This window comes from Clarias gariepinus, chromosome 8 (genome assembly GCF_024256425.1).
Source record: "Clarias gariepinus isolate MV-2021 ecotype Netherlands chromosome 8, CGAR_prim_01v2, whole genome shotgun sequence".
Lineage (NCBI taxonomy): Eukaryota > Metazoa > Chordata > Actinopteri > Siluriformes > Clariidae > Clarias > Clarias gariepinus.
The window spans coordinates 32,934,594-33,077,864 of record NC_071107.1 but is presented as its reverse complement, the minus strand read 5'-3'; the positions used below and the strand labels follow the sequence as shown (position 1 = coordinate 33,077,864).

The following is a 143,271-nucleotide window of genomic DNA, read 5'->3' as shown; positions in this document are numbered from 1 at the left end:
GAGGCTCCGGCGGGAGCAGCTAGTGCGACAAGTTGAGAAGTCAAAGAACGGTACGGTACAGACACACCAAAGTCTCCAAAAATTTCCAGTAACACCAGAAAAAGTCGCTAGATTTGTTGCTAGTCCCTTTTTTTTAAATGTGTCGCTAGAGGGATCTGAATACTCGTTAAGTTGGCAACACTGTGACCAAGTCCCAAAATGTTAAGTTGCCTGGATTTTGTTTCACTGCCTTGAAAAATATTTACAAATGAGCAGAGCAGTTTCATGCTACTGCAGGAACATGGTGTAGTAGATATGGGGTTCCCAACCCTGGTCCTGGCCTAATTGTTTTCCAACTATCCCTGCCCTACCCACTGCTGGTTACCTGGATCAGGCGTGTTCAGTTAATCAGAAGCTGGAAGATATAATTTCAGATGAGATTGGAGTGGGGGAGGGCAAATCAGCAGTGCGTTTGGTAGGGCAAGAAGAGTTTGTAAACATGCAAAGCAGGGGGCTTCAAGTCCCTGGACAGTGATTGTAGGGATGCTGTTGTAACTGCTTGATTTGACTTTAAAGCGAGATGTTTAGTAAAAGATCTTTTAAATAAAGTTAAAAGAAATGAATTTGTTAAAACCCCAAGCAAATGGTAATCAATGTAGTAGCTATGAAATGCAGTCGATAATAGCATACCAGTATGTTTTACTGTTCAATATAGCCTTTTGAGATTTTTCAAAAAGTAAATTACCTGAAAGAGACTGTGAGTTGTTGAGCAAATTATAGGAGGAGCTCAAGAATAACATAGGCTGGCGTCTGTAAATGAATTTTAACATAGATGTTTTCAGTAACTACTACAAAAATATTTTGGAATTTTAGATTTGCTAAAGATGTCCTTTGAGTACCAGAGTTAGTGGAGACAACGAAGGGCAAAGGTTGATTCCTTAGTGGAATATGAAAGCAGCTCTGAAACTGCCAAGCCTAACGTCCTGCATAAACACAAAGTGTCACATTTAGAAATTTAAGTAGTAATGTGTAGAGGTTTGTGAACATATTAATTTACTGATTTTTTTCTTCCAGGATTTCAAAGGAAGGTGTTTGCAATGTTGTTTGACTTAAAAGAGGAACTTCAGCGAGTAGCTGCCATTGTGGACCCTGGCAATACTACATTGTCTATAAAGAGACTGGATCAGGAGAGTGACCTGAAATCCTTTGAAAAGTACATCAAATATGAGGGCAAGTCAATCTGCGTAAGTTTTAAATGTGACAAAAGGAATGTGCCCTTTTTAAAATATCATATTACAGATTGTGGTGTCACATTTAAGTTGAGCAACTGTCCAGAGTTGGGGGATCTTCTGTAAGGGACTGTGTTAACAAAGTTATGAACAGGTATGTATTTTACCTTGCATTGTTTCTAATGCTGCATAATTTAGAATGTACATTATGGCCACAATAATAAAGCCAGCCTTAGTATTTTTTTTATTTAGGATTGAATCTTTTACACACCATTATATCTCCTAACACACATGGCTATTTTCTTGTTCAGATGGTTTTAGATGTCTGTACTGACTTAAGTCAGCCTGACTGAAAACCAAAAAAATCAAAACATAATTTCAGTGTAAGCCATTAATGACTAATTAATTGTCACAAAAAATGTGGATATGGATAAGGACATAGTTCAGGGAACTTGTTACATGACAGATGAGTGGTTGTAAAAGTGTATGATTTAACATTGCATGCAAGTGACACGCTGATAATATTACAACTGATAATTGTAATATTGACCTTACATGTAAATTTTCCTAAAGGTGAAGTAATCCTGAGTAATTTCTTTCACAGAATCATGTCGAATGCATTAATGGCAAAATTTTTGGTCAATATTTTGGTGGTGGCCAACTTTAAAAGAAGCCATTTAGAGCTACAACCTTATACAATATAATTCAAGGTAATTTTGGCCTTACGACGTGAATTTTTCTAAAATTATTTATGTAATTTTTATTGGTACCTTTTATCTATTTAAGGAATGTTGTCTAAAAAAATGTAGACAAAATTCTTCTGTGTGAAAGTGAATTGTCCTGTTCACTTTCACACAGTTACACACCTAATTATGGGACTGTCTCAACCACAGTGGTTTTGAAGGAGAAGGGGACATGCTGTTTTTCCATTCACTTTATCTTTTTCTTCAATTCATCTTTTAGTAACAAACATTATTCAACAGTAAAATGTAATGTAGTGCATGTTGATTACTTTTTTCTAATACTTCGTTAATGAAACTGATTAAAATGTTATTCCAAGATGCATTTTTAATGTAGTCGTAGGATCATAAAGACATTTTTCAAATAAAGTGGATGTCATTTTTTTGCCTTTTATTAATTTCTTTTTTATATATATATACTTCCCTCAGATGCAGTCAAAAGATGGAGCCGAAATGATGAGGTGAGCGATACGCTGAGGTCAACATGGTCCCCAGGGTTTGCTTTGGTGTAGAGGGGCAACAGTCTGGGCAGGCATCACCAGACAGCGCAAAGCAGATTTGGTTATTGTACATGGCTCAGTCACTGCACGTTCCTACCCCAAAGACATTATAGAACCCATCATCATCCCCCAATTTCGCCAGCACACCCCCATCTTTCTGTTCATGGATGATAATGCTCCACCACATCGTGGCAGAATTGTAACAGCTCGACTTAAGGAAGTTGAATATTTTTGGTATGTCTTCACCATATGAATGGTCTCATATGGTATGGACACCTATCAATGTCCCCTGACCTAAACCCATAGAGCACGTCTGGGACCAGTTGAAGCAGAGACTGGATAATTGACCACACCCCCACGTGACCTGGTAGAATTGCATGTAGCACTTGTGAAAGAGTGGAACGCATTGCCTCAGAACAACATCATGAGGCTAGTAAGGAGCATGAGACGTCGCTGTCAAGCTGTCATTGCGGCAAATGGTGGAAACACCCGCTACTGATATTGTCAATTTTTGTTATTTGGGGCTATCCCTGTTATTGTCTAAATCTTAGGGGTAATAAATATTAAACTAATAAATGGTGTTTCTTCTCATACATTATTAGTAATAGCAAAGGGAACTTTTACTTATTTCATTTAAATTCAGAGCAAATAGGAAACGCACCCATGTAAATAACAATATCCCTAACTTTTTGTGAGTAGTGTGTGTGTGTGTGTGTGTGTATATATATATATATATATATATAAAACACTTATCTGTCGGGATTTATTTTTACTTTTTTTAAAGGTAAAGCGCAGGTTTTTTTTTTTTTTTTTACTTCATATTTTGTATTAATTATTTTAATGTATTTATTTTTTGGGGCTGTGGAACAAATAATTTGAGTTTCTGTTATTTCTTATGGGAAAATTTGCCTTGATTTATAAGTGTTTTGGAATATGAGCCCACTTCCCCCAACAAATTATGCTCGCAATCCAAGGTGCCACTGTATATATTGTTTTATATAAATATTTTTACTTATTTGTTTAATACAAAATGTTTTGTAATGTAAACGTTGATTTATATATATAAACGTTTTATAGATGTTGAGGTCTAACTGGACTGATTTTAGGCTTTTTTTGAACCATTTATGTTCTAAAGAGCATTTTACAATGGGGACTTTTATATGCAGGCTCATAAGTATACTGAGTACATTACGCAGCAACACATTTTAAAAAACATCCAGATGACATATTAGACGTCCAGAAAAGACGTCAAATTCACGGCAAGTTAACGTCAAAGTCGTTCGTTCAACTTTCATTTTGGTACTCTTTTTTTAACCATGACGGGTTGTGTCGGAGGAACGTCATTTCAACGGCCATCAAACATCCTCAATTCTCAGTGCACGATGCTGAAAAATTCACGAATGTTGTAAAAGACGATGCGCATGCACTTGGTCGGGTTTCGAACTTGCCTGAGTTTTTTCAGTCAGGGAGATAATGGGCTCTTCCACTGTAAAAACTGATTATATATCTTTTATTTGAAGCTCATGTAGATAATATTACCAGAATAGCATTCTTTTATGTCAGAAATGTTGCCAAGATATGGTATATATAATTACTTAACAATGCCGAAAGATTATTTCATCCTCTCATTAACTCTAGGTTGGACTATTGTGACACCTTGATGTGTGGTTGTTTAGCTATTTGCATAAACAAGCTTCAGTTAGTCCAGAATGCGGCAGCAAGAGTCCTCACTAGAGCCAGAAGATATGAGCGCATCAGTCCTATCTTATCCACACTGCATTGGCTCCTCTGTTGCATTGTTTTTAAAATACTACTGTTGTACTATAAAGCACTAAATGGTCTCGTGCCACGGTATCTGCACTGCTAATGTCTTACGATCAACCACGTCTACTGTGTATTGTGAAAACTATAGCAGAGAGCAAAGCTTTTTCTTACAAAGCCCCAAAGTTATGGAATAGCCTCTAAATTAAGGTTCAGGACTCAGACACAGTCTCAGTGTTTAAGTCTAGGCTGATAAAGATATCATTGAACAAGATAGTTCTGACCACTGTACTGACAAAAAAACAACGTCAAACAACTTTCTTTTATTTATCTACATAAATATATATACATAAATAAAGAAAAGACTATATAAGTATATTTCTATTTTGTACATCATATTTCCATTTTTTTTATTTTTAGTTCTATTTTTTCCTAGCACATTTTTATTTTTATTTTTAGTTCTATTTTTCCTAGTTTAACTTAATTTTTTAATTTAATTTCTATCGTATTTCTTTTATTCATATTTATTTCTTATTTGTAAAATTTAACTCTCTTTTAGGGTCAATGGCAGTCGTATAATGCATTTCACTACATTTCGTACTGTGTATGTTTGTGTATGTGACAAATAAAATTTGAATTTGATTTGACTTTTTTGTCAATACAGTTAAAAACCCTAACTCCCAGAACATGTGCCCTGTTGGCACACTTTTATAAAATGTGTGGTCATCTTTACCAAGTAAATCTTGAGTCTATGTATAAACTTCTCAAGAGATTAAAAGCTGATCTCTCTGAATTTTTTCTTCTTTTTGTGGAACATATGTGGAGTCTGTTTTGCAGCTTTTTTTTTTTTCAAATGTATATGTTACTTTGTTTGGTTTGATGTTGAATCTTCACTATACTGAGTGAATCAAAAATTTATATAAGGAAAAGACGTTATTTTATTGTAATTAAAAAAAGGAGAAGAGGTGCAATCTCTTAAAATTATTAGGTAAAGGTTACATATACAAAAATGTAAATGGTCAGAAAAATTACTAATATCTCCCATTTCAAGAATGATTTGAAAAATTACAAGGACTTACAGTAGAACTATGGATACTTTTAAATAACTACGTACATTAGTTTCTGTTATAAATATAGTATACAAGTACAGGTGCATCTCAATAATTATATATATATATATATATATATATATATATATATATATATATATATATATAATTTTTTTTTAAGTCTTTGTTTAAAATCCAATGAAACCGCCATTCACTATCCCACAATGCTTAGCGTGTTCTACAAGTCTTTCACCGGAAGCGACGTTCTCTGCGCTTTCCTTTTCCTCCCACTGCCGGTGGCTCGTGCGCGCTCGTGCTGTTACTCTAGCATTTATGCGTTAGTCTTTAAACCGCCGAAAGACTTCCAGCACTTCATCATGTCTTTCCCAAATGAGGAGGAAGATGTAAGATTTTGTTATTAAGATATTATTTTGTAATCACACGCTTTAGTTAATGAGATATTAATTAATATTAGCGTGCGCGAGCTTTTAGTACAGATAGCATTTTTTTGCCAGGCAGTCGTATTTTTTCCCCTGCCTGTATTCGGCCGAGCCCCGCCTCTTCGCTAGGATTGGTTCGCATGATTGGTTCAGTCGTTTGTGTTGTTGATACTGTACAATCAGAGAGCCGCTTTTGTGGCGAAGCCACCAATCCGATTTTTAAGAAGCGGTAGTTTGCGGAATACGGGTGGGGAGGTAAATAATGTTAGCAAGATGGAGATAATGGAACTTTGAAAAAAATAGCTTATTATAATAGTTTTAGGAAAAAATATGAATGAATAGAAATATTTGACTGCACATCGAGCAAAGTGTTCAATATTAAAAATATATCTTTATTTACAACTGGTAAAGCATAAGTATTATGTGCTAGCTAACCGTCATAAGGGCTAATAATACTAAAATATAATCTTTCGCTCTCTCTCTTCCAGTACGAGCCGTACAGTTATAGTGATTATGATCTTCATACTGGTGAGTAACTTAACTTCACCTGTTCCTCTGATAAAAAAAAAAAGATCTTATGAACAACATATGTTTATGGTCTGTACTGTTATGTTGTTATGTCGTCTCTGACACCTTGACAAGTTTACCATACATTGATGTCAAACTTAAGGGTGGGAAAGCACCAAAAATAGAATTAATACAGAGATCCTGGGAAAGATCTCAGTAATCTGTCGTGTCTGCAGGTGATCCCAAAGCGGATCTGGCATACGAGCGTCAGTATGAGCACCAGCAGACGTACCACGTCATTCCCGAGGTGATCAAGAACTTCCTGCAGTTTTTTCACAAGACCACCTCTGACCTGATTGACCAGAAGGTTTACGAACTGCAGGCCAACCGTGTCTCCACCGAGGCCATAGAGCAGAAGATCTACGACATTCAGGATATCTATGAGAACAGGTACGCCCAAGAAACTTCCTTTCCGATTTTCATCTTTCCTCATTTTACTAAGTTCCTTGTAAATAAGGTTTTGGCCATGTTATTTGCTTCACAGCTGGAATAAGCTGACAGAACGTTTCTTTAAGACATCTCCATGGCCAGAAGCAGAAGCTATTGCCTCCTTAGTAGGAAATGGTAAGGTTTTTTTTTTTTGTTTTTGTTTTTGTTTTTTTTCCATTTTTAGTTTAATAGAGATGTGTAGACACTAGATGATAAGTTATTTTTATTACAAGCAAGCAACAGTAGCTTTGATAATTGATTGCTAATCATCCAGGTTATAGATTCAATAAATCGTCTACATTTACTTTTCTAAATTTAGATGCTGTTTTTCTGATCCTGTATAAGGAGCTTTACTACCGACACATTTATGCCAAAGTCAGCGTAAGTACTGTGATGGTCATTTTACCTTCATTTTATTTTATTTTTTCATAACAAGATTTTTTTCCCCCTCTATTAATTCTTTATTTATTAATTTTTTTTAGGGAGGCCCGACACTTGATCAGAGGTTTGAGTCCTACTACAATTATTGCAACCTGTTCAACTACATTCTGAGTAAGTCTGAGATTTCATGGTTAATCATTTCATTAACAACTTTGAAAAAAAGAAAAGCATAATTCTGGTTTACATTGATTAGATGCAGATGGCCCTGCACCTTTGGAGCTTCCCAACCAGTGGCTCTGGGACATTATTGATGAGTTCATCTACCAGGTAAGTCAAAACTGAGTCGACTCACCTTATTGCTTTCACACTCTTAAGCCAGTTTTCTTGAAGATCTTTTTGTTTGTGAAGCAAGCTTATTTATTGCTGGTTTCAATTGTACATAACAAATCTACTTTCTGCATATGAACGCAGTTCTGTTAACAATTGTTTTCCCAGCATGATTAATCCCCAATATTAAATAAAAATAATTATTGTACCTTGTCTAGTTCCAATCGTTTAGCCAGTACCGCTGCAAGACAGCCAAGAAGTCAGAGGAGGAGATTGACTTCCTGAGGAACAACCCGAAGATCTGGAACGTACACAGTGTGCTAAATGTGCTGCACTCACTGGTGGATAAAAGCAACATCAACCGCCAGCTGGAGGTCTATACTAGTGGAGGTGAGAGCGGGAGAAATTACTTGTACTGTCAAATGTAGGCTGTAGATATAAACAGTAATGTTTAACATCTGAATTTAAGAACTCTGCATATAGATATGAAGTGAGTTTAGTTAATAAGTCTCCATGACTGGATTTGATCGCGTATGAGATCTCGCTGAAACCCAGTGAATGGGTTAACTCAGTGTACCGTATAACTGTATGTTGTAGGAGATCCAGAGAGCGTAGCTGGAGAATACGGCCGTCACTCTCTGTATAAGATGCTGGGCTACTTCAGTTTAGTGGGTTTGCTGAGGCTGCACTCCTTGCTGGGGGATTACTACCAGGCCATCAAAGTTCTGGAGAACATCGAACTTAACAAAAAGGTAAGAGTTGTTCAAAGCATATACATTCTAAAGCTATAGTGTGTATCACATCAGACACATATGGTGGCTGATTGCAATATACTTGTAATAATAGTAAGTCAGAAGAAAAAAAAAATAATTGTGCAGATTTTTAAACTTCAGACTCTTTCACACAGAGCATGTACTCGCGTGTTCCCGAGTGCCAGATCACCACGTACTACTATGTGGGTTTCGCCTACCTAATGATGCGGCGCTACCAGGATGCCATCCGTGTCTTCGCCAACATCTTACTCTACATCCAGAGAACCAGGAACTTGTTCCAGAGGTCGACATACAAATATGAGATGGTCAGCATAATCGTCTTTAACTTATTGAGTTTATAATGTGCATCTTAAATGTTAATGATGAACAGGGAAAGATTGATTTTACAGTTAGATTAGTGATTGGAAGGTAGTAACGTTTATTGGATTTTGTCTTCAGATTAACAAGCAGAATGAGCAGATGCATGGGCTGCTGGCCATCGCGCTGACCATGTACCCCATGAGGATCGACGAGAGCATCCACACACAGCTCAGAGAGAAGTACGGAGACAAGATGCTGCGCATGCAGAAGGGGTGAGGCACACAAAAAATTGCAAGCTCTGTATTGCTTTAAAATGGATAGTGCTGAGTTAGAGCATCCATTGCTTTGTGTATCAATACTGTCTTTTGTTCTGATTGTTTCAGAGACCTGCAGGTGTTCGAAGAGCTGTTCAGCTTCGCCTGTCCCAAGTTTCTATCACCTGTCGTCCCCAATTACGACAATGTGCACCCGAATTACCATAAAGAACCATTCCAGCAGCAGCTCAAAGTGTTTGCTGAGGAGGTTCAGCAGCAGGCTCAGCTCTCCACTATCCGCAGGTGATACTTTACATCATCTGTACTTTAGACGAGCATTTTTCTGTAAATGTTTAAAAAAAAAAAAACATACTAAAGTAGGGTCTGTTTGTTGCCTGCAGTTTCCTGAAGCTCTACACCACCATGCCTGTGGCTAAGCTGGCTGGATTTTTGGACATGTCCGAGCAGGAGTTCCGAATTCAGCTGCTCGTGTTCAAACACAAGATGAAGAACTTGGTGTGGACCAGCGGCATCTCGGCACTGGACGGAGAGTTCCAGTCAGCCTCAGAGGTCGACTTCTACATTGACAAGGTGCAGTGGATGTGCAAAGGATATTAGACCTACTGTCTTAAAGACATTTTGTGCAGGGCCTGCACATTATAACATCAGCGTATGCAAGTGTCAGATGGGCAAAACCATCTCAAATTATAAACCTTTATATATGGATTTTGGTGTGATTTATAGATAATTATTTTTGTTTTTTTGCCAGGACATGATCCACATTGCAGACACAAAGGTGGCCCGCCGCTATGGAGACTTCTTTATTCGGCAGATCCACAAGTTTGAGGAAGTAAGCACATTTTTTTTTTTTTTTTTTTTTTTTTTTTATTATTATGTAACTTTATTGATTTTTATCAATTTAGTATATAACTAAGAAACTAAATGACATGTGACAGCAGAAGGACAGCATTGTCATAGTTCAGTTTGCCCAAAAAGTAACATGATGACATGAATTGCAATTTATCCATAAAACCAGTTGTACTAACTTCTCTTTGCTTGTTTTTCGTAGCTGAATCGCACCCTGAAGAAAATGTCCACAACTGGCACCTCTGGCTCCAGCAATGCCACATCACGATCATAAGGGCGCTTACTGATTTTTTTTTTTTTGTTTGTTTTTTAAATTGTTGCACTGCAGCTTCAGCTGAAGATGCACGAACACAACTTCTGAAATTAACTACAAGATGAGAAGCTTATCTTTTCTCTCAGATGGAGCAGATGCGGTGTCTTTAACCAGCTTTCATACTTTACCACCTCCAGTATCTATTTGCCACGTAGACCTACATCTTATGGCATTTTTGTGGGCAGAAAAAAATAAAGTTGATGTGGTAAATTAAGTGGTTACCTTTTCATCCTTTTACCTAACTTATTTAAATGATTTGCGTTTACAAAAAAAGGTTTTACAAAACTTTAACAGAATTAAAACAAAATTGTCATTGTGGTTTTGTCTGCAAAAACTAAATTAATTAAAGTTTATGAAACATCCCTACTTTATCAGTATCTGTATAATATCCAGTAGGAAAAGCCTATTATTATAATGTTATACTGGTCTATATCATTCTTAATTTTAAAAACAGGTTTTATACACAGAAGGCTACATACCATGAGCCCCACTTACACCTTTGGAACACAAGAGAGGATCATTTGTCATAAAAAAAATAATATGGATCCAAACCAACTATTTGTGTCTGCCATTTCTGAAAGAAGTGGCGAAGGCATGAATTACTTTAGCTCAGTTGTATATTTTATATCAATATATCTATTATTACAATGCAGATTTTACAGAAATTTAGATGTATATTTTTAACAAATAAGCCACTGGTCACAGTGGCAAGAAAAAGTCCCTGAGATAACATGAGAGAAAACCAGCTCTCAAAAGGGAACCATTCTCCTCTGGGTGACACCCAACAGTGGGAATATCATTACTCATCTACAGCTGTATATTAAAATTATGTTCCACTGATGTATGTGCACACAAACCACTGATCGAGGGTGTGTGGAACTAGCTTTCCAACTCCACTTGAGATTTAACCCCAGAACCTGGAAGTTAAAGTAGCTGATATTCTAAAGCGGGATAAATATAAAGAAAAACTTAAAAGGTTTAACCACTGCCTCCATTGTTTATTCGCCTCAACTTTTGGTTACATAGTACCAGTAAGAATTTAAACTACTTTCACGTCTGAAAATTACGCTCTGTTGGTCGCCAGTCATTAGTTAGTTCCGTCAGTCTTGGAAGGATACGTGTTGGGGAGCAAAATCATATTGTGTTGTTAATAAATGGAGCTTGTGGAACTGTTGTATAAAAGCAATATCACATTGAGGTTGTGCTAAAGGCATCACTGTTGTACCAATATTCAGGACAGCAGCACTCTCGTTTGTTAAACCAGTGTTCAGTTTGTGCACATTGTGATCAAGAGTCTTTATAAACAGTGGCAGTTTTAGGGTACACGTCTTTTTATCTTTTATAGTAGCACATCTTTACCTTGTGTACTTAATGTAGATAATGTAAGATAACTAAGATATAGGAAGTAACAAGATACATTTACTTTGTTGTCCTTGAATCTTTTTCAAGGTTTGTTTTTATATACCACATTTAAAAATAAAACATAAAATTATATATATATATATATATATATATATATATATATATATATATATATAAAAAGCAGCAGGCAGTTTTCTAACAACTTCGTCTATGATATATTATTATATCATGACAGCTAGCCTTTAGCATTCAACTTAATATGTTATAATTTATGGTATAAAGTATTTGAATGCTATAACATGGCTATTACAGTTCAATTATTCTTCTGCCTCCACTCTTATATGTCACCCTATGTTCCTGCCTCTTCTGGAAGAAAGTATTTACTACTGCCATTTCCATCCTCTTTGCAAAGTCCACCACCATCTGTCCTTCTACATTCCTGTCCTGAAGACCAAACCTGCCCATCACATTTTTATCACCTCTGTTCCCTTCTCCAACATATCCATTGAAGTCGGCACCAATCACCACTCTCTCACCTCTGGGGATGTTCTGCATCACTTCATCTAACTCACTCCAGAATTTCTCCTTCACCAGACTTTCTCTCTTTTAATTCACATCCTACCTGTGGGGCATAACCACTAACAACATTGTAACATTCCTTACAAACTCCTCTTTCAGAATAACTCCTACTCCATTTCTTTTCCTATCCACACCATGGTAAAACAATTTGAACCCTGATCCTAAGCTTCTTGCCTTGCTACCTTTCCAACTGGTCTCCTGGACACACAGTATATCCACCTTCCTTTTCTGCATCATATCAACTAACTCTCTTCCTTTCCCTGTCATGGTCCCAACATTCAAAGTCCCTACTATCACTCCCAAACTCTTGCCTTTTCTCTTCTCTCTCTGCTTTCGAACACGCCTTCCTCCTCTCCTTCTTCAACCAACAGTAGCCCAATTTCCACCAGCACCCTGTAGGACAACACCAGTGGCGGTCGTTGTTAACCCGGGCCACGACCGATCCGGTATGGGAATTATATTCGTGATTCGCATCATTGATTTGGCAAATGTTTTACGTCGGATGCCCTTCCTGACACAACCCTCTGCATTTATCCAGACTTGGGACTGCACAAGAAGACACTGGATTGCGCCCCCCCCGTGGTTGCATTATTACAGTTTAATTATGATAACTTAAAAATAAATTTTGTACATAACAACAGCTTTAAGTTCCTCATATTCTTTTAAGATCAACTGTAACATTAGTGATTAGCATTCAACTTGTTTGTATCAAATATGTTACTGTGGTATCTAACTTGTGACTTTTTAGGAATACAGTTGTTGTTAGTTAGCCTTAGCTTATGTTTACCCGCGTACTTTGGTTCTTTGGTTACACTCACTCACTCACTCACTCATCTTCTATACCGCTTTATCCTGTATTCAGGGTCCCGGGTCTTTGGTTACAGTGGTGATAAAATAATAATAATAATAATAATAATAATAATAATAAATAGACTTTAAAAAATAAAAAACATTCTCTTACCACTAGGGAGCACCAAAACAATGTTCTTGTCAATAGCTCGACAAGTGCAGAAAATTCAGACAACAGCGCAGTGTTTTTGCACATATGTTAAAGCAAAGACTAGATGTTTAATTATAACTGAAAATATCACCGATGTGGCAGATTTGTAACTCCTGTCTTACTGTTAGCTTATCCATTAGCTCACGAGGTATTGAGCCAACAGGACAAATTAGATACACCAATCCATTGCAGAGCATACATACATACTGTACACACATACACACGCTCATTCACACACTCAATGTGTGTGGCATTCTGACACACATTGAGAATGCCAATTAGCCTAATCTGCATATCTTTGGACTGTGGGAGGCAACCGGGGGACACCCTCCAAGCACAGGGAGAACATGTAAACTCATGTAAACATGCATACAGACCCAAGGTGGGAATCGAACCTGCACCTTGGCGGTGCAAGGTGACAGTGCTAAATATTACTTATTTTTAAATTATTTATTGGACTTTTGGTGTCTATTTGTTTTTCACACAGGCAAAAGTGAGATCTATGTACATGGACACTCTTTCTTTCACCATGTTTTTATAAACCTTACTTTGTGCACAGGGGAACTGACATTATTATTATTATTATTATTATTAAATAAATTAATGCACCTGGAAGCTATCCCTATTGTTAACTTGGGGATGATTAATGGAAAAAGTGTATCTAAAATTATCGTGAACTGTATTTCTATGGTAAACATTTTTAGAGCAATTAAAAGATATAAAATGGGTTTTTTTTTAGAACAGCCTCCCATTGTTTAACCCCATTACCTGTGACAGATGTTGTTTTGCCTTGGCGAGGTGAAAACGCCACGCCCTTTCTGTGGGCGTGCTTTCAGGCCGCTCTGTTGTATCTGATCTGGAGCGCAGAGCGCGCGCACTAGTGGCAGCCTCACGCGCAGTCGTCTCGCGTCTGGATATGCCTTAACGAGCTCTGCGCGCGACGATGTTAAGCAGAAAATCGGAAATGTCCGGCAGCGCGCTCGCGCCTGCAGCCGTGGACCGCAGCAGGGTGGCGGAGAGGCTGCGGGCGGCGTTTGCGGGGCTGCAAGAGCTGCAACATTTGCGGGAAAAACAGGGCGACATGGTGCAGCGCGCGCTCCGCATGGAAACGGACACGCACAAGGAGAGTGAGCAAGCGAACAGTGGTGTGTGTTTGCACCAAAGTGACGAAGTGGCAAACCGAGCCGAGGAGCAGCAGCGACTTGAGGCGACGCTCACAGCCCTGAAACAGCAACTGGTAAGAAATGCATAACTAAACAATTACCAATTTCATAACAATTGGTTATGTGCGCAAATTATAGTTCAGATTTGGAGAGATGCATGCAATTAAACCCAAACACAATACATCAATTACAATAGTTTTGAAACTGCATATGAAAACATATATGCATGACATATGTATATGCGAAATAAACAACTGTCATTGATAGGTAATAGGATTGAACAAGTCTCAAGGTTGAAATACTGATATACAGTGCATCCCAAAAGTCTCCATACATGTGAAAGGGGATGTTTGGTTCAACAGCTTGAGTGTTTTTGGATTAGCCCTGTAGCCCTACAGAGTGTCCCCAGAGGTCCCCAGATCCAAGCACTCTTGATTTGTCCCCTGTGTGGGCACGTGAAGTCCATGGTGTAACAAGAAAGAAAAGTTTAAAGAAAGGCATTTAAAGTGCAGCTAAATATATAACACCAAATGTGAGTTCATCGTGACTAGGAGACGAATCTGTGTTTTTGGAAAAATTTAAAGACAAAATTTTGTTACAGGAGTTAATTTCCAGTTTGTATCTAGACCTTTAGGACATCCTGTGTTTTGTGCGTCGCATTACATTACAGCACTTGTTGGTGTGCCTGCGCAGCTGGGGGTGGTCATAAATCAATGTTCATTCCAAGGAACAGGACTGGAGGGTGGGGGCTTGCTGGGCAGGTTGGGGTGTGTGTGTTTCCATCTCTGATCATTAACCCGCTTTAATTAGAATGGCCACAGAGAAGCAAATGACCTCGGTTTGGCGACACAGGTTTGACCCCGTTCTGCAGCCCTAGTGCAGGTCATTTGATCCGTCTCCCAACACACACAACCACATATAGACTAATGACGTTGGAAAAATATAGAGCTCCATAAGAGTGCACATAACCTAATAAGCACTAGAGATTGATTAAAAATAGCGACCAATTAGAAGATTGAGCTCGTCTCGGGTAAACCGTATGCACTTTCGGTGAACTCGTGTACTCTATTGAATTGGAGGGGAACAGTAGCTCCCCAAGGTGGAATTCCTCCAGAGGATGTGGTTCTGCTCAGTGAACTGGGATTTTTTTTTTACACAACAGCAACCCCCAATTAAAGGGATTGAACCACATGGAAATAACACGCAAGTTGAGTGGAAAAACTTAATGCTGTACTTAGTATACAGTTACTCTTAGAGAAAAATAACATCTCAAGGTGATGTAAATAAAAGGTAAAACATTTTGTTTATATCTAGTAACCAATTTACGAACATGTTAAATGAGTTCTCTTTTTTGGGTTAATCCCACACATTTAATTACAGGTGGTAATTTGATCATAATTCTTTTGTGGTATAATTGTTCAAAGTCTCTCTTTATGCAGATGTTAGTGAATGGTAATGGAAATCTTTGACTCAGTATTTGGCATGCAGTTTTACAGTTCAGTATTTGTCTTGCTCTTGTATTGTTTAAATGCACACAGAGGTCTGTGTTTCTCCACGGGAGAGATGAGTGAACTTTCAACATCGCACCCCCAGGCCAATCCCTGTCCTTGCATGGTTAATGGTCAACTATACTCCTTCTTTCTTCTTTTTTACCTCTTTCTTTCCTTCCCCCAAATGTCTTATAACACGCCAGGAGGCCTGTGTCATTCATTACAGATCTTTAAGGAACTGCCTCCATTGTTTTCTCTTTATTTTCCTTCCATAGTTAATTGACCGGTTAAATGTACACGACTTTGTATAGTTACATGCATGAATGAACTTTGTTTGCTCTCATACGAAGATCTCGCTAAGTGTCTTTTCTTCCCCCTTGATGCTAACATTGATCTCAAGATGTGTATATTAAATGAGCACATGCTTTAAATTTAAATTTGTGTATTTACATGGGATGGGATATTTACTAAACATGATAAATATATATATATATATTTGTGCAAGAACTTTGTGTTCATTATTAGTTTCATCATCATACACAAATCCCAAGCTGTTATAAATCTGTCACCTCTTTGCTAACCAGCATACACTTTCTTTGTAGACCCGTTTGCGCAGGCAAGATGTCGGACTAAAAACACACCTGCAGCAACTGGACCAGCAGATCAATGAGCTTAAACTGGATGCTTGTAAAACTTCTGCTGAACACCTTGAGAGTGACAGCCGACCCAGTTCAGGTGAGCAGACAGATTTATATTTATCATATATTCACCATCTATTATAGCCATCATATACTCATTACAAGCGTAGAACATACAAAGCATGATATTTCTTTATTTAGGATTTTTCGAGCTCAGTGATGGTGGTTTGGGCTCTCTGTCGAACTCCTGCACGTCTGTCTACAGTGAATGTCTCTCAACTTCATCTCAAGTAAGCCTCCTTCCACACTCCTCGGGCTTCTCGGCTGTTCACGGGTGTAACGCCCAAGCGCAGGCTGATGTGTGCCGTAGACGTTCTGCGGACGAGTCTACGGCCCAACCGGACATTCCACGAGGGCTGGGTGTCCGTCTTGGGAGTAGTGGAATACGAACAAGTTCAATCAGCTCAGAGAGAGCCAGACAAAGGCCTGTCTCGACAGGTGAGCATGAACATTTCATGGTCACTCACTATAGAGTTCTAAAATTATTTTAGTCAAAGCTTTTTCTGAAATATAAACTCATCAGGATCATTTTTATTTATTTTTCTTCCAGGTGATATTGATAGAGTTATCAATCCTGCATTTGCTTCATACAAACCTGCTGATGGTAAAACATCCACGCTGTCCAGTAAGTTTATTGAACTCAACATGGATCCAAAATATCAGAGCAACCTTGTATCCCACAATGGTACTGAAGTGTACTGCTACCCCAGCCCCCTGCATGCTGTAGCCCTCCAGAGTCCTATCTTCTCTCTCAGTGGAGATAAGGGAGGACCTGTGGGCATAGATACCCAGGATAAACACACCAAAATGGGACTATCTAAGGACACACTTCCCAAGCAAGAGTCAAGTGGCCCCAAAGCTGAGGGTTATATTGTGAAACTGCTCCAGCGCAGCTCAAGTAAAATGAGCCTCCTAAGTGAGTTAGGTGTGGAAAAATGTCCGGTTCCAGATAGTATTGCTCAGGATCATGGGATTTTGGGGTTCAGAATGAAGCAAGAGAAGGATAAAGTTCAGGAACCCCTAGAGCGGAAAATCGAGAATCCAGTAATTGATGTAAAGAAATCACCACCAAGATCTGCTAACAATGAGCAAATGAACCTGAATATCATTAAGGCAGAAGATTACAGACAAACATGTCCTGTTCAGTATTCAAGGACCCAAAAACCTACCACAGCAATGGTTCAAGAGAAGGAGGATGAGCCTAGAGATCGGTCTGATCACGGGATAGGCTGTGAGGAAGCATCAACCATTACAAAGGTTTCTGAGCGGAGACCGAGCTTTACCTTCTCTAATAAGGAAAATAAAAGCAGAGACGGAGATTGCACTCATACTGCTACAGAGTTTGTTTGTGCTCAGTTTGTGCCTGCGGGGTCTCAGAGGGTGAAAGTGCGTCAGGCAGACAAAAAGACCAAGGCTGTGAAACTGCGTAAGAAGGGACATGAGAAACCAACAGGTAAGAAGCACAATCTGAAGCACTCATTTAGGGATCATGAAAAGGATAAAGGATATAGCACTAAAATGCGTGGGGATAGAAATCCAAAGCAGTTCAATTCAGAGAGAGATTGGTTCGATGCTTCTGTTATGGAGCCCATACTTCATTCTTGTTCAGAATCCAGTCTTTTGGGGTCTGGAAATCTATGTGGTACTAACCTTCAGTCAAATCGACAGCAGAAACATACATCCAAATCCAGCAAAACCCCAAAGATTCAGTTTCCAGACTTGGAGAATGTATCTCGAAAGAAGCAAAGCTCTCAAAAATGTCCCCATGCTTCGGAGATCCAGGTTCCACATGCTCCCCCAGCCCACTACCAGAGGTCCAGGGAGGTGTCTATTCAGAAAGTTACACAAAAGTCAGGAATGGTGAGAAGTCTGAGCATGAGACCTCGCTCGGGCCACTGGGGTGGTGTTTCTCGTCCACTTCATCCCTCTCTGTCCTCCTCTTCTTACTTTAGCAACCTGAACTTGAGATACCCCCCTGCACCCCTGTCTACACACTACCCACCCAGGTGTGAGTCAGAGTATTCGGCCGAGTGTGCCTCTCTCTTTCACTCGACCATCATGGAGAGCAGCGAGGGAGAGCTGAGTGACTACACCACCAACCGCTTTGGAGACAGCGAGTCCAGCCAGGAGTCTCAAACTGGTTCTGACTCAGACAGCAGCCTGTCACTGGACGAAGATGATCTGTATGAGGAAGATGAGGACGAAGGAGGTCTGGTCTGGGCTGAGGCTACTGTGGGCCCCACAGCCAACGAGCTGTCCATTCAACAGCAGCTTCGCCCTGAACCAGCTTCGTGTCGCATCAAAGCATCCAGAGCACTGAAGAAGAAGATTCGCCGCTTTCAACCAGCCTCGCTTAAAGTCATGACTCTGGTATAGTCTTCATGCTTCGTTTCATTGGTCAGAAGTTTACAGAATTCTTGCATTGATTACAACAGTTTTCAAATACTATAATTGCATATTGTCTGTGCGTGTTCTAGGAAAAGAGACTAATGACATGTTCTGTATCTTTATGCCATGCACTCAATATTAAAGAATAATTCCTATTAACATTTTATGTAGCCAAAGTGTTTATGCCTTAGCTTCTCATATAACTGCTTCTCATATTCTACCCATGCACCAAAGATTACTCTTATTGCCTGTTTAAAAAACTGTTGCATACTGTATATATTGTTGGTGTTTGTTTTTTGCATATTCAAAACAACCAAAAAAAGTAATCTAGTTTAAAGATATACTGTATTTTGTTTCCTTAAAAGCCATTTTCCTGTGTATAATTATATTTCACATCTGTTTTTTTATGCATATTAACCTCCTTGCCAATAAACATTATTTAATGTTCAAATGACTCTAGACTCTTAAGTTTCACTGGGAAGGGCATCTAAATAGGCATCAATCTAGGAGCTCATTTAGGAAATGTTTGGCCAATGTGGAATTACAACGTTTCACTGTGCAACATATTCTTAGAGAAATATATTTAAATATTTAAAATATATATATATTTTGACAGTGCCCTGCATTTATGGCAACCAAGGACTCAAGCAGATAATTAACCCTCATATGATTTGCTGCTGATGACAGTCCTACCTCAGCAAAAAGCAAAAGTGTAATGCAACAGGTGGTGCAATTCAGAAACACAAACTATAGTTAGGACATTTTCTTGTCTTTTTAGTGCCCTACATTTATGGCACTCAAGTAGACAATTAACTTAGATATAATGTTCTGCTGATGACCACCCTACTCTCACTGATCATGTGCCACAATCCTGTACAGTACATGAGTAGATTAAGTGTGAGAAATGATATACATACAAGCCACATTACATTGTGAAGGTTCACCTTGGCAGAATAACCAAAGAGTATCATCGGGAGTGGAGAAATCATACATTCACCAGCTAGCTTACTAAGCAAAAGCAAGTAGTGATGGTAAGTTTTAATCATTTTAGTGACTCAGTTCTTTGAATCTCGTTCATCAAAATGAACGGATCTTTCATTTGTCATTTAGTTCATTTCGTTCTTTTGATCAGAAATAAAATAAAATGTTACATTTTCAATGAACAGACCCCCAACATGTCTACATACACAAATTTTGGTTATAGTTCCAGTTATTTAAATATTACAATGCAGCTAAGGACGTATTATAAAAAACAAAACGAGCAGCTCATCTCTTATATCTTCTGGTTGTTTATTCTTTTGAATCTATTGCACTGCATAGCGTCTATGGGAGTCACGTGATAAAAGAACGAACAACTCGGACTAGAAGATTCGTTGAGAACTGTTCAATTCTGCTTCCTGTGTACTGCCGTGCTGAGCATCTACAGTATGAGTCACGTGACAAAAGAATGAATGATTCAGAACAAAAGGCTCAAAGGTAACTACTAATTTCTGTAACCTACAAAGGTTTTGCGATGCTTTGCGAATTTATGCCCAGGAGAACATGAACATATAACTCTCAGAGACTACCCTTTCTGCTGAGTCATGTTAACGACCCATCACTAAAAGGAAGCTTTAATGAACTTTCTGGTCCCATGGACAGTTTGCTACAGTTCTAGCTAATGCTAGCTACTGAGCTAGATAAATTTCTTAATTTCATCTTATAGAAATAAAAAGAGTTTTTGTTCTGTCTTGATAGAAAGTCATCTAGTTGCTCGCAAACACATTTGAGCTACAAGTTGCATTGAAGTCTTTATAGTAGGCTAATTTGGCTAGTTATGATGCATGCTAATTTACCACATTTTAATAAACATTTTACTGTCACCCAGATCAGATCACACTTTGGTGAATAGACATTATGAATCTTAAGATTTCACTATAATCAGGTTGAATAAAAGAATTCCAACTTGTCTAAAACTAATGGAATATTAAGTGTGTCCTTTAATGGTAAGAATAAATATTTCTGGCAAGGGTGTGTGTGTGTGTGTGTTTATCCTGGATGGAGAAACAAGAAAAGTGTAAGGAAAATGCAAATCACTCATACTGTATGTTCACAATTACTGTCGTTTAAATAAGTTGGGATAGGATTAAAATTCTGTACATGATTCAGAACGTTTTTTATAAAGCACACAGATGGATTCCACATGATCTCTTGGGCCCCTTTTTCATCTCTGTCTGACGAGGTTTTAGGAGGATTAAGAAGTTTGTGACACACTGTCTCAAAATTTCATCAACTTTTACTTACAAGCTACAGGTTTACAACATCATCTTTTCTGGGCTACAGATACAGATGTAATACTTCAACTCCACACCCATAAAGGATTATTGTAAAAGCTAAAATTGCAGGGAAAAAAGAATTAAATAAGGCGGGAGGGAGTAACAATGACTCGGTATGTTTATTTTACATTTATAAGTCAGTTTGCTTGTAGCTGAATTGTTTTGATTAAACAAAAAAATTATTAATATTTTATGGCATATTAATGAGCTGTAGAAACATGACCAATTCTGTGGAATTTATTCTTTTACAGAACCAGATGTTGGGAAAAACATAAATTGAATTCCATGTATGTGAAATTTTATTTGCTTAATATAATTATTTCAGATTCTAATTCTCTGAAGCTATTGAGTCCAGTTTTATGGTCTCTACTAAAGAATAAAACAATGCCTCTTTTTGAGCATCAGCAACAACAAATTCTAGACTTCAAAGATGATTTTCATGCTTCAGTCAAGTGCTCGTCTTTTTATTGGCCGTATGAAGTTTCGGCCGTGACCCACCCTGTCTGGCTACGGCGACCCTTGACCCTGTTGAGAAAGGGGATTAGAAATGGGCCGAATCTGAGGAAGAACAACAAATAGTCTAGTAAGGAAACGAGGAGAAAAAAGAAGGAGAATGTGGGCACAGATGGGAGGAAGGCTCCAGCTGTGTTCCTTTGAAGCTTGGTCGAGGCCAGTAGACTTGACCTTGCTTGTGGCTGGATAAGCTCACGCACAGTACATTGTTATCACGTGTGTTCGGAAACCCTTTCACCTCTCTCCATTTGTGTTGTGTTACAACGCTGTGGAATACTGCTCTTACCTTGATTAAAACAATGATTATTGATGTGGAGAAGTTTTTTATGAGAAGTAATTCAGTTTATATAGGAGGAGTCTTTAGTGCAAGTGCTTTATATCAGTCAGTAAGTCATCCATCATGGGAGAGATAAAGACAAAAGAATCTGGAAAATTTTTGCTGCATATAAGGAATAAAACATTAACATGCTTTTAATGAAAGCAAAACAATATAGTTTGGGTTGGAGATAGAAACTGTTGAGCTGCATCACACCGCACTGTGATTTGTATGTCTTATTATATTATTAGAGCTTGGTAAGGATGCCAAGTGGGCGTTCAAATCAAAGCAGGATTTTTGATTAAGAGAACACATTTATAGGAGTAAAAACTACCTTCATTTATTTATAAAATTCCCTGCTATACTAGTGCACTTATTTTAGTGTTTCACTAGTGCATGGATACCATTAAGGGTTTTTTTTAATCAAGTAGAGTTTTCGCAGTACACCAAAGCCATGATCAGACTGCCTGCTTCATGTCTGAAACCCAGCTTCCCTGGAACTCCTTTAACAGCTCAAACATATGGAAATGGCTTGGAGCCGGGTAAGGACTGTACCGGGTACGGGGGATGTGGCAATAACTCCCAGCCGAGTTCCTGTAATGTGCAAGTGGTGTTACAGTTCCGCGTCAGTTCCGTTACAGTTTTCTGCAAGCTGGCGACAAGTTATCTGTCAATTATCCAGGATCTGGCGTTCCCCTCGCTGAATGTTCACGGAAAAGACTGCAGTGGATTCCAAGCCACCTCGGCCGGGATCGTCATTCAAAGGCCTTCATTAAAAGGCTTGCGCTGTTCAAATGTTTTACTGCGGCTAAAAGTCTCATCACTGCACTGTAATCGAAGTCCTCTGTAGATATCAATTGGTTTTACGTCTTCATTTACCAGAAATTTCATCACAAGTCCTGGTTTGACTTGAACACTACTTGTCATTCAGGATATTCATAAGGATAAGAACTCTGATTTTCATTATTTTAGCTGTGGGCTGTCAAAGAGCTTCTGAATATATGGAGTTCAAAATAAACCCTTCAACTGTTCAGCTGTTTAAAAATAAAGCGGAACACATAAAGTCCCGATGTTTAATGAATGAAAGGATTAAAGAGCAAGAATGCAATGGATTATTTTCTCATGAATTATTCTCACTGATGTGATCCGAAATAACGGCATGTGAATGGATTGAAGGATGTACTCTATTAAGCCAAGACATGCCACACGTGAAGAAAAGATGTCCAATTATCTTCGAGCATTTATACTTACAAGCTAATAAATACAGGGTTAATGCTGCTTCTTGAGGCTGTCAAGTTGTCAGTACAGCACAAAACATTTGCAACACCCACATTCAATAGAATATGGGCTATTATAGTTAGGAAACACTGAAATAGGCTTGAGAAGACATGTGAATGTCAACTGACAGTGGACTCGTATTAGTGCATGCAGAGACACGCAAGCAACAAACCTGAAAAACATATCTAAAGAATACAGATGTCAAGCCCAACAAAGTGAACAGAGACAACTTGGAAAAAAATAAAGGCTATTTGTTCTGATCGTATCAGTTAAGATGTGGTGTAACACTGAATGCATCGCGTTGACAATGTGGGTCACCAGAGGAATGCTTTGTTCGGATACAAATATTCACAAGGCAATAAAATGCACTAATATCAGCTAAGTTACTTGCTACTCATAATCTAATCGAAGGGTGCTCAAATCAAACCAAGACTTTCGAGTGTGCAGAATAACAGAATACAGAGTAAAAACTCCCTTTATTTCTCTATATAATCCCCTGCTACACCAATACACTTATCCCAGTGTTTCACTCGTGCTTGGATACCATAGAGGTACTAAGTTGTCTCAGCACTATGTAGTGATGATCCGACTGTCCACTTTACATCTGAAACACTGGCCTCCCAGGAACTCCTTTAAGGCCAAGACATGTGGAAATGGCTTGGAGCGAGGTCAGGGCTGTAATAGGAATGTGGCAGTAACTCCCAGTCGAGTTCCTGTAACGTGCAAGTGGTGTTGGTGAATGATTGTGTGTACAGTTCCCACAGACAGATTAGTCTTTTCTGCAAGTGGGCGACAAGTTGTCTGTCAATTTTAACGAATCATGGGATCAAATGGGGGGATGTGCCTTAATCATCATTCATGACCTTTTTTTAAAAAAAGAGGTGCACCATTTAAATGTCTTACTGCACCTAAGATTTATCACCGTAAACATCAATAATTTTTACGCCATTAAAATTTATTATTTTTTTTATTGTTTTCCATTCACAAGAAATTCGATCACAGATAACCAGATTGACCTGAATGCCCCTCATAGCATCATTTAAAATCGAATGTAAAATAGCTCAAATATCAGACGATATGGTGGCTCAATCCCACAATGCACCATTGGTTTCTAAGTCCTGTACTAACCCTGGTGCTAAAAAGCTTTTACAAAAGCTTCAAACATACTGTACATAGGTTACGCACCATTACATCATGCTTGTAGGTAAAATGGATTTCAAAATTGAAGCTCGGGAGGGCATATATCAGTCTCCCCCAGGACACACACAAACACAAAGGTCTTTCGTATACCATCTCAAGGCTAGTTGTTGTTACGTGTAATACAGTCAGACAGGAGAAAGGGAAAGAGAAAGTAGCACAATGGAAGAGACCCAGCAGCGGTGTTAATTGTAGCAGTAGTGGGTTAGGTGAAAGAAAGGGAGGGATCGGGGAAGGTTAGAAAACCTCTAGGGTTTCCATTTAGGATGAGGTAATCCCCAGGCAAATGGCAGCCCTTAAGGCTGGGTCACAAATCACAGAGTTATTGCTCAGAGAGGCATGCCCCCCCCCCCCCCCCACTCCACCCCACCCCTCACCAATGCCTTCATTGTGTCTTTTTAGTGCGCTTTCTTCTTAGAGCTTGTTCTCTCTCTGATTAAAACTTGTTTGGCTAAAATGCAAGAGGTGTGTGTGTGTGTGTGTGTCTTTATAGGGAGGAGCATGTTTTTATATGTCGATAGGAACCAAATACCCCCATAAGGATAGGAATAACATGAATACTTAAGAAAGACAGTTTTGACTTTGTGAGGACAGCCTCGAATTTTTATATATATATATATATATATATATATATAAAAGTTTTATTTGGAAACCAAAAATTTCAGACGGATTGAGGGACAAATGTGTTTGTGTGAACGTATGTGTTTGTATGTGTGTGTGTGTGTGTGTGTGTGTGTGTGTACATATGAGTACCTCTATAATACAGTATAATATATATATATATATATATATATATATATATATATATATATATATATATATATATATATATATATATATATATATTTCTTTACGATTTTATAACAATTTAGGGTAAAGCAAAAAAAATATTCTATAATTCTATATTATATATTCTATATAAATTGATCAGAAACATGCACCTGTTTTTTTTTAAATGATTTTTACCTTCATATCAACGGGTCACAAACTCTACTCACTTGTATAAAAGTGAAAATGTGCCTCATTATCTAGCCTTCAGCTATGATTTAAACCGGATTAAAGAACATGTATGAAAGCTTTCCCTGATTAACTCAGTTAGATCATAAAGAATGCACTTCTATTGTTAAACAGCATTGAAATGCTTCATGTTTTTCTGTTTCCCTCTTTCTCTGTCTCTCTTTGTGGGTTTTTACAGAGAGCATTTTATGTGACGGGTCAGTGGTTGGCCCTCTCTTGTGCAGAAACCCTTTTTAATGTGTAATGATGTGCATCAACAGCTGTGTTTACATGGACCCACTAATGATGTGATGGGAATAAAACCTCAATCGGAATAAAATTGCATCAATCACAGCTATCTGACCCAGTCTGGCTCGATCGGAATGAGAGGGGGTGGTTGGGGGTACAAACCTTTGATAATCTGTTAAATAGGTATATATTAGCCATGTAAACAATGGATCTGATTGTTGCAATGAATACATTCTTTCTGCACATGTTTGCTGCATGTGGTGGAAACTTGATGTGATGTGGTGAGTTTCCGATAAGTACATCTTTCTTGTTAAGAATTACTTTCTCTCCCACTCTTCTAAACTTTCGTCCATTGGGTCTCTGGCTGAAGTAGGAGCACTGATTGGCTCACCATTACATATGCAGTAAAAACTCTAAATGACCATAGACTGAATTCTGGTAACCGATCATAACTGAGATGGTGGAATTTTTGGGAATGACATGGGAAGTCTTAATCAAAGCTTGTCGGGAAAAACTTCTTCTTCCTCTGGTATATTACTGGCAGATTAAACATTTCACACTTTGCACATTCCAGACATGTTTACATTGTGATTAAATGCTTTGTGCATATATTAAACACATCTTATCATATCAGATTGAAGAAATATTGTTCATATGTGAATATTTGAGACACTGCTGGTCAACTCTTGATTTTACACGGCATTAAATTGAATTTATAATGTGTTTGCTCTTAACACAAGAGGGTTGTATAATATAATGTAAAGACTGGGAAACGAAAAAGGGGATTATGGAGTTAGATTATGGAGTTCCTATGCAAAGACTATTAAAAAGAGGTATTCTTTTACCTTTTTTCAGTGTATGGGTAGTTTTGGGGTAGTTTCAGATTCTGATGTGGTTCGGAGAAACTGTGGAGACCAGGCGATGCTACAGAGCACTAAAGTTAGACTTTCTGTCTAATTGTGTTTCTATGAGGATTAGCCAGCTTGTGAACGGGAGGGAAGCGACTCTTCCTCCTTCTGCCTACTGTACATATGAATAGAGGCAGGCAAAACCCCTATATTCATGCATATGAATGGAGCCAGGTCTCTAGAGTAAGCTTCACCAGCTTTAAGAAGAAAGGAAATTATAGCACGATTATTTTTGTTGTGTCTTATGTGAACTCTTGGCTCCTTGTGTGTAGGACAGTAATGCAGAAGCCCTGAGGCCCATCACCCGTCTCAGTACACATCCTGCTTTCTGGTGCTTAATCCTTTCTTTCACTCTTTATTTACACCACATTGTGCACAAAACCACACCATGCTGTGGTTGGGTTGTCTAAATACACACAGCACACACACACACATACAGAAGAACTTGCACACACCAACACTTTAACTGAAGCCTTGCGTGTCATGAACATGCAACCACGCAACCAGCTAATTAAAAAAAAAATAATAAGAAGAAGAATAATAAGAATAATTCAAATTTAAAAAATATTAACAATCTGATCATTTTGATTCATACATATCTTCTCACACATTTCTAGAATTTTGTTTTGTTTCTGTAAAACTGTTTTGCAACAATGGCCATTTTTAAATAGCTATATATGAATAAAATACCTGAGCAGCTGATGACATTAAAAAAACTTTTTTTTTAAAGTAAAAATTTTTGTTAATTTAAAAGGAACGCATCAGCAGCTTGTATTTAACAGGAACTCTGCCGTATTGAAAAACCTCAGGTCACTGCTTCACTTCTGGCTGACACTGGAGACTCCTTCCAACAATGTTTAATCAGTCAGTTCATTTACATGCTATTGTGTTAATCTGACTAAATCTGGAATTTTAAGAGAAAAGAAATGTTAGTAAACTGAAATCGTATCAAATTGAACTTCTCACAGTCGGACCTACACATTTAGATAATTTGGTGTAATTTGATTCGAGTACTCCTGGATCTATAAGTCAATCAGATACAGAAACTAGCCTGGGTGATCTGTGCAGGTGCCACAGCGGAAGAAGGTGCTAACAATATGGTGGCTAACACCATGAACACGAGGTATAGCTAGCGTGGATGTAATGTGTACAAAAAGGAAAACAGAAAATTGTACAGCACTGTAACGTTGTCTATGTTGTCAGTGCTCACAGTGCTACCAGTTTGCTGCTAGCTAACTTGTTGAGTGTTTTTGTCTGTGACATAATAGTTCAACCGGGAACTAACAAACAGACAGGGGCATATCGCCACCTATCACAGCAGGGTCGGACATATTTTGCTGAATAAATTGATTCCCTTGAAATGCTTTTATAATGGAATAAGGACAGTAGTCCAATTAAATGGCCCAGTCGAGCTATAACCATAGACGATTTAACTGTGCATATAAACATAATTGTAGAAAACATTACTACGTCAGGCAACAAAAATAGCATATCCCGAATTTCCTTCGGGATCAATAAGTATCTATCTATCTATCTTTTTATCTATCCATCCACCCATCCACCCTTCCATCCATTCATCCATCTATCCATCTATCTATCTATCTATCTATCTATTAATGTGACTCTCACAGCTGGAACTTCTGCTTTAATTAAGAATTTAACAACAGTTTCAAACCAGACAGGCAGACACTCAACAGTACCCTAGACTTAGTTGAGTTTGTTATCTGGCTGAGACACAAACTATTATCACTCCACCAGAACTGCACATCTGGTGAACATGTTGCTTCTTTATTCAACATCTAGTCCTGTTCACAGTAACTTGGATACCTGTTGGCTTCCCTGTCTGTCCGTAAAGAACATATGCTTCCTTAAGGTCAACATCTGGTATGTTGAGCACTAACAGGGCCAGAAGTTCAGGAAGCGCTTCCTAAATTTCTTAGAGCTGAACAGGAAGCACAGAATAGCCAGCAGATGTTCAAGCTGCTTTCAGTCCTGTTTCGAACCCCACAGGAAACGGCTTAAGCAACCTGCCCAATTCTTATGCCAATGATAATCTCAAAGGATTAAAGATTAGGAACCAAGATAATCTTTTAAATTTGCGCCTGGTCTGCAAGATCCTATCACGTAACAGTTAGTGATATGACCTGGACTTTCACACGACCAAAGCATTCGATTTTTTAGTTTTTAAACTAATGTTTAAAGGAATGTTTACATATGGCTAAGTGAAAAAGTTTGTATCCACCATGGTTTTTAAATGAAAAGAGGTGGAAATGTTCCTCTGTTTTTTACAAAAATTAATAGAGAGAATATTCTACTAAACAATATTCCAAACTTGACTTGTAGGAACCATGCAAAGAACTTGCAAGCACTATGCAGGAGATATCATTTTTTCAATTACATAATTTTGAACTCTGTATTTATTTGTATCAACATCTTGTTGCTATAAAAGAAATATTAAATGTATTTCTTCCGGGCTTTATAGAATTTTCCCGAGTATGTCTTATCTTCATCCCCCTTTTGGAAGCAAAAGATCAGCACCAGTTCTACTGTCTGAGGAGATGGAAGAGGTGTTCTAACGTTTGTCAGATGAAAGGCTGAGTCGAGAAACAGATGGTCCTTCCCCTCCATCAAAAACTGTGAAAGGTTGCAAGATAACAGCTGAGCAGACGACCAGGACGTCACGATCTGTCGGAGCTGCTGGAGAGCTAAAGTTCACAAGATGTTCCTTGTGGTTTAGAAAACAAAAAGGAAGAATAATCAGGATATCCTGAGGATTTATCCCAGGATATCCATCCAGGACAAATGGTAATGGCTGATGATTAAGGTTTCTGGGAAGAGTTAGTGTGTGTAGGGGGTTAATGGGGGGAGGGGGGATTTAATGGCTCATTTAACCCGGATATCAGCCTGAGCAGGATCTCCAGTGGATTTCGACATCTCAGATGCCACAATTATGCCAGAATAATGACTCAAAAGCCAGCTTCTTTATAAATGACTGCATGTCTGTACACAGTGTAGTGTTTAGCGTAGACCTTCTCCCCCTGCACAGCTGCTGATACCCTCTGCTTCTCTATCTTGTCTCACTGAAGCTTTTATAACTTTGAAGTCAGTCACTTCCTAGGGCGACCAAGGGTTTATTGACGTTTCAGCACTTTAAGGTTGCACCAGCAGCGTGGCCCTTATTATCAGCAGGGGATGCCTTTTTATCTTCCCAGCGCAGTTACTCCAATCAGACACCTCATCTTCCTGCTTTTCTCTATCACACCATTTACATGGGAGCACGTTTGCCCTAATATGTGGTCATAAAAGGGACTGGAATTGCAGTTGTAGGGCCTAGAAAGCTTCGGGATGGAGCCTGTGAGCTGTAAAAATGGTCTTGATTGAGTCAGTTATGTCTGGAAACGAGGACAGAGATACAAGATGCTGGTTCTAGAGTTGGTGTCAGATTGCAGTCTGTATTGTTTAAATTTTTTTAGAGCCAATTGTATCAAGATCCCACTAATTTGTGTAATTTGGCTTCGAGTCTGGTCCCTCTTAATGTTCCTTTATCATGTAGTCTGTTGCCTAAATGTGCATGCAGATGTCATGTAAAGGTGCTTTGTGACAATATCTATTGTTAAACCAATAAAAAAACGAACAAAAGTTAAAAACCCTCAATTTTTTAAAAAGTTTAAAATCAGTTAAAACCTGGTTCTCTGTCCTAGTAATGTCAAAAAATTATGTTTCCCATAATGACATTATCACTGTTGCAAACTATTTTAATAACCATAAATAACATAAACCAAAAACGTTTCAGTAATTTTTTTTTCAAGATTATTTTTTTCACTTGCCAATGAGTGGCGCAAGAAGCTGTTGTGTTGTGTGTAGACAGTGAAAAATTTGACTCAGAAACACCAACATGCCCTCAACTCCAAATATAACCTCTGTAGTTATTTTTCTTTTTTATATATTATTATTATTATTATTATTATTATTATTATTATTATTAGGGAGCTCTATTTATTAGGGAGCTCTCCTTTCACTAGCAAAGAGACTTATTTTGTTAACTTCATTTTCATTCATTTTAAAATTATGAACACTGTGGGAGGCATTGTAATGAACTACACAAATGCTACAGGGTTTATCTTAATAAAACAGATCCTAACCTCCTGTTATCACTTGCAGTACATCGTAAACAGTTTATCCTTCACCAACATACATGCTTTCTCTTTTTTGACGTTAACAAGACAAAAGAAATGCTTTTATCAGGAAACTGGAAAGATTTAATTACTCTGTCCTAAATATTTTCTGAACCTATGATGTACAACAAGCAGAATAACATTAACTTGTTATTTAAATAGCTGTCTAAACCACTGTTCAATTGAAATTGTTGAGGCATAATAAAAAAATATTGGACATATTTAGAACGTTTGCATTTGCTAAGATATTATTCGGTTCAGAGAAAGAAAAAGTGCTTATATGGAAGCCTTGTCGGTGTGTCTTAACGGGAGGCTTCAGACATCAAACTGTGTATTTGGGGGTTTTTTTGTTGTCAGGTAGAATAAAAGTTATATTCACTTTTAGAAAATGTATATTTTACCGTTATACCGGAATATGGCAATAAAATGGCTGAAAAAAAGATCCCTATATATGTTCCATATATCTTTATAATCCCTATATGTTTTGTTTTAAAACATGCAAAATAAATTATGGCTAAAATGCTCCGAGCTTTAAAGGCTACTGTGCAGTTCTCAGATTTTTTTTAAATACTACTACTACTACTACTAATAATAATAATAATAATAATGATTTTACACTTTTTCTCATTGTGATTTTTTAACTATAATCTATCTATCTATCTATCTATCTATCTATCTATCTATCTATCTATCTATCTATCTATCCATCCTTCCATCCATCCATCCATCTATCTATCAGAAATCCCATTTGCCTCATGTGTAAAACGGCACTTAAACAATGAACATCCAATTCAATCAAGAATTGTACATTTCTTTTTATAGATAAGATTCAAATCTTAAGGGTCAAACATCTAGTAGTGATGAATCTCAAAGGAAGTGTTAATACCATGTTCCTGCCACACTCACCCCCCCCCCCCCCTTCCAAATCTCAGGCAGGTCCAGACTTGCGTGGGGTAGGTAACTCCTACAAAATAATACAACAATAACAGAAGGAAAATAAGAGAGACAGAATATGATTAGAACGAGACCCACATGTAGAGAGATAGTGAGTAGGCAAGTTAAGGGATTTTAAATCTGATAAATGAAGATATAAGAACGAAACAGTGGACAAACACAAGCATCTGTCAAAAGACAAAAAGCAAAGAGGAATACGCAAACAATCAGCGGTTGAATCTTCGGTCACATGGAGAATCTTTTTGAGGATCTGATATGTAACTTAGTGCTGAAGTAAAAGTGCTGAAGGACAGTACCAACAGGCGATGAGTGACATGGACATGGTCTGAAGGACACTTTACTCCCTCAGTGTGTTTATTTAGGGCTTGGTGGACTGAACATTTCCATCTGGCGAGACAAAAAGAAAGAGAATGGATTCTAGACTAGGATAACAAACACAGCAACTGAGTTCACATATGTTTAAAACAGAGACAAATTCCAAAGTCTCTCTCTCTCTCTCTCTCTCTTTCTGTCTTTTAAAATACATTCCTATGCACCCATGTGATGTTATTAATGTTTTTAAACCAACCCGTTGTTTGTCATCTAGCTTCACTTGATGCTCATCAGTTCTATGAACTCACCCTCACCCTATATTTAGTCATTATATCATCAATGCATCCCTTTCATTACTGAGCCATAAATTCTTAAAAAAAGATAACATTTTCCAAATACTTTACTCTTGTCATAAATCTCAGAAGACATTGCAATTAGTGTAGCGCTGACAAGAAGCATGTGACACTGATGGATTAGCCCTTAAAAGCATAGCATAAAGCAGCAGTTGGGCCAGGAGAGAGAGAGAGGAGAAAGTGAAATGAGAAAGAGAGAGAGAGAGAGAGAGAGAGAGAGAGACCCAATTCACACACTTCTCAGGGCAGATAAGGACCGGGCTTCATCATTGTCCCTTGATGTGGGTGATGCATATAAAAGACTCCATCCCAGAATTCCTTAGTAGGCCTTAACAAAAACACGCAGGCCCAATCTCCCTTCATCTCCTCTGTCCTACCCCCCACATTACCATGATATAATCTCTGCTCTTATATGCTAAAGTGGTCCAGAATTTATGGCCTTGCTGATAAAAGGGCACAGGTCAAAGGAAATAGACTACATTGTGAAGGAAAGGAAGCTGCAACACAACCGTTGCTGACTCACTGTTTAAGGAAAAGATGTACCATCTGCCTGCTGTAAAAATGACCCCGCAACATGTCGCATATTCAGAAATGTTCTTCAACACCCATTTGCATAAATGCAATACCTGCAATACCTGCAATACTGTACTTAAGCATTGTTTTTATTTTATCAGTCTTTAAAAACCATTTTCCTCAACAGATTTTGTTTAAAATAATACTTTAAAATACACAAAATTGTACATTAAAAAGTCAGCTATAATTACTTCTAATTACTTCTAAAGAAATAAAACTACTTCTAAATTTCAAATTTTATTAATTAATCAGAAACATATAAAATAAAAAACATATAAAAATGTCCTCATGTCCTCATTAAATTATTCTGCATCTCCTAATGAATTACTCATAGTCAGAATTACTGACTGTTAATGAGAGTTATGTGCAACACTGCATACAATACTTAATAGCAAACATTTTAACATTTCATTTTATGTCACTTAAAAATATAACACTGTTATGAGCAACTCTTTGTTAAAGTGCTACTAGCACATGACTGCAGGTCTTATAGTCCATGTGACATTACATGTGACATATATTCCCTTGTGTGACTAAAGAGTCAGTGTTCATAAAGCCAGTGAGTGTGTGAGAGGCTCGGCTGTGTTCGAGTATCCATACTTTTCACTTAGCTTGAATACACTCCATACCTCACTGAGTATGAGATGGCACTGTCTTGGCTATACTGGTTCCTTGTTGGTTATCACATAAGGGGCCCAAAGAAATATATTTTTCTAATATTCCGAATGCCTCCAGACATCCTGGGAACAACGCTGTGTTCTAGAGCAGGGCTTTTTTTTTAAGAGTTTCAGAAGGTGTTTCAATATAAAGCCAAATCCTTAACAGCATTAAGGCTGCATCACTACCACTAATATCTACTTTTATAATATCAGGAAAGCTGTAGAAGATCATACAGTCCAAATTTGATCATAAAGATGATTAACATTGTTAATTGTTACACTGTTAGTGTTAGAAAATTTACAACATTTAAATCATTGTAATATAATATTCTTTAAAAAGTATTTAACTAAACTAGGAGTCAAATAAAAGAGGTTTGTACACTTTTGGCTAAGCAGGAATTTGCGTTGACTGCTTATGTCATGTTTTCACATCTTCAATGCAGTCCAGCCTCAACAATTGCTATGTTCATGATGTCATCACATATACATATATACATATGTACATTACTGTTATGCCATTATAAATTAAATCCCCCTCCAAGCAGTTGAAAGTACTAGTGTAGATAAATCAACACGCAAGTAGCATTAACCAAACCGCTAAGTACACAGAGTCTCTCCATCATCATTTACAAAGGCTAATGCAAGTAAGATTACAGCTCGTACCCATGACCTAGCATTTGCCCACACACACACACACATGTCCACACCCAAAGCAGTCTTGGTTTTCCCACGAATGCTTAGAGTAAACAGTAATTCCTAAAACAGAGGGCTGTGGAATGGCGTCACAGTGTCTCCTCTGAGTGTAGGTTCAGCTTGCTGGCATCATGTCACTCTTCTTAACTGTACACAAGTGCCAAGTTAATGATGATGGAAACTGAACGTACTGATCCTCTTCTCTGGCGTTTCCGCTAATAAGTGGAAAACATCAGTTATCCCATCTATTTAATGTCCAACAAATCTCAGCTGAATGGTGTCTCACCAAAACTGACATTGATTAACAATGTAGAAGTAACTCTTCCAGTAAACCAGTTATGCCAAATTAAATTAGTCTAAATTAATTATTGCACAAATGACAAATAATTGACTTTATGTGCAAAACTAATGCATTTAAGAGCCATGCTTACTATATGGATGACCACAATAAAAATGGAGCACTTCCCCCATTATAGTGACCTCATATAAGGGAAAGCCTTTCTAGCTTGTTGTTCAGATCTACTGTACAATTCTATGAGGACATCTCTCAGCAGTAGTTTTTTTTGCATAGACACTGAAACTAAGCATTTGGAGGAGGAGTGAAACAGAGGGAATTTGACATATATTTAAACAATGCATTATCTTAGGGGTATCTCAGCTTTCTCATTAACAGACACAATTTATGGGAGCTCTGCAACCTGAGTAGACGTGTGTTAATGCCAATACATTATAGATCACTTACTAGCCAAGACTATTTAGCCTAACTAGGAGGAAAACAGTATTACAGTGTGTCATGCAAATTTTCATGTGTGACAGTTTCTGGGCAATGTGCATATTTTTAGCATTATAGAGCTCTATACCGAACTAACTTTACTTACAAATTAATTCAGCTTCCTAGTTAAACAATCTGCTAAAGCATTGTGTGTTTGGAGTGAGCGGGTTTAAGTGTATACGTTCACATGTTAGCATGTAAATGATCGTTAAAATGTTCAGTGCTGTACCCACTAGGTAGCTGAGTTAGCAGATCGTAGTGTGAAGATGTAAAAAATACTCTTAGGGTAACATTTGTGTACAACAAGGCATACATAGAATTAAAGAAATCTGTATATCCAGTGTTGTTGCCGTATACAGTTGAGTCAGTTCAGGAACGTAATACCTGTGTGATCTGCTGCATTTTTAATCCTCGCAGCTTTACACAAATCCAGGAAGGAAAAACCACTCTGTCCTAAAACTGCGATCTCACTCTCACTGGGTCTTGGGTAAGAGGTATCGACTTGCTTTTCTGTCATGTGGTTTTTGCGTCATGGTTGCCATATTCAAGATCGAATTTCTGACTTCGCTGCACAAACGAAAATAACTACCGGCTGAAAATACTCACCTCATGCTAACAAAGCTGATGTTTGCATTTTTTCATACACGACCCTGCATGCCACAAAACATTCAAAGGTCTAGTGGCTTGTCATGTCCAAGTTATGTAAGGGATTTCATCAGGAGACGAAAAGGTAAAAGAAGGTGAATTAGTTATTAGGTACCCGACCAAATGTTCCCAAGAAAAACTTCTAATAATATAACTTAGCTAGGAGGCAGCAGCATACAGTAGCAGAGAAAACGTGACAATACAATGTTCGTTCTGAAGCACGCACTAAGACAGATGGATGCAAAAAGTTTTAATACAGTCTTCAAAAGTGTGCTGCTCTAATGTGTGGGGTACGTCTACAATGAAGCCTTTCTTAATCACCAGCTGTAACTCAACAACAGCTAGAAACAGAGCTCATCTGTAACCCGTCTCACTTCCCGCTAAGTGTTCGACAACGAACCATGGTAACCCACAATGGCTCCCCCAGCCTGTAGTGTTTACAGAGAGGATACCCGCAGAGCCTATAGTCTTCCCATGTGTACCTTTAAAGAATGGCGAACTCTTAAATGTTGTTAGAGCACGAGTGGTGCAAGTGATTAATTTTTATTTTTTCCCATTCAGGTGTCTTGTCAGTGACAGAAAACATTCTCAAGAACTAAACACAAGTAAGAACAAAGCATGACATGATTCTTAAGATGAGGAAGAGTTCAAGCCAGTGATATTTGATCATGCAGAAAGATGTTGTGTTTATTCAACTGACTATGAAGTGTCCTACAGACTGCAGTTAATCCTGGTGTGCTTGAGCCTGCCTGTTGTGACAAGATAGTAAAGAGATTTTAACCCCTTTAACACTTTATGTGCTGTTTTTTTCTTTATTAAACCTGAGAAACTATAAATTAGACCCTTCAGAAAATGAATAAACTCATCTCCTACAGCAGTCTCTCTCTTTACAGGTGTTTTTTACTCGTAATTTACTTTTTTTTTGCTCTTAAACAAGTCACAGGAGTAAAGTGTGTTTTAGCATTTACATTTACAGCATTTGGGGGACATACTTATTTAGAGCGACTTACAATTTCATCTCATTCCACATCCGAACAGTTGAGATTTAAAGACCTTGCTCTAGGGCCCAACAGGGGGAACTTTGTGGTGCTGGTCCTTTTGATCAGTAGTCCACAGCCTTAGTCCCTGAGCTACCCCTGACTAGCACTGATAACAAAAATATTGTTGGCTTTTGTTAATCCATATAAATAAGATAATTTTTAAGGAATATATTTACCTTTCAATAAGTCCAATTTCAAACAGGATTGGACAGTATCCCCAAATCACCTTACTTGCAACTTCCTTTTAACATGTGACTTCTGGATCTATCCAAACATTATTACGGGTAAATGTGTTAAGTTGGCAGTGTTAAGTAAATGTTGTGAATTGAAACCCCACTGTGTGCTAGCAGCAAAGTGTGATGGCTAGTCAGTCTTGATGTTTTATATGTTAGCACAAGGTCGCTTTTGTGGATTGCTAATGCATAGGAACAAAAACCGGTTAATTAGGTAGGGTTGTTCTCAGTTAGCATGATGTCACCTAGCTAATTGCCATTTGTCATGTTTGTAAGCGATTAGCATAATGTTAAACATCGCACACATCCAAATCCACATTTCCTTGGGTTGGTTGGTGTACCATTCATACAGTCTATACCGCACTAGTGTAAGTACCTGTTGTTGACCGGAAAAAAAAAATAATAATAAGCTGATCAACTTTAATGTAATCAGTGATATTTTTATTTTAGGGTAAAGCCCCTGTACATGTCTGCCTGTCTTTCTGTTTGGCAAAACTCTCTGTCTAACTTATTAATACAAATAAATAAAATTGTGTAATTTTGAGTATCTTACGCCTTGTTAACTCTAAGTTGTACTTCTTGTTCTTTATCTAAATGCACTTCCTGTTCGGGTAATCAGAGAGTGAATCACAGATGAGAAATCGAAAATGTAGATTGGATAAAGATTAAGTTTAGTCAGTGCTGTTATTTCAGCTGTGAAAATATTAACTAATCCCAGTAAAAATATTCAGTTTAGCTTTTCTAATTAATATCTATTGGTAGGAACGTTTGTTTACGTTAAGCAAGTAGCTTATTAGTAGCTTATTTTTAAATCTGCCACATAACTGTCCATAACATCGCTTTTACATTACATTTTGATTTCACTTATGGTGCAGGTTAAACTTCAGGCAGAAATCTGAGTACTGCAATAGTTTTATTAAATTCTGTCCAGAGGTCGATTTAAGACGCACCCACATTTTGACGCATGTGCAGTACGCTTATAAAACTTGAGGTTTATAATCTGGCACGTAACTGCTCCTAACTTCCTGTATACGCAACATTTTTTATTGAATTTTCAAAATTAAATCAAACAGGAAAAAAACTGTTTTTCCTAGACACACAGTCAGACACAGTCTCTCTCTCTCTCTCTCTCTCTCTCTTTTTCAAAATTGTTCCAAACATGGTAACAGTTAAAAATTGTTGAGTTTGCCCCAGACGTTCTCACACACTCCATGACTCATGCACTGTCATTAAAGCCTGGTGCTTAAAGCCACCCCGCGGTCTCGCACGTAGCCTGGACACATTCAGAAACATTCCCCTGAAAGCATTTTTACATCCTCACACTACAATCTGCTAAGTCAGCTACCCAGGGGGTACAGCACAGTGCACTTTAACGATCATTTACATGCTAACACGTGAACGTATACATTCAAACCCCCTCACTCCAAACACACAATGCTTTAACAGGTTGTTTAACTAGGAAGCTGAATTGATTTGTAAGACTTACTACAGTTAAGGCTAGTTCAGTTTTAATAGTGCTCTATAATGCGAAAAAAATAAAAAGATTAGGGAATTGCTATAAACCACATTTAACTGTCACATGTGAGATTATGTAAGAGACTATGTAATTCCTTATAAAACTTGAAAATAATAAATTGTAAATTATTATGATTCTTAATGTTGGTCTGGAGAGAAAGCTTAGTTTTTCTTCACAATTCATTAACCAGGCGAGAAGGCTATAATGTGCCTGTGTGTGTGTGTGTGTGTGTGTGTTATCATTCAGCCCCCATGCTGAGGTGCAAAGGGCAAGCATTGGCTTTTTCCTAAATAATAATAAAAAAAATGTTAAAGCTAGTCCACACCCCCCAGCAGCCTACCCAGGAGGTCTGAGAGTTAACACATTACTGGAAGCAGTGAAGGAAAAGTAAACATTCACTCACCCTTACCCACACACACACGTGTGTGTCACAACAACACAGCCGGGATTTAGGTGTAAAATGTTAGCCCAACTCATGCATATTGGTATTTTTGCATTACAATAGCAATGTAGATTGTTTATACACAAACACGCACACACACACAAAATGGGATTTTGCTGGTTGTATGTTCGCTAAAAATACTGTAGTGCCAACTTCAGTGCTGATAAAAGTATGATGCAAGTCTCAAGCTCGCTTTGATGAAGAGCATACACAGGCATGTTAGTTGAGGATTGAAACACATACCTTGTGTAACTTATCTATCATTTTCCATCTTTCTCAGCCTCAGACTTATTTCTGTTTATTTTTAAATGTCAGCCTGTAAAAGCATTTTCATGCCAACCGTTCTGGCAACACGTTCTGTTAGCTCCATCTTGGAACTTTACGCCATTAAGGATGTTTGTACTGAAGTGATATTAATTAATACTACAATGTATACTATGTTGCACCACGTGGACATAAAGGAACAATTTCAACAAGTACACAAACAAAAGTGTTGCAGCTGTCTTTCGTAGGTTTAACACTGTGTTACGGACAAAATAGTATAACAATACATAAATACAAAAACAAACTAGCATTCTACATGTATCCAAGGTTCCCCAGAGAGTAACCTTAAAGTAATACTCGAATATTTTAAGCATTTTTAAGCAACTGTTTTATTATTGGGTTGATCATAGGGTATAAAATTGAATTAAATGTGTATATTTAATCAATCTGTCCGGGTTCGATTCCTATCTCGGGGCCTCAGTGTTTGGTGGGTTTCCTCCGTGTACCCCTGTTTTCTCCCACAATCCAAAGACATTCAGATTAGGCTAATTTGATGAATAAAATGGGAATAAATGCAATGGTCACCATTGGCCTCCACTGGACTACAGAGGTTCATAATGAATGAATGGATGGATTTAGTCCATTTGGACAACCCAGAAGCACATGGTTACCAAAGTGGACAAACAGAAGCTAATTTACTAGCAATCACAATGTTAAGCAATGAATGGAGCAACCATTCAACACTGCAAGGCCAAAGTAAACACAAAAGCAGGCAAGTATTGAAATCTTGGATAAACATAACAAAAGGACCGTTTTGGTAAGACCCTTCTCTCAGGTCTGTCATTTCAAAACCATTATTGAGAGAGTGTAATGCTGTACTCTAGAGATCACCAGGGACTACTCACTCTCTCTCACTCATCATCTATAATGCTTTTTCCTGTATACATGGTCACAGGGGGCCTGGAGCCTATCACAGGAGACTTAGGGCATGAGGCGGGGTACACCCTGGATGGGGTGCCAATTTATCGCAGGGCACACACTCATTCACATACTACGACCAATTTGGGAACATCAATTAACCTATTCTGCATGTCTTTGCGTGTCTTTTGTATGTCTGTGGCAGGAAACTGGAGTACCCAGAGGAAACCCACCAAGCACGGATAGAACAGCAAAAAACCATGCCTCCTCATCATGCCACCTTACCAGGGACTAGCCGATATGATATTATCACGATATCGAGGTTCAGGTTCAATTTAAATTATAATAATACACTATTACAATTTTAAACAAACTTAGCTTAGCAAACTTAATTTACTGATTCCTACCACACATGCTGTTCTGCCTGTGAGTATGAATAGTTTAGAGTGCACCACCTGCAGGATTATAGAGGAACTGCAACATTTCACCACCTCAAGTGAAACATACGTAAATTAAAAACTATATTTTTTTATAGAATCTCAATACATAACTTAATACATTTCCCCCCATTTCTAGTGTACACAGATGAAAAGACATCTGCATAGTCATATTAGAATGTTTGAAATATCTAAACATAGTAACAAAAATAACAATTCAAGCTAGCTTCCCAGGCCATCTTTTAATAATTACTGTGTCTGATATAATCAGCTCAAGCTGTTCAAGCTCATATTTCTCATACAAAAATTCAAGAAATGTCCAACGAGTCAGGTGGTAACGTATTTCCACCCAAACAATATAATCAGAATCATCTAAGAGAGAAAGAGTTCATCTTTCTTTCAAAGCATAGTCAAGGTTCAGGAGTGGGTCAAAAGAGTCAAAATAGTGATCCCATTTAAGCTCCTGTTACACTCGTTCCACTTGCTTTTTTTCATTAATATTCCCAGTGAGAATTTTGATCTGCTTTCCTTAAAGAGGTCAAGGTGAGTGACCTATTGGTAGGAGAGTCTACTGCCTCTGAGAGCCCCTGGGCATCCTAAATCAATAGGAGGGAGGAAAGAAAGATGTCTTTGCCATTTCCTGCTGTGCATGTCCTTCATCTGGTGGGTAAGTACAAGAGCACTAAAAGTGCGCTTCGGTGATGAGTCATACGGGCTGATTGAGAGGAAATGCCCATGGGAGTGTTTGTGGCGAGACACACAATGTTGTTTTTAAGACTCTTAAAACCTTGAGCCAGCAGGAGTTTAATTAAAGACAGGTTTGTTAACAACTGGACTCGGAGGAGTCACAGTATTGATTACTGTCTGGTCCACACACACACACGCTCACGCAATAGAAACAGATTTTAACTTTGAAAAAAATGTATGTCATTCTTTATTAATAAAAAAAAATGCAATTCCAGGCAAATTGCTAAGGAATGTAAGAAATAAATCGATTCCCGTTAGGGGAAAAAAACAACAACACAATATTGTTTTTGCTAAGATTTGACCCCTGTGGTCAAGTCTAAGGTATTTAGCGTAAAGAACATTTCAGGGGATAAACCAGCACCACATGAGGATATCTATGAACCTTGACTACAGTGGTACTCAATGGAAAACACACTGACACACACATATAGACACATGGCATTTTTAATAAAATAGATGTCTGTCTTGGGATCTGTGTACGCCGCAGCCCATCCCTGTAAAACAAATTTGTCTATGTCTCCCTGTTTGAGCGTTTATGGCCCATGAAGCTGTAAAGCAGACAACCTACTTAACCTGCTAAGCATCAGGTCGCCTTTACCGTCCTGCTTCTTTGTCCAAAATCAGACAGCCGTGACATGAAGTGGTCTGGTATTTACTCCTGGCAGATCCAGTGATTCAGGGTAAAAATACTTGGTCTTTAGCCTCTTACAAAAACATTAGCATTAAAATGGCATTAATTATTAATATACATGAAACTGCACTGTTGTACATCACACGATTATATACGAGGGGTGTTCAAGTCAAACCAGGATATTTTGTGCAGAATAACAGAACATACATGAGTTATGAGAGTAAAAACTCTCTTTATTTTTTTTATATAATCCCCTGCTACACTAATGTACTTATGCCAGTGTTTTACTTGTGCTTGGAAACCAACAAGGTAGAAAGTTTTCTCAGTATGTCAGAGCCATGATAAGCCTGTTCACTTCTGCAACACTGGCCTTCCAGGAACTCCTTCAGGACTGTACAGGGGATGTGGCGATAACTCCCAGCCGAGTTCCTGTAATGTGCAAGTGGTGCTGGTGAATGTGTGTGTACAGTTCACACAAACAGATGCGTCTCTTACACGAGTTGGCAATAAGTTTTTACAAGGATCAGACATTCCATTCGCTGAACAGTCACCCGCAGTGGGCTCTGAGAGACCTCGGACCTTCATTAAAACGTTTGCACCGTTCAAATGTTTTACTGCAGCTAAGAGTCTCATCACCGTACAGCTCTATATACTACAATAATAGCAGTATATAACTGATGTAATTTTAAAAATAATTCACAGGGCATCTATTTTTTCTCTGTGTATGAAGGACGAGTTCAAGCGACTCAGCTTAAACTTTATAGCACCCTCTGGTGTTCTGAGAATGTTTTTATGGTGTAAAATATTTATCTTTATATTTAATTTATTGAAGCTGATTATTTTTCCGTTTCTCTGTGTTGTTTCATTGCTAAATTAGTACTTGTGTTTGAATAGAGATGTGTAGCTGTATCTCTGGTATCTTATCCTATGCAATAGATGCACCAGAAAAATTTGCGAAAAGATTTTCATTGCTTTTATGAAACCCTGCAGTATAAACAATGCATTAAATAAGTATCCATAGCCGTCCTTCATGACTTTGTCATACTTAGTTACAACTAATGAAACAGATTTAATTGGGATTATGTATTTGTCGTGAATGTCCACAAAATATAATGCTGAAAGCCTGAATATACTGTATACATATAATTTTATATAATTTATATGCATTTATTTATATTTTCGCTTTGTAAAAATTATTTACAAAAACAAAATGTCAAAGTTAGTATTGCATGAATATTTACTGTAGGAAACTCAGGAATAACTTCTGGAGCACATTTAACCATCAGAGTAAAAGTGCTGTTATAAAACAGTTATGTGCCAGGCTTAATATTTAATCTACTTTAAACAGGGAGTGTATTTGTCTGGCGACAAGAAGGCTAAGAAATACAACTTAGTGTAAATAAGTCGTGAGATACTTAATCTTACAAAATTTTATTTGTTTGTATTAGTAAGTTAGACAGAGTAGTAAGTTAGTACAGAAAGACAGGCAGACATGTACGTGGACTTCAACCTCATATAATAATATCACCTATTACAATAAAACTAATCAACTTATTTTAGTCTTGCCATTGTTTTCTGACCTTAAGGCTTTTTTCCTAAATTTCATTTATTTTCTTGCTTCGTGTATTATTTCCCAAAATATCAATAGTTTCTAAAACAATTGAAGCAGCTTACCTGGAATCACCATGCAATGGTTAAGTCAACAAGTTCATGTTTTTCCCATTGTGATGTTCGATGTGAAAATTACCTGTATCTCATGATCTTTATTTATTGTGCTGCTCCGGCATGATTATCTGCATGGAAAATTGCATGAGTTAGTTTACTTATACAGCTTTATCCTGTATTCAGGGTTAGGGGGTCCTGGAACCTATCCCAGGAGACTTAAGGCACGAGGCAAGGTACACCCTGGAAAGGGTGCCAATCCATCGCAGGGCAATCACACATACACACAGTCACACAGTATAGGCAATTTGAGAATGCCAATTAGACTATTCTGCATGTCTTTGGACTGTGGAAGGAAACAAAAGTGCCAGGAGGAAACCTATCAAGCACGGGGAGAACATGCAAACTACATGCACACAGAGACCAGGTATCGAACTGGTTCACCCTGGAGGTGCAAGGCAACAGTGCTATCTACTACACCACCTTGCCGCCAACTTTAAAGATCACCTTTTTTAATTTAGGGGTCACTGGAAAATGTATTCCACACTAAATACACAGCGTCAATAATAAAAACAGTATGAAAATGTGTAAATATTTTATTTGTAATATTTAACTTAAATATTAAGCAATGCATAATTATTTGTAATATTCATATTAATATTCCATAATTATTGTTTGTCACAAAGTACCAGCGGCGTTCAAGTCAAACTAGGACTTGTGATAAAATTTCTTGTGAATGCAGGTTAAACAGAAGACTTGGTGATGAGACACTATAGCCACAATACAAAAAAAGTTAATGGTGCAAATGTAAATAATGATGCCGACCGAGGTGGTTCAGAGTGTGCTGCAGTCGTTCCAGTGAGCATTCAGTAAGTGTAACAGCTGATCTTTGAACATCGAAGAATAACACCAACGTGCAAGAGATACATCTGCCTGTAGGCACTGAAATCACAATCACCAACACCACATGCACATTACAGGAACTCAGTGGAGTGTGTGCATTAGTGTAACAGGTGATTATATCGAGAAATAAAGGGAGTTTTTACTCTCATATCTGTGTTCCGTCATTCTGTACAATCAAAAGTCCCAGTTTGATTTGAACACGTTGTAAGTACTAAATTTCACAATTTAACTGAAAACAAAAGGGTTGTCTCTGATTTTATTAATTTTTTTGCATAACCTTCTAAATGTGACACAGGGTGTTACTATGTTTATAATTATGTGGTGTTGCAAAGGCAGAAGCAAAAGTATAAATATGTCATTTGATTTGCTGCATTTTTATTAACGAGAAGCATCTGTTTTACATCAAGAAAGTATTTCATTCATGAAGAGTTTATATTTGTCGCTTGTCAAACTCTGTGTGTTTTGCAAGCATTTGAGATAACCAGGGAAATTAGTTCCAACCAAGAGAAAGAAAGCTGAAAGAATTTGTTACTGTGTGTATGGTTTTGAGTGTGAGGACAAAGACAGAGGAAGAAGCCATGCCATTCCTTGACCTACTGCACCACCCAGACAAAGTTACAACAAAAACTGCTCTGACGTCGGAGTCTGATACTGTAATTTACACGAGCAATAAATGTTTGGTCCTATTAAGCCTTCGGTGATAAGGATCCTGAGAATTACCCAGTGCTATATTTGCTCTCTAGGGCAAGGCCATACCTTTGGTGTTGCTGTCTATCGCATAGTTTATTAATCGTTTTACTTGTAATATCATTCATACAAAGAACAAATGGCAGTGCGGGGTTTCCATACGATTAAACGCTCTAAAGTGTTTTAGTAAAGTTCAGCATTGCTTTGATAATTAAACGATGAGGACTTACTGAAATATGAATAAATGAAACATGGAAAATTGAGGAACTTACTAGTGCTTATAATGTCTGACATAAAGACATACCAACACACAGGCATACAGCATGTGAAAGCTTGTTACATTTACATTCATTTAGCAATGAACTCATAGTAAACTGAACAAAACATCTTATTCCATGAGTGGATGATACCTAAGGAGAAGTGAGCATAAAAAGAAAAACTCCATTAGGAAGGAAAACAAGCCCAAAAAACATAACATTCTGAAAGTCTGATGTTTATGTGCTAATTTAATTGTTTGTCAATTTGCATTTTAAATGATGGTATAACGGTATAATATTGTGCTAAACAATAAACCAATGAAACCACTTCAGATTTCTTTTCCATATGCATGACCGAGGGCCACGAGAGAAAGAAAGACACACTAAAAGCAAATATATGGGTACATTACAGATGTGTACGGTGTGTTTTTATGATTAAAAGAGTCTGGCTCTCTTCTTCATGTCGTTGCGCTTCCATAGAGGAAGTTTATCGAACTCCTGAATCTCCATCCCGAAGAGTTCAAAGAAAATCTCTGGAGCAAGGTGCCGCTGAAAAGAGAGTAACAGAAGAGCAGAAATGTAACCAGGTCATGTAATATTAGCCATCTAGCATTATAGACTGGCTAGCTGGGGTTAGATGGACCAATGATGGTCTTTGTTCAAATACCTCTTATAACGTATTACCAAAGAATAACGTATCAAAAAGAGAGCAATAATATTAAGTAGTCTTGTGAATACTAAATAAATTTGATTTTCACTACAGTCAGAGATGATGTCACAGAAGCCCTGTCTACATTTACATAAAATTTGGATAAATGACTTCTCGATCATTACCTCCAGACGGGTTCTGTCCACATCTCTGGGCAGTCTGGCTCTGCCACGGCTGGTGACGATGAGCATTTCGTATGGATATACCTTCAAAAGAGATACCCGTTAGTTAGCAGTAAGAAGTTCATGGGTTTTTTTATGCAAATGACTAATAAACTAAAACAAATAATTATGCTCAATTCTGAATCATGGTTATGTCAAATATGTACATGGCAAATATAGTACAGTATACTTACTCTCTCATCGACTATACTGCTTTATCCTGTATACAGGGTCATGGGGAGCCTATCCCAGAAGACTTAGGGCAAGAGGAAGGGTACACCATGGATGGGGTGCTTATCCATTGCAGGGCATACACAGGGGGAGCTAATCCATCGCAGGGCTTCAAACACTCACATGCTCATTCACACACTACAGGCAATTTGGGAACTCCAATTAGTCCTCTGAGGATGTTTACCTAGCCCCAGCCCCTCAACCTCTGAGAGTTGGCAACCTGGCCCCAGGTGTTTTTCTGACCCTTCTCTTTTAGCCCTCTAAATCAACTAGCTTGTTCAAAGCTAGTTCCAGAGAGCCAGTGTCCAGCACAATTTGCAATTCAACAACAACAAAAAAAAAACCCCACACAAAACAAAACCTGGCAACAGAAACCTTAACCGAGAGTTGAATTAGCAACCATGTTTGAACAGAAAAAAAATAACTGTGCTAGACACTGGCCTGCCATTTTAGCACTAATAATGGCAAGTTAAGCATCATTTATTGTAAGAGATTATAAGGAGGTTTGGGGTTAGGTTTAGAGTTATGTAATTATTCATTAGGGTTTCTTTAAGGCCCAGTAGACATAAGTATTACATTTAGATAGCAGACTACTGGCTGGCTACCAAATAGAGTACTTTGGTGCATTGGTTCCCAAACAAAGTGTCGTGACCCAAAGTCATTTTATTTGGGTCTCTATTGTCACCATGTCTGTCTGTAGTACGCATGGCAATCACACGGGGGGGCTAGATAGTTTGCTACCACTTTAGTTTTACCGTTTTCAATAATACTGTACATGCATATGACATTGTTATTTATCATATGTAGTCTATGTCAGAAATGACTGGTTTACCATTCAAGGTAATTATGTGATGTGTAAATGGCAATTCAATGATTAGTAATCCTCATTTATGCACATATTAACTATTCTCATAAATCTGGTAACAATGATTTGTTATTTTTTTTAAAGTGGGTACCTAGGGAAAAAAAGTTTGGGAAACACTGTTGATACTTGCTTTTAATTCCAGCATATTAGGCATCGAAACCCCCCTGTCCATTCTGCTGACAGGCCGATGTCCATCCTGTATGGGCTATAAACACATAAATCAACTGCTTGTTAAAAACACAACTAAATTTATTGTTGATGCAAGTCAATAAAACACGAAAAAAGAGACTTCGAAAATGTTTTTGTCAGAGTTCATTTTAGGGACAGATCTGGCGAGAACAGTTTTTTAAATGATGTGCAAATAAAACAAATGAACCAAAATTATAAAAATAGACAAATAGACAAACAGATAAAGCAAAAGTAAAACAATGACTAAAATTACATTTTAGTACTTCCTTTTTACGTCCTTCCTTACTGAACTGAGATCAGACACTGCGCATTGCCAAGCAAAAAAAAAAAATTAATTCATACATATTAACTTGCATCTGCAGGATGCCCAAATGGATTCTCAAATGGTGTTGATCAAACCAATTTGGCATGTTGGATCACAATACTCCAAAAAAGATCTAAAATTATCTTGTCATGTTACGATTAAAGGCAGTATAATGAGCTACATTGTTCTATTCAACGGAAACAAATAATGACATCAAGTGAAAAGTTATAATAATAATAATAATAATAATAATAATAATAAAACCAGCAGAATCATTAATTATGAAAAAAAAACAAGGTTAGAGAATTCTAACAAATTTATGTAGCACAACTTCAATAACGTCCAGAAAATTAATGAATTATGACAGCTATACATGTCAAAATGCATTCCTTTACAAAGTTGTAAGAGAAAGTCCATCAAACCATGGTATAGTTAGAATAAAAAAAATTGCAGCATGTAGAGTCTGTAGCAAGTAATGCATTTATGACACAAAGCCAAATTGTTTCAGCTGCTTTCAACTTTTAGTAAAAAAAAACATGAAGTGAACATCACACTTACCTGAAATTCTGAAAAGAAGGAGAGAAAAAAAACATATAATCAGTACTATTAACTAATAGTCTTGAACTGTGTATATGTAGTATGTGTGTTCGTGAGCTAACCTCGTCCTCCACCACAGACATCTCCGTAACTGTTGAACTGCGTAAAGTCTGTTGACTGAGGCTACGGAAGTGATAAATAGCCAGAAACAAGATATTTATTCCCATGAGGAAGGTAAATATACTGTAGGTAGATATAGACTGACTGCAATCTGCAAGGAAATAAGTTGTTTACCCGATGCAGCCCGCTCCGACCATAGCCAGGAAGAGAGCCTGTTTTGGCAGGAGACTGTGGATCTGTGATTTCAGAATAACAAGATATTAATAAAAGGTAGGATTAAATTTTAATAATTATTAATAGTTACACAATTGTACTATTAGAGTTGAACAATGCAGTTATGTGTGTGAACAATGCATTTCATTTAACGAACAATCATTGTTTTTAAAAACATTATATTTTCATTAATATTATTATTAGTGGTGCTTGTGTAGCACCACTTGTTATTATTAATATACACTTATAGTATTATTCATACAGTATACCTCATTGGATAGTGGTGGCGAAAAGTATTGAGACAAAAGTGGAATTGCACCTTTGCACAAAGACACTTTAATAAGGCACCTTCATAAGTCACTTTTTATGCACATTTGCACACCATCTTTCTTCACCAAGTTTCAATAAAAAAAATGTTCCATGTACAGTATTTATTTCTATTTCTTTTTTTATGTACAGTCTATTTCTATTTTAATTTCTATTTTTATCCTAATTAAATTTAATTTTCTATCGTATTTCTTTTATTTCTTTTATTCATATTTATTTCTAATTATAAGTTTTAATTCTCTTTTTAAGGTCATTGGCAGTCGCATAAGCATTTCACTGCATATCGTACTGTGTATGACTGTGTATGTGACAAATAAAATTTTAATTTAAATTTGGAATTCAATGTTTTAATGACATTTTCAAGTTTTTAAGATTATGACAATCAAGATCAAAAGAATAATCAGTGAAATTGCTCTACAACAATCAGTATTTATTATGAAGTCTTTTATTCTTCAAAACCTGCTATATCTGGCTGGGCACAGAGTCAAAAAGATGTCTGTAGTATTCTGCTGTCTCATGCTCATACCATGCTTGCTTGGTTGCTTTCTGAAGATCATGTACAGAAATCTGCCACAGAAGCTTACAATTCCCTTGAAAATTTTCAAGTTTTAGCCATTTTGTACAGAGGTAGACTCGCCAGCTTCAGAAAGTAAAAAAGTCCTGCCACATATTAGTTCCATCCATTACCTTAATCAGCTGATTCTCATTAGCAGAACTCTTCAGATAGATGAGGACTAATTAATGACATCACCTGGTTTGTGCACAGCGTGAACACATGGCATATGTTGTTTTAATACTTTAGGCCATCACTGTATACTATTCAAGAGTGGTCTGATGTGATGAAGGAATGGCTTAAATAAGAAGGTATGTACTTTTAAATTTACTTAAAGTGTGACAGCAGATGTAAAAGAAGGATTCAAGGAAAGAAAAAACGATTTTACTTTTAGGTAATGCATTAACTAAGGCTAACCATCAAATGTTACTAGCATGACAGTAACTGTAACCTTAAAAACTAGCCGAATGCCAATACAGTAACTAGCTACCATTTCGTACTCCATGAACAAGTCAAGATGTGGTTACATACACTTGATATTCATTGAGGCTTTGTACTATGCTACTGTCCATAAAACTTTATTCAGATGTTCACTCGTGTCTTGCTAGTTAAACTGACTGAACACTAATGGCATGCAAGCTGTGAAGTCTGTATCATCAGACGTTACTATGATGGGTGTTTGGCCTAATTCATTACTTTGTCACAAACTGATGCTTAAAAATCACCTTTTATTTTTCCAAATGTAGGATTACAGTGAAAATTTATATTGAGTAGAAAGTGGAGAAGCCCACACACCTGCGTTGCCATTTGTTTGTCTTTGTGCGGACAGACTTCGTGCATGACGTTCTTCAAACAGCTGTTTTTCCTTCTCTTCCTTTAGGATGAGCTTCCCAAGACCAGACTGCATCTGCAGGCAAAACAATTTACATTGATTTATCATATATAGCCTTGAATTGTGAACTACAGGTTATAGTGAATAATCATTCTGAAAATATATGTGAGGGAAAATATATAAAAATGACAATCTTACAATATATTGTATACAGTTAGTTTGGACTGAGCAATCTGACTGGATGAGTCGCTTTCCATGAGTGGTGGTAATAAACAGTACCAGCATTAGGACGTTTAACTATATGTATCACTCCATGTCACAGGTGTTGTATTAACCGTTACTTATACTAACTGTGAGTTGCAGTGCGGCTAAAAGTAGGTACCGAGGAGAGAGTAGCTGCCTGACAAATCTTAGATTTAAAACCAGTCACAGAAGCATCTCAGCAAGAAAACACATCTGATAACATCATGTCATTTTAAACAACACTTGGTCTCAAAACCGGCCCAAGGCATAAGCGAACGAAGCGTCTGCTTGGAGTTCTTGTGGCCACAAGGGGGCCTCCAAGAGTGACAGCGATTTTTTATTCATTTTTGGTGATATGTCAAAGGACAATGGTAATTATACAAAAATGCAATATTAAATGTAATGCAAGCATGAGGCAAGCACAATCAGACTGTAACTATGATTATTGGAGCTGATTAAAGAGGCAGCAAAACCATCACAAATGTCACAAAAAAGAACATATCCTTCGGGTGGAGAGAAAAGAAAAAAGAAGAAAAGCAAGGAAGAGAAAAAACAGCAAGATAAGAGTATGTTCAAGGAATTTCTTGTAAACTACAGTAAGCTATGTTGCAAGCTAACGTTAGCTGCCTAGGTAATTAACAGCCTTGGTAACCTATCTTCTTGTTTTAGGCAAGTTCATGTTCCTGACATCTTATTATATTATAACAAATTACTAAACTAATAGTTTTAGATTAAAACTAAGATTTTTTTTTCTGTGTAAAAATTACTTTTTCTGGGTATATATTTTTGTAATAAAAATAATCTTGTTACTGAAAACAGCTTAAAATTGTTTACATTAGCCTTCTTTTGGGGTCTGTTCTATTATATTCTAAAATCATTATGCCTTAATTAGCTAGTTACAGATTAAGAGTTGTTTTATGTGTACAGATGACTTGGTGCTGTGCTTAATAATTTATGTTGTTAAAATGTATTAAAAATTTATAATTTATGTTGTTAGCATTCTGTTCATTCAACTGTACTCGAAAATGAAACTTCTCTGTTGAAATATTTTGGAGATGGAGCAAAACCAACTGGTAGATTTATACTGTGCGAATTATTAAGCATTAACAATAGTCAATCGTATTAGCGGCACAGAGGGAGCCCTAAATAAAATCTGCTTAGGTCCCCATAATAATTGCTTCTAATTCATCCTGAATCGAGTGTTGCTGTTAGACAGCTATAAGCCAATGTTGTGTTGATTTGCTTGGCTTTCCAGATATTCTGCAACCTGTTTAGTTTCCATAGTGTTTTTACTGCACCCAATTTGAAAGTATGACAAATGTTATATAAGTCAATTGGGTTAGGGATGGGATACTCCATGAGCTACACTTGTGGAGGTGGAGGAGCAGGCAAGACAGCTAATAAAAGGGTTGGGCTAGTTTAAGAATGATTTTGATTTATAACAAATGATTGAAATGGATTTATGGCTTAAGGCTTAGTGCCCATACCCTCAAAATATGTATGAACTAAATATTGTAAACGCTAAAGTTTCGCCACTGTGTGTACAGTATTTTTGTCATTTCTGTCCATGTTTGACATTACCCTGGTGAGATGCTCTTCCTGGAGTTGTCTGCGTTTCTGCAGTTCCTCCTCATCCTCATCTCGGGATCTCCGTCTCCCCCCATCAGAGCCTGAAATATCAACAGGAAATGTCCAGTACCACATGCTTGATAGGATTTTTAACACACCCCTTTTCGACTGTCCTCTTAAAGCTATTTAATTGAGGAGATTATTTAAAGCATTTGTGTACATTAGATAAAGAAATGCCATCAGAATTTGCAATTCCAAATTCGTCCTATAGTCAAAACAATCGATTGTGCATGAATCCATCCAAGGGGAAAAGTGAGAGGACTCGTCTATAAGGGCATGTTAAAAAGTTAACTGACTTTTAACTCTACGCATAAAAAAAAGTTTTTCAGACAGTGTAATGACAGTAACTGAATGAAGATGCAGATAAATAAAGCCACTTTAATCATATAAAAAGTTCAAATATAAAGAAATAAAGACAAGCAGACAAATAATGTCGGGTGACAGTAAAGCCATTGCAGCAACTTTGGGAAAACTTGTTCTTGTGAAATTTTAAAAGAAATCTCCAAAGCAGCTGCAACAACAAGACACTTTTAGAAAAAAAATGGTTCATTAAAAGTTCTTCACAATCAATAGTTTTAGTGAAGAATGCTTAAGTGCATCATTTTTTCCCCTAAGAGTGTGGGAGTTTACCCATCTCTGTCCTTGTAAATTTTTGGCAGTTCTTAGTGTCATAGCCATAAAGGTTTACAAGTACAGAGATTAAAGAAAGAGGTATAGGTTTCCACATGCACTGATCAGTTTTCACCTTCAAACAAACTTGTTTGACTTTGTGGCTGTCACGGAACTACGTACAAGTACATGTTAAACAAACCTTAAGTATTTATCAGACAGGATTTAATAATAAGATGCTATTACTGTGCCTAACATAAATATTCACCCACTTCTTTTTAAATTAACAGTAAGGAACTGAATTGGGATTATAGTTTAAATAAATGCAGTTATTTAGAGAAGCAACAAAGAGGCCAGGGGAAACTCTACCCATCACTGTAACTATGCTGATTTTCTTCTCTACTTCAACATTTGTAGCTAAGAATCTTTGTGAAATCCAGTTATTAAGTTCATTTGTGTTCCTGTTGATAATGCCACAAGTGATGTTAAATACATGTATGCAAGACACGGTAGGTAATGTACTATATGCTGTAATACGTTAAATCTGGATTGGGTCTAGATTCAAAGATGATACAATGAATAAACAATTGCATTTGATGTTTTGGTTAAGGTGAAAATGATGTGACTGCAGAGCTAAATAAAGGATTAACAAGAACTAAAAATCACATAAGACTGAAAAGAAACATCAATGCAGAGTCATAATTATATTTTTGAACATATGAACAGCTGCTTTTCCAATGCATTCAACAACACAAAAACAAAAGAAACCAAAGTGAAAGCCATCACTTTTCATCGATCCGTAGCCTGAGTGGTCTAATTCATTTAATCCATTATAACGGGGGGGAGGAAAACAAAAGCAGCAAGTGAGGCGTGCTGGCCATAGCAAATAAGTGTACATCGCTGACATACAGTACCTAAGGTACAGCTGGTTGACAGACACAGCCTGTACTCAGTCTCTATCTTATGTAGCTCTTCAGGACCGGGAGCAAGTGCAGAGGGAAATTTTGCAGATTTGATGATGTCGTCTGTAGTACTGTCGGCTGTAAGCTCAGCCGGATCTATATCAAAGCAGGGGGAACTAGGATATAAGAACGGGGCTAGCCCAAAGCTCATGTCAAAGATGTTTACAGGATCAGGATGGGATTACAATTTATGCAGCTTAATTTGGGCTGCTCCATTAGGATTTTAAAAGGAATGCTGCAGTCCGTGTGCTTGGTCATGAACACGAGCATCTAAAGATTTCATGTGTTATTGCATTGGCATAGAAGAGGAATTGTTGTGTCCCTACCATACTGTTTGTAGATGGGTGGCTTTCTGTACATGTTGACGCTCTGATCTGGAAGACAAAGATCCTTTTTATTTTTTTAATTTTATTATTTCGAAGCTCTATAATTTTTTTTTTAAACCACTAAGAGATGTACTGTAAGGGGCATTCAAATCAAACCAGGACATGTGATGAAATTTCTTGGAAATCTAGCTTGGAAAACTGCTTGATATTTTGAATTGTAAAAATGTTTTAAAGAAGGCTGTACATCTGTGAATACCCAGACATCATTCCTGTGAACATTCAGTGACTGATCTATAAAAAACAATGGATACCTTGCTGCACAAGAGAGGCATCTGTCTGGGTGAAAAACACTTGCACATTAGAATAACTCAGCTGGAAGTTCTTACAACATCCCCATACAGTCCTGACCTTAACTCCAAGCCATTTACACATGCCAGGGCCATAAAAGGAGTTCCTGGGAGGCCAGCCTTTCAGACGTGAAGCAGGCATGGCTTCAGTGTACTGAGAAATTTTGTACACCTTTCTACTTTGATGGTATCCAAGCACTAGAGGAAAGCTGAGATACGTGCATTAGTGTAATAGGGGATTATATAGAGAAATAAATGTTATGAGAGTTTTTACTCTCATAACCTATGGTCTGTTATTCTGCACTATCAAAATCAGTCCTGGTTTGGATTGAACACCCCCCGTACAATCGATTTACCATGCACAGTCACAAGATGGTAGAGAGTGTAAACAGGTCTATGAAATGGTCTTCCTAAAAACTGGGAACCAGCAAGAACAAAAAACAAAAACACAGAATGTTCACTTGTCCCACCAGGATTCCTAATTTACAGTAACAACACACATGAATCGGTCCTGTGAACACATAATACAGCTTGAGGATGACACACGGAGGGTGAAACATAACGATGTGACTACACGCACAGGACCGCGCAGATGCATCACATCCTCAATACCTGGCAGATGGAAATGTTTCGGGGTCAGGGGGAGAGGGGGCGTGCTGGCCCCAGGGGAGCTCCGCCCACTTGATGGCTCAGGGCCTTGAATCAAAAAGGTCATAGGTCAACTAGGGCGGAAGTTTAGGGCCAGAGAGATGTGTTTTTTTTTTTGCCTTTAATGACAAAAACAAGTAAATGACTTGTTAAAGTCAATATTAGGTTTAGGTTGCAATGATTTTTATAATATATAATGTGTGTGTTATGAATGATAACACACACATTATATAAACCAGGATAAACCAGGTGCTACAACAGATTTGCAAAAAGTGTATTTATAGCATAATTATTCTTCATATTGTTTCTTTCATATTACTTAATGTTTAAAAAAAAACATATTATTAAATAATACTTTGTATTTAATAACTAAATTTAATAAATGATCTTATGTAAATTTCTTTCAGGAATAACATTTGCAAACTGAATGAATAACTAGGAACAGATATAGGATAGGGTTGCCTAAATATGCCAGTGTAATAGCATACTGTAATAATACTGTGAAAATCTAAAGAGTGGAATAGTTTTTAAACATCTTCTACATGTAGTCTAGACAGTATAATATTATTTATGGTTAACTTAATAACAAAAAACATTCTTGTTGTTTTTAATGATTTGTTAAAATCTTTCTCATACCCATAATGCAAATGTGCAGTCGAAGGTAGAATATATGTCTCACCTGGCCGGTGAAAGTGCTGCGGTGAGCGAGACATGGTTGGTGTGTAACAGTGGCGGTTATAGACGGGTGAGCCGATAGAGCCCTGACTTGTTGACCGCTGCAGCATGTGGCCCCTTATGTCGTAAAAACTCTAAACACACACACACACAGTTCATGTACAGTGACACACTAATGATCATAAGCTGCAAACTGAGTAGCGTGTGACACAAAGGACTCGGGTACTTACATCTGCAGATGGCACTGGCGACATAGTCCTTGGTGTCTGAAAGAATCCACATAAAAAAAGGTTTGCACTGTGCAATGATGGCAACTTTATGACTTATGAGGATGGAGATGAAAGCACACGCAGGTATACACGTTGTACTGTGAAGATGTAGCTATAAAAAAAAAAAAAAAACACCACACCACTCTAGCAACATGGATGTGAGTACTAACACGTACACTCACGCACATATGACTTATAATGGAGCTACGATGAAATAAACTGTGATTTATGGATAATGTGACAGAGTTAAGGTCACATGCCTAGGTAGTCTAGCAGGAGCACGACTTACTCGATCATCTGGCATAGGGGTGCGTTCACGCCTCAAGGTCTGAAGCTGTTAACAAAGTGTAGGGCCCAAAAGTCTGAGTCCACTACCAAGAACTGCTTTTATTTTATGAGTTATGAAAAATTTGTCAGTTATTTTGTATGAGTCAATAATAAAAATTTTTTTAAGAAGACAAAAAGGAAAAAGAAATGGTGCACAACCCAGAACAGCCTTATTATTAAATGTTAATAATTTGTTTCTATGAATAATATAATAACAATATTGCATTATTGATCCAAACATGATTAATGATAGATCATGAAATAAGTGCAGTTCTTATTATTGGACTTAGACTTTTGCACCCTACTTTTAAATTAAAGGGATAAAGTTTAGATACCAAGTGCAATTTTGTAGTGCTGTTCATGCATGCATGCAGCACACACAAATGAACACTGTGTTTGTGAAGTTTTACCTCTCCCACGCTCTCTCTCTCCTCTAACTCGTCGAGGGAAGTGGTGTAAAGTGGCTCATAGTTGATCAGGTCGGGACGTTCGATGTCATAAATGGCTTTGACTTTGGGAATGGCGGCGAGATCTCGATAATCAAGGATCTCATTGTCTACTTTTGCCTGGAAGAAAAACACAACCCACACAGGGTGTGAGTATTAAACTGCAGTACTCGCAGAAATATGCACATGTACAAGCTGTTCATGTACACAGGTCAGTGAACACTGACAAGTGACATGAATAGTATTGGGTTCTTTGCAAGATGACATCTGTCAAGGTCAAACGGGTAATGATTTTTTCAGGTTGATTTTTTTTTTTTGGTATAAGGAAGTTTTCAATTTAAATTTCAAAGTAGCATATCTTCTTTTCCCGTGGGCCGAATACGATGAAACAAAACCGACATGTTACCTCAAGGTCAACCTTATACACATTTGAAAACCCGATTAAAAATTGTTTACTAGTTTTTACGTGATGCGTGCACAAACAAACTGACAAACAGACAGACATTACTCATCATACGTCCCCCAAATTGTTTTTTTGGCAAATATCTTCAAAATATAGACATGCCAACTTTAATGTTTCATTATATACTGTATATAGAAGTTTTTTATAATCAATTTACAGTATATGGACCATTATGCATGTTCACTGGTAAGTGTTTGCTATATAAATGATAAAATAGACTTTTTGACCAATCTGAATTGAGAATGGAATAGTGCTGTAGTGTAATGTACGTACATGTATTTTAAAGGAAAAGGAAGTATTCATACCTCACATATGACATATACAGTATAAAATCATGCATTTTTTATAATCATTTTTATATAGCTATAAAGATATAAAGAAATGGTCACTGAATTAATATTGTAGTCTTTTATGATTGTTGATAAGCAGCCGTTAAATCATCTAGTGAAGAAAAAAAAAGTTCCTTTTGCCAATCTGCACAGTTTGTGCTTTTTTTGTGTATGTGTGATTACTAGCACTTACATATAGGGTGTGACCCGGTGAGCCAGGTATGCTTGAACCAGGTCTGGAACACACACTCTCTGATGACGAGCGCGTCGGCTGTGGAGTGAACACAGGTTTAGAACCAGCAACCCACACACTCACTGTCCACCAAGGCCTGTTCACCAGTTCGACTTTGGATGTTAATGAAACACATACACACACCAACAACGACACAACACACTGCTGTCATCTGTGTGATAAACAGGAGAAACTGGTACAATATAAAATGGCCAATTAGTAAATAAACCTAATTACGATTTAGATTTATGTGGCTAGATTGAGGAAACCCATGAATGTTTTACAAGCTAGACAAGGTGCCTATACTTTTTGTGTACTTGCTAATTCTGTGCTAAGAACTTAAATAAAATAAGATAAATTAAAACCTTGGTCATGATTAAAAGTATGTTTCAAACTTTAAAGCCTTGATTTAATAAAATGGCGGCGCAATCAATGATTTGTTGATGTGGTTCTGAGCCATGATGAGAAGTGAATAAGGGTGTGTGAAAGTAATACAAAAACCCAACCATAGCAGGATGGACAAATGTGGGAGAAATAATCAGTGTAATGATAAGACAGGTTGAACATAACTTTCAAAGAGGAATGACGTCCTATAAAGGTGTTTCAATTGACATTTTGTACAAACCTGATCCATTAGCATGACTGATAATGACCTGGATCTCAGTGCTAGAGATAAAAAAATTGTATGAACTCTATATACCACAGGGTCCAGAGATCTTACACATATAAGGTCTGAGTCCACCACCAACAAATTCTTCTATTTCACCTTATTTGATGCACCTTAAAGTTAGCATATTTAATTTTTTTTTTTCCTTGTTGGTGGAATCCTTAAAAGTTCATCAACAAAGGTTTTTCTTTAAAAAACCGGAACAGGAACTTTTGCTATGCAGTTCATTGAGGCAACTTCTGATTGAGAGTATTTAATCAGCGACAATACCGTAATGCAAACTTACCTGAAAAAGGTTCCCTGAATGGTTCTTTGCATAGTGGTTCTACTTAAGCCTTTCAAAAAATCTTTGTCAAAGATTCTATGTAAAAACTTTAACAGTTCCCCAAATGCAACAGACTATCGAATGATGCTTACAATTTTGAAGTTTAAACACTATTTGTCAGTGAATTCAGTATTTACATACAACTAATTTTGATTTGAGTATTTCATATAAAAAGTTCAGGTTCAAATGTGTGATTCATTTAAAGTATTAAAGGTCCCATATATTATTAATTTTAACAAGGTAACTCAGATATTACCGGCCCAACAAAATTGATTGTTGCATTAGTGCATTTTATTTCTTTTCCTCCAAACATGCTGTTTTAGAGTCTTTGTAAATTAGCTACTCCTGAGCCACACTCCTTTAGAGAACAACAGAGCTAAGTAACAAGCCATGTAAGGGGATCATCTTATATGAGGTCACATTAGGGAATGCCATTTAAAACAAAACTGAAAATGGGTACATGCATCCTGGAGACTCATCTGAATGTCTAAAAAAAAAAAAAAAAAAAAAAGATAAGACTGAAAAAAAAAAACTTTTCTATACAATAAATATTACTTAAGTATTTTATGATTATATTTCATCTACTTTAATAGCCCTTTTCTGAGTTCTTTTCCAACTGATTCAGCAGTTTTATGAAGGTTTTAAATTATTGACATCCCTTTACTTTATTAACATACTGTATAAGTAAATATAATATCAGCTCGAAGTTAATGCCACTACGATCGTGGAATCCCCAACATAGAAAAAGATCAGTAGGAGACTCAGACTTTTGACCCATGCTCTGTATATAGAGAGAGCATTTTGTTGTGCAAGCAGGTTCGGTTTAATGTGGCTAAATTTGTTAAAAGTAATCATCAGCACATAACCACAACGCACACAAAAAACAGACAGATAACATTAAAGTTGCAGTTTGTAACTTTTCAAAGACTATCCACATAATAATAAATATATAATGTCTAAAAAATTGTTATTCATGTTGTTTATTTCAGTCTTCTATTTAGATTTTTTTTCCTTGCCCACAGATAGGGTCCATCCCTTGCTAAAAAAAATAAAAGCCTTGTAAGCCAGCAGAGGAAATTTTGGTAATTTTTGTATAAATTACAAACTGCTTCTTTAACTGCAAATAATACATTACACGGTTAGCAAAATGGCTCATGATAATTTGGAATGTATGAGCTGCTTTAGACCATCCAGCAAATTACAATATCTTGTGAGACCTTTTCAGCCAATGGTGAAGATTGTCACGCATCTCAATGACATAATGCCGGGAAGCAGATCATGGATCTATGTGTGAACATTTTAACTAGCAATGGCGCTCCAAACCAGGGAGCATGGCATCCATGTGGCGCAGTCGATAGCAAATACAGTACCTGCCTTTCGGATTTGGCGAGGAGAGCTAGCGACGTGGGCAACAGCTGTGGAGGAAGGCAAAGTGGAAGTTGGACAACACATCTGGGGGCTAGATATGAGGATAACCTAAATACCGAACCGTCTACCCTCATGATCAGAGAAATCGTAGTGCACGTATTGACATACTAAACAAAGAGACAGGAGGACAGGATGAATCGTGTCAGAACGAGTAAAGACATGATAAGTATCTCACCCTTTGTCTATCCTCTGTTCTAGAGCTCTTGCAGCCCGGATGCCAAACAGTTGATCCTTAAAAAAAAGAACCCACACAGAAACACACACTTATTAAAGACTTAAACAACACAATAGCTGGAATCTCAGTAAACTGGAACTTCAAGAACCTGTTTGTGTAAAAAGGCTAAGGAAAAAAAAGTTCATGTGAAAAGTTGCAGTCTGACCTTGCAGGTACATCTCCTCTCCTTCAGTGAACATCTGGTTGCATCTGCTACAGCGTGCACAGCTAGGATGGTAGTGTCTGTCACCTGCCTAGAGATTACACACACACACACACACACACACACACACAAAATACACACCAAATCAAATAACAGCAGATCTACATAATAGCTCAATTCTAATTGAAAATTGTATTGAGTGAGCTCACAAGTGTTGGGAAGTGTTATGAACACTTGAGTTGTAGTCTCCTATTGAACTTATTTCATATAGTGTGGAACAAAGTCATATATCTTTTACAAAAGCAAACATTGTATACATAGCGCCCACAGAATACTGTATATTTCAGTATATGACATATATCACCATAAACACTAAAAGTATATTTACGCCACCATCACACCCATACATCTGTCTTCTCCAAACTGTAGCAGTATGCAAAAAGTAGGATATGCTGTAACAGCAGTACTTAATGCTTTTAGGGATGAATGAACCAAAATCTAACCAAGAGCCCTCCCAGAAGAGTTAGGGGTATTATAACGTCAACTCAAACAGAGTTTGTATAGTGTACATACATACTCACTCACTCTCACTCATTCCCTATAGCTCTGACGCTTATGCTGAGTGGCGGACATAAAACTGTTTTTATATTTAAGAAAAAATAATGTATTTAAAACAAATGTTGGTCGTGAGCTTAGTCCTTCTCTACATATCCTCCACCTAAGGTGACACACTTCTACAAAAACGATGGATGAGCTGTGGAGACCTGTGGTCTTTGAAGGAGCCTTCTTTTTGGCTCCCAACCCAAACTCTACGCACACAGAACAGAGGCAGGAATCAAACCCTTGACCCTGAACGTGCAAGTCCACAGTGCTACCCATTATGCCACTATGTTGCCACTATATTGCCTTACATACATACGTATATGGAAATTTTTTTTAGGATTGACCATTTAGAAAAACATTAAACATAAACATTATATAAATTGTATTGTACATAAACATAGTGTATGCTGCAATAAATGTGTTGAATGAATATGAAAGCACATTCGATAGCAATTATTAGATCTCATATAGCTTTTATTTGCATCCACTTATTAACATGCACTTAAAAAAGATAAAATTTACATTTCACTTTCTTATCTTCAACTGTGGAATATCTAGAGATGTTTTCCACACATGGTTTTGTTTCTGTACTCACCTGCTTGAAGCTCCTAAGCTCCTATGCACTGTGCTGAGTCATAAACTGAAGTGCACTTTATATGTGCTTTCAAGAGTCTCAAAAAAAAAACAAGACCCTAAAGACTTATTCCCTTTCAAAAAGCTCTTAGATGAGAAAAGTGCCTCCTGAGTGTGAGAAGCCTCTCTCTCCTAAAGTTGCCAATAAATAATTGCTCATGTAATTATGTCTGAAAATGCTACGAGAGGTAGAAGACAGAGTCCTCCTAATCCTAAACACACCCGTCTCTTGCTTTTGCGCAAGCACCGTCTTACCCACACACCCCATGGTGTCTAAAGTTGTTTTGCTCCAATTTAACACTGAAAACATGTCATGCCGAGCATAAATCTCAGTGTGGCTCTACCCAGAGGTGGAGATGCAAGGGTGGAGCTATCTAATATTAATAACCAATCAGAATGTTTTTTCTGGAGAATGAAGTTGGAATGAAGAAGGGAGGATAGGAAATCGTTTTACTGTACCTCCAGCACTTTGCCGGTGATGAACTGATGGCAGGCTTCGCACCGGACCCCGAAATGAATCTGATAATCTTTCTCACAGTATGGAGCGCCATCTCTGGAGTTCAAGCACAGTAATCAGAACATAATTAGAAAGAGCGAACATAATTCAGAGTCCATGGCAGACGTTAGAAAGTGTGCTCAACTATGTCTGTGTGTGTGTATCTTACTTGCTGATGTACTCCCCTGTCAGTACTTTGCCACAGGCTTTACATTTGAAGCAGCCCAAATGCCACTGTCTGTCCAAAGCCAGCAAAGCCTGTCCGTTCTTTATGTCTCTGCCACAACCTGCACAAGCTGTAACACACACATCCACACACATAATTCAGCATCTCAGACGTTTGCTAGACATCTGCACAGACCTCTATGGTATTCCTCACACATGAGAACGCTTGGTGCCATTATAGTTGCACATAGTTTGACTTCTCTTAGCTGCACTCTAAAACACAAGTTAATATTTTGTCAAAAGCAAAAGGTTACTTAGATGTCTGTGAATATAATAAATAATATAACTGATAAGAGAAAAATTATAAGATTGATGGTATGAAATTGCTTTGTGCTTATCGTTCACCCATCCTCCATACCCTCTACAGGGTCACGGGAGGCGTGGAGCATATCCCAGGGGACTTGGGGTACTGGGCAGGGCACAAGCACATTACTCACTCATAGACAATGCGCAATTTGGAAATTATAGTTAGCCTAATCTGCATGTCTGTGGGAGGCAAGAAGAACACCCAGAGGAAACCCACCAAGGACAGGAAAACTCCCTGCAAACAGAACAGAGACTGGAATCGAACCAGCAACCCTGGAGGTCCAAGGCCACATTACTAACTACTACGCCACCATGCTGCCTGCCTCAGGTGCACCATCTAATAAATGAAGTGTAGTAATTGTATTTTTTAAATGTATTTAAACCCTACTGCATTTTCCCTTATGTTTGGTAAAAGTTTGTTGATTTATTTTTTTTTTATAACAGCAGCTCTGACAGCTCTAATATTTTGTATGTTTATATGTTTAAGCTTAATTGATAGTTCCTGGATGCTGATACAATAATATGTGTGTTTACATGGTTAAAGCATTTCCTTAGAATAAAACTGATGAAGAATGAAGCAGAAGTAGCATTTTTGTCTATCTTTGAGGTTAGGTTAGGCTTCCCATCTTGTCTTTTAAAACTTGCCTTTTGTGTTTTTATTTGTTGAAAAAATTAATTCTTATCTATGATTAGTCAGATTCTTTACTACGTATGAAATGTGATCCACTGTGTTTATTCTTCAGCTAGCGATCCAGTGGATAAAAGTGAAGACTGGAGGGTGAGAGTTTTTTTCTTTGAGTTTACTGAGTGAACTCGTCATGTCACCTAAAACTACCCCCACGTCAGGCAAACATGCAGGAAGAATATATTTATTCTAACAAGAAGGAAACAATCTGCCATAAGCGTTTATATAAGTAATATCGAACAGATTATCAAATATTTACCACAACCCTCTTATTCTAATTAATCTCCAATAAGGTGTAAATGATGCATTAATATTCCAATTAGGATATAATCCTGATTGTTATTTTTGGAATGAATATTATGGTCCATGTAAATACACACAGTGTCATTGCTTTGTAATAGTCAGTAAGAAATAGTGATGGGTCATTCATAAATTATTCTTTCCTTTTAAACGAGTCTTTAACATGACTAAGAAGAACGAGTACTTTCAGAGTAATTCATTCGTTTTCTACTTGGCGCGCAAGTACAAATGATCGCAAAACCTCCATAGGTTACTCACGAGTAGTTACCTCTGGAGTATTGGTCCGAATTGTTAGTTTTTTTGTCATGTGACTCCTATAGACGCTATGCAGTGCATTACACAGGAAACAGAATTGAGCGGTTCTTTTAATAGGTCTTCTGGTCCGAATCAGTTGTTCTTTTGACACGTGACTCTCATAGATGCTAATAGCGTAAAAGAACAAATGATTCGGACCAGAAGATACGAGAGGTGAGCTGCTCATTTTATTTATCATAATATGTCCTTAGTTATATTGTAATATAATTTAATTACTGGAACTATAGCCAAAATTTGTGTATGTAGACGTGTTGGGGGTCTGTTTATTGAAAATGTAACATTTTATTTTATTTATGTTCAAAAGAACGAAATAAACTAAAAAAAAAAAGATTCGTTTATTTTGATGAACGAGATTCAAAGAACCGAGTCACTAAAATGATTCAAACTTGCCATCACTAGTGGGAAAGATATAATTTTTTACTTATGTCTTCCAAACAGAAGAGTTTATAAAATGACAATTTCTAAATGACAATTTGTATGTTTATAATGTAGATGTTCTATGGATTTTCATGTTTCATATTTCATTTAAGATCTTCCTACAAGTGTTTTTTCCCCTCAACTTACATTTCAATTAACATCATAGAGCTCATCTAAAAAATAAATTAAAAGGTACTGTGGTAATCCCAGCACTGTGCTAAGGGATATCATGCTTCATAACTAATAGAGCGCAATTCATTATTATAACTCCAGCTCTCATCTCTTGTCACTCAGAACAGCTATTCCTCAGGGATGTATATTCTTTCCCGTTATGTTCTCGCTGTTCTTTAATGAACTGACAAAGCAAAACAGATCAGTCGATGTTGATTATTTCCTCAGGAAAAATACCAGTGGAGGTGAGAGGGCAATGATTTCATCCTCTGTAGCAAACTAATATCCATCAAAGACTCATTTCAAGTCTTAAAAACACACATATGCATCAAACATTTAATGAAGGATATAATAAAAAAAGGACACTGCTGCTAAGATAATTCTAATTCTATAAAATAATAAAATGATTTAACAAAAATTAGGCCTGGCAATGACACTGTCAATGTAAAATAAAAATATTTTAAAGGGAAATAACTAATGACAAAAGTTACTGTCAAGTTCATTCTTATCAACATGAGTTTAAGCAGTGTATAACCTAAGCAATTTGCAAACTATTACAATTTTCAGTTTTTTTATTTAAGAAAAACACGTTATACTTTCTGTTCAATTATAGTTTCATTTCATTACATTACTGCCAGTTACAATATAGGACTTGACATTTTGGAGGTCAACAGCTCGGATGTCATTTTAAACTCTCCAGAAAGACAACAGTAATCATCCTATGCTTTTAGATGTACTTGAAACAACCACTTAGAAAATCTGTTTCACTGGATGTGCCAAGAACAAAAACAAGGCAATTCATCAACTCTATCAGCAGGATATAATAAGCATGGCTTCTGCTTGCTATACTTAATATTTACTGTTTTTCCCCCTCACTAACAAGGTTAAAAAAATAACATTCAAAATGCTCCAAAGATTAATGCTCCCAAATAAGCATTATCTGCGAAGACTTAAGAAAGACATTGCACCATTTGTGGGGAGACCAGAAAGAATCTGGGTTACCTGTTCTGGTCCTGTTCACACCCAAAAGCCACTGTAATTTATCATGTTTTATTGTGGATAATGTTCATCCTCGGTTTTCCTTGTACTGCAAAATGTATAGTTCAGATGCACTGTCTGAAGTTATACTGTTTTTTACTATACATACCATATCCTTATCACCTACTGCATCTTCTGAACATTAATCACTTAAAGCATTTGATAGATGCTTTTATCCAAAGATAAGAGCATCTGCTCTTATCTTCTCATCTTTATTATACATATGAGCAGTTGAAGGATAAGGACCTATCTCAAGAGTGCCCAACAGTGGTAACTTGATAGGAGTGGTGTTTAAACCTGGGACCTTCTGATCAGTACTTCAACACCATAACCATTAATCACTTTTATTCATGTACATATGAACCCATACACTAATTTATCACATTGTTATTTATTAAAATACAATAAAGTTGAATTGAGTAATTTAATCTAATCTAATCTAATTTAATCTAATTAATCTACTTTGCTTAAATTATATTTAAATAAAATTAAATAAAAGTTTACAGATAAGAAACCCAGTTATTTTCAATTAACTTTAATGAAGCATTACATCGTGTCTATATCTGATAGCAGCAACAAAAAAGATGTAAAAACTTATAATACATGCAAGAAAAAAATAATTTATTTGTATGACTATTTCTATAATTAGTAGTTACTGTTCTGTTTTTATTCAATCCCCCAGGAGTATTTTTTTGTGTGTGATTTTGTTTTTTCAAGAATCTTTTTAGACTTATATGGCAGGAGCTGACTCCGCCTAAAGCCACTATCTAATCCATAAATGGGCATATGGGCGGAGCCTGCAGACAGTTTGCCTACTTTACCTCAGATACCACAAGCAAGCTAGCTTATCTGTAGATGCTAAGATGGCTAATGTTAATTGACATGCTAACGCTACTTTGCATTAGCTTGAACTTCATCATCTACACCTTACACGTTTTCCCGAGTCGACTCCTACATTTTTTGTGGTAAGTTAAACTACAGTGATTCCAGTTAGATGATTAGCTAAAGTAATGTTTAGCAGACAGCTAACAGTTTCATACCTGAAATGCAGCTGTCACTCAAATTGTCCACGCACCTAATTATGTTTAATTTATGGATTAATATAATTTTAACTGATGAGGTTCATACCAATTCACTCCTGCACAATTGTCAAATCTATCTATGCAGTCCGAAATGGTATTTTTGTACCATCTTGAAAACGTTTAGTTCTGATGTAAAGTTTTAACATGAAGCTCAGGCTCTATTGGGATTGACTCAGTATTGGAGTGAGCCCCCATCGGACATTCGAGGAACTGCATGTTTTGACACTTCTGCATTGGCTTAATTTTTCAGACCTTGGGACGTTCTAGAAAATTAATCAACACCTTCTGACTGATCTCAATAAAGCATTAAACAGTGCCGTGATTTTGTATACTGAGGTTTTACTGCATGATATATGGGGTGTCTCAAATGTCTTGAGTTATCATTTCTGTCAAATAAATGTCTTCCTACATTTTGTCTCACTGGTTTCATGTCCTGTAGGGTTAATGTGCGATCAAATTGTTTCTGAATGTTAGAAATTTCCCGAAATCATATATGAATGCACTGGTTTCCTTCCAGAATTAAAAGTGAAGCAGGATCCAGCCCGTGCATGCACTAGTGCATTACTAAGTGTTAAACATTTTGGGCGGTCATTAAAGATATCATGGTAATGGAGTGGTTTCCAGTGTGTGTGAAGTGTGTTTAGAGATGACTCACTGCCGGGTCCAGTGATGTCCTTGGAAGGGCCCGGGGACATGGGCTCAGCACAGTACTGACACAGACAGTCCTTTCCATTAAACGTCACTCTGTCTCCGGCAGGAAATGGCCTTCTGTGGGACAACAACACACAAAAAAATATGAATATAAGATTTAAACCATCCTGTACAAGTCAGTTATTTTTGGCGAGCCATGGCTTTTTAAAGTTTTATCTCTCACTTGCAGACGGTGCAGACGAAGCAGGCAGGGTGGTAGGTTTTCCCCAGTGCAGTCACTACCTCGCCCTCCACAAACTCGCCGCACGTGTTACAGCGAGTGCCGTGGATCTGCTGGTAGTCCAGTGTGCACAGATAATCTCCATTTTTCATGAAGAATCCACCCTGTGCCAGGTCGCAACCACACACTAACACAAAACATACAAACGCACAACAAGGCATACATGTTGTTCAGAAAGTGTACACTTCCGAGGAACTTGAAGTGCAGTCCGTTGTTGGGTTATGTGTCTTTCCAGAAAAATTACATACATTTCAATCATGATTTTTTTTTATGCTTAGGTAAGATATTGTATCCGTGAACTTGTGTAAAGAAAGGTAAATAAAATAAAAAGCTTAACACCTATATAGAAACATAACAAAAAAAATGTAAATAACTAAAATAAAAACTAATTAAGGAATTAAGAATTAGGTAAAAAGTGGCACAGGTGAATTCTGTATAAAAAGTTGGCGTGAATGTACAGTATAACCGAGAAACAAACACATAAATGAATCATGCGATAAGAATAATTAGTATAAAATTCATCATGAAAAAAATTTATGTTTTGAAAATAATAGAATCATGTGTAAAGAATAATTTATTTTAAAAATCATTTGAAAACCTGAAGCTAAAAAAATTATGTGTAAATAATTATTTAATTAACAAAATAATCAACAAAAATGTGTTGTAATTAAGAAAATAACACTTGGAAAATAGTTATGTAAAAAACATCTAAAATTAAATTCTAAAACTTTTTTTCAAATTTAGAATCTGAAAGAAATGCTAAGAATAATGTATGAAAAAATAATGTAAAATTGGATGTGAAAATGGATTTATTAGAAAATGGATGTGAAAATAAATTACCTTTAAATAAATGTTAAAATTACTACGAATAATTTTTATCAGGTGTAATAATAATCCATACTTAAGCTTTCTAAATTATCATTATTGTTGTTATCGTTCCTGTCGTTGTTTTTATTTCCCTTGCCATTAACACTGATATCCTCCTTCACATAAATACACCACTCTTCATTTTCCCATCCTCTCAGATAAGCAAGTACAAAAATAACTCTGTACAGTGCTTATTAAACAGTCCTTGAGGCAGAATCCTTGATCTTTTATGCTTCCCTATTATCGAGAGATCCCACAAGGTTTAAACTTATTTAGCATTTAAGAGTGTTTGTTTAAAAATAGGCCATTGTTCTTAAAATAGGTTTGAATAATGTTCTTTAGCGTTCCCAAAATTCAGCATCCATCCACATCAACCAAAGTCATTAACTTGGACAAGAGCTCAAACTCTGCCGCAATGTGCTTTATATATGTGGCAGGGTAAATATTTGTTTTGAAATGTGCTTCGTTGGGGGGTGTGGCTATCAGATTAATATGGGGAACGCAGTCTATTTAAGGACCCTTATTTTGACTAGTGGTGTTGTGTTTGTGGTGTCTGGGTCCTCTGCAACCTGGCGTGTCCCTTTTCGTTCCTGATCCCTGTTAAGGTAGGCTTGGGTTTTATTGACTGTGTAGCTAGGTGAATAGCTTAATGCTAATCAATGCTATTTACAGTTTAATTCTAGTGGAGGTGACGGCATGGACGTGTGGGCTATTCTCGGCGGAGCGCGCTTTTAGGTATGCCGGTATTCATAATAAATTGTTCTTATTTTGGCAGTAAGCATACTTAGTGTATTTTTATAGTATCAGCGGCGCTAGCGGGATCAAAAGGCCGGCCGGTAGATTGAGCTGCGGCATCGGCGGTGAGTACTCATGCAGCTTCGTGCGGGCGATTTGTCTAAACCAAGTAAGTATACATTTTGTGCTTGTCTTTCCATGTGGTCAATAGATGGAGGTTAATGTGTTTATTTTCCTCATGCTAGGAGTGTGGTGGACTATTATAATCTCCTCGCCTTATTCCTAGTCGATAATGCTAGCGGCGACGCCATTGCTGTTTTGCTTATGTGTAAGAAGATTGCTTGCTTGTGACTCGGCTGCTTTGTAGGCCGTGGGGCTGGTAGCTTCGGTGTGCATGCTGTTTAAGTTTCTTCTTGTTTTCTTATTCTTACTTTTGATTGGTTTTTGTTTTTGTTTTGTGTGAATAAAATTGTCTTTCTTGGCTGATTGTTTTGCATGTCTGTTTTGTGTATTCTGTTGTGACGGCGCGAATGCTTGTGTTGTCGTTGTCCTTTTTTTTCTGTTATGTTAATTTGGTGCGTTTAGGCACCGGTCTCGGTCGTATATAGGATCGGGAGGCGATTTGGTGTCCTCCTCCATATGCTACTGAGTCTGTGAAATTGTTTATTTTGTTTTGTTTATGTATGATGTGATTATTGTTTAGTGGGAATTGTGTGGACTTTACACAATTGTGTTCGCTTTGTGTGTGTGGTGTGTGTGTGTTCTTCTCTTTTCTTATTGTTTTGATTAGGAGCCAGGCACTAAGCAGGACGGAGGAAGCTGGCTGCATGCATTTGTGGTGTGTGCTTCACCGATTGCAAGGGTGTCAACATAATTCTTTCTTGTAGTGAGTGCATGACACTTAATTTGATGTGGATTTGTGGTGTTTTTAAATGATTTTCTGAGCTGCAGCCGGCCTGCTTTGTCCTGTATGTTTCTGTTCCCCTTTTTCTTTCTCCGTCCCAGAGGACTGTTTTTAAAAATTAATATTTGTTAATTGCTTCTGGGTTTCTTGTGAGCAAATAGATAATTGTCTGTTTTTAATAAATAAATCATCCTTTTTGTACTGCTACCCACGTCTCAAGTACTCATTATTCTTGCCTTTGATAGGTGGAGCTTACCTGTGTGTCTTTATTGGGAGTATTTCCCTGGCGCCCCACCAGGGTGGCGTAGTCGGATTAAATTAATTTTGTAAATTCCCGCCTTTCGGGATATAACGGTTGCCACATTTTGGCGTAATCGGCAGGATACACCTGGTAAGGCAGGGAATTTTCTTGAGTCGTGGGTAGATTTATATTTGGTGATTTGTTTTTTTTTTTTTGTTTGTTTTTTTTTCCCATAAGCAAAACAGCAGTGTGCTTTAGATTTCGTGGGCAAGTATGGAGGATGAGATGCAGGAGTTGCGAGAACTGGTGGTCCAGTTGAGGACGGACAATGACCGTTTGCGTCGTGAGCGTGAGCTTTCCGGTTCCAATGCTGTCCCTGTTGCTGCTGTAACCACACCTGGCCCATCCCAGCCAGCGGAGGTCGATTTAGTGGCACCGGAACGATTTGTTTTTGTGCCTAGGGATCGGCGGTGTCCAAAATTTTGTGGTAAATCGGGTATAGGCATTGAGGAGTGGGTGGAGGAGGCCGAAGCATGTATGCGGGTTCGTTGTTTGTCTAAGGCTGATAGGGCATTTTTCCTCTTTGACCACTTGGAAGGTGAAGCCCGGGAGGAGATTAGACATCGTCCCAGTGGGGAACGGGGAGATCCGGACAAGATTATTATGATTTTACGTGAGCTGTATGGTTGCTCTCAGTCATATGTAGCGCTCCAAGAAGCCTTTTTCTCCAGGAAGCAGCAAGATGGGGAATCTTTGTTAGAGTTTTCCCTGGTTTTGATGTCTCTCCTTGAGAGGGTTAAACAACAGTCGGCCAATGCTATTCCTAATTCCGATATTGTGTTGCGTGATCAGTTTGTAGAGTATGTTGCTGATAGTGCCCTCCGCCGGGAATTGAAGCAGTTAGTCCGTCGTCAGCCCGCCATTACATTATTGGAGGTACGGGGGGAAGCAATTAGGTGGGAACGAGAAGGGATGCCAGGAGGGGCGAGGGGTAGAAGTCAGTCCGTCCCAATGGCATATGGCATCCAGTACGGGGTGCAAGGGCATTCTCACTCAGAGCTGAGGGAGTTGCGGGAGATGCTGCAATTGCAGCAGCAGCAGCTGGATCGGCTTACTCGAAGTGTTGCAGATATGCGGTTTCCTCAGCGGGCTCGCCGGCCCTTTCGTGCTGAAGTGTTACTTTGTCACCGGTGTCAAAAACCAGGTCACGTTGCCCGTGAATGTGATGGAGAACGTGTTCGTTCTCCCTCCTTAGCTCGCCGCGAGTCACCTTCTTCGACAAGGGTTGGACCAACTTTTGTTCAGCCGTCGGAAAACTAGGTCCCACCGAGCTGCTGAGTCACCGTTCGGTAGGGAAAGACACTGACTCAATGACATTAACTTCTTTGCCACATTTAATGGCATCATGTCCACACCTTGTTGTTTGTATGGGAGGTGTACAAGTACCCTGTTTGATCGATACTGGCTCTATGGTATCTACGATTACGGAAAGTTGTTTTGTGGAACTCTTTGTACCATTGGGCCAGGATCGTCTCCGGGCATGTCACTGGTTGCAGCTTCAGGCGGCCAATGGATCGTTAATTCCGTACGTTGGTTATGTTGAGTTGGATGTGGAGCTTTGTGGCCAGGTAATTTCAGGGTGTGGCGTATTGGTTGTTAGAGATCCCCCTAAGGGCACTGGTGCTCGAGTCCCTGGGATCTTGGGGATGAATGTTTTAAGTCGGTGTTATCAGGAGCTCTTTGGGTTGCACGGTGCTGCCCTTTTTGATGCACTACCTGTGTCAGAGGCCTCCCAGTTGGTGGTCCAAGCATTACAACATTGTCATGAGGTAGATGCCACCCCTCAGGCAATTGGAAAGGTGCGATTGCGGGGTCGTCATGGCTGTTGCATTCCAGGCGGCACTATGAAAGTGGTGGCTGCTACTTGTTCTGAGCACTTCGCTGGGGGAACTGTGCTTTTCGAACCCCCAGAAACAGGGCTGCCTGCTGGACTTTTGGCATCTGCTGCCTTGCTACGAGTGACTCGGGGTACAGTTTATGTACCTGTTGTCAACGTAGGTAAGACTGACATAATGCTTTTTCGGAACTCCGTTTTGGGCACCCTGCACCCGGCATTTATGGTGAGCTTGCCTAGTGGTGTTTCAGAATGTAGTTCAGTTGCTGTGTCCGTAAATTTACAGACTTCTGTTGTTCTTCCTTCAGTAGTGGAACAAATCAAGAGTCTTGATCTGTCTGTGCTGTCAGAGTCTGAACAGAACCAGGTAAGATCCCTGTTGTTAAAATTTCATACAGTTTTCTCTGCGCACGAAGGTGACTTGGGATGTACACAGCTTATTTCTCATGACATCCCTTTGACAGACTCGGTCCCAGTTCGTCAACGGTATCGGCGGATACCACCGTCAGAGTATGATGTGGTGAAAACGCACATAAACCAGCTACTAGAAAACAACATTATTCGAGAGAGTTGTAGTCCATATGCCTCTCCTATTGTGTTGGTCAAAAAGAAGGATGGGACCATGCGCATGTGTGTTGATTATCGTCAGCTGAATGCAAAAACCCGAAAAGATGCCTTTCCTTTGCCACGGATAGAGGAAACCTTGGATTCACTGACGGGGGCCCGGTGGTTTTCCACCATGGACCTCGCCAGTGGTTATAATCAGGTTTCTGTTACTGAGGCGGATAGACATAAGACTGCCTTTTGTACACCTTTCGGTCTGTTTGAATGGAATCGTATGCCATTTGGGCTCTGCAATGCCCCAGGCACCTTCCAGAGGCTGATGGAGAGGTTGTTTGGGGATCAGCAGTGCCAGTCCCTTCTTTTATACTTGGATGACATAGTGGTGTTTTCTTCTTCCGTTGCACAACATCTGGATAGGTTGGAGGTGGTTCTGAGTCGACTGGAGCGAGAGGGGCTAAAGGCAAAGCTAGCCAAGTGTGCGTTTTTCCAACGGGAGGTAAGTTATTTGGGACACATAATTTCGGCCCAGGGGGTGTCGACAGACCCAAGTAAGATAGAGGCGGTAAAACAATGGCAACGTCCTACAGGGGTGGCAGAGCTTCGGTCATTTCTGGGGTTTGCCAGTTATTATCGGAGGTTTGTAGAAGGCTTTGCCAAGTTGGCAGCTCCTCTACATCGTTTAGTAGCTGAATTTGCGGGTCGTAAGTCCAGGGGTCGAGCAGAGTCGAGGTTTGGGGTGGCTTGGACAGAGCAGTGCCAGGTGAACTTTGAGGAACTGAAGATCAGGCTCACTTCCGCCCCAGTGTTGGCGTATGCTGATTTCTCCCTTCCCTTTATCTTGGAAGTGGACGCTAGTCATGGAGGGTTGGGAGCAGTTCTGTCCCAGGAACAGGGAGGAAAGGTGCGGCCTATAGCCTATGCTAGTCGCAGTCTTAGGCCCACTGAGCGCAACATGTCAAACTATAGTTCCATGAAGTTGGAATTTTTGGCGCTCAAGTGGGCCATGACTGAGAAGTTTAGAGAATATTTGCTGGGGCAGAGGTGTGTCGTCTTTACCGATAATAACCCCCTTAGCCACCTGGCTACGGCTAAGCTCGGGGCCACAGAGCAGCGGTGGGCGGCGCAGTTGGCCTCTTTTGATTTTGAGCTAAGGTATCGTTCTGGGAGGAGCAACCGGAATGCGGATGCCCTTTCGCGACAGGGTCCTTCCAGTCAGGGTGATTTGGCGGGGGTACTACCTGGCATAGCGCTTCCCACTGCGGTACAGCAGGCTGGTGAGGTGGGGATGGTTTCTCAAGCAGCAGTTATGGTGCTGCCTGGTTTGGCTGTGGACATGCAGTCATTACAGGATGAGGACCCTGTTATAGGGGAAGTGTTAAGGTTTTGGAGGCGAGGAGCCCCACCTAATTCAGGGGAACGTCGACAGCTACCCAAGGCTGTGGTAACTCTTTTGCGACAATGGGGTCGGCTGTGTGAGAAGGACGGGGTATTGTACCGCCGAGTGTTTCGTTCTGATGGGGGAGAGGAGGTGTTGCAAGTGGTGTTACCAGCACTATTGCGTCACGAGGTACTGACACAGTTACATCAGGAGCACGGGCACCAGGGGGTGGAACGCACCACTGAGCTGGTGCGACAGCGTTGTTTTTGGCCAGGCCTGACAGCCGATGTGGTACAATGGTGTCGAGAGTGCGAAAGGTGTCAGGCTTCAAAGGATACGCGACATCTTCCCAATAGTTTTATGGGTCATTTGTTGGCCTCGAGGCCGAATGAAATACTTGCCCTTGATTTCACTGTATTAGAACCTACCCGGTCAGGATTGGAAAACGTGCTGGTAATAACAGATGTTTTTACAAAATATACCTTGGCTGTACCTACACGAGACCAACGGGCAGAGACAGTGGCCCAGGTTTTGGTGGCGGAGTGGTTTTACAAGTTTGGCGTCCCTAGTCGGATTCATTCAGATCAGGGCCGTAATTTTGAGTCTTCCTTGGTACAGCAGCTTTGTGCACTGTATAAGGTGGAAAAATCGCGTACCACTCCTTACCATCCAGCAGGGAATGGGCAGTGCGAGCGTTTTAACAGGACTTTGCACAACCTTTTGCGTGCCCTGCCTGTGTCTAGAAAAAGGGACTGGGCCTTGTGCCTTCCACAAGTGCTGTTTTATTATAACACTACCCCTCATCAGACGACTGGTGAGTCCCCATTCTTTTTAATGTTTGGGCAAGAACCAAGACTCCCCGTGGACTTCCTCCTGGGTAGGGGCCAGGAGGTTGTAGTTGGTGGTGTGCATGAGTGGATGAGGGAGCACCAGGCTAGGCTTCGGGTGGCATTTGAGGGGGCACGGGGAAGACTGGAAGCTGCAGCAGGTCGTCGCAAAGCACAACACGATGCTCATGTCCATGATACACCACTGGGGGAGGGTCAGTTGGTTTATCTGCGGGAGTATGGCGCTAGAGGTCGTCATAAAATTCAGGATCTGTGGAGCCCTGTGGTGTATCAGGTGGTTAGAGCCCCTAAGGAGGGTGGGGCAGTATATGCCATCGCACCAGTGGATGATCTGGGGAAGGTTAGATGTGTCCATCGGTCTGCCTTGAAGGCCCGGATCCGGAAGGATAGTGCGGTTTCAGTCTCTCCCTGTTTCCCCCCTTTGGAGACCAAGGTGTCGACACCAGAAGCCTTAGAGGAAGAAATTGATTTGTTTATGGTGGTGCCAGAATTTCCTCCGGTACAGGTTTCCCGGGATACTATTAGGTCACCTAGTAGGCCTGCAAATGCTGACGTGGGGACCACAGTTGTTGGAGGCCCTGAGGCTCCGAACTCTGCAGTAAGTGTATTACCGGGGCCTGTGCATTTGTCAGGGAGTCAGTTAAGTGGTCCGAGTACTTCTCTGCGGAGAACAGGGCGGACTACCGCAGGCCATCATTCAAATCTGCACCGGTTACCCCGTGCTGCAGCCGAAGGCATGAGGACGGCTGTAACGCCAAGCCCTGTCTCAAATAAAATTTCTGTTTGGTTTAGGCCATGGGACATGGATACGGAGTAATCTAAGGGTATGGGTCCTTTAGTCATCGTCGGAACGCCGATAAAAAAAAATAGGGGGTAGAATGTGGCAGGGTAAATATTTGTTTTGAAATGTGCTTCGTTGGGGGGTGTGGCTATCAGATTAATATGGGGAACGCAGTCTATTTAAGGACCCTTATTTTGACTAGTGGTGTTGTGTTTGTGGTGTCTGGGTCCTCTGCAACCTGGCGTGTCCCTTTTCGTTCCTGATCCCTGTTAAGGTAGGCTTGGGTTTTATTGACTGTGTAGCTAGGTGAATAGCTTAATGCTAATCAATGCTATTTACAGTTTAATTCTAGTGGAGGTGACGGCATGGACGTGTGGGCTATTCTCGGCGGAGCGCGCTTTTAGGTATGCCGGTATTCATAATAAATTGTTCTTATTTTGGCAGTAAGCATACTTAGTGTATTTTTATAGTATCAGCGGCGCTAGCGGGATCAAAAGGCCGGCCGGTAGATTGAGCTGCGGCATCGGCGGTGAGTACTCATGCAGCTTCGTGCGGGCGATTTGTCTAAACCAAGTAAGTATACATTTTGTGCTTGTCTTTCCAATGGCGTCAATAGATGGAGGTTAATGTGTTTATTTTCCTCATGCTAGGAGTGTGGTGGACTATTATAATCTCCTCGCCTTATTCCTAGTCGATAATGCTAGCGGCGACGCCATTGCTGTTTTGCTTATGTGTAAGAAGATTGCTTGCTTGTGACTCGGCTGCTTTGTAGGCCGTGGGGCTGGTAGCTTCGGTGTGCATGCTGTTTAAGTTTCTTCTTGTTTTCTTATTCTTACTTTTGATTGGTTTTTGTTTTTGTTTTGTGTGAATAAAATTGTCTTTCTTGGCTGATTGTTTTGCATGTCTGTTTTGTGTATTCTGTTGTGACGGCGCGAATGCTTGTGTTGTCGTTGTCCTTTTTTTTCTGTTATGTTAATTTGGTGCGTTTAGGCACCGGTCTCGGTCGTATATAGGATCGGGAGGCGATTTGGTGTCCTCCTCCATATGCTACTGAGTCTGTGAAATTGTTTATTTTGTTTTGTTTATGTATGATGTGATTATTGTTTAGTGGGAATTGTGTGGACTTTACACAATTGTGTTCGCTTTGTGTGTGTGGTGTGTGTGTGTTCTTCTCTTTTCTTATTGTTTTGATTAGGAGCCAGGCACTAAGCAGGACGGAGGAAGCTGGCTGCATGCATTTGTGGTGTGTGCTTCACCGATTGCAAGGGTGTCAACATAATTCTTTCTTGTAGTGAGTGCATGACACTTAATTTGATGTGGATTTGTGGTGTTTTTAAATGATTTTCTGAGCTGCAGCCGGCCTGCTTTGTCCTGTATGTTTCTGTTCCCCTTTTTCTTTCTCCGTCCCAGAGGACTGTTTTTAAAAATTAATATTTGTTAATTGCTTCTGGGTTTCTTGTGAGCAAATAGATAATTGTCTGTTTTTAATAAATAAATCATCCTTTTTGTACTGCTACCCACGTCTCAAGTACTCATTATTCTTGCCTTTGATAGGTGGAGCTTACCTGTGTGTCTTTATTGGGAGTATTTCCCTGGCGCCCCACCAGGGTGGCGTAGTCGGATTAAATTAATTTTGTAAATTCCCGCCTTTCGGGATATAACGGTTGCCACATATAGTACAGTTAGTTAGTCATACATGTAAAGCGTGTGTGTGTGTAAATGTATCAGTCTCTCAGTACAGGCTGTAATTTATTTTATATTTTTATATAGGACCAATCAAGCCAAGGTGCGAAATAGGGCTGCTCGATTATGGAAAAAATCATAATAACAATTATTTTGGTCATGATTGAAATCACGATTATTTTACGCGATTACTCATTGACTTTAGAAATGTGTTGCATTTATTAAACAAAACAGTAAATTCTCCTTAAAAGAGATCTAAGACAGATAAAACAGATAAAGGCAAACAAGATCAACAATGTAGTGCACTTCCACAATCTTTTGAAAACAAGTCATAAATAAAATATAAATATTAAATAAAATAAATAATAAATTATTATTAATTGTGTCGAGATGGCAAAGCATAACGCTTGTCCAGAGTATTTATAATTTTCCTGAATCATTCTTTCTCAACAGTGCTAATAGGGCACATGTCTTTGGCTAAAAAGTATGCAACGCCATCTTTTTTTTTTTTTTTGTGCCTTTCTGAGCTGGGTGGATACGGAGTTGCACTGAAGAGCGTGTCTTTAAAGAATGACAGTTGCGGAGGATGTTTTGGGGGTTGTTCGTAGTTCTTTCTGTTTCTTTATTAATTGGTCATATGTCGGTCTGCGTTTAAATTTTGAATTGTTAAAAAGATTTATGATGTTACCAACCGGTGCCGACACAACCGCGTAGCAAATCTTGCACCTAATATGTTTTTGATCCACGTCCGCTTCTTTGAATCCAAACTGTTCCCAAACAACAGAATTGCTTCTACCTCTTTTGTTGACCAAAGACTTCTGTGGCTGCTCTTTTTCTGGCATCTTCACTCGCGCAGATTTTTAAATGCGATCAGATACCACATACGCAACTTCTTTGCTGACAGTATAGAGTGAGAGAGTTCGGGCTTCTGGAATGGCGAAAGTGCGGATGCGCGCGCAGGTCAAAATAACTTTAAAAAAGTGAATAATCGTTTTTTTCTATTGCACCATTTTTGTGATCGTTGAGGCCTGAAATCGAAATTGAAATTTGATTAATTGCACAGCCCTAGTGCTGAGAGCAGGCTGTGTTCCACTATTTATAACAACATATTTACTTATGTACAAAACAAAATTCCCAGTGGTGAAAAAACACTGAGCAAGTTAAATTAACACAAAATAGTGTTTATATTTGCCCAGTTGGACTCTGAAAGTGTTAAATCAACACTGGAGATTTCACCGTGTTGGTACGATGATGTGTTTGGGGCAAAATATTCCCAGAAAATCATAGTCAAAGTCTTTAAAATGACAGGTTTTACTAGGGCTGGGCGGTAAAACGATAACGATATGTATCGCGATAGATACGTCATCGATATCAATAAAAAATGTGTTCGATAAAACGTTCGATAATTTTTATTCTTTGTCGGAAGAAAACAGAGGTTGCGAAGCTAGTTTGGTTGCTGTCATGCGCACTCGCTCCGTGAATGGCACTTGGACCCTGAAGTAGTACGGTCGCGATTGAGGTAGCATAAATGGAGACAAGATGGCGCTTAACATCGCTTATTCATTGAGTCTGCCCATGCCGTTTCCGGCGCTTCGCCGGATCTTATGTGAGTACTCACCATTTTGGGTCCAATTCCTGATTGAGTGTGTGTTGCTAGAGCGTGGGTTTAATTGTGTAAACTTTTGCTCTCGGCGTGAGAGAGTTCTTACAATAACTCGCGTGTAACTCGCGTATCCTGTCTGTTCGCACTATTTCTGCGTTTGGGTTTACCGTCCACGCTACAAGGGCTAACTGCTAGTCTTCTGGTCTCCGGTTTTATTATTATTTTTTTATTGCACTGTTGCCCGTGACAGTTGCATTAACAAAGACACTCGCTCTCTGGTAACCTAGCAACATAGGGAGTGTTCCACTAACGTCAATCATGTAACAGTATCACGTTTGGTTGCGCCATGTCATAAGTCCATATGTGTATTTTATGTCTCAGGCTGGTCTGCTGGATTCCTCTTCATAAGCAGAAAATGCACTTTGCACTATTTTATTACACTTTATTAAGCATTTCTTACCTTTTCTTTCATTTTGCACTTTAAATGTTAAGAGATAATTGTTAAGTGTTCATTGTGAATTTAGACTTATGTTTACATTTTAATTATTTGAGTTTTCCATGGTTATTGACATTTCTGTCTTATTAACTGAGGGGACTATGATCATATCGTGATACAGTTTTCAGCCATATCGCCCAGCCCTAGGTTTTAGCCCAGTTTAACCTAGTTCTTTTGTTTTCTGCCTGAACTCTAACTACCTATTACTCTATCTATTAATCTATTACTTCGTATCGCCACTTCAAACATCAAGTAGACTTAGACCATTGGTTAAAATATGGAAAAATGACACAGGACTCAAACAAACACATTCTTTCTTTCCATTGCCGTGATACAGTGTCCCTAATCATGAGGCCAATCATGGGCATCTGTGAGCTTGTGTACGTTGTACGTTGCAGATCTGCACTTTTCTCTAAATAGGCGTGAAAATAAAGAACCTGCTCTTGTTTCACTCACAAACTACGTTCCTCTTGTATATACAGCATCATGGGAAGCAGGGTGGCAGTTTGTATTTGTGTTTCATTTTAGAAAGAGTCTATAAATACCAAAGCTGCATGAAAAGATATCACGCCTGTATCTGTACTCTATGAATCTTCTGCAAGTTTCTGGATTATCAAAAAAATATTAGTAGAATTAATGTTACAAGCATGCTGTAGAAATCTGACCAGTTGCGTGCCATGTGATGGATGGATCTTCGGGTAGTAATCTTACTGTAAAACCATACAATATGTATATGTATATGTAATATGTATCATGTCCTGAAATCCTAGAAAACCCCTACTGCTGTGACTTGTAGCAAGACGCCATACATCTTCTGGAGGAGGAAAAAGCAGAAGCAGCTGTCCCCAGGAAATGAACATGAGTCACTGTTCCAGAGTGAAACGATGAGTCAAACTCTGTCAGAAATAAACAGCTTTCACCACATGATTCCTTTTTAAATTACATCCTGATATATCTCTGAGGGGTTTCCTCCAGGTTCAGTTTTTTTTTTTGACTATTAAAACCTGCCAGGTGGATTAGCTGCTCAAAAATCTGATTTATGCTTCTGTGTCGCTCTGCAATTGCACAGCCAAACCCCTAGTTGGCAGTGGGGTTTGTGTGCCTCACTTTTGCGTTTCTTGGTAAGTCTCTGGTGACAGTTTTTGCAATATTAAAAACAATGGTAAATAAAACTAATTAGATCTTGAACAACAGTTACTTATACTGAAATTACTACAATTAAGAAACAAGGGAAGATTTTGGAGGAGATCAACCAAGAAGGTGGAAGAAGGAATCATAAAAAAAGAAGCTGGAAATGCGATGTTTGGATCAATCACAAGATGCGTTCCAAACAGCCTGGAGTATACTTCGCAGGGCGTTCAGCCTGTTAAGTGTTATTCCAAACCGCGAGAAGCGAACATGTTTAGTTCAAAGGGAACTGTAAACACTTTGGAGAACAATTGAACAACAGGCCTCCACTTCACTGGAAAAGGGAATGAAAAATTCCCAATAAGTCAGTGCATCTCACTGCAACGTAAAAAAAAAGGAGCTTGAAAAATATTTAGATATTTATTATCATTATTATTGAGGACAATGTCATATTGATAGGACACAATGATTAAAATGTAAATTTAATCAAGAAATCCGAATTATTATATAGGCTAGTAATCTGTGAAAAAAAAATCTTTGTACACCTTTAATCAATTAATAATAATAATAATAATCCGTATTATATTTAGAAGGGTCTGAAGACTATTACGTGTTTTCTCCGAACTGCGTGATGCCAGCCGACCGCATGTTTTCGAACTGCTTGCTAATGCACCGATAGGGGCGGATTAACACACTCGGAGGAAAGTGCTAGCCGCACCTTCCATGTGCGCGAGCTCACAGATGCTCCGAGCGCTAAGTATCTCTCATCCCTCCCCTCTGAGAGAGCTCGGCCAATCAGCTCTCTCTAGACCTCCGGCTGTGAGAGGTAACAGCATGAAATTTCAACAGCAGCAGCGACAAGTATCCACTGGTGACTTTGCAGGGTGTTCCAAATGGTGGAGTTTTGTCACGGGAAGTTTCCTTCACCGTCAGCCCCTGCAAAGGGAGTAGGGAGCACCCTGTGATCACTTCAGGATGGAATGCAACTACAGTTGTTGTGGTCTGCGTTGCTGTGACGTGCACATTAGCCTATGCTGTAGGGTACACGACTATGCAGGACCTACATAAGATCTATGGCATAGATGTGACACAGAAGCATAATTCCGGCTTAAGTGAGAATGTACTGTATTGTATGCCCAATATGTGCATGGTATCCAGTGATAAACACCCACCGACCTGAAAAAAAGTTAATTTGAGAAGGAACTACAGTACACTTCCTGAATCGCCTACACAGTGATCAATTTCTGCAGACGAAGCGAGTCTGCACACACACACACACACACACACACACAGATATTCAGATTGCTATCTTAAGAGTATCAGGTCTCCCTCTAGCTCGGTTACCTAAGGGATACAAGCTAACTTTATCTATACTGCATGCATATATATTCATACTCTGATAATCCTCTCAGGACAGACTGGCTTTTATCTCAGGAAGCCTCAGACACAAAGGAATACATTATCTTTACAGTATCTCAAAGGGTAGTTCATAGATTACTGTGATTTCTTACATCCTCTGTGCAGTAGATCCGAGTCCCTTACCTTTGCAGGTAAAGCATTTGATGTGGAAGTGCTTGTTCTGCACTCGTAACACCTCGCCCTTGCATGGCTCGCCACACTTGTAGCACTGGATGGAAGGCTTCTCTTTGCGGTGCTGAGCGTCATGCGTGTGGCTCACTGTTAAAAACACAGAAAAGACACGTTAGCATAGTGTTGAGCCTTGTATCCAACTCTGGGAAGAAAGGTAGAAAATATATTTGGAATCCATTTTAAAATATATTACCATTGACTCACATCTATATATAATTCACTCTCGTGTTCATGACCTTCACAATGATGTCCTGTTCACCAGCACACTATCATAACACGGCCTTTGAAGCCTCTGTTCATAAATATTTATTAGCACATCCATTTCCCCACCCGTCGTGAGCGACACCCCCTGCCCCGTCCCACGTCGTCTCAGCCCAAACAAAGCCTCAGAACGGACCATAACAAGAGGACGTGACCCTATCTCGCTTTGCCAAACTCAGCGTGCAATTTAATGCTTGTCAAAACCCATTAGCACATAGCAAGAGATTATGAAAATGACTACCATAATATGAGATTTTGTATCCCTACGTATGTTCAAAGAAAAATAATAAAATTGGATCATATTAGATTATCAACAAACAGTAAGAAAGTAACATACACAACATGATGTGAACTCACACTAAACAGCAGCGTGGTCATAAGAAAACCACTTGTTAGTGAGACTATTAAGAAAAACGGCAAGGGAGCATAAAGATTGGACTTTGGAGCACTGGACAAAGGTCATGTGGTCTGATTAGTTCAGATGTTAAGCATTTATTTGTCATATATACTTTACTACAAAGTGAAATTTTTTCATTGCATTTCCAAGCGTAATTGGGGTCAAACCACAGATACAGCGCCCCTGGAGCAGATAGGGTTAAGGGTCGTGTTCAAGGGCTCAACAATGGCAACCTGGTGGGGCTGAGAGTCGGAGTCGCTCACCTTCTGATCAGTAACTCTGAGCTACCAGTCCCCCAGATCAACCCTCTTCTAGCAATGGGTGCGTCAGGGTAAGAAGGGAAGTGCATGAAGAAATGTCCCTATTATGCGTAGTGCCCAGTTCTGATCTGGTTATGTCTACGCACTTTATATGGCAATAAAATGAAGTCAGCTGATGATCTGGTGAAGGTGATGGAGCGAAATTTTAGAGTGTACGGCATTTCTTTTGCTCATCCAGTGTGTGTGTATATTTTCAGCAGCACTGAATGTAAAGATGTATTACAGTACATCACATGATCAGATATCTAACCGTCATTGTTATTTGCTATGAAAACATTTTGTACCACAGTGCAGCTCAGTTCTTAACCCTGATTGGTCAGGAGCTCTAACAGCACTTCCAGCTGCAACTGAAATCACATGTTTATTTATAGTAATCTATCTTATTTTAGTGTTTTTGTTGTAACACCTATCTGTGGGACTGTAACCAAGAGCCGATTAAAATAAAACTTATTTATCAAAGAAAAAGTGTATTATTGTTGGCACAATGATGTTTTCTGTAAGTGGTCTCCAGTGCCAGTGAAGTCATTTAGTCATTTTTGTTTACAGTGTGGGTTATTATCTTTTACAGTGTGGGTTATATCTTTAAAGGAAAGAGGAAAAAAAGAGAGGCTGGTAGGATAAGGGTATTTTTTAAGGGGTATTAGTGTAGTGCTGTGGTTGGATCTGATGTAACTACTGTATACTCGCACAAAAATACTGTAGCTTTCACAGCTACAGGACATAAATACTTGCGCTGCTAAATTTATAGATGTACTAGAGTGAGAGAGAAGAGATGGAGAGACATTATAATGCAAAAACAAAATTCGTGATCACGATTAAGTGAGACGATCAGTCCACTTCGATCGAAAGTACGATGAAAAGCAAAAATCTAGACGAAAAAGCATGATATAAGCAGAACTTCGCTCCTGTCAGGCTCCTATTTCAATCCATCACCCACAGAATCTCACTGAGTCATCCTCACAGAGCAGCATCTATTCAACTCAGAGGCATGCTTTTAACAACGCTAACAACGCTGTATCGTCAATAAGGTGTTCAAAGAGCCATTTTTTTTGTCCAAAAGAGGCCATCACAGGACAGCCGACAATGGACTGCACCTCTAAGGAGGGTGTGTTTCCATGGTTACGGCTGCAGGCCACCCCGTGAGTGTGCGTCCCATTTAAAACCGCAGCACTGCAACACAGCAGCAGCAGGATTTATAGCAGAAGTCTCCAAAATCGCTTCGATCAGTCAATAGGTTATGAATCTTTATTAATAGATCATCTAAACTAAAGGACTTGGTTTCACAGGAGCTTAAACAACTCAATTTGTGCAAACTTAAAAACATGCAGAAACAAATTTTGTAAATGACTTGGTTAAAACCAAAAATGCATCTTGTAAAGTCTATAATATATATTATAATATAATAAGTAAAGTCTATTTACTGCACTGCAGCATCACTGCATCTAACTGCTCGTGAAGTGATTACTTAAAAGATCCAGAGCAAACGTATCGTCTAGTTCTTTTGATGTGACAACACATAAAACAGCTGTATAGACTGCCTCCGTAATAAACACATTAACACACAGTACATACATTACATGCGCACACACACACACACACACATATATATATCACCTTTCTTCTTGACCATGACCATCAGCAGTAAGATAAGTCTGAGTGTTAATCCGTCCTTGTTTAAATAAAAGGTGTGAAAATTCAGGTATGCATGAACAAGACAGTGGGCACAAATGCAGCGTGCTTACTCCCCGACCCTCTGTGCCTCTTTCTCTTTTCTCCTCCTTTTCCCCAGCTCCCTCCTTCCATCCATTCATCCCCTCCCCCTTACTTCTCCCTCCCTTCCTCCCCACGTTCTCCCTCTCATCCCACTCTGGGCTCACCCATCTCTTGATGCAGTATCGGGGTTGCAGGGGCTGCCATGTGACAAGCCCAGAATATGCTACACAGATAGATACACTCCTCTTAAAGGGCACACACACATATAGAGCTTTGAATCATATGTTAACAGCTGAATATGAAATTTTTATATTTTAATTATTATTTTTGTTGTTTATTTATTCAGTTTACAGTTTTTGGCAATTTATTTTTGATTGAGGGGTGGTTTGCCTTTAATTTAAATGTTTAGAAATTTTTTGAAAATAAAAAGAAAAACCGTAAATAAATCTTTTTAAAAAATCTTAAAGCTTTTATGTAAATCAGGTCAACGTTGAAGCATCATGGGTTTTCATTGAAAAAGTTAAAAAAGTAAATGCATCTATTCAGGTTTTTATTTTCCCCAGATTTAACAAAGTTCATATACTCAATCCTCTCTATATGAGAGGATTGAGTGGGTTTCCCTAGTTAACCGACGGTTGGCATTTGACCCTTTCACCGATGTGGCCTGTTCAGGGAACTAACCCAAGCCACTGAAGGTTGCACAAGTCAGTTCATCTTTATTATCCAAGCTCCAATAAATGTTGAGGGTTGTTTAAGGAAGTGCTTTCTTCATACAAACCTGTATCAAATTAAACACACAGGCCCTGTGAGCCAGCTGAAAAAAGGAGATATACTAAGGATTTTTTTTAAACATTAAAAACTTTTACTGTCTTTTTTTCAAAGCAATCCCAGAATGTGGCCTAGCTTATAAATACTCTTATAGCGTATTCTATAAATAATCTTTATTTTTGACTTGAAAAAAAATTATATATGTATATATATTTGTACTGAGGTTTCATAATTTTAAATTTAGTTTTTAAAGAGAAATCCTACCCTTGGCAAGTTCAAAACAAAGATATTTATTTAAAACCTAATGTCATCTATATCATTTACATTCAAATACTTCTAAGCTCTAGACACATACACACAACAAAATATCTAAATATAGCAACTTCAATAGAAAACTTAATTTTTTTAGGTGCTACTTAAACTACCTGTGATTACCGAAATAGAAATGCATAAACAAAAGAATCCCGGATGTCCCAACACCACAAAAGGTGGAAAAGCTCATGGGGGTGATTACATTTTCAAGGCACTGATTAAAAAATAATATCAATATAGTATTAACAGATACTGAATGTCACATGCAGAATTTGCTACCACTTCCAAAGCACATACAAGCTAATAAGAAAAATGGGATGTGCTGTCCAGATATACAGTAAGTCCCTGACTTTCAACAGATACAAATAGGCCGCGAATCTACGGACATTCATAGACGGAAAAAGTGAATGTAAAAGTTCAAATATAGCAGAGTTAATTGAAATAGACTCATTTTGCCAATGATACAATAAAAATATTATTTATTTGTGGTACTGTAGCGAAGTGGTTAGGATTGTGGCCACAAACCTCCAGGGTCAAGGGTTTAAGTCCCGTTTTTGGCCCCGAGCGTGGAGGTTGCCTGTGCTTGGTGGGTTGCCACTCCAGTGTTAAGGCATGCAAATTAGGCATTTTCAAATTGCTCAATGCTTGTGCGATGTGTTGGCACTCAGTGCCTCAAGTCCCCTGGGACAGGTACCTCCTGTGACCCTAAACTGGATAATGCTAAATTATTATAAAAACTTTTCATATGAATATTGAATTTGACAGGAGATGCACCTGGGTAATTTATGGATAGAGTTAAGTGTGTTTGTTATGGACACTTACTTAAAGTGTCATTATAATATGTTATAAATAGATGTTTGTGTATTCGATTATTCAATCATCTCAATATGGAAATCCAATCAAAGCACCATTGCCATTATGTAGATGGGTGGGTTTCTATTTATTTATTTATTTATTTATTTGCATTTTATAAACAATTGAGCTGTGGCCTAAAATAAAAATGCCCTGTGTTTTTTAAATAAGGTCGTGTTCTGTGCTAAATGTTTTTTTTTATTTCACAAGGTTCATCTACAACATTTGTATTTTTTTTGTTGTTGCTTTGAATATACAATGCAATGAATTATTAAATAATTATGACTCATACTGTTCACAGAACACGGAGGCGCTTTGAAGTGCATTTTGTAGTAATGGTACTGGAAGTTTAAAACTATTCCATTAGCTAAAATCAACTTTTATGGCATCAGCTCTTGACGAGTCTCTGAACAATTGCATTTCGCATCTTAGGATAGAGTTTAGCTCAAGAACTATTTCTTACATATGACAAGGTAAAATAAAAAAGTAGCTAGTGAAAAAGGGGAATAATACGGTTGTCTTTCTTTTTGTACACAGTGTAGTTTAACCAAAACCATAGGACTTTGTAGAGGTTTCTGTGTGATCACACCAAAACATCAAACATAGTACACATGAAAAATCTTGCATGAGTTTTTCATCCATTCAAATACAAACAAACTGTGGAATACACAAGCGGATAATGTTAACAATGTAACATTGATTATTTCAATTATTTGTGGTATCTAAAAGTGTTTGGGTCATGACTAAATGTCTGTTCACATGCAGGACCTCAGACCCCAAGGACCACAAGACATCTAGAGATATCTACAGCCACTTTCACTTTTCACTGTCAGGTGAATCTATATTAAAATGTAATATTGTTATTCCATGATTTATGAGCCTCAATTATTTTTTACTTCCTAAACATGGGGGTGGTTAATCTCCTGCACACTTACTACAAGATTATATAACTTAATGAGCACCTCTTATACTGTATATCAAACATTATAATTATTCTATCCTGTTAATAATAGCTAGTATGTGGCTGGTACTTTATTTTCATAATCACCTTATAAGCCCACTGCAAAGCAAACAGTAATAATACAGCAATGTTTAAGAATGATTTCAAATGATTTAAAAATGAGTTTTTTTTTTTTTTAATAAAGCAATAATTGCAAACAAGAAGAGAATATTTTGTGCACCATTAAATGGCAAAGTATAATTTCAAAATATTATGTTTTTAAATCTAATGGATTGATGGGCATCTAGTGTCTTTCCAGTGTTATTCCTACTCTCTCCCTGCAACAGTTTCATGGGGCTTTGTTCTTTTCCTCCGACCTCAGTTCTGCCGTACTGTCACCATATTACTGTCTGTGAGAAGTTTTGAAATTCACCCTGTGTCAATTTGGGAGCATCTGCACTCTCAGTTGATTGAATAGGTGAGTTAAATAGAACTAGATGTGACAGCGTCATGATCATTTCACAGGTAAAGTTCAGTACAGAGGAACTATTTTGGGATAATTTAATAAGTTTTATGTCTTAATAATTCAAGAAAGAATAAGAAAAATGTTGGTGAGGGAACCAACATTGTTTTAACCTGATTTAAGTGATAACCTTGACTAACTTGTTTTGCAGCCATTCCACAAACATGAATATTAATAAAACACATAATATGTTCTTTAGTAAATAAAGATGTAATATAATAATTGCCCATTTTTGTTGTATAGGAGGACTAACACATCTAAGGACATGCTGTTATAGGAAATTATTTCACTCCAGAATAGCAACAGTACCTCCGCGAGTTCCGAGCAGAAGGATGCATATAAATGTATGCCTTGTAAACTAGGTACTAAATACATGTAACACACCGCTCCGTCAGCAAAAAAAACATGCCTAAAATGCAGACTACAGCAATACCAACTAGAGTAAAGTGCAAAGAACCATCGATTAAAAAATTATGTTGGCAGAGAGAGGGATGAATATGAAGGGAGAGTTCGAGAAACCCAGGCAAAGAGCTTGAGAGGCTACAGTATGCTGTACTCAGCACAAAAAGCCTGGGCACCGTATTGAAAGCTAATAGTAGGTAGAGGATGGGTAGACAAACCGTCTGACTTAGTAGATCATGCATGAGCACAGGGATGCCAGGGTTGTGGTTTTACACAAAAATGGTTAGGGTTGTTTTAAAGCAAATCTAAAATTTTTATATGAAATTAAATCAACTTAAGTTTTTATACGCATCGGCAATGGCAAAGAAAATGGAAGTGACAGAAAAAGTAGCTAGGGTGTACATTATGATTAACCATTTCTGTTTAAAATGTAATCACAAATATCAAAAAGAGAAAAGAGGTTCCTGTACCAGGTGTTGATAAAAAGATGTATAGTACTGCACATAATGGAAATTAGTAATGCATCCACTGATTAAAAAAACTAAACAAATTTCAATGCCCAAACAAGACTTCATGAGATGCAGTCGGGATGCAAATTTGGTGACACTTGGCAACCCAGTACAGATAATATTTTGAAGTAGCTGAGCCAAGTGCTTCGAACCATTCTTTCCCATACCTGCAAGCAGAAAAATGATCTGATAAATGATCCTGAGAAACCTGGGTTCGAGACAGTTTAAAACCCCACGGATGGTGTGCACAGGTATCTATACATATATAAGAAAACTGTAAAGTTGGCATGTTTTTGGCCACGATTGAGGTAACAAATAGGCTTTTTCATCGCCCAGGAAAAGAAAAATTTAAATTTAAATTTATATCATGAACAAATCGACATTAAAAAAATCATTGGTTCATCTCAGAATTTAACAGATTTATGTTAAACATCTTGAATTATAGGTGAACGTCCTCATTTCAATTACTTTTTGTTTTTCATTTGATTGCTTTGTTTACAAACCACTATAGTGTTGATTAGAGCCAAATATATGAAAAATGTGTCATTGTCCAAATAATTATTGACCTGACTATATATTGTGTAGTCAAATTATGCGCCAGTAAGTTTTTTGTAAGGTGGAGGAAAATCGGAGAACAAGAGGGAGACCCTAGAAATTAAAGGCAGCAGAATAACCTATTGCATGACTGCACAATTTTCTCTAATAATTAAAAAAAAAAATTAATTTATATTTAAAAAAATCTATATTCCAAGATAGACAAGATCTCACTATCAGAGCTCTGCCAGGGGGGGCAAGTCCCCTAACCTAGTCATCACATTACAGGAACTACATTCTAGATTATCTTTAATAATTGGATGAAAAAACTTGCAGTTTTCACTTCTTGAGGTGCCTTGCCAGGTCTTTACTGCATCCACCTTCCATTGCTTCCTGATTGTGGGTCTTTTTGGTTTCTGGTTTGTCTTTAATAAGTAAAAAGTGACTCAATAGGGTTGAGGTCAGGTGACTGAGCTTTAGGAACACAAAACAAACTTCCATAAGAAGCTATGGGGTTATTTTTATGGTTTTATGGGTTTGCAGCATTTGAACAGAAAGTATCGCTCTATACACTTAAGAATTCAACCAGCTATTGCTACTCTCCCAGGAGTCACATCATCAATAAACTCCATTGATCCAGTCATGCCTATGCCATAACACTGCCTCCAGCATGTTTGATGATGATATGGTATGTTTAGGAACATGAGCAATTCTATCCTGGTACAAGTCAATCATGAGTTCTTAGCCAAGAAAATATTTCTCTGTTCATCTGTACTTGTTTTTTTTTCACTGTAGTTTACTTGCATCAACACCTCTTCGGACCACATATTGAGAGTTCCCATGAACAGCTATCAAATGCAAATTTAACATTTGGAATTAATGCCAGAGCTTTCAGTTCTTTAATTTGCCATGAAACAATTAAGAAACCGGCCACACCTGGGCATGAAACTGTTTATCAGTTAATTTGTCCAATTACTTTTGAGATTGTGCAATTGTCTGTAATTCCTAAATGGTTAATTTAATACTGTATTTTTGTTTAGCACCTTGAATTAAAGGTAAAAGTCTACCCTTTAGTTGCTTTTTGTATGATTTTCTGTTCGGTTTGATTGCTTTGTTTCCCAACCACTAAAACGCTGTTTAGAGCAAAAAATATAACAATTGTGTCAATGTTTAAATAATTATTGACAGTCAAATCATGAACCAGTAAGTTTTTTTGGGAGACCCTAGAAATAAAAGGCAGCAGAACAACCTATTGCATAACTGCACAATTTTCTCTAAAAGTATTACATTTTATTAAAAAAAAACAACAACAACCAACAACTGTATTTAAGGTTAGACAAGATGTCACTATCAGAGCTCTGCCAGGAAGAGCAAGTCCCATAAACTTCATCTAGAGGACATGGCCAGACTGAATGTACTGTTTTACTGCCCCTCAGGATGCGTCATGAGCTCTTTGGCTTCCCTTAAGAGAATTAAAGCTGAGACTTCGATCATTATCTCCAAGGATGCGATCAGATAATGCTGACATTATCTAGCATGAAGTAAACATTTTATTTCTGTAATATTGGCCAACACTATTGACCTGGGAGCTGTATGTTAAAAACATACATGAAATATCTATTCATTTTAGTGGCTAAAATTGTCCATTCTGTCAGCAGAGACACCATGACAGCAAAAATGGCCAGAGAGACAACCCAGTGTATAACTACAACATCTAACGTGAGTAACTGCTAACTGTTCACCAATCAAAGAAATTGGTGTTTATATATATATATATATATATATATATATATATATATATATATATATATATATATATATAGAGTGAGGTCAATAAGTATTTGAGCACCCTGAAATCATGAAATCATCGAGGGGTCTACAATTTTTAGCATAGGTGCATTTCCACAGTGAGAGACAAAAACTAAAAAGAAAAATCCGGAAATCCGGACTATTTAAGAGCAAAATAACAGGTCTTTTAGGGTCAGAAATCTGTCTGAAAAGCAAGTGATCAAATACTTATTTGACACAGAAATTTACAAATAAATTGTTCAAAAATCATACAATGTGATTTCCGGATTTTTCTTTTTAGATTCTGTCTCTCACAGTGGAAATGCACCTATGCTACAGTAAAAATTGTAGACCTCTCCATGATTTTTAAGTAATAGAACTTGCAAAATCACAGAGTGATCAAATACTTATTGACCTTACTGTATATATATATATATATATATATATATATATACAGAGTCTACAGTACAGAGTTTTTTTTAATCTATTTCTAGTTGTTCCCTATGCCCTTTTTTAAATCTTGAATTGAATTATGCCAGTAATGTGTAGTATTATGTTTCCTCTAAAGATGTCAGTATTTGCACTATTGTTGATGCTATCATGTAATCGTCAGAAAGGAGGCGTATATTTTTCAAGTTGAAGTGTGTACACATTCTTTTGGCTGACTCTGTATATGTTCACACTACCCCTCAAAAGTTTGGGATCGTTTTGCAAATTCCTTTTTTTTCCCAAAGAAAAACACATTTTCATGCATTTCACAAACAGTTAAAGTTAGCCGAAATTCTGACCGTAATGAAGCGGCCGTCATGGTCTCCGGATCTGAACACTATTAAACTGGTATGGGAGCAGCTTGACCGTATGGTACTGAGGAAGACTCCATCAAGCCAATCCATCTTGTGGGAGACGCACCAGGAAGCACGGGGTGAAATCTCATCAGATTATCTTGAAACATTGACAAACAGAATGTCTGCCAGGCTCTAATTGCTCCACACATTCTCTATACACCTTACCGTTTTACTTGAGATCAAATGAACAGAGCAGCCAGATGACCACATGAGACGTGTCCCAAATAGTTGGCCTCAATTAGACATTATTATATTATTTCCTGTAGTGTCACTGGGAATATTTCACACAAATTAAATTGATTTAGAAAGAAAAACAGTACAACATCGCTTTGAGATTATAAATACTTTTTATATCAGTGTGTAGGAGTAAACTTTGAACATTTTAGGAATTTGAATACAATCTAAAACCTAAGCTTTTTTTTTTTTTTGAGTCTTTGAGAGCATTCTCTGTGTAGCGCACTGATGGTTTTAAGATTTAAAAACAATTATTATACCTGATTTAGAAACAATTATTAGTACAAAGCTAAACAAATTAAACTTCGTTCACTTTTGATAATATGAGCTTTAATAGTTTGTTCTGCACTCCAGGCTGTTATATTTAGTGTACTAGATATGGCCATGAACCGCTACACCACGCCTTTTCTTTCACATCTGCATCCTTTCGTCTCATTACTGGCTTTCCCAACATTTGGACAATGGCTTCTTGGAACTCTCCCAAACACTTAGAGGTGTTTATTTCTGTTTCCCAAAGACTCTGGTCATCCTCATGCACAAATGGCCACATGACCTTCAGTGGTTGCTGAATATCGCAGAGGAATTAAAACAGCCATACAAGATGATTTTATATCTCCACCGTGTTATGGTAGTATGTTGGTATAAAAGGATGTGTTACAGTATGTAGAATTAAAAATTAGATTAGACTGTGTGTTCATTACCAAGTCACTTGACTGAGTTACCACAGAAACGATAATGTATTGGACGTAAGTAAGTGCATTAATTAAAACTTATGATTTAAATTAAGAACTGCTGTTAGAATAGTAGAGTGCTGATCGTGCAATCCTAATTAAATGTAAGTGAATGTTCATGCCGAAAAGTTTGGTTTATTTTGTTGCACCCACAAAACTCCATAAAAGGCAAAGCAAAAAAAATTTAATATGATGACTAAATGGTGCTAAAATTTACACTAAACTTGGAGCAACTTTCTTTTCACCAAAAATGATTCACTTTTGACAAAATGACTTAGAGATAATACAGCATATTGTTGTAATGTTATTGGTCATTTATAAGTAATTATCACTGAACTTTTGCTTGTAATAAAAATCAATGCTGGGTATGCAGGGTAACCGGCGCATAACTGATTACAGATTAAATAATCCAAAGCCAATTAGTGTTAGACTCCTTACACATACATTTACACAATTTTAAGAGCTCTTATAGACATCTTATAGACAATTTTTTTTTTTTTTGGATTTCATAAAAAAAAAATGTTTTCAATGAACACTCCTTTAAACAATTAATGAATAAATAACTTGCTATCCAGAAAAACTGAGGCCTAATATTTGTATTTCGGTAGCTGGTATTTGTAACATGAATGAGAAGGGTGGAGTTGGTGTTGTTCCTCATGCTGTTCCACTACATTAACCGTCCCTAGGGAGCAACGAGGAGAGGAAACGAGGTTCGCTGGGGATACTCATGATCATTTGTCCATCATCATTTTCCATCACATTGCAGACTCATAAACTAGGCATTAGGTCCATGCTAAAATCTTCAGTTGGCATACATTTTTAGCTTAGCACCATCAAAAACAGTTAACACATAAAGATAGGTTGAACAAAGGCCGTATAAGTGCCTATTTCACCCCGACACACTCGAGACTTCCATTCAATCAGCTAGCATCAATCCCACTGCAGAGATTTAGGGACAGCTTCCAAACAACAGGGAATACACTCTCTCTCTCTGTCTCTCTTTCTCCCTCTCTCTGTCTCAAACACACATGATTCTCAAGGTTAGGCTCTCTCTTTCTGTCTCTTACACACACACACACACACACATTTACAGCTTTTACCCAAAGCCTTACCATCAAGTCCGAAGCACGATGTGATTTTTTGGGCGTAGTTGCACAAGCCGTCGTAAGCAGGTTGCTGCACTGCACTCCTTTCACCCATCTCTGCCGAGACACAGACACAGAGAGCGCTCGCTGCCTTTCACACTCTCGCAGGACGGCCTTGGCAGGACATTCCGAGCATCCGTACTCATCAATAATTCAGCCACACACACACACACGTGCAGGCAGGCTCAGAGATATGCAACACACTCGGAAAAGTGCTGAGATGGAGCGTCTTTGCTGCGTCTGTTCTAGTGGCAGAAAGGTACAGGTAGTGAGGAGCAGGATGATGCAAATAAAGGAAGGGCGGGGCTTTTATAGGAAGAACACTGCTAATGCTAGGCTATTGACCCACATCCATACACATAAAAACAGAGCGTTTTTAAAACCCATTATGTCAGACATAATGACTTGAAGGACAAATATTTGGATGTGTTATTTTATCATCTCCCACTTAAAGAAAAAAAATGTACAATTTAATTTAAATGCCATTTTTATTACTTTGTTGCAAATCCTTGGTAGTAATGACTGCCTGAGGTCTGGAACCCATAGACATCACTACTAGGTTATTATTATTTTTTTTGGGTGGTTAGAGCTGCCGTCCCACACCTCCAGTGTTAGTGTGTGCGGAGTGTGCATGTTATCAACCTGCTTGGTTTTCCCCGGGTACTCTGGTTTTCTCCCACGACATGATATGTAAGTTGACAGCCATTTTTAAATTGCCCATAGTGTATGACGTGGTGTGTGAGGGTGCTTACTTGTGCCCTGTGATTGCTTGGTTGTACCCTAGGATCCCCAGGTACGCTTTTTCCCCAGGATGGATGGGTGGAAGGATGGAAGGATGGATAGAGGTTCTGCAAAGTCTTATTTCACGATTGTTCTTATGGGCATTTTGCTTTCAGAAAGTCACTTCACTTGATTCAGATGAGTTGACTCACTTGGCCACTGCAAAAAAAAAAAAAAAATCCACGTTTATCCCCTAAAGAACGCCTTGGGTTGCTTTTAACACCTTGCTTTGGGGTATTGATGGAGAAGCACTATCCAGTGAGTTTTGAAACATCTGGCTGAATCTGAGCAGTACTGTACAACCCTATACAGGTCAGAGTTCATTATGCACTAATCTGGTTGTTCTATGTTTGTGGCTAACCAACCAATCTTGTGGTAAACCCTTCGTATTTACTCTGGTGAGGTTTTCTTTCAATTGTTGACTTGTTTACACCATTAGGGCTAGCTCCTTAAGGTTGTTCTTGCTTTGGCCAATCATCAGGGTGAAAGAATTTTTGTTTTTCAATCATAGTATTATAATTTATTTAGTCTTTCAGGCCTTTTGGTGTTCCTTAGATTACCAGGATGCTCTTTTTTTTATAAGAAGTACGAAATATAAATTAAAATTGTACCAAATTTGGTCGAATCCAATTTCTCTAATATTGTTTTTTTTTTTTAGTTTTTGTATTTTTAAATAAACTTATAATAAATGGTATATGTCACTGCCAGTTACAGCTTTTTGGACATAATTGTTATTCAATCTTTATTACACTGTGATAAACAGCATATAAAGATCATTGTGGGTGTCCAGATATTTATGGACAAAAACAGAAAATTGTACAAAAGTTTTGTGTTCAGTTGATCGGTATGTCATGTGTCCTATGACGAAACACAGCAGATGAAAATATGACAGCATCTGAGATTTCTAAATGTGACCACAGGTACAAGACTTTGCTTTAAAGCCATCAATTAAGAAAAGGCAGACAATAGCCTGTCCTTGCATGAAAGCAAATTTAGTGTAACTGGTAAAATTGTAAATGGTTGCCGTCAGGATACTATTACATTTTGGCATACAATGGAATTAAATGATTTGCCTACAAGGGGCGTTCAAGTCAAACTGGGAAAAATTTGTCTAATATTTAGCGAGTGGAACGTCTAATCCTTGAAAAGTGAAGGATAACTTATTTCCAACTTGCAGTGAAGATGCATCTATCCATGGGAACTGTACTCACAATCCTCACCAACACTACTTGCATGATAAAGGAAGTTATCGCCACTTTCTCTGTATAGTCCTGACCTCGCTCCAAGCCATTTCCACATGTTTGGGAAATTAAAGGAGTTCCTGTAAGGCCAGCATTTCAGACATGAAGAAGGGCAGTCTGATCATGGCTCTGGCGTACTGAGAAATCTTTCTACCTTGATGGTATCCAAGCACTAGTGAAACACTGGTATAAGTGTATTAGTGTAGCGGGGGATTATCTAGAGAAATAAAGGGAGTTTTTACTCCCATAACTGTGTTCTGATATTCTGCGCAATGAAAAGACCTGGTTTGACACCCCACATAACGTAAACACGTACAAAGAAAACAAATGTTTCTAAAGAACTAGGCCATGTGGGGTGGCTTACTTTTATTATATTATACATTTTTTGCTTCTTTGTGGATGTTTAGCACTGACCAACGCAGTTCGATCCTGCATTTAAATCTATAAAACTAGCATACATTATTTATTTTTTCCTGGTTTTGAGATGAAGTAGTCTCTGCCTGTCTCGGGTGGCCCACAAAAACCCTTAGCAGACTGCATAGAAAAACAGTATTGAACAATATTAATTATATGCTGTATTATATATGATAGTTTATTCCACACTTTTTTTCTCTTGAATTAAAAGATGAATTACACATGGTGGAGAAATTCCATTCTTGTTCGTTAAGATTATATTGTGTCCACCGTAGAAAGAATTCAAAAGAACAACAGAAGTACTAGACATTCCATTAAGAACATACCCTTTGAACTTCCTGTCGAATTGATTAGCAGATTAAGGGCTCAGGAAATAACAGGCATTGGTTATTTGCATGCTATTTACATCCACTGTCTCCAGTCATCTGCTTGATGGTTATCCATTATTTCCAGCAAAGACCTCAGTTCCAGAGGTCCAGCAGACAAGACGGACCCTTTGCAGATACTGGCTGCAGAAACAACTCAAGTGGTGAAAGTACTATTTACTGTAAGTAGCTGCATCACATCAGCCTCATTTTAAAACCTGCTTGATCATCAGTTTTTATCATTAAAGCTTGGCCTCTGAATTAGGCATGTAATCTCTTTGGAAGCCCATTTCAGGCAGAGTAACCCATCTTCAATTATTTGACAAGTAATCTATTTTATAGACTCCTGCACCTTCTTCATGTAGCATTCTGATACTGTAGTATTGTTTATAATGATCTCCAGGGTCAATGTGGAAACATTGATTCTTTAAAATCTTCAGAAACTTATTTAACAATATATATTTTGTTTATGTTGTTGGACTTTTGGCTGCTTTCGGCAAGAGGTTGCCACAGCGGACTGGCTGGGGTTGGGCACTGGCTAGGAATCGAACGCAGGCCTTTCGCATGGCAGGCGAGAAACCTACCACTTAGCCACCAATGCCCTAATACACACTTATTTTATATTCTTGTTTATATTCTTTTTTTTTTTTTTATTACTTGCCTATGCATTTTGCCACATCATGTTAGATCTCCTAATACATCCTTGTCCTGTGGTATCTCTTGGTTTACACAAATGATTCAACTTATCAGCTAATGAACAGCCATTTTAAAGTAAACATGGGTGTGTCAGATCAGGGCATGGGGTTCTCCAGGACCATGGATGGGAACCTGTGCTTTAACACCAAGGGATTACTTCTAAAGTGCATCAACAATGATGGAGGTTTTTGTCCGAATTCTACCTGAATTAGGTCCTCAAGACCAGACCATCCTATACTAAAATGATGGATGCTTAAGCTGTGTATCCACAGGACTGGCTTATTTGACTTCCTTTCCATTATCTTAGGGTACCTATGTTTACCTTCCATCATCAAGCATTTCAATTTAAAGCCATATTTTCTTTACACAGGGCATACAAGTTTAAAGTTTAAGGTGGCAGCCATTCAAAACTTGGATAACTACTTTTTCAAATGGTCACTGACTCATTTCGTAACAATGCTTGAGAACTGAAGCAATTAGTCATGAAATCAGTTCATTCTTTTTGAATTACCCTGTATAACAAGTGTTTATTGTTTCCCATACTGTGGTCCAGCAGAAAGAATATGAATCGTGTGTAGACAGGTCGTGAAATTGTTTTGTTGCCTACAGTGTTTTTTGCCCTCCGGATAACATAATGGACTTTATTGGCTTATGCATGGCTTGTTCGGGTAAACAATAAATTAGTTTAAAGAATAAAAGAAATACCGGTAGTCCCAGATGTTGTTTTCCGCAGTTCTACTTCCGCTTCAATCACAGAAGTAGCTCAGATGTATTGTACAAAAAGTAGACATTGCAGTCCACCAGATACCAATATCTATATACACAATATTTTCAGTGTGTAAGTGAATGCATAAAATGTCTGGGTATAAGTCCGGTATATTGTGTGCGCCGGCGGGTGTGGGGGTGAAGGAGAAATAAGTCGGCCTCACCGGTTTCAATTAATTAACAGGAGCACAATGATGAAGAAAATTCCTGTCCTGTAAAGCTGTCCTGATGGTGAGGATTTCAGAAAATCCTCTACAAAACATAGTTCACAGTCCAGTACAGTGGAAAACAGGTGTCCAGGATTCTCCTTGCGATTTAAAGGCACAGAGACAACTCTGTTACATTTGACAAGTGAGATTAATTTCCTTAGGCGCAATTACAGTTTTTGGGAAAGGGGACAGAGATTTAGTCAAGTGATTTGGTATGCTGTACTTTGTGTATTCGTGTCAAAGGCGTATAAGACTCACTTTATTTGAGAAGACTTGAGAACGAATTGGATTTACGAACGTGCTCCCGGAAACAGAACTCGTACGTAATTTAGGGCCTACCTGTATTTTAAAAATAGAAAAAAGCATCTCATATAAACATACTCCAAAATAACCATTTTTAAATAATGCAAAATGCAGACTGCTTGGAGAAAATGAATCTTTTAATAAGGACGGAAAGTATATAAGAAAGCAATTTTTTCTTATACAAAACAGATGAAAGGTGCAACAAGATGTGTTTGATGCTGACTCACAATGTTCAGCGTATATAGTCTGAGGGCCGTAAGAGTGCAACTCCCTTCCAACACACAGTAATCCTTACTCTAATGGACTAAGATGGAGAATGCGACGCAATCATCTAAACAACAGCTCATTGGCAGTGACTTTTAACTTTGTGCGTCAATCTGATGCAATGTTGTGAGCTTCATTTCGACAAAAGCTGCCACCAAATCCGTCGAGCAGAACAGTGAATGGTCTGAGTGAATAAAACCCAGGGAAAGCATTTAGTACACTGATAGAATCGAAGTTGGTGGCTTTCTACTTTGACTACTCACAAAACATCACCAGTAAAAATAATAATAATAATAAAACACACTGTTAAGTGTATACCTCAAGAGGGCATAAATGCCATCCTCCGCTACACCCAAGTAAGGCATTTGTCACATCTAGGCATGTGTTAATGAGTTATGAGATTCCATTTTACATATTTAACTCCGATAAACATTTCTGAGTCACATTTTGTTCACCAAACAGAAAAACAAAAACAAAAACAAAAAAAAACATTTTATTTGGCAGGCTGCAGAATGACAGCAGTCTAAGGTTCATAATCATAAAGAGAGAAATATTTCTCTCTTTTTTTTTCCTCCTCACATCTTTCCTATAAATATATTAAGCCTAGTGTTCTGTATGCTGGTTAAACAGGTCTTAAAGCAGCAAGTTACTCAGGACAAAATGAAGAACTTGTGAAAGTCTTCTAGTAATTGCATACGATTTATGAGGTGCCTAGTGATCTCCACTTTTCCCAAACCTGGAGAATATGCATCTTTTTTTTTTAATAGACTAATGCATGAATTGGCAACTGAAAGGGTAATAAATGAATGGATAAAAAAATCAAAGATGATGGAAAACAAAGATACTTTTCTTTACTCCCAAAAAGAGTTCACATGCATTTCACATCACTGTACACATATATACAGGATAAAGAGAAAAGTGAGTGAAGTTTTATGGTATAAAATGTGCAAGATCAAGAAATAAGGATCTTTACAACAAACAAGTCACTTGTACATCACAGGACCCTTTGGTAGTAAAAGAAAGAAAATCGAAAATAATAACCTTGTACAAGTGAAAGAATTTTAAAGTATTTATGTTAAAAAAAAGGTCAATTTGTAGGACAATGCTGTCTGTCTATTGTCAATGTGCAATTTTATTAAACTGAAAGTTCGATTAAATGGATCAATTGGCAGCGAGTTATTCTGTTTTTTTTTTTTTTTAATGGGAATAAAACCCAAAGCAAAAGGAGTTACATAGGCATGTGCTGGTAATCATTTCACAATATCTGCCTTTTATTGGTTTTATAGTCTCTGCATACTTACAGTACTTAAGAGTTCTTTTGAGGATTGACCTTCTACTACACATTAGCACATTAGAACATCTAATACAGTGTAAATTCCAATGTGACAGCAGCAGGCACTAAGACAGAGACCTGGGCTGTTTGGATATTCGCCTCCTTGCTGTGGTAAACGTGAAATACAATACGTCAAAGCATGCTGTTACCCAGCAGCAATTATTTTCCTATAACTCCACCCCCCCGGCTGTATTGTAATGCTTACAAATTTCAGACACATGCCTGGGTTTTCTCTACCTTCCCGGACAGTCCGCTTTATAATGTCTTACAAATTCAGCTGTACAGGAAAACTGACAAATTCAACATTGTAAACCGCTCTTTATGCATTTTACAGAAAAAATGAAAAAGTCTAGTGGTTAACACTATTGCTGGTGTATGCATGAATATAGCTGATGAGGGAAAGAAAAAGAAAATACGACAGATGCTCCGTCATAATACTGAAATCATAAAAGGAGAAAACCTCTTAAATTCTCCAAAATTTATAAAGCAAGTCATTACCCGCAATAAATAACTAAGACATGTAAGAGTGATGAGAACAGCGAAATCCTAGTGAAGTACAAGGCACACACGTACGCATGACATAAATTAATATACACATTTAAGGCAATGAAGAAGCTAAACTCATAAAAATAAACGGTTTCTTAAAGACTTATAATGAATGTGACGCAGAGTTCGCCGAGGACGTTATAGTGAAACCCGATTTCTGATGTGCAAACGTGCGCAGTCCAATTTAAACATTCAGAGTTCGCATTACATTTTTTTTTTTACAGATTAGAGAGGGATCAGGACTGAGAAAATGAGGAGTATTAAAGCAGGTCCGGTCTGCTTTTTTCTTTTCTTCGTTTTTGTTTTTTTAGTAGCACAGTTGGATTTTTCGGCTCCTGAGATCACAATACGTATTAACATTGCAGATCATGGTTTAGGTTGCATATGTTTTATGGATAAAATAATCCATTCATTTGGTATCTTTTCCGCCTAAGAACATAATATAAGCACGGTATATGTTACTGTAACAACAGCTTATTAAAACCAAGTTCTACATCATTTGTTTTCAGACAAAGGTCAGTTTTTTTTTTTTTTTTTAAGTAGTATCCCTAACAATTAAATTTGGTCATTACGTATATTTTCAACTCATACAGAATTTATATCCGTTTTCGAGAAGAATAAATAAGTATTTCTGTCCGAGGTAAAACATGCTGCAGGTTTAAAAAAAAAAAAAAAAAAACCCTGGAAGTCAGCAGGTTCATGTGCAAAGCCAGAGAAACATAAAAAATTTTTTGAAATACCCATAAAAACACTAAATGGCAAATTTAAAAATACCACATAAAATAGCAAAATAAACAAAGAGGAAAAGTGATCATTTGGATGAATGAAAAACAGGCTAAAGCACGAGGATATGCATCATGAGTGCTACTACAACCACCTGTCTCCATCACACCTGGGCAAGTTTGACCTGTGGGCATTTTTTTCCTCCATCCTGATCTCTCCTGCATGTTCTCAGATAGATAAGCGTAGACCCTCAGGACCTTCAGAGGCAGGAGCCGGATCTGAAGAATGAATGGGGGTTCAGTTGGTGGTTCCTGTGCCAGCGGTCCACTCCGAGTCTCTGTGCCTGACTGATGATGCTTGCGTCGGGGGCACAGCAAGCAGGATCTCAGGGGGATGAAGATGCAGAAGCGTGGAACTTCACAAACGCGATGGCTGCCAGCTCTTTGCAGAACTCCTCCAGGACGATGACTCCCTCCAGCAACGTCACGTGATCAATACTGAAAAGGAAACCAGAGGTTTTTTTTTTTTTTTTTTTTTAAAGCACATCAGGAATCAGGCGTGTACCAGAAATGTACAGACAACCTATACTACCTCGATCCCTCTGGTTCCATCCCAAGTAACCTCTTCCTCACTAGCAGCAGTTTGGGATTAAAATCAGGAATACGGTGGATCCTCAACATCAAGTCTCCCACCACCTGAGACAAAAAAAGAGCTTAAATACTACAAAAAAGCAAGTCCCTCTAGCACCAATGCAAAAATTCTACAAACAATGAAAACTTGGTGAAGCAATACCCTGACAATGACTGAGAAGAGGGATCTACAGCCAGGTGCCAGATTGATGTAGGGGTCCAGCAAGTACTCATGCAGGTGAGGATGGGGCAGCAAAGACAGCTTCGATAACACTGATGTAACCTGCAAGTTGACATCATATGGCTAGAAAAAAAAAGAGAAAAGATATAGAAATAAAATCAGCTTAGAAACAGTTATAGGAGAAAAAAATATCGATCTTGGATTTGTTACTTGTGTACACGTGACGTGTGTTCCTCAAGACCAAAAACAGACACTAGCATGGTAAGACGTTTTAGGACGAAATATTGCAATATACATACTGTGCAAAAGTCTTAGGTACCATATTATACGCTGTACCAACGTTGTTATATATGTTTTTCATGTCTGCATAATTATGTACAAAATCATTCACTATGTCCATATATAACTTAAAAATTAATAAATAAATAACATTAAAGGAGAATATATGCATGGTAAATCGTACTGCAGTCATCTTTTACACTGTGACCTTAAAAGGTTTGATGTAAAATAATGGACACCACCATAAGGCTCATGAAGTAATTTACTAACACAGACAAATTAAACTAAAAAAAAATAATAACACGATTACTTTTTTGTCATCCCGGTAAATAACACAAAGGTATTTCCCTACCTGGTCTAGGATACGTCCCATTCTGTCAAACAGCACTTTAAGGAAGTGTCCCTCAAAGAAGGGGATGTCCAGGTTACACTTCTCTATAGGCTTAGGGCTGCTGCGCCAGTCCCACCTCAGGCAGATGCCGCAATAGTCTCGGAACTGCATGTACACACACACACAAACTCTGTTCTGTTTGGATCTATTCATTTACATTTTATTTGACATTGTTTTATAAATCTTGTTTGTTTTCTTAAAAATTATTATAATTATCATAACTCAGTGAGAGTGCAATGGCGTATTAAATCGGATTCAATTACAGGTATTTGCTAGGGCTGCAACTAACGATTATTTTGATAATCGATTAGTTGGGCGATTATGTTTTCGATTAATCGATTAATCGGATAAAACCTAACCGCTTCTTAAATTTGATATTTTGCTTATAACTATTTAAAAAAAATAAATAAATAAATAAAAAAAAATAAGGGTATTATTTATGTATAAAAATAAACTTTTACAAATCCAAAAGCCACATAGAGTTTAATAATCTTTAATTTTGACATTTTAAACCTTAAATGAAATGTAGTATATAATATATACAGTTTATACAGTGTGTGTGTGCATATATATATATATATATATATATATATATATATATATATATATAGTTTAAAAAATACACTGATATATTCAGTTGATAAGATATAAACAGCTAAAATAATGTAATTTTGTATAATAAAACTATGTTTGCATAAGTAAAACCACAGTAAATTACAAGTTAACTTTGTAGGATAGGACTTAATAGGACTATAAAAAAACTGTAGAAATGCAAAAAGCTAATAGTCACAAATTAATTGTTATTTGCATTCGCTGAAAACCACAACAATCACTAAATGTAATATTCTACTGTTATTCGCACCGTGTAATTTAAGCTAATCTAAAATAGCGCCATTTAACTAATCACTATTGCTCATGAGGTGATTGCGCAATGTGATGCTAGCGAGTAGCACGTGAACAGATCTAGCGCGACTGTCCCGAAGTTAGCAAACAGTTTAAACAAAAGCACTTAAACTTTACAACTGTTACACGATGGAGAGATAGTTTTTACCGACCCTGCTGACGTTTCGCCATCCGTAACACAAACATGTTATCTCTTTAAGTGTTCGTGCATGACATGCGGTGAAAGCTCGGTCTTGCATAGCCTGCAGGTTACCGTCTTTTTAGAGGCGTTTAATGTAAATTGCTATCAAACCTTGAAGGACTCGGGGCGCGCGCTTTATCCTGCAGACGCTCCTGTAACCTCCATTGCGCGAGCGGCTGTGTATCTGTGTGTATTTGTGCATCTTGTGGTCGCGCGCCTCAGTGACGTGAGCAGCCCAACTAATCGATAACGGCATTCGTTGACAACGAATTTCATTATCGATAATTATCGATTTTATCGATTAGTTGTTGCAGCCCTAGTATTTGCAAAGACTTATTTGTATGGATGAAGTGTGTGAGAATTGAGTGAAATGCAACCTGAGCAGAGGAGGTTTCTCACTCACCTGTCTGTGTGCATCTCTCAGATAAGTGTCGTAGCCCGTGCCTTCCACTTGATAAGACGATTTAGCTTCATCAGGAACCAAGCACAGGAAACTGAGCGAAAGCCACAAGGACAAGGATGGGGTTTTTAAATATTACATCACAATATGTATGCATCAGCTTTTTCATGTTTGCTGCACCCCTTTCATTTTATCATCAAATATGAATTCTTGATTCTGTCATGTTTGAAATGTTGACCTTTTTTTGTTTGTAAAGGGTCAAAGGTTGCATCAAGCAAAGAAAACAACTAAGGAAACTTGAATCTACTGAAACTGGGTTAAGAACCATTCAACAAAATGAATTCAGGAATGGAGATCACTTAAACACTTGAAGTGGCAAAAAAAAAGAGGCATGTTTTATACTAAAAATAGATGCATTTTCACACGTACAACGTGATAATTTTTTTTTTTAAAAAGCTTAAATTTGCTAGAAAGCATAAAGATTTGATTTTTGAGAGAAAAGATCATGTGGTCTGATAAGTCCAAATAGTGTCCGCCCACTGTACAAGGCACAGGAGGCAGTGTTATGGTCTTCAGTTGATCAAGTCTAGGCTCAGCAATGTTATGTTGCAATAAAATGAAGTCAGCTGACGACCTGAATGGACTGAATAAGACACAGATGAGGTTTTCCTTCCCTGATGGGACAGACAGCCATTCCAGGACTCAGATTGTGAAAGAGTAATTCTGGGAGCAGGAGGAATCATATTGTGAGTGAATAAATTTTTTTTTTTTGGGCCAGGCAGCGTATTTTTATTTTGTATTTAATTCACAGGGACTATCGGATGTTCGAAAAAAATCTAAAACCAAAACCATAAACAGAATACAAAATGTGTTTGCTGACAACATTTCTGTAAGGGGATGATTTTTTAGTTTCTAATGGAAGGAGTCTCTGGTATTAGAAATTTTATCATATTTAAAAATGACCATTGTGAAAAAAGTATGAATAAGTCAAGATGATAGCCTTATTTGAATTTCATTATGGTAATAGAAGTGCAGTTAAAATGTATAGTATTAACCCCACCCATTCATGACAGTTTCATTATCGATTACAGACCTGTTAACGATTTTGTGGACTTCCGTTTTCCCATCAGGCTTTGCGTGTTCTGTGCTGGCTGGCGGGGAGCAGCTCAGCCAATCGGGGCTGGACAGCCTGGTATCTGGAGACAGGTCCGAGAACAGCGGGTCCTCTTCCAAATCACTACACAATGACACAGAGAATGAACCCAAGTGCAAACATTTTGATACCTTCATCTCAAAGTAAAGAAACCTACGCATTTCATTTCCTAGTGATGAAATTTTTTGCAGATTTTATGTCCACTCTTTAAAAATGTCTTTGTCCATTAGACACCTTAAAGAGGAAGGGCCAACTTATTAATATCAATATACTGTGTTTTCCAATGTCTAATTCAATACTGTCATAAATGCTGTGTCAGCTTGGGTATATTTTTTGTAAAACTCAAAAATTTGTCCTGATGTAACGATCAAGCCTGGGTTTTGTAAAAAAAAAAAAAAAACAGTAGAAGAAACAAGACAGAAGAAACAATACTCAACCCTCCCATGACTTTTTAACCCGACCTATAAACTGCTGTATGTGGAACCGTGTCTCTTACACAGCATCGTGGGGCTGCCCGTTCTCCATGTGCTCACGTTCCTCTCGCTCGTCTTGCACCTTGTTCTCGATATAGTTGCGCTCGTCGATGCTGCGCAGCACCAGGTTGTGCAGCACGTGCTGGCACGGCTTCTGCAGCAACTGCTCGAACAGCCTCAGAGTCATAATGCTGATCTGCACAGAGAACAGAATAGTCAGCATAGTTTATCTGTTCAGTCTATCTCAAACATGATGAATATTAACTCTCAATAACAATAACTCTCAATAACCCAATTTTCTACAGGTGTCGTTCATATAATTATAAGTCAGGAAAAATTTGGTTTATGACTTGCGTGTGTACCTCGTCTGAGAGGTGGTCGCAGTGCCCGATAAGTCTGTTCCTCAGGGGATTCTGAGTAATGCTGGCCAGCGTCTCAGGACCCATTTCTTCTCCCAGCAGGAAGTAGACTGTCTCCTGCAGCAAGGCCTCCGATGTGACCTGCCTGACGATCCTATTCAACAGTGCCGTGGAGGTCAGGATGCCCACCTCTGACCTACAAACACACGTTTTATTATTGTGACCAAAAAAAACAAAAACTGTTGGATATTTGTTATACATGACCTAAAAATCATGCGCAAATCTTTAACTTTTATTAATTTACAGTGTTTTTTTTTCATGTGAATACAAAAAAATGCAAATATACTGACCGCTATACCAATTGTCATCCTTATGGAATATTAATTATGGTTATAGAAACGTTCTAAACTACACACATCATATATACAGTAGAGGCAACAATTTCAGTAAAAAAGGAACATAGTAGGTCAGCAAAAAGTTACATCTGAATACAAATTAAGTCTCAAATTATCAAACTTTAAAAGGAACAATTCTGAACAACTGGCTCCAGGAATTCTTCTGACCGGATCCTATGCCACAGGCTGTCCCTGATCTGCTCGGTTTTAAACTTTTACTCTCTATACTGTTGCACTTTCCTAGGTTTACTCTTGCATAACTTTGATCTGTATAGACTTTACACTTTACTGACCCTACTTTTCAGCACTAGTAGCACATCACATGCCCAGAGGAGTCCCAAAAAATCATCTGCAAATGACTTGAGTACTGATTTAAACAAACAGCTATGCGAGTATCCCAGAAGTAGAATAGGAGCATGCAGTGTCCCCATTAGGAGACTTTTAGTTGTGTCACAGTGTAGGCCACTTACGTTTGCATGAGCTGTGGCTCCATCACAGGCCCGAAGAAGCGTTCCCTCACGGCTCGAGCTAAAGCTGTTGCTGCACTCTACAGATCAACACGCATAGAAGTGTGTTAACATAATAAACAAAAATACAAAAAAAATACACATACTGTATTTTGGGTTTTACTAAGTTTACCCTTGCTGTTAGTTCCTTAGTGATTACCTTCTGGGCCTCTTTGATCAGCTGATCGCAGTAGTCCAGCCAGGAGAGGAAGGAAATGAGCGCTCGCTTCCCTGCAAAAGCAGCAGCATCTTCCTTCAAGTTGTACACGTCCAGCCTGACAAAAATAAATTTACGTTAAATAAATTAGTGTATAAATATTAAAAAAAATGTAAACACAATAAATCAAGACAGTTTGTTTACAGTTCATAAACTATGTTGGCCAAGAACTGCAAAACAAAATAAATTAAAAAACAAAATGTCACCTCCAATCAGCAATAGGAATTCATTTGCAAACTATTCCTACATCTTTCGGTTTGACTGAATTGTCGTTGTGTTTAATCATTTGGTATTTTGTATCTGGATATGTTCTTTGTGTTTTTGGTTTCTGGTGTGTTTTCGATTTACGCATTTTCCATTTCCTTTTGATTATTTTGTTTTCATGTTGGCTTTGTTTCTTTACGTTAGTGGCTTTGTACTTCTTGGCCACCGTAAGACACTTCTAAAAACGCAACCCACCCCCAGTTCACCGACTCGACTGTCTCGATATCAAGCGGGTCTATAGACTGAGGCAGGGCTTGATAGAACGTAATGAGGCGAGCCGTAAGCAGCTCACACAGCTCCGTACTGTCCGTTAGCGTCTTAGCCGCTGCAGGCTCGGGCAAGCTGACCAGCAGCATCAGACCCTCACACGCCTTCACCACCACGCGGGCGTCCTGTGGGAAACACACAGGGGACACATACATAGCTGACTTCAGCACCACAAGTCACACATCAGTGTTCAGAATAGTAGAACAGTATGCCGTAAGTTAACGTTTTTCGCTTCATCAAGACAAACACACACTCGATCAAATGAGACTCACTGGGCTCTTGGTCAGGTTGAGCAGAGAGCTAACCAGGTTGTAGCTGCTGCTGTTGTTAGCATTGTTAGTGTGCATCGCGGCGCCTGCTCCGTCTGCGGGACTGCTGGCATCACATGCTACCCCAGCACCCTGCTGCTGACCTGTATCCGGAGACGACGGGTCGTCTTTGAGCACATCAGCTCCAGATTCTTTGTCGTCTCCACGTTTTGCTCTATTCTGCACACCAGTATGTAATTGAGAGATAACAAGAGCAAGGAAACTATTTCAGAATTCAGGATTATTACATTATATACAGTGTATAAACAAAATGCATACCTCTAAGAAGAAGTTAACCAAGTAGGGGTCCTGTTTGAGTTTGGCACAGACTATGCAGAGAAACTGGATCTCTTCGTTCTCCGTCGGAGCAGCCAGAACCTCGCCGCACAGACGGATTAGTTTCTGTGAAAATTGAAGAACAAACTTTAGAACTTTTTGCATTTTAGTTTGAGGTCAAATTACATTTTTCTGTAAAAGAAATACTCTTATGTCGATCATCGATTACACTAGCTAATGTAATTGTGAAGGGAATACACTGCAATCCATAATGTCATGGGCACATGTGACAACTCACCTGTACAGGTCTGTGCACATTGATGTGAGGCAGAAGCGGCTGGCGAATTCGGCCCAGTAGTTTGGTGTAGAAATTCAGTACCTGCTGCTTCATTCCAGGTGGACACTACAGACGATATATAGTAGATTTTAGAATAGTTAAAATCCAAGCCCTCAGTCCCACAATCTGGAAATTTAGCTTCTAATTTTAAAATCTAACCATCATATATAATAGGAGGATTTTTTAAATTTTATTATTCAGAAACACCACTAAGAAAATGATGCTCACGTCGGCCTTGCCCAGAGTGTAGAGGGTCTCCAGGATCTTGTGATGGAGCAGGTACTCCATGCAGGGCCCCGTCTCACCCGACTCCCTCTCTCCTTCCTCCTGGATCAGGATGTCCAGCATCTGCTCCAGGTGGGAAGGGATGTTAGTGTCGGTGACCGGGGCTTTGTCATCTGCAAACAGGAGACAATGTGATTTGATTAGTCAGTCAAGTTAACAATGTAAACTATATCATAACTATATGTTTATGTATAAATACGATGAGACATGTGTTGTTTGTAAAAGAAAAATGCATGCACTGAGAATTTTGTTCGTTTGACAAAGTCGGGGTTCATCAGGCTGGGTAAAGATGTATAAATATTACCTGAAGTTTCTATGTAGTAATGTGTGATGGCCTTCCAGTGGTAGACAAAGTCTTCCTGCAAGGGCAGTGATGGTGCGAGCTGTAAAAAAAAAAAAAATTAAAATAATGAGTTCTAGGTCTTGACACACCAGGGGCAAATTTCCTTCTACCGTATAAAAACCTCCCAACAAAACATTTTACATCAACAAAGGAATATCACTGTGGGAAAAGCAACATTTGTGTTTTTTGGCCCAAGAATGCCAATGCAGGTATATACAATAAAAAAAACAAAAATTACTAGTAGAAGGAAAGAGCTAGCTAAAGAGCTTTGTTATGAAAACAGTTTGTTTATACCCTTGTATATAAGCAGTAGTTTTAACTAATTTTACCTATTTTAATATTTTTTATTCTTGTACTAGGTGTACAGTACTGTGCAAAAATTCTACACACATGCAAGTAACTGCAGTAGAGCAAGGATGTCTTTAAAAAAAAAAAGAAAAGAAAAAAGATATTTGGCGTGAGGACGCTTTGCAGTTTGTGCTGTTTTATACAGAAAATAACTGTTTGCACTTTTGAGAAGGTAAAAAAATCTGTGGGGGGAATCTGAGGAAGAAGACGGAGGAAGGTGAGATGGTCAGGAGTGACCAGGCAGGTGGAAGGAACGTCGCTTGACATAGAAACAAATTTTTTGAATCTCTATTCGCATATTTACGGTCCGTTTAATGCAAGTATCTGTAGCGTGTTTAATTCACTTCTAAAAAGTTTGCTTTTTCATACTGTTTTTAGCATCATTTGTGGTGTGTATGAACCTTTAATCTACACTACCAGTCAAACGTTCGAACAGCAGTGGTAGGTTTTGGTTTTGCTTTCCTGGGAAGGCCTTCATGAGAGCTAGTTTCATCATGGTGCTTGATGGGTTTTGTAAATACACATGACAATATTGCTCTTGCAAGAACCATTTTAGAACAGCAGACCTTCATGTCTTAAAATAACAACTGACTGTGGTGGTTACCTAGTTACATAATTCCATGTGTTATTTCATAGTTTAGAAAAAAATCCAGTACCGTTCTATAATAAAAAACAACAACAAAAAACAAACAAAAACAAAGAACACTGAATTAGAAGGTGTATCGAAACTTTTTGACTGATACTGGTTGTTTCCCAAAGCCTTAATTTCAAATTCTTAAAACAAATAAATAATAAAATTAGTGCCACCTGTGCTCCACACAAAGGTTTATCTGCTCAGGTTATGAATCGTGGTGACGTGGAAGTGTTCAGGCCAGTGTGAACTCTGGACCTGGGTCAGGACGCTGTGCTCTACTTCACCCATTAATAAAACAAAAATGGAGCATTGACTATCATTGGGCTGATGGATCATCTTCCGTCTAGAGTAGAGCTTCCATTCCAGCAGGTGTATCAGCAGAAACAAACACTTACTCACACTTGGGCTGTTTCCTAAAAACACACTAAGACAACTCTTTGTCCAGATTCTTTAAAGTTTACATTTCACTAAGGGACTGTTTCTCAACCCAGCATAACCACTCTGTGAGACAATCTCTAGTCTCAAACCCACTCATTAGGCACGCTTACACCAGTCTCAAAACATTGCGACTGCTAAACAGCCGAAAATCATATTTGTATATATGCATAGAAGCCACACACACTCGCAGCCGCTCGACCTGCACGGTTGCTGTCAAGTTGAGGCATTTAAAGCGGTAAAACATTACTGTTCCTTTATAATCCTACAGATGGCGGACTCTAAAATATTTACACATTTGTGGTACGAGTGAATTATTTGCCAAGTTTGATTAGAAATAATAATTATGGCGGATAACAGAGATAAGTGCTGCTCAGGTAAATTGTTAAACTCTTGTAATAGAAGTTAGTTTTAATGATTAATTTCTGCTTGGTATTCAAATTGTTAAACTAATGTTATAAAGAACGTTTAGTTTTTATTATTAAATCGTGATACCTAGAGAATAGCAATTTTATTCAAATCAGCACCGGCGTATCGTGAAATCGTATTAGGAGGTGACCAGATGTTTCCATCACTAGTCAACTGTAGAACGTTATCCAGCTGGTATCTAGCTACCATGTATATACATAATTCGTCTGTCAGTGTTTTTTCATTGTTTTATGTTTTATTCATGATACATCCACACTATGCATGATATTTTTATACCAGTTTAATCAGGCCTGTTTCTAATTACCTGAACAATAATAACACTGGCCAATTAACATTAACGCTGGTTCACATACGAATCACACAGCACTAATATATCTTAGTAGACTACACCGAGTGTACACTAATTAATTCACGAACTGTATAGTGCACTTTATGTAGCGAGCGCACATTATATAAAGACGCTATTTGGAATTCAACCCCTCACTGGCGTCAAAAGACGAGCTAGGTTGATAGCTACAGAACTCATATGAGTGACTATAAACCAAGCCACTGTATTATTATTCTAAATGTTATGTAACCGACTTTGTTAATGTAACTATATATATATATATATATATATATATATATATATATATAGTTGTCTCAATAAAAGTCTGTATCTACATTTCTTTTACGTAAACAAGCTAGCTAAGCGGGCAAGGGTTGCTAGTTAAAGCTGATTCTGTCTCAAATCGCTGTTGCGCGAGCTAATTAGGCGCCATAGCATATAAAGGTGGTAATAAGTCATGCACCCTATTTAGTGCTCTAGATATAGCAAATACCGCGCTATTTGGGATTACGCCCGCGACATCCGAATAGCTAATCGTGTAAATAAATTTCCAAAACAGATAACTAGCAAATTTTGCAGCAACTATAAGTGATATGTGGTGATAGCCAATTCCATAACTAATTAATATAATATCGTTTTATTAAAAAAAATGATAAAAAGGACTTTTTTAAGTCTACGTCAAGGTGAGCTTGTCGCCAGGTAGCCTCAGGCTAATGTGCTAGCTCTGTTTAGCTAGCTAGGCCCGCTATTCTGACACACACCAACCCACTCGCCCTTTAAACATAGCGTTTCTCACACACTCTTACGCTGCTCACCGCTTCCACTGCATGTTGCAGAATCGAAGTGAATTTGGAGAACATCTTGTTCTTGGACTGGACGAGTTTTTCGCGAGAAGACCGAGAGAACTCCTCTATCTTCTTCTTTCTGTTTCCGCCGCCGCGATCCAGATTGCAGCTTTCATAAAGCGACCTTTACCTGTGAAATCCTGTAACACTACGGAAAAAAACAAGCGCGGAACTCAAAACACGTGGTTATTCCAGTAAACATTCGCACACAAACACATTTGCCAGCTAAAGCCACCGTGGCATTTTCATGGCCAAACAGCAGGAATCAATTCCACAGAGCAGCACCAGGGGGCGCCAGAAGGGAGACGAGGGCTCGATTACAAACTTCCCTTCTACGTGCACTATCCAGGGTTTGAAATGATGCCTTGTGTGTCAGTGCACTACGAAACAAGAACAATAGGCTACATCAGTACTTTGGGATTTGGACGATGAAAATTCAGGATGGGAATCACCAGTCACCTCCCGAGACGATATCATTACGATCCCCCTGTGCTGATTTGATTAAAATTGTAATTCAGAGTATCACAGTTTTATAAATTTCCCGATTCGATGTTACAGGTTTTAACCTAAAAAGGTTTTAATGGTTAAAAAAAAATTAATGGTTACTTAAATATAGCGCATTACTTAAAACATTAGTTTCCTTACTGCATTTATCTCTGCCATCCGCCATAATTATTATTTCGAAACAAATTTCTAGGTGCGCCACCTATAGAATTACAGAAACAGTGAGGTTTTACCAGCTCAATTGCTTCCAAAGTATCAGAACTCAACTTGACACAGGTTAAGTGGTAATGAGTGGGTTTGAGACTAAATCGCTCACAAAGTTTGGAGAAAGAGACAGAGGTAGTTTTTAACATGGGCAAATTTTGAACAACATAAAAATGTGTTTCTGTTGTGCCACTCAGAAGCTTCTCTGCTCTGTACAGGATTGTTTATATCTGGTCAATGCCAATCAAACTGAAACCCGCCAATTCTGGTCACTGGCTGATGTGGCGCACACACAAAAAGAGTAAATCCCCTATATACAAACAGGTTTCGTTCCGAGAGCTCAATTGTAAGTCCAACAAACTTGTTGTCTAGGTCCTAGGATACAAAGACAAATGGTTATACACAGTATATTACATTACAGAGTGCTTTAGAATGGTGGATTTCGATGGTGGAACGAGTCATGTTAAAAGAATGCGCAATGTCTACCATCTTTTCATTTCGCTCTATTCTTAATCATTTTTCAGTTTTGTCTCCATCCATATTGCTTGCTGCTTTATAGCAGTACCAGCTTCATCGTTACTGCTCCCGGACATCTTGGGGTTGCACTGTACTTGCAAAGGATGCATGCTGCATGCACATGACAATGTGTGTCCGACATGTGATCTAACTTCTGTGATTGCTAATGTGCGACTGCGTCTTCGTATCTTTGAAAGTTCCTAATCTGAATGTTCACATGTAGGGGACTTACTGTACACACATACACACACTCTTTTACTGACACACTTACAATTTGGGACCACCAATCAGCCTAATCTGCATGTCTTTGAACCGTGTGAGGAAACCGGAGAACCTGGTGGAAACCCCCCAAGCACAGGGAGAATCTTCCATGCACACAGATCTTGAGGCGAGAATCGAATCCTCAACCCGGAAGGTAAAAGGCGACAGTGCTAACCACTCACAAAGCAACCATGTGATTGTTTGGTGTTTAAAAATTTGCCCCTTTTTTTAAATTAAATCACAGAAATTATGTACAATATAAAAGATATAAAAAGTACAAAAATTAGGTATAAAATATAATTATACACAGTTAAATAGAAGTTATACAATATAAACAAACGTGACAAAAATATACAAATAAATAATAACAGTAAACAAAGTAAACCAACTAATAAACAGACAAATAACGAAATAAAAAAGGGGGAAGATAAAATAAATAAATAAAATAATTAAATAGCACAAAATACTAAGAAAGAAAGAAAGAAAGAAGGAATAAGAGGAATTTTTTTTACAGTCTTTCATCGACAAAATCAGAATGTTGAGACAATAGCGAAGCAGATTTATGATTTTTTTATTAGATGGAGTTTAAGAGGTTTTGTATTTCACAGAGGAAAGTTGATAGTTTAGATGATTTAGAAAATGTATATTTATGGTGTAGAATTTAGCTATTAAAATATAAAAGTTTCCAGTGTATTCAAGTGATTTATTACTGTGACAGAATAAGATAATTATGTCCTTTAATGTAAAATTGTAAGATTCCTGAATCAAATAAAAAATATAATTTCCAAGTTGCCAGAATGCTTGTACCACTGCACAAGTGAAGAAAGATGAGGAATACATTCTTTCTGATGGTTGCAGAATGGCCACAGGTCCACGATAATCCACAATTAGCCCATTTATTTTATTTGCATGTGAGCCATAAAAGCTATCAAGGGAGAAAAAACAACACATCTGAAATGCCGTAGTGTTGTAGATGTAGTGCCTCACGTATGGCGCACTAGCTTACCATTTCATACCCTACAGAGTTGACGTATACATGAAGCAAGGAGTGTTTTGAGACGCATCCAGCGTGATTGACGAAATCAAGCAGTGTCTGAATCTAAAACGAGTCATTCTAGTAATCAAGGGCACTCCACAGGGTGCACAAAGTGTTTATGTCACACGACAGAAAGTCTATGTAAGGAGTAAGAATGGATTTGGGATCGAGCCGAAGCCAGAGCGACGCGAGGTTCACGGTGGTACAGCTTACGTGCGCACACAGACAGCGAGTAGTAGCAGGGGAAAGATGTCCGCGGTGCCTGACGGGAAGAAGCTGGTTCGGAGCCCGAGCGGACTGCGCATGGTGCCGGAGAACGGAGCGTTCAGTAGCCCCTTCTCGTTAGCTGAGCCGCAGTGGGTTCCAGATAAAGAGGTGACACACACACACACACACACACACACACAGGAAAGCGGTGCGCGCTCTGTGCTGGGCTTCTTTGGGCGTCGTTGTTGTTGTTTTGCTAACTCGAGCTAGCGTCGCTGGGTCAGCGCGCGCACACTCACGAGCGGAAACTTCTGCTTATAATTAGCTTTATTGGCTAAATTAGCGAGCTAGTTTTTGGATGTTTTTCGTTCTAGCCATTCAGGTAAATATGCAAAGTTTCTTTTGTGAATAAACATTGGTTAGTTCATTAAGTGTTAAATCACTAAGACTGTCAAAAACTATCCAAACCACTCGAGTATAAAGTGAGACAGTTCAGTCACCTCCCGATACGATATTATCACGATACCTCGGTGCCGATTCGATTGATATCGCGATTCTATTTTATAAACACCCTGATTCGATATTACATTTCTCCTCGATTTTGTTACAATTTTAAACTTTTAAAAAAAGTTTAATGATTAATTAGGTGTAGCTTGTTCCTTATAACATTTGTTTTCTTACTTAAAAGCCAAGTGCAGCATTTAAACAATACAAATTTGTTTCTCTGTTCTTTGCCATTATTATTTCCAAACAAACTTGGGAAATATTTTACTCCTACCATGCAGGAAGTGTAAATAGTTCACCTGTAGGATTATAAGGAAACAGCAACGTTTTACCGCCTTAAACGCCCCCAAAGTCTTAAAACTCAGCTTGAGTTTTACAAGTGACTTTTGACTAATTAGCACTCGATGTGTTTTAAGACTGGTGTAAGTGTGTGTAAAGAGCGGGTTTAAGGCTAGTTTGTGCACAGATTTTGGAGAAAAAGGCAGATCGGTGTTTTTTTAACGCATATGATTTTTTGATAATGTAACACCATAAAAAATGCGTTTCTGTTGCGCCACTCAGAAGCTTCTTTGCTTGGTACAGAATCGTTTATATCTGAGGCTATAGTATTTAAAGATGTATTCCGCTTGTATTTTATCTCAAATAATTACAATAAATGTTAAATAATTTAAATGTATTGACTGTTGAAATGTAAGTTAAGATGTTTTTGGTTAAAACATTTTGTATAACGTGACTTTTTCCCTTTGAAAAAAATTGACGTAAAATGCCACTTAACACTTTTTAATATAAGTAGAGTTCACATAGAGTAGCACTTCGAAAGATACTTCTTTACTGTACTATATATTTTGCACCATTACCGTCCCAAAAAGCTTTTTAAGTGTTTCATGTAGGTGCAAAATTTTTTAGAAGATTAAAACTTACGATGCGGTAACCTCAGTACATCTTTAAACGCTGTGTTTCCATGCACGGGATATGGATGGATGCTTAGATTAATGCTTCACTGTTTGTTTATCTGCATAATCAGGGTCTAGAAGCATCAGGTGTGTGAGCCAGGAATGCACTCTGGATCACATACACGTTAATGCTTAGAGGTGATTTAGAGATTGTTTCTGGGAACACTCGACTTGAGAATCTGGTTCATTTTAATCAGTAAACACAATTGTTCCCGCCTCAGGAACCGTGCCCGAAGAGATGGTCAGGTATGGTGTTCATTGGCACAAAGCGTATCAGATAAAGAAAAAAAAAATCAATTATACTTGAAGTGGACTGCTGTTTAGGCGCAACATCGTCAGTGTCATCTGTCTCATCCGAAATCTCGGTGTGCATGTGCACACTTCAGTCTCATCCTCTCGTCTGTCTGATTGTTAAAGTAGAAAGGCAGGATAGAGAGCGAAAATATACAAGCATATCCGAGTCACAGAGAATAATAATAATGTAAAGGCTCGGGAGTTCCTGATGGGAAAATGTTTTTGGAGAGTTGGAGTCCACTGTTGTGATTGATTAGGTCGGATCCTGGAGAAAACCTACATTAGAGTTGTTCAAATCCAGTCCTGGAGGGCCAGTGTCCAGCACTAGTTGTAATTCATTAACACCTGAACACATCCACTGAACCTGATAATTAACCGATTAGTTGAAGATTAAAGAAGAAGAATCACCAAACCGTCAGTGCTGGACACTGGCTCTGGAGGACTGGAGTTGAAGAGCGGTGGCCTATACAGTATGCACTCGGGGAGAACATGTGGGGAGAACACGTTGAGAGACTCTGCACCGTCTGTAACTTGAGCTCCCGACTTTCAGTAAGCGCCAGCCCTTCATATGCTATATACTGCTCGTAATACAGAAGATTCGTTGGATAAAATAGAATTGAAGCTTGAGTTATAAAATAGCAAAACTCCATAATATTGCTCTGTTAGTGATGATAAGAGCAGAGTTTTGGACATATTGATCATTTTTACTTTGTCATTCAGCTGCAATGTGTTTGTTGACTACCAAGTCTGAGTGTTGTATTTCTTTTTACCACATCAGTTTTTAATTTATAAAAAATTTTATTCTCTATATAAATATTTACAAGTGTGGTAATCTTTTCAGGAGCTGACCAGGCCAAAATAATAAACAAAAACACAAAATCTATCTAACCTAACAAATTAGCAAAACACGATAACAAGCCAAAAAGTTGTTTCTCTTTTCTTGTTACACGTTCAGGAAGTGCTTGTCCAATGGCGACACAGGAGGCGGGAGTAAGACGCACATTACCGCTCGATCATTCAATCAGCACCCCTCTCCGAAGTAGAGGCAAATTGAACCTTACTGACAGAGACACACTCAAGAGGGCAGGCAACACAAAGAATAATATTTAAAAAAAATAATAATAATATGTCAGGGACAGAACATAACTTTTTTACATGTTTAAAGCTAAATTTACATGCAGCAATAAAAAAGGTCACTTTCTCACCGTACTCTTATTTGTATCTTGCTCTTTCAGTGTCCAAAATGCATGCAGTGTGACACGAAATTTGACTTCATCACCAGAAAGGTACGTATAAAAAACGTTTTATTTTCTTTTTCTGTGGAAGTGCCACGTCCATGCTGACTGGACTCGTTTCTCTGCTGCTTCCTGTTGCGCAACTTGTGCATATTATGTGTGCGTGGGTTCCTGCACAAATCACATGCTTTCTTATTTTCCTACAGTTAATGTTTCTCCCAAATGCAGAAGGCATGACTTTATATCAAGCAGACCTAAGATAGGAGCAAGTGCAGCATTGTGTTTCTTATTCTAATAAAATATTGTGTCTTATCTTATAGATGTGCATGTCTTAAGAGTGAGGAAAATGTATAATCTCGTATATACTGATAATTGGGTAGCTATGTGCGTTAACATAGCAGTGTCAGTATAATTCATGGCCGTGGTGTTTGTTCTTGGCATGCTTGCATATAAAAGCATTTTAAGATAGTATTTATTATTATAATCCTCTTCATTTTCGCAGGTCCTTATCAATTGTGGGAGTGCTGCTGTAACAAAGACATATGTGGAAATTAATTATTATTTTTTTTATCATTCTATTTGTGCGTCCGCAGCACCACTGTCGGCGATGTGGTCGGTGTTTCTGTGATAAATGCTGCAGCAAGAAGGTGGCCTTACCCAGGATGTGCTTTGTAGATCCGGTCAGGCAGTGCGGCGAATGCAGCCTGGTCTCGCAGAAAGAGCTCGACTTCTACGACAAACAGCTCAAAGTGCTGATGGCAGGTAAGAGCACAGAATGGGCACACCGGGACAGGACAGGTTAATTGACACACGGTTGTAGAAAAGTTAATCTTTTCACATATCCATGGCTGTGTTTACATTGAAATGGTTATGCCCCATTATGAATAGTTTATTTTTCATGTATTATGTATATATGTTTAAGATTTTTTTTATTATTATTTATGAAATATGTGAGATTAGATTGAAATCTAATTTCACGAAGAACATACTTATGCATTTTTGCAGTAGACAGCTTGGCAAAACAAAACAAAAAAAACATGACTTAGCTCTATATTTGTTTCCGTCTTCTCAGTGAGACGTGGTGGTGATGGTAGCATCGTATGAGGAGGTTTGTGCTGACACTTACAAAACGTAAACACAAACAAACATCCTGCAAATCAGTATTTTTAACAGGTCTGATATATACATGCGGTCGTAGCCAGTGGAGAGGGCCAGCATTACCGGCCAGCACAAAAAAAGTGGTCTACAATATACAACAAACAACAAATTCATATGACCTTAAACACAATATTTTGATTAATTAAAAAAAAATTATTTAATATTTTAGAGGATCAACCTAAAAGAGTAAGATGTAGTAAGAAAATAAAGAACTAAACACTGGTGTAGAAATTACGCTGTTTGTCAGAGCATGTAGCCTTTAAGAACAAGCCCTTTGCATTATTCTGTTTTAAAATACACTATATTGTCAAAAGTAATCACTTGCCTGCCTTCACATGCATATGAACTTAAGTAACATCCAATTAAACCCCACTTCCTCGCTTTCCTGAACAAAGCGAAGTTCATAAAGACATGGATGAGCGAGTTTGGTGTGGAGGAACTCGACAGTCCTGACCTCAACACCTGTGGGATGAATTAGAGCGGAGACTGCGAGCCCCAGGCCTTCTTGTTTAACATCAGTGTCTGACCACACATTCTGGAAAATGGTGAAAAACTCCCATAAACACACTTCTAATGCTTGTGGAAAGCCTTCACAGAAGTGTTGAAGCTGTTATAGCTGCCAAGAGGGTGTGGCCAACATCATAATAAACCCTATGGATTAAGAATTAGATGTTACTGAAGGTCATATGCATGTGAAGGCAGTTAAGGGGAACACGTTTGGTAATAAAGTGTTCATATAGGGTCAGGCTTGTGCAATATAGAGTGACATCCTGTTTTCAGCACAAACTAGGCAATATGGTGACCTTAATTTTTCTTTCATTTTAAACAACTATATAAACATAAGTAACTAAAAAAAATAATAAAAAATAGGTCACATATGCAGAGATCAATCATGAATGATCAAATGTAAAGAATTATTTGGTGAAGAGACTTGATTTAAATTGTCTTGATTCAGACATAAGTTCTTTGGCATGAAAAATATATTTATGGTGAATGTTTGAATTAATTACAAAAAGAGACAATAAACCTAATGGGGAAGAGAAAGGACTGTGTTTTATGTCTGTGAGTGCTTTATAAACTGCTCATCAGAACAATTAGAAAATAATCATGTATTTCAATTTATAATGAGGACAGTGAGGTTTTACAATTCATTAAATAAAATAAAAGAAAAAGCGAAAAAAATGAACAGAATGAATGTGTATAAAACTGTATTCCAAATTTTTATTTTATGTTAGGAGGCACGTTTCTGGTCACAGTAGGAGTCTCGGAGAAATCAGAGACCATGGTGTGCCGTCTGTCAAATAACCACAGGTACACACACACACTCGCATGTATCTGTGTAGACAGATACATATATATATATATATATAAAAAAAAAAATTACATTCCCAATAGAATATTTTTATTTTTTATTTCTGCGTTTCCACCATGTGTTTAATCAGATATCTGTTCCTGGATGGAGAGAGCCATTTTGAGGTGGAGTTGTCTCGGATCTCCACTATGCAAGTGCTGACAGAGACAGACGGCTCGACCCCTGGAGGTAGAGATCAGGCCAAGGGTTTAGCCAGTTTGTTTATTTTAACATTCCACATAGGTCAATGATAAATATTTGTAATGCGATCGATGTGTTTGATTCTGTAAAGGATTAACAAGCTTATTTTTCTAATATTACATATCTAAATTGTGTCCTTTTTAAATAATCTGTTAGGCTTATTCAGGGAATATAGGTCAGCCTTATTAACAAACCCACAAAGGAATGACACACTTGCCATGATGTGGTGTTTTATTTCAGTAAAATTTTTAATAATCTGCACACTGGCCTTATTTCTTTCTAAACTTGGGTTATTGACATTTACATTAAACAGATGGCTGATGAGAAAACTGAGCTCACTGTGACTAATAGTGTTTAATAATCAATAACAGTGTACTAGTTTATGAAATATGTTAAAGATTTTATAATGATGTATCATTTGAGCAGACCTTTTTTCTTTACATTTTTGTAGTTCTGTTTAAAACTGATTTTGTTGAAAGATAAATGTTTGTGATTTCTCTTTATCACCCCCTTGTGGTGAGAGAAAGAACCACAAACTAAGGAAAGATAAATGCAACACAGGCATGATTATACAGTACATCACTTTTGGATTGTGTTTATGTTTATAATAAGTATCCAGTATTCTAAACTGCACTAAAATGTTATGAAAATGTAATGTTGCATTTTGCACATGCATAATATGCCAAAATCTTACATTTGGCATGTTTGCCAAAGAGCTTGACCACATTATTAGTCACGGCATTGAAATGGTCTGAAAGCTAATTGGCTTCCGGATGTTATGCAGACATTGATCCAGGAAGTATGCTTTCATTCCTGTTTCAAAGAAACAGGAGTCAGCTCAGCTGTAATGAATCTTTTGCTGAAATAGTATGCGCCTGCTGCATCATGATTAATGGGGTGTGGGATATGACCTGTGTATTAGTCAGGATATATAGGTTTGCTGTATCTATATAATATATATTATCTATATAATAAAACTGTAAAGTTGCCCTATCTGTACATCGTAGTGTTAATTTCGTAGACGAGAATAATGACGCAAAACTTTTGTTGACAACCTTCTTTTTTCTATGACTGATCATATGACTAAATACATCACGGATATCACTGAACAGTGACGAAATCAGCATGCAGTGTTGAAAAACGAGATGAAAATGTGGTTTAAAAAAATTAAGACCAATTAAACATCTGTCTGTATTTTTGTCAACATTCAATTTTTGTCACAATCCAATGCAATACAGTGTTCATACATTATATCCATCTCACCTGTGCGGTTTGACTTGGGGTGAGATGCAACTGCCCAACGTTCGCGAGGTTCCTCAGGGTCTGCGAGCTTTGTTTAATTTGAAACGTAGTCACTACACCAAAACTCGCGGTAAATCACAATGAACTGTACTTATGACCACCGCATAAAAACTTTGTGTATGTGAGATATATGTATTATGAAAAGCAACAGTATTTCCTGGGTCACGGCGTGCGGCTTATCAGGAGTAGTTTGCGCGTGCAGTGACGAGATGTCACAAGCTCAGTCATCTCAACTCTTCATCATTACAGCAGTTTTACTTGGGTGAAAGAGAAGAGCTGTTATTTGGGCTTATTTTCTTTTTATTGAACCAGAGAAAAAAAATGTGTAGTGATATCGGAGGGAAAACAGTGTGGGCACACAATTGCTGGGAGAAATACCACAAATCTGAAGAGACACATCACTGCATACCATAATCACCCAGTTTTACAGCCTCTTTGTAGTAATTATGTTTCATATTTAAACCATTGCCAAGCTCATTAAGCTAATAGGCTAGCAAATGGTTGTGACCCATAGGAGCTATCCCTACAACAGTCAATGTGTGTAAATCAATAAAAATAAAAAAAGTTTAAGTACACTGTATTGTCGGTACTGCTCCTGTTTTGTAGTTAAAAAAAAATATGGACAACAGTTGTTGTAATGTTTATAAATAAATAGCTTAATAAATTAGCTGAAAACATCAGATGAAAAGATACATTTAAAATTTTAAGATAATTATTTTATGAAAAACTAAAAAAAAATGGGTTTTGGCTAGACTAGATTGACTGTAGGGTCAATTAATAGTAATCTTATTCCTAAAATGTTACGTTTTTATTGACTAAAACTAGACTAAAATGCCCAGACCTTTAGTCAACTAAAACAAAAATAGGATGAGATTGACTTTCTATTGGTTTTTGGAATTTTTGTCTGTCTGTTTATTTGTGCGCGCATTACGTGAAAACTACTGAACAACTTTTAATAGGGTTTTCACAGATGTATTTGGTCGAGGGTGAGGTATAGGCTTTGTTTTATCGCGGTCGGCCCATGGAAAGAGAAGATATGCTATTTTAAAATTGAAATGGAAAACGCCCATATTCCATTAAAAAATCGACCTTGGAAAAATCATTAGTTCATCTCAAAATTCAACAGATGGCGCTGTTCATTTTTAAAAATACGCTTATGAGTGTGCAATTAAATTCCAACTTTTTAAATGTAATTTTTGTTTAAGTTAATGTAAAAAAACAAATTTACAATTTAATGGTATTTAATTCATTGATGTGTAATAAATAATGTACAATTGTTATAATATAATTGGTCACACTATTGATATTATAACATTCAATTTACGCACGTTCTTCACTTTCTTTAGGCTTTAAATTATTTTGTGATTAACACTAATGCTATCTGCACTTCTTTACAGGAAAGACAGCTTATTTTTAATGTGTTAACCTTTCTTGCACTCCTTTTTCTTTCCGTTTTTTTGTTTGTTTGTTTTTCTCTGGGCTGCTTGGTGCGTTGTTTCTTTTCTGGGCCCAGAGAAAGATATTCATACTTACACCACTCTCCTGGACAGTCATTATATATCAGAAGGTTAGCACCCCTTTCTGTCTCTTTATCTGACCTTCACTTCCCAAGTCTTTCTCGTTTGTCCTGTCGGATTTCCCTTCCATCGCACAAACTATGCATGACAGTAAAACGGCATCCGAGCCTGTTGTTTGCATCTCTGCATGACTTGCATGATATTAGTGATGATGTGTCATCAATATTCTAGTACGACACGTCTATAAACCCATTATCACGGCTTGGCAGAATCTCCAGTGATGCAGTAATGTGTACATTATCTCTGACCACCTCCTCGCTTATCAATAATGCAGCAGTATTATAAACCTTTTTGATGATGCAGTAAATAAGAGGTGTGAGTGTATAGCTGTATTGTGAAACAACACGATAATTAAATGGATGAACATTTAGACTCTTAAAATATCCCTTACTAGTGAATAAATGAATAATAGATCAGATAACACAAAAAAGAAACTACATTTGATTATATATGATAATAACGAACTAACAATACCATGCATAACATCTTATTTAAAATGACTTTCTAAATGATTTCAGCTGCAAGTTGATTGTTTATGGTAATGTACACTATACGGACTCTCTTGCACAGTCACTGCCATTTAATGGAACTGCAGTATATATACGGCAAACCATGATATTGGGTTGTTTCTGTGTCACACAGTAAATGTTTCGCTAGTCCATTTCTGACAGGTTTTATTGTAGTTTTATTATTTATTATTATTTATCCTGCTTTTTTTTACATTTAAATAAAATACAACTTCAGAACAAAACACTCTGCTCTGAACTCTTGCACAGGAAGCCTGTCCCGTGCCACAGGCATGCTGCTGCACTATAAGCCGCCGGGCTCGCAGGACTTGCAGCAGCTTCGCATGGAGGCGGCTGATGACAAAAAGAGCGCCTCCTCCTGGCTCGTCGCCATGCACAAGGTAGGGTTTGTTTTGTTTTTTTTAAAGTCTGGATCATGGTCTCAAACAAAAAAAATCATGTGTCTGTTTTTATTTTATTTTGTTTTAAAAGAAAAAGCAACATTTCACCATTAATGTATTTCAGTATTATGTAGCACTGATACAAATTATTTTTAGCAACTTTTTTTTTTTGTTCTTTTAAGACCTAATTTGGTACATGCATTCCAAAAAAAAAGAAATACATTTTGCATGTATATCCAATCAAAAAAAAATAAAAAAATTAATGACGACCTTATTTAACAAGAGCAAAATAACATACAATGAGTGATATTTGATGTTTGAACACATGGGGGTGCTGCAGTTTTAATTTTATTATTCTATGACAAAAGTCATAAGTTATGAGCGATGTGATACCTATTGCTATCTGTCTTGTCTTAACAGTCCTGTGATTTATCTGTCTTCATCATCAGGCAGCCAAACTGCTGTATGAGTCAAGGGACCAGTAAAATATCTGAAGTGCAGTGCTAAAGAAGGACAGGAGGAGTGATGAGACCAAGATGCGAGGGACGGGATGAGATTTTGTTAAAAACTCGCGTTTACTCCGCAATGCCTACTTGCTTTCTATCGGACCTCTGCTTTCCTCTTCCCGTTTGGATTAACCGGATTGGTCATGTGACCTGTCCGTCACTCCAATAGGGTGGACCAAGTTACCCATTGATTCTCGTGCAATGTATACATATAGATGATGATGATATATGCACATGTATTACAGTGATTACGTTGAAGTTGAGTCATACATATGATTTTTAGATTTACAGGTCAAATGGTCCTATTTTAACACATATTAAACACTTGATGTATATATAATTCTCCTACTTTTTACAGCAGGTTTATTCACTTGTAACACTTTGTGCCTCTGAATCCCCAGTACACACTACAACAAACATTAAATTTGGTTATGTAACCAGTTCAAGCATTTCTGCTTTTTTTAACCAAGTGTCCATAGCTTGTTCTTTCCTACGGATTCGGTATGAAGTTTGTCGTAACACTACGGTTCAGTCCCGGTAAATGTCGCTCAATTTACAAGAATTATCTTTTGTGATCTTGTAAAAGCTTCATACAAGACTTCCTCATGAATCTATGGTCAGTATTTAGAAAATGGAGCATTCGAGTTCATTCTGTTTTCTCCCTTAAAAAAAAACAAAACTTTTTTTGTAAAGCAAACGTGTTGTAATACAAATTTGTTTACAAATGTGTGCATGACGTATATATGTATATATATTTTTTCTTATTTGCTGATTAAATCAGTAATTTGTAACCTGTATAATTGTATGGATTTTTTTCTTTTTTTACTTTCAGTGTGATTATTCTTAGGTTTTACATGATTTTAAAATAAAAAAATGAGTGTAATTATAAGACTTCTACCTTGTATTTGTTATCAGAGAAATACTAAGTGCATGTGGAAAAGCAGTGTAAGTGAAATTAAACACTGTTTAAGTGATTTGTCATGATGAAATGATATTAATAATAATGACATTTTTATATCAAAAGATCTGATTTCCAGTGAAGTAGATATTTTCTTTAAAATGTAAATAGATGTCAAATGTGAGTTAAAACTTGTACTTTAAAACCAGATTACAGTACTTCTACTTTACTTGACACATCTGTTGAGGTTTCATACAGAGTGCAAAGATCTATAGATAGAGTCCCCAGAGATGAGATTTGCATGGTTTCCTTTCATTTCTCATAATGATTACTCTTATTTCCTGGGTGTGTGTGTGTGTGCGCGCAGGGGGAGGAGAGGTTGTACGTAAGTGTGCTGGTCCTATTTAAGGGCAGTGTGTGACTGAGCATGTGTTTTGCCCTGAAGAATAACCTTCTGACCATCTTTGGAAGGCCATCATGATCATCAAAACTCTGATTCTCCTCTTCATTCTTCCTGGTGAGGCTGTTAGAGAGTAATATAGATTTAAAAACATTAGATCAAGCACAACAGGTTTTCTGTTAAAAAAGTATTTGTTTTACTTAAATATCAGTTAACAGAATGCATTTTCTTTCTTTCTCCACATCAGGTTTGGAAACTCTTGTGCTTACGCAGGAGAAAGCGATGTCTGTCAAAGCAGGAGAAATTATTAAGATGTCCTGCAGAACAGATTCCTCTTCAAATTATGCTTTAGCATGGTACCAACAAAAACCAGGGAAATCACCGACGTTCTTACTTGTTGATGGCACCAGAGCAAGTGGACTGCTGAGTCGATTCACCTACAGTGGATCTGGATCGCAAAGATATCTTCATATTAACGGTGTTCAGGCTGAAGATGAAGCCGTCTATTACTGTGCTTGTCATGGCTGTGTAGGAAGTGGCACGTTGCTGCAGTTTATTGATCCCCTCATACAAAAACCCCAACACAACCTCAACTGGAAATAAATTAGTCTGAAACACCCACAGTTCTACACAAACACACCCTGTAGTGTTCAGTATGAGCAGGGTCATGAGTTCTGCACCACTTCCTGTCCCAATTATTACTATTTTGTCCTGTTTAGTGTGTTTATGTTCTATAGTCCTGATCACTGAAGTGTTAAGTGTGAGCAGGAACAGTGCGCTACGGCCCTGAGGTTTTTGTACTGAGATCTAACACTGTGCAACACCGCAGTGTTTGGTGGAGGCACTGAAGTAACTTTTGGTAAGTAAAATCTTACTTACGTCCTTTTCTAACTGCTGATTTTTTTTTTCATACATAGACCTGAAGAAAAATATCTATTAGAAAAAACATTTAAAATCCCTTCATCAATGTAAAAGGATCAGTAGTGCTCATGATTGTTAGACACTTGTTATGGAAATGTTCTTCATTATTATTTGTATTTTGGAATGAATCACTTTCCAAATTATAAACAACAACTAATTCAAAAAATGCAAAAAGTGTAGGAGTTTGCACTTTTAAACTACTAATGAGCACAAGTGGGTGACTATTATTTATTGCATTAAAAATTTAACTTTAATTTTAACTTTAATTCGGCTCTATGGACATGAATGACATAAAGTTTCAATCTTGTGAAATGTTGGTAAAACAAATTATTGCATGTTCTTGTCTTATAATTGTAAAAAACACTGTCCCTTGTCCAAGAGATTTTCTTGCTCAGAAAAACTTTGTATACAGAGCTAATTTAGATTTTTATAACGTGCTGATGCTTTCTAGCTTTCTATAAATGTAAAATAAAAGTCTCCTCATACAAATCGTCAGCATATCAACAGATATATCTATGTGTCTATGTCTATGTGAAACAATCGCCATACAAAAGCATAACGTATTAGAATGAGAATCTTAACCGAAACTTGAAATTTGTCCCGAAGATAACACTCCAGTCAGAGCTGGTGTTATAAAAAAAAAAAAAATAAATCTAATCAGATTTAAGAAATCCACAGTACTCTGGTATACCTTAATATATTATTGTGTAATTGTTAAAGAACAATTGTTACAGAAAAAAATAAGAATAATATAATTATGTATTAATAGTTTAATTATTTGCCGCCTTCTCTTTCCTCCAGCAACTCCATCTCCTCCGTCCCTCGCTCTGCTGGCACCCTCCGCGTCTCTCTCATCATGTGATGATGATGGACAAGTCAGGGTGGTGTGTCTGGCACAGGGTTTTGTTCCCGATAGCGCCACTCTGTCCTGGTCTGATAACGGCAACGCTGTAGCGGGTTCTGAGGTGCAGACGAGTTCTTCTGAGCGTCAGTCTGACGGCACCTTCATCCAAAGCAGCATGCTGAAACTCAGCCCTGAGGGCTGGAGCTCCGGACGAACCTACACGTGCCACGTGAACCACCCGGCTCTGTCAGCACCGCTGAGTCAGAGCACCAGTGCTGAGAAGTGCAGCTAGACAGCTGGAGAGATGGATGTGCTGAATGTAGTACTGTAGTCATCAGCATGAAGAGAGGAGAAAGTGATAAAATCATCTTTTAAAAACAGCTGCTTTGCTTCATGTCTCAGAGAATTTTTCTCTGTGTTTCTGCTTGTGTTTAGAGTCGATGTAGAATATTTCATGTTCTTGTATTTGCATGGCTAATTACAAGAGTTTTCCTCAATAAAGTGATTATAAGAGACAAAATGCTGTGTGGAACTTTATAATACATATTGGAAACAGTATGTTTGAACATGGATTTATTTAGTCAGTGTAATTAAGCTCATAAATTAAAAAGAAAAATAAATCTATTGGTTAATTTTCATTATTTTAACCTAATTTCAACTGCTAAACTTTTTATTACATTTTCCAAGTATATTAACCTTTAAAAGTGAATTATTATTTACACCAGTCAGAATAAAATGTAATCTTCATTCAGTTTTTTTGTGCTTATTATTTGACAGGACACAAAGACAAAAAAAAGCTTTTATTAATGATGATGTTGAATACACATTAATTTCTACTTAAAAAAAGCCAAAACAATAGACGTTTGTCTAAAAGGGTAGTTTAGATTTGGTTTTAATTTTTAATCATTATTTTGGAAACCTCATACATCACATACATTATGGTTTGCCTCGTACACTATAACCAAATGTCTAAATAATATCTGTAGTAATGTTTTCATGACATTAAATTAGTTTTTTATTTCATGGTGCCATGGTCACATTTGCCATCTGTTTTATTATTAAATTATCTGCTGGGGCCCCAAGAGATCTGATTTATGTACAGTTTCTGTTGAAGTTCCCCTTTTTTAACTGATTATTTTTTACCTCGACTCTTTAGGTTTCACTCTTTTTCTCACTTCTTGACTTCTTGGATGTTTATTAGACAAAAACAGAAACTTTTCTATGTTGGAAAATAAAATCTTACACTGGAGATTCCTTCCATACATGTTTAATTTAGCTTATGTATATAAACATATACATTATGACAAGTTTTGTAATAAATTATTACTGAAAACGAAATCAGTTTTCAATATTCAATTCGTTTTTTTAAGGTAATTGTTGGCATATTTAAATCTAAAAGGCATGCATGACAAGTAATCAAACTTAATGCAAATGTATTTGTGTGTGTGTGTGTTTGTGCACACATGCGCTCATGGAGGTGTGTTTTCTGAGAATCCCTACTATCACACTCTGTTTAAAAGGAGCAGTGTGTGAGTGTGTGCAGCTTGAGTCTGCTCTCACAAGAAGTCGGAGTCTCTTGTATCTCGTTCTTTACAGACCTGAACATGAAGCTCCTGAACACTTTCTCCCTCACCACCATCTTATTCACTCTTTCAGGTAACTTTACTCAAAATTTAAACACACGTTCTAGTGCAAAAAATAAAAATAAAAATCAGCTTTGTCTTAAAGTAGAGTTCATCATAATCTCATATGATTACTGAGCTTAAATAATGATGCATTGGAAGGATGTGATAATTAAAGTGTGTGTTTGTTTGAACAGGTTTGGAAGCCCTTGTGTTGACTCAGGAGAAGGCGATGTCTGTTCAGGCTGGGCAAAATGTGAAGATTCTGTGTTCACCCAGTACAGGTGACTGGACCATAGCATGGTACCAACAAAAACCTGGAAAAACTCCAACATTCTTGTTGTCTGATACAACCAGAGCAAGTGGACTGCCAAGTCGATTCACCTACAGTGGATCTGGATCACAAGAATATCTTCAAATTAACGGTGTTCAGGCTGAAGATGAATCCGTCTATTACTGTGCTTGTCATGGCTGTGTAGGAAGTGGCACGTCCCTGCAGTTTATTTATCTCCTCGTACAAAAACTCCAACACAACCTCAACTGGACCTAAATTAGTCTGAAACAGTCACAGTTTTACACAAACACACCCTGTAGTGTTCAGTATGAGCAGGGTCATGAATTCTGCACCACTTCCTGTCCCAATTATTACTATTTTTTTCTCCTGTTCAGTGTGTTTATGTTCTATAGTCCTGATCACTGAAGTGTTAAGTGTGAGCAGGAACAGTGCGCTACGGCCCTGAGGTTTTTGTACTGAGCTCTAACACTGTGCTACACCACAGTTTTTGGTGGAGGCACTGAAGTTACTTTTGGTAAGTAAAACCTTACTTTTTTTTTTAAAATGCAGATCAATTTTAAAATATTTAAAACTCTGTCTTCAGCGTGAATGATGCAATATTCTTCATTATTATTTATATTTTATAATAAATCACTTTCCAAATAATATATTTTAATTATGAAGAGCAACTAAATCAGAAAATGCCCAAGGTGTATAAGTCCGCACTTTTAAACCCCAAATGAGCACAAAGGGTGACAATTTTTATAGCAGTTTAAGTAAAAGTTTGCATGACAAATTTATCTTTTTTAAATTTGTTTTAAGAACATGAAAGAAGTTTATTATTTTTCTATAATGCACATCTCATGCGGTATATTCCTCTTATACCACAGCAATGCTTATTTAAAATTTTTATTTTATATTATATTTTGCTCAATTCATAGTTGTGTTCAATTTGGTGAAAGCTAATCAATATCTTTTGACTGATCAGATTTAAGAAATTGATGGTACTCTGGTATAACTTGATAGGAATGCATTATTGTGTAATTGTTAGAGAACCCTTTTTTTTAGCAGAAAAAAAAGATTGTTATTTATTAATAGTTTAATTATCTGCCTCCTTCTCTTTCCTCCAGCTATTTCATCTCCTCCTTCCCTCGCTCTGCTGGCTCCCTCTGTGTCTCTCTCATCAGCCGATGAAGTCAGGGTGGTGTGTCTGGCGCAGGGTTTCCGTCCAGACAGCGCCACTCTGTCCTGGTCTGATAACGGCAATGCTGTAGCGGGTTCTGAGGTGCAGACGAGTTCTTCTGAGCGTCAGTCTGACGGCACCTTCATCCAAAGCAGCATGCTGAAACTCAGCCCTGAGGGCTGGAGGTCCGGACGAACCTACACGTGCCACGTGAACCACCCGGCTCTGTCAGCACCGCTGAGTCAGAGCACCAGTGCTGAGAAGTGCAGCTAGACAGCTAGTAATGTAGTCATCAGCATAGAGAAAGAAGAGCTGGAATATTAGTAAAAAGAAGGCTTAATTCATTACTCTTTATGCTTTTCTGCTGTTTCTTTAAACATGCTGCGGGAGATTTGTCTGAAATTATATTCTGTTGTTTTTATCACCTTTCTTCAATAAAATGATTTTCACATTCAAAATAGTAAATGGATTTTATTTGCATATACGTTCATAAATTTGGTTATCAAAGAAAGTGGGTGACAAATGTGCGATTTGTGGATTATAACAATAACAAGCATTAATGATAAGAAAATCTTTAAAAAAAAAAAATTTTTTTTAAACCTGCCTAAATAAATACTGCATGGCTAAGCAACTGAAAAAGGAATACATATACGGTATATTTTCTCATCATTCTTATTTTCTACCAAATAATTAACAAGCTTTAACTTGTTTTGGTGGCACTGTTGCCTCACACATCCAGTGTCAAGGGTTTAAGTCCATGAGGTTTGCGTGATCTTCCCTGGTTCTTGATAGGTTTCCTACGGGTACTCTGGTTTCCTTCCAAAGATATGCACATTAAGCTAATTGGTATTTCCGAATTGTCTGTAGTGTGTGAGCGTATGTGCTTGTGCCCTGTGATACAGTAGATTGGCACCCTGTCCAGTGTAGCGAGTTCCCTGGGATAGGCTTCAAGATTCCTGTGACCCTGTACAAGATAAGAAATAGATGGAGTGGTCCGTGGGTGGAAATGCTTCATTGATGAGAGAGTGTCGGATCAAAGATTGGTTTTGACAGGAAGGCTACAGTAAATGAAATAACCAATCTTTACTTTAGTGGTGTGTAGAAAAGTAATGCAAACAATGTAAATCTCTAAGGAGAATGGCCTACAACAGGAGAAGATTGCGTTGCATTTAGCCAAGAACAGAAAGCTGAGGCTGCAGTAGGCACATGCACAATGGCAGTTGAAGGCAAAATGTATACAGTCTTCAACTGTTCAATTTTGGTAAACCTGTGCAAAGATTTTTCTAAGTACAGAATTAGATAAGTGAGAAGTTGTGGCTGGAAATTAACTGAAAGAAAGAAATCAGACTAATACCAGCTTCTAATCATGGTTAAAAAGTTGTAGAGAGAGAGAGGAAGAAACAATATTGGAAATTGCTCAGTAAGTAAACTTTCATAGAGATAGCATTTTCTCCTTTGTGCTTTTACCCTTTCTCTTTTACCATTTCTCTGAATTTTTATTTTCCCCCAAATCAACACCAAAAAGTAGAGAGCTGGTTTTTTTTTCCTGAGCAGAGCCCTGGAGGATTTGATTTGAATGCAGTTTCAGTTTCCTCCCTGCACTTACACACAGCTCTTCATGCTTCATCTCCTCTTTCATATCTGCTAGCAGATGTCCGGAAGCTGAACTTCCTGCACCAAACTCAAATTAGACATTTAATAAAATTAGCTGAGACGAATCCGTCTTTCCTGCTCCCAGTGCAAACCTTACAATTTTATCCAATTCTTTACGTGATATCCTCCATCTGTACGCATCCACCTGAAACTGTATGATCGCTTTGAATTCTAGCAGAATAAATGAGAGACTTATAGACTTTAAAGCAGAGATGTGTTAATTAGCAATGGAGCAGGTGGGATAATAGGAGACTGTAATGGGGTATTTTCTCAGCTTTTAGAAAAAAGAAAGACACATCTACCAACTAAGAGAACAATGTACAATGAAGGCCTATCCAATTACACAGTAGCAGCGGGAGCCTCTGGTGGTGTTTCTAATATTTCCATTTTTTACTCATTCTGTCATATGAACGCATGAAATATTTGATATCTGAAGAGGAGTAAGAGTAATGATGTGCACACACATCTTCTCAGTGCCATGCAAATCTGAGTAAGAAATTATTTTCAGTTTTTCACAGTTTCGTGGTGTAATTATAATACGAGCCTATATGTGAACCGTGATGTGTCATGATACCACTGAACAGCAGAGGAGTGTCAAGCTCCATGGAACTAGTATTGGGCGAAAAGTAAACCAGTTCTATTTCCCCAGACTAGACTTGAAAACCAAACGGAAATAAATCTGTCTGCGATTGTAAACAATGTTTTGAAAACTCTATTCGGCATCTGTGCTGTTTGTTAATGTGAATGCATTCATCATCTGTAAGCAAACCTAGAAGTAACAAAATAACTTTTTTATTAGTCCAAAAACCTAAATGCACCATCCTGTGAGTTATTTGAACCACTGGGCTGTGCTATTGAACTATGCACACGGCACTATCAAATAAAAGCAGGAAAACCATTGTGAGGGCGTATGCCTAAGCAGGGGATCTGTTGTGTTTGTCGTTCCTTCATGGCACCCTTTAACATGTAAACAACAAGAACAAAAATCATAAACGCAATGAAAAAGGAAAAAAAGAAGCACATAAATAGACTGCCATTACTTACACAGCCAGCACTTGATTTTGCCTCTGCTCTGACAGGTTATCATTTTACTGTGCATGATAATATTTTGTCTTTTTATTCAAACAGGTGCATACAATTGACAAATGTTTCTTTGATTGACAGCAGAGAGAGATTATGCTGTCTCCAATTTTTGCTCTCTCAGTTCCCAGCCACATATGATTCGGCATAGACAGTATGTGATTTATTTATTTATTTATTTATTTATTTTTATTTAGTATTGACCTAAGTATTGTTCCAGTCAGCCAGTCGCTTACTCACGTACTTATTCTCTGCATCCCTTATCCAGTTCAGGATTCAGTTCGCGGGAAGCCTTGAACCCAAGGAAAAAGGCAGAGTACGCTCTGGACACACTCACTCACATACTTGCTCACACACTATGGACAGTTTCAAGATGCTAATTTGCCAACCCTGCATGTCTTTGGATAGTGGAAGGAAACTGGAGGGGATTGTTTCATTGGATGATCTATTGCTAAAAAGTTAATTCAGCCGTCCAAAGAAGAGTGGCTACTTCATTTAAACTAAGCTTGCAGAGATCTTTTGGGGTTTGCCATGAATCACTTTGTAAGTGTTATTTACTTATTCCCATGTCTTACTTAGTAATGTTATTTTTCCTTTTTGAACTTTTGTCTGGTTTAAGAATTCTGGATTAGGTTTTACCTTCGCGTTCCTTCACGAGTAATATAAGTATACATATGAAACTCTGAAACTGCCCTACTCCTATCTAGAACGCTGGTTTCATCTTATCGTCTTTTTCCATTTTCTGCCACTGTCTGAGACCTGGTTCACTCTAGAGAACTCAGTTGTACTGGCTCCATCATCTGCCTATAGTGTCTCTCACGCTCCATAAGAAACTGGCAGGGGGTGGCACAGGTTTGCTTTGTTTTTTGAAATACAGTCTCTGTCTCATTTAAACGCTGTCTCTTTCCTTGAGTCCCATCCCTTCACTCTCAATCTTCTATTATTGTCCTGGCCCACTTGGAAACTTAATTAAAGAACTGGAAATATCTTTTTAGTATCCTTCATCTATCTACTAATAACCCTGAGGTCACTTTGCTTGGAGTTGGTTTTAGACAGACATTGCTTGTGTTGCCTCATTACTCTTTTCAGGTCATCACTTTCTATCCTTCACCCCATCTCTCCCTGCCCTGCCTATCACCAACTGGCTATATATTTTCTCTACTAGCCACACCCTCCCCTTGATGGCTCTATCCTCTCTGGCTTCCATCACTCTAGCAACCATTCCACACCACAAATCCTGTTCCTCTCTACCTCTTAAATCAACCACCTATGCCTGCCTTTCTTCATTGTCTTCATCCATCACTGCCAGCAGACATCTTCTTCCCTCTATCCTATTAGCATGGAAGGTTTTCAAGGACAAGGAGAGGATCTACATTGGCTCCATGCATACTCCCTACTGATATCCTTCTTCTGTTCCCACACTATACTTGCTCTCAGTTTGAGGTCATGTCCTCACATGGGTTTTCCTTCCAATGCTGATGATAACTTAACTTACCATGTTTTTTCCTCTCTCAGACACCTATGTTTCTGCTCAGGTCTCTGGCAGACATCTCATCAGGGATACCACTCAGCTAAACCTTAGCAGGATGCAGCCTCAAGTCAAAATCTTGACAGTAGTCTGATCACATTATCTGGCAAACACCATCATATAGCCTTGGGGGGCTTTCTGGTCTACAGAAGTCCTCGGGTGCTTCTTCAGTCCCCTGTCATTATGGTATTAAAGTACTAAAGCAACTAGGGAATGGTTTTAGAAGAAAATCCTGAGTTTAGATCTAAACACTTCTGAAACGTCTTGAAGATGAACTGAAGATAGTCCACAGCTGCTACAAAATTAATTAACAACCTTGGTCTAACATGATTTGAGTCAAGATTCATCAATACTGTGATATAATTAAGCAATATCACATGAGATAAGGAACCGTTGTACTGATTATCATGTAATATTAAGGAGGCAAAACATTGTTTAAGATGACATAATGTTATCTATCAGATGTGGTTTCTTGCTGAAAGTGCATTCCTGACTGGTTTTGAATGTGGTTTTGGCAGGCAGCTGCTCTCCCCTCTTTTAAGTACTGTGGACAATACAGACCTACTTTCACTCTGTATTTAACCAACACCTATGATGCAGAGTGATGCGTATAGTTAAACATCCCAGTGCTGTTACCATCCATTATCACCACTCTTACAGTAAGATTACTCAGTCAGAACTACTCATTCTCTCTCACACATCTTCTATATTGCTTTATCCTATATTCAGGGTCGCGGAGGCCTGGAGCCTATCCAAGAAGGCTTAGGGCACAAGCGGGGTACACCCTGAACAGGGTGCCTATCCATCGTCGTATAATAAGATTCAGAATTGTTAATTTCTTGCTCTAGCAACAAACCTAAAAATTTGTGGTCATTATGCCATCCATCTATTCATCCATCCATCATGGAACCTCTGTAGTCCAATGGACCATGGAGTCCAATGGTGACCATTGTATTTATTCCATTATGCCCCTCCTACAAAAAAAAAATAAGCATAGCATGTTGTTGTAACCAATAATGTATTACTTTTGTCTCACACTATATAAGAGTGTTAATACCTAATACCAAAGACAGGGCTGTTTAGAAGCTCGATTTATTGCTCATGACACACATTTGTCAAATCAATAGTTAACATGGAAGGCTTTATATATATCATCAAAAATGAAATATGTTTGTGGTTAAAGCTTAACTCAGGCATCTCACAGAGTGCTCCATCACCAACACATGGAATATATTTTTAAATATTCTTACTTATTCATATGTAATCAGCCGTTTGACTCGGTTTACGATTTGAGACGAGCTCAAACGAAAGATACCTTTAAGGTTTACAGTGTTCGAAGCTCAAGTGAGGGTGCGGAACACAAGCACTTTGTCATTATGCTAATACATGCAGCATTACTGTGCACCCTAAATGAGTTTGTGCAGTTTAATGCCCCCCTCTTCCATATATTACTGTGATTGAATAAGATATTCACTCTTCCATTTATTCATCACATTAGCCAAGCTCCTATTGTCTCTGGCTTTTCAACATTCAAAGGTCCTGGGTAAAGTCATGCAATCAAATATCTCCAGTCTATAGACTTGTTTGGGTGGAAGAGTTTGCGGCTGTTGTTTTTTTTTTTTTTTTTTTTTTTTAAGAAAAGAAAATCCAGATTAAATCATAAATCAACTTTCTAAAAGGTTTTCAGCAAAATACTTTGGTTTTCTGGTTACAGTTCATATACATTGCCCAGCCAAAAAAAAGTAACACACACTAATATTTCATTGGACCATCTTTTGCTTTGGTTATGGCCGTGATATTGCATAAGCTTATGCAATGTCACAATATTTATTTCTATTCAGAGTCGCATTAATTTATCTCATGTTTTGGGCAGATAACGTTGCTAAACTAAACCCTGACCAAACGAAGCAAGCCCAGATCATAACACTGCCCATAAAGGGGTGTACGGTAGGCACTAGGCATGCATCACTTCATTCTTACACTGATATTGAACAGCACAGAGAGTATACTGAACACAGTGCGCATTAATATACAGTAATAGCGGTGTAGCGGGGAGTGTGTGTGTTAGAGGTCAAGTATGCATGTGCTGTGTTCTGGGTTGTGAAGTCTGACACGAATTCCAGTGTAGACATGACAGAAACATCACTCTAGCCCTGAGGCACTACCTTTAGGAGCGATGTTCTTCCTTGTCCTTCTCCTGGAATGACAGTGTGAGATGGATCTTGAAGGTCATGCTTGTATGTTATGTAATTGATGCCTTGGTGGACATTGTAAGGGCTGACATAACATGAGCAAGTTTCCTGCTCCGCTCGGCTAACTCAGGTCCCTGGCCATACTCTATTGCCTGTTTCTTCCTGACGTTGGGTCATTAACTTATTGTTCACCTGGTGGTCAGAATGTCATTTTCCTTACTCATAACCTGTTTGCTTCTCAGGAACATTTGTCAATTGGCGATGAGTCTGTGGGGTAGGCGTACAGGGATCAGCTGGTGTTGTTACTCTGCTGAGGATGCCACTCTGTCTAATCACTGAGGGCATTTCTCCTTCCCCTGCTTCACAGTCCATGTCCCTCCTTTCAATCTTTTTAACTATTGACTTATTAGTACTTTAATATTATCATGCAAGTTATCGAATGATTTCAGCATTTTGTAGGGTGGAGCCAATTTTCTGTCTCTCCGTGTCATGCTTGTATTGTGCGTACTGCATTTTGTTCACATTTTATTGCTCTTTGTTCTAGTGTTTCTTGCCTTGAACCATAGTTCCTGCTTTTTGGAGTCTTTTTCCTTTTCTTGTACTAAAAGTAAATAAGATCTGTCCTTGCAATAGAGTACTTCATTTGGCCAATGTTCAAAGATTTACTGATGAGCCTCTTTCTAAACCTCGAGAGAAATAAACGTAATCAAAGGTGATCCTCTCCTCTTGGCTTCCAATTACTGAGGAAGCACAATCTACTCATTTTATGTATATGGCTTTAAAAGAGCTGCTCAGAGATGCTTTATCTCCAAGAAATGCTCCATAATTTATTATTATCGGCTTCAGTTATGGGGCAGCAAGGCACAGTGCAATATCCAACAAATGTTTCCGAGGAAAAACAAATAACCATCTCTCTTTTTTTGTGTTTCCTCCAGCCTGTTGCACCCTTCACACGTTTATTCTCACTCTCTCTTACAGATTAATAAACCAAATTTAATTAAAAGGAGTTAAGTATGTTTATACAGAGTGGTTGTAATTACAGTTAGACAAACAAAGACAAATCCTTCCAGCAAGCGGCTTGTTTATGATCCAGCGTTTTTTTTAAATACCAAGCATTTATTAAAAAAATGGATCTTGCCACTAAGAACTAAAAAAAAAAAAAAACTGCTAAAACTGCTCATTCAGTACTTGCTCATCCTTTGTGACTGCTCCTCTGGTTACAAGCTGGCGCTTGACCAAAACTTTTAGAGTCCACTGAAAATTTGCCATTTACATTTTTTTTTTTGTTTTAATGTATGCCGACATTTGTAGCAACACCATTTTTTACTTTTATGTAATATTCCTACCTCTTAGGGTTGCTTGAATACTCGAGTCTCACAATCACAGGTGCACTGTTATGCATGCAAGAATGGTTTGGACAAAAATGCAAGGGTGGGTTAGAACCTGCTTATTACATTAAAAAACTTTATGAATTACTCCCAGACTGAAATGAAGCATTTTTATATAAGGGTTCAGAACAAAGAGCTAGAATAATGAAGCTACTTTAGTCTTCTTTGTGAATCCGGCACCCACAGTCCATGTAGCAGACAGCACATCATTGTAATTGCAGACATCAAAGTGTATCCTTGTGCTGTGTAAGTGCTTTGGACATTTCTGATGTAATTAGTGTTGTCACATTAAAGCATTCTGGAACGGCGCCTTTGCAGTCGAGAGACATGGCCGAATGCCTTTTGTGAATTTTTTTCCCCCTGTATTGGCTGTCAACCAAGTGGTGTCATTTCTTTCACTAACATTTGCTCTTGCTTGCTTGTCCTTTGAAAAAGTGGTGATTATGTAAATGATCGCACCACAATATTCGGTTGTGCAAAGGTCTTGGCACCAAAGTAAACTGTGTGCTGGGACTTGTTTTTACAATAAGAATAGTATAAGCACTCATCATGTATTTATCACCTCTCTCTCTCTTTTTCTTTCCATCTCTCTCTTTCAGGTGTCCTCCATCATTCTAATCAGAAGTAATTGTACTCTACTCCTCCAGCCTTAGTACAAGAGAATAGAAGAGTAAAGGTGGGCGGATGATGGGATGACATAGGCGATGCTTCTTTCCCTCTTTGACTTTCTTCTCATTGGATGCCACAAGCTCTCGTCCCAGCACAGTCTTTCCTACCCACACACATGTAGGCTCATCTCTAACACTGCTGTCAATGACACATTGTTATCACACAACGTTTGATGCATTAATAATTTTAATGCAATAACTGTAAATAGGTTTGCAGCAGAATATTGATCATAAGATATGGATTGATTTTCTTTTAATTTTAAAGTAATTTTAATTTGCATTAAAAAAGTGCTTGTATTATTATTATTATGATTAATTATTATTATTGTTATCAAAGCACACAAAGCTATCCTTAATATCCTTTCATATGATGATGCCTAATCATTTAGTCCAGTCTATAAACATAATTCATTATCATTGTTGTATAGTATCAAAGCATCATTTATTTAATCCTCTTTTTAAATAAGTGACTGTCACCATGCCGTCCTGAAACATTAACAACAATATTGAGGTGTTTAAAATATGTTTATTGCCCACATACACTGATTATAATTGCCACAGAAGCAGTGATTGTTGTTCCCCTGCGTTGTATAAGTCCCCTGTTGTTTCTCATCCTTCTATGGCTTTCAGTGTTCATTACGAATTCCTCACGACACTCATCTGGGCTGCAAATCACATCCTCCATATCCATTTCCCGTGAAGCTTCCAGTTATAAGGATTCATACTGTGATAACCTGGTCAGTAATTACTTTTCCACTTAAAATCAGATGTTGTTGCCTAGTGATGCACTGTAGTACTGCATTTATGAGTTTTTATTCAATTTTTAGCGCTTTAATATATATATATTAGCAAAAAATGCTAGAAATATCTCTTTAAAAACTATTCATATTGCATATGTAGTGCTATAAACACACAATAATCTTCAACCATCCAGCTCTGAGGAGACTGTGGAGACTGATTGCTGTTCTTGGCAGACTGAAGTGGAAGCCGGTTTGGTCTTCTCCCATTGTCTCGATCTGCCTCAAGGTATGATGTGTTTCTGAGATGCTTTTTTGTTCATCATGGTTGTAAAGAGTTATTATTTTAGTTGTAGCCTTTTTATTATCCTGAAAATGCCTGGCATTTCTATTTGCTTCCTCATATAAGCAAGGCAGTTTTATGTGCAGAGATGGTGCACAATTTGTTATTCAAACCACTAGAAACGATTCAAAGAAAGACAGAGAGACTGGCTAAAAAGGTTTAAACCAGCTCATCTGTCTCCAACAGCCGTGCAGCATTCAAAGTCACAAATATCGGATTTTTTATTTTCCATTCCGATATTGGAGGTGAACTTCGACTAAAGCTCTTACTTGACTTGTACTGTATCTGCATGATACAAGAATAACATTAACTAACATGTTTTACAAATATTGATGCATGTGCCGTCATTTTTTTTTATTTCTTGTTTTACAGTATTATGCAAAAGTCATTTTTAGTCATGTTGAGATATTCAGATGGATCTCCAGTGTGATTTCATGTACAATGAAGAAATGTAAGAAAAAAAAAACATTTCCAATTTTGGAAATGGGACCAATTTTCAGCCCAAGAGTTTCATACCCAAGACAAGACTACTTGTAATTTTTATTACTCATTTTTTGCCAGCAAAAATAAGTTTCATCCACTATATCACCCTGTTGATTAGATAACAAAATGTCAAATAGCAGGCAAAATGAAAACTCAACATGTGTCTTACGTTTTTATATACAATACAATGGCTCACTGCAAATCTTTATAAGTTTTGGTTTACACAGGATAACTGGAAATAGCTCACAGCGTCAACAACCTCCTAAGCAGTGCATTGGTGTCCACCACTTGTTAATTAATGTGTGTTATTTAGGGACGTGATGAGCTCCTTTTCTGTGCACATTACCATAAAGGCCTCCAAGTGTTCCTGAGAAAGAAAGCTTCTTGGAGCTTCTCTGACAAGCAACTTGAGTGATTAAAAATATCAAAAGGAACTTATATGCAAGTCCAATTACATGGGAGGCATCAGTGAGAAGATGAGACACTGTGAGAGGACACTTTCTGCATGAGGAACTGGTCTTACTCTTTAGGTCTACCTCAGGTTACATATACAGTGGTCCAACTCTATCCTCTGGTCAAATGGGTGTGGACACTGTGATTGCATTAAAATATCCAGTCAAACTAGTTACCAAAAAAAACCCTCAAATACTGAATTATTATTTTTTACATTTATTTCTATTATTATTATTATTATTATTATTATTATTATTGTATGATAATGTACAGCACATTGAGTTGACTTTTATGTAACTACAGGCCACATTAATGAAA

The 143,271-nt window shown here is 37.9% G+C and overlaps 6 protein-coding genes, 3 long non-coding RNA genes and 2 gene segments (V, D, J or C); 9 read left to right on the top strand and 2 right to left on the bottom strand.

Moving 5' to 3' along the window:
* The first annotated feature begins 5,532 nt into the window (after positions 1 to 5,532).
* eif3s6ip (eukaryotic translation initiation factor 3, subunit 6 interacting protein) lies at positions 5,533 to 10,123 on the top strand. The gene is made up of 15 exons (XM_053501326.1): positions 5,533 to 5,662; positions 6,187 to 6,226; positions 6,442 to 6,655; positions 6,750 to 6,829; positions 7,014 to 7,075; positions 7,177 to 7,246; positions 7,329 to 7,402; positions 7,621 to 7,792; positions 8,000 to 8,154; positions 8,310 to 8,480; positions 8,614 to 8,747; positions 8,859 to 9,032; positions 9,131 to 9,320; positions 9,499 to 9,579; positions 9,799 to 10,123. The coding sequence occupies exons 1-15, from the start codon at positions 5,636 to 5,638 to the stop codon at positions 9,868 to 9,870; spliced, it is 1,716 nt and encodes a 571-aa protein (XP_053357301.1). The 5' UTR covers positions 5,533 to 5,635; the 3' UTR covers positions 9,871 to 10,123.
* Positions 10,124 to 13,625: 3,502 nt separating this feature from the next.
* Positions 13,626 to 19,006, top strand: dact2 (dishevelled-binding antagonist of beta-catenin 2). Its single transcript, XM_053501288.1, has 4 exons — positions 13,626 to 14,087; positions 16,106 to 16,238; positions 16,343 to 16,639; positions 16,752 to 19,006. Exons 1-4 carry the CDS (start codon positions 13,794 to 13,796, stop codon positions 18,575 to 18,577), a joined length of 2,550 nt encoding a protein of 849 aa, XP_053357263.1. The 5' UTR covers positions 13,626 to 13,793; the 3' UTR covers positions 18,578 to 19,006.
* Positions 19,007 to 44,548: 25,542 nt separating this feature from the next.
* On the bottom strand, positions 44,549 to 94,997 carry ablim1a (actin binding LIM protein 1a). Of its 7 annotated transcripts, none has more exons than XR_008361017.1 (22): positions 94,733 to 94,997; positions 82,444 to 82,578; positions 67,723 to 67,906; positions 67,504 to 67,616; positions 62,479 to 62,605; positions 62,273 to 62,366; positions 60,581 to 60,668; positions 60,376 to 60,431; positions 57,742 to 57,819; positions 56,721 to 56,876; positions 56,273 to 56,317; positions 55,945 to 55,980; positions 55,719 to 55,848; positions 55,004 to 55,087; positions 54,045 to 54,092; positions 52,100 to 52,188; positions 50,239 to 50,350; positions 48,525 to 48,586; positions 48,353 to 48,413; positions 46,299 to 48,259; positions 46,069 to 46,149; positions 44,549 to 45,783 (listed from the first exon to the last, which is right to left on the bottom strand). XR_008361017.1 is itself a non-coding variant. In XM_053502530.1 (22 exons), the coding sequence occupies exons 1-22, from the start codon at positions 94,818 to 94,820 to the stop codon at positions 45,670 to 45,672; spliced, it is 2,019 nt and encodes a 672-aa protein (XP_053358505.1). In that variant the 5' UTR covers positions 94,821 to 94,997; the 3' UTR covers positions 44,549 to 45,669. The 7 variants fall into 7 exon arrangements, 1 of the variants encoding a protein (XP_053358505.1); XM_053502530.1 differs by lacking the exon at positions 56,273 to 56,317 and having other exon boundaries at positions 47,331 to 47,405; positions 48,252 to 48,259; XR_008361016.1 differs by having other exon boundaries at positions 46,069 to 48,259.
* LOC128529168 (uncharacterized) lies at positions 69,134 to 69,560 on the top strand. The gene is made up of 3 exons (XR_008361023.1): positions 69,134 to 69,251; positions 69,319 to 69,381; positions 69,448 to 69,560. It is a non-coding gene; the product is annotated as an uncharacterized LOC128529168 (long non-coding RNA).
* LOC128529167 (uncharacterized) lies at positions 76,102 to 76,561 on the top strand. Its single transcript, XR_008361022.1, has 3 exons — positions 76,102 to 76,265; positions 76,333 to 76,395; positions 76,462 to 76,561. It is a non-coding gene; the product is annotated as an uncharacterized LOC128529167 (long non-coding RNA).
* Positions 88,862 to 106,589, top strand: LOC128529169 (uncharacterized). 2 transcript variants are annotated; one of them, XR_008361024.1, is made up of 4 exons: positions 88,862 to 88,939; positions 91,681 to 91,741; positions 97,654 to 97,747; positions 106,499 to 106,589. It is a non-coding gene; the product is annotated as an uncharacterized LOC128529169 (long non-coding RNA). The 2 variants fall into 2 exon arrangements; XR_008361025.1 differs by having other exon boundaries at positions 91,681 to 91,745.
* fhip2a (FHF complex subunit HOOK interacting protein 2) lies at positions 99,658 to 114,035 on the bottom strand. The gene is made up of 17 exons (XM_053502529.1): positions 113,541 to 114,035; positions 110,513 to 110,591; positions 110,152 to 110,321; positions 109,885 to 109,989; positions 109,590 to 109,712; positions 109,275 to 109,490; positions 108,931 to 109,127; positions 108,415 to 108,529; positions 108,219 to 108,295; positions 107,357 to 107,549; positions 107,018 to 107,190; positions 106,462 to 106,605; positions 105,372 to 105,462; positions 103,846 to 103,989; positions 103,197 to 103,337; positions 102,996 to 103,099; positions 99,658 to 102,901 (listed from the first exon to the last, which is right to left on the bottom strand). The coding sequence occupies exons 1-17, from the start codon at positions 113,583 to 113,585 to the stop codon at positions 102,790 to 102,792; spliced, it is 2,229 nt and encodes a 742-aa protein (XP_053358504.1). The 5' UTR covers positions 113,586 to 114,035; the 3' UTR covers positions 99,658 to 102,789.
* Positions 114,036 to 116,280: 2,245 nt separating this feature from the next.
* zfyve21 (zinc finger, FYVE domain containing 21) lies at positions 116,281 to 127,086 on the top strand. 2 transcript variants are annotated; one of them, XM_053502430.1, is made up of 8 exons: positions 116,281 to 116,466; positions 119,285 to 119,335; positions 119,878 to 120,046; positions 121,678 to 121,753; positions 121,885 to 121,982; positions 124,810 to 124,863; positions 125,650 to 125,780; positions 126,230 to 127,086. In XM_053502430.1, the coding sequence occupies exons 1-8, from the start codon at positions 116,341 to 116,343 to the stop codon at positions 126,263 to 126,265; spliced, it is 741 nt and encodes a 246-aa protein (XP_053358405.1). In that variant the 5' UTR covers positions 116,281 to 116,340; the 3' UTR covers positions 126,266 to 127,086. The 2 variants fall into 2 exon arrangements, with proteins under 2 accessions (XP_053358405.1, XP_053358406.1); XM_053502431.1 differs by lacking the exon at positions 124,810 to 124,863 and having other exon boundaries at positions 116,284 to 116,466.
* Positions 127,087 to 127,560: 474 nt separating this feature from the next.
* On the top strand, positions 127,561 to 128,644 carry LOC128528473 (immunoglobulin kappa variable 3-15-like). The segment is given in 2 exon segments: positions 127,561 to 127,701; positions 127,832 to 128,644. Coding segments are annotated over 2 exon segments (396 nt in total).
* A 625-nt stretch (positions 128,645 to 129,269) lies between these two features.
* LOC128529406 (immunoglobulin lambda constant 7-like) lies at positions 129,270 to 129,869 on the top strand (the record flags this gene model as incomplete). The annotated part of the segment is given in 1 exon segment: positions 129,270 to 129,869. A coding segment is annotated over 1 exon segment (372 nt), but the record flags the coding sequence as incomplete, so codon positions are not given.
* A 994-nt stretch (positions 129,870 to 130,863) lies between these two features.
* LOC128528474 (immunoglobulin lambda-1 light chain-like) lies at positions 130,864 to 132,880 on the top strand. Its single transcript, XM_053501312.1, has 4 exons — positions 130,864 to 131,005; positions 131,169 to 131,462; positions 131,748 to 131,780; positions 132,376 to 132,880. Exons 1-4 carry the CDS (start codon positions 130,954 to 130,956, stop codon positions 132,699 to 132,701), a joined length of 705 nt encoding a protein of 234 aa, XP_053357287.1. The 5' UTR covers positions 130,864 to 130,953; the 3' UTR covers positions 132,702 to 132,880.
* Positions 132,881 to 143,271: the final 10,391 nt, after the last annotated feature.

Bases quoted from the DNA above. Each gene is read 5' to 3' on its own strand.
- eif3s6ip (XM_053501326.1), top strand. From the start codon at position 5,636: ATGTCTTTCCCAAATGAGGAGGAAGAT. The intron at 6,656-6,749 runs GTACGCCCAAGA...TTTGCTTCACAG, and splicing joins CAGGATATCTATGAGAACAG to CTGGAATAAGCTGACAGAAC. The intron at 7,247-7,328 runs GTAAGTCTGAGA...TACATTGATTAG, and splicing joins CCTGTTCAACTACATTCTGA to ATGCAGATGGCCCTGCACCT.
- dact2 (XM_053501288.1), top strand. From the start codon at position 13,794: ATGTTAAGCAGAAAATCGGAAATGTCCGGCAGCGCGCTCGCGCCTGCA. The intron at 14,088-16,105 runs GTAAGAAATGCA...CTTTCTTTGTAG, and splicing joins CAGCCCTGAAACAGCAACTG to ACCCGTTTGCGCAGGCAAGA. The intron at 16,640-16,751 runs GTGAGCATGAAC...TTTTTCTTCCAG, and splicing joins ACAAAGGCCTGTCTCGACAG to GTGATATTGATAGAGTTATC.
- ablim1a (XM_053502530.1), bottom strand. From the start codon at position 94,820: ATGGGTGAAAGGAGTGCAGTGCAGCAACCTGCTTACGACGGCTTGTGC. The intron at 60,669-62,272 runs GTACAGTAAAAC...TGTAATCTCTAG, and splicing joins TCACCGGCAAAGTGCTGGAG to GCAGGTGACAGACACTACCA. The intron at 55,981-56,720 runs GTAAAACTTCAC...GGATTCTTTCAG, and splicing joins AGAGAGAGAGCGTGGGAGAG to ACACCAAGGACTATGTCGCC.
- fhip2a (XM_053502529.1), bottom strand. From the start codon at position 113,585: ATGTTCTCCAAATTCACTTCGATTCTGCAACATGCAGTGGAAGCG. The intron at 107,550-108,218 runs GTAAGTGGCCTA...GTGTGTTTGTAG, and splicing joins GAGCCACAGCTCATGCAAAC to GTCAGAGGTGGGCATCCTGA. The intron at 102,902-102,995 runs GTAGTATAGGTT...TTTCCTTTTCAG, and splicing joins ATGGAACCAGAGGGATCGAG to TATTGATCACGTGACGTTGC.
- zfyve21 (XM_053502430.1), top strand. From the start codon at position 116,341: ATGTCCGCGGTGCCTGACGGGAAGAAGCTGGTTCGGAGCCCGAGCGGA. The intron at 116,467-119,284 runs GTGACACACACA...TTGCTCTTTCAG, and splicing joins AGTGGGTTCCAGATAAAGAG to TGTCCAAAATGCATGCAGTG. The intron at 119,336-119,877 runs GTACGTATAAAA...GTGCGTCCGCAG, and splicing joins TTGACTTCATCACCAGAAAG to CACCACTGTCGGCGATGTGG.
- LOC128528474 (XM_053501312.1), top strand. From the start codon at position 130,954: ATGAAGCTCCTGAACACTTTCTCCCTCACCACCATCTTATTCACTCTT. The intron at 131,006-131,168 runs GTAACTTTACTC...TTGTTTGAACAG, and splicing joins CATCTTATTCACTCTTTCAG to GTTTGGAAGCCCTTGTGTTG. The intron at 131,781-132,375 runs GTAAGTAAAACC...TCTTTCCTCCAG, and splicing joins AGGCACTGAAGTTACTTTTG to CTATTTCATCTCCTCCTTCC.